This window comes from Glycine soja, chromosome 14 (assembly GCF_004193775.1).
Source record: "Glycine soja cultivar W05 chromosome 14, ASM419377v2, whole genome shotgun sequence".
NCBI classification, from domain to species: Eukaryota; Viridiplantae; Streptophyta; class Magnoliopsida; order Fabales; family Fabaceae; genus Glycine; species Glycine soja.
This window is the reverse complement of record NC_041015.1, coordinates 10,128,268-10,272,446: the sequence shown is the minus strand read 5'-3', so window position 1 is coordinate 10,272,446 and position 144,179 is coordinate 10,128,268. Positions and strand designations below refer to the sequence as shown.

At 35.4% G+C, this 144,179-nt stretch overlaps 7 protein-coding genes, 2 long non-coding RNA genes and 2 pseudogenes across 12 annotated transcripts; 5 read left to right on the top strand and 6 right to left on the bottom strand.

Moving 5' to 3' along the window:
• Positions 1–12,433: 12,433 nt before the first annotated feature.
• On the bottom strand, positions 12,434–14,680 carry LOC114383539 (L-type lectin-domain containing receptor kinase IX.1-like). Its single transcript, XM_028343224.1, has one exon. It carries the CDS (start codon positions 14,474–14,476, stop codon positions 12,626–12,628), a length of 1,851 nt encoding a protein of 616 aa, XP_028199025.1. The 5' UTR covers positions 14,477–14,680; the 3' UTR covers positions 12,434–12,625.
• A 678-nt stretch (positions 14,681–15,358) lies between these two features.
• Positions 15,359–18,154, top strand: LOC114383538 (L-type lectin-domain containing receptor kinase IX.1-like). The gene is made up of 2 exons (XM_028343223.1): positions 15,359–16,867; positions 17,234–18,154. Exons 1-2 carry the CDS (start codon positions 15,555–15,557, stop codon positions 17,886–17,888), a joined length of 1,968 nt encoding a protein of 655 aa, XP_028199024.1. The 5' UTR covers positions 15,359–15,554; the 3' UTR covers positions 17,889–18,154.
• Positions 18,155–27,687: 9,533 nt separating this feature from the next.
• On the bottom strand, positions 27,688–28,906 carry LOC114383140. Its single transcript, XR_003660410.1, has 2 exons — positions 28,561–28,906; positions 27,688–28,053 (listed from the first exon to the last, which is right to left on the bottom strand). It is a non-coding gene; the product is annotated as an uncharacterized LOC114383140 (long non-coding RNA).
• Positions 28,907–40,840: 11,934 nt separating this feature from the next.
• LOC114384343 lies at positions 40,841–42,058 on the bottom strand. The gene is made up of 3 exons (XR_003660651.1): positions 42,008–42,058; positions 41,337–41,746; positions 40,841–40,959 (listed from the first exon to the last, which is right to left on the bottom strand). It is a non-coding gene; the product is annotated as an uncharacterized LOC114384343 (long non-coding RNA).
• Positions 42,059–49,904: 7,846 nt separating this feature from the next.
• On the top strand, positions 49,905–54,616 carry LOC114383791 (60S acidic ribosomal protein P0-like). The gene is made up of 4 exons (XM_028343530.1): positions 49,905–49,982; positions 51,579–51,641; positions 51,724–51,864; positions 54,461–54,616. Exons 1-4 carry the CDS (start codon positions 49,905–49,907, stop codon positions 54,614–54,616), a joined length of 438 nt encoding a protein of 145 aa, XP_028199331.1.
• A 5,750-nt stretch (positions 54,617–60,366) lies between these two features.
• On the bottom strand, positions 60,367–77,614 carry LOC114383790 (annotated as a pseudogene).
• Positions 77,615–82,135: 4,521 nt separating this feature from the next.
• On the bottom strand, positions 82,136–88,836 carry LOC114383789 (L-type lectin-domain containing receptor kinase IX.1-like). The gene is made up of 2 exons (XM_028343529.1): positions 88,366–88,836; positions 82,136–83,527 (listed from the first exon to the last, which is right to left on the bottom strand). The coding sequence occupies exons 1-2, from the start codon at positions 88,834–88,836 to the stop codon at positions 82,136–82,138; spliced, it is 1,863 nt and encodes a 620-aa protein (XP_028199330.1).
• Positions 88,837–99,322: 10,486 nt separating this feature from the next.
• Positions 99,323–103,455, top strand: LOC114385031 (protein PLASTID MOVEMENT IMPAIRED 1-RELATED 2-like). Of its 4 annotated transcripts, none has more exons than XM_028344963.1 (3): positions 99,323–99,457; positions 99,759–102,024; positions 102,123–103,455. In XM_028344963.1, the coding sequence occupies exons 2-3, from the start codon at positions 99,818–99,820 to the stop codon at positions 103,192–103,194; spliced, it is 3,279 nt and encodes a 1,092-aa protein (XP_028200764.1). In that variant the 5' UTR covers positions 99,323–99,457; positions 99,759–99,817; the 3' UTR covers positions 103,195–103,455. The 4 variants fall into 4 exon arrangements, with proteins under 4 accessions (XP_028200764.1, XP_028200763.1, XP_028200766.1 ...); XM_028344962.1 differs by having other exon boundaries at positions 99,330–99,539; XM_028344965.1 differs by having other exon boundaries at positions 99,332–99,457; positions 100,389–102,024.
• An 11,750-nt stretch (positions 103,456–115,205) lies between these two features.
• LOC114383788 lies at positions 115,206–116,669 on the top strand. Its single transcript, XM_028343527.1, has one exon. It carries the CDS (start codon positions 115,206–115,208, stop codon positions 116,667–116,669), a length of 1,464 nt encoding a protein of 487 aa, XP_028199328.1.
• A 14,435-nt stretch (positions 116,670–131,104) lies between these two features.
• Positions 131,105–132,694, bottom strand: LOC114383685 (annotated as a pseudogene).
• A 4,881-nt stretch (positions 132,695–137,575) lies between these two features.
• On the top strand, positions 137,576–138,682 carry LOC114383787. The gene is made up of 3 exons (XM_028343526.1): positions 137,576–137,610; positions 137,779–138,285; positions 138,373–138,682. The coding sequence occupies exons 1-3, from the start codon at positions 137,576–137,578 to the stop codon at positions 138,680–138,682; spliced, it is 852 nt and encodes a 283-aa protein (XP_028199327.1).
• The last annotated feature ends 5,497 nt before the right edge of the window (positions 138,683–144,179 follow it).

Sequence of the window (144,179 nt, the reverse complement as noted above, 5' to 3'; positions counted from 1 at the left end):
CAAGGGCCGGGGAATGATACGAGCAAGCTCATAATTCCAGAAATAGAGGAAGCACCAGCAACAAAAGTGCAAAGAGAATAAGGGACTAAGAGAAGAGTGGTGAAGCCAGTGTACCTTGATGATTACGTTTAAGGGTAGAATTGGAAGAACGAATTAGTAGAATCAGCATAAATCCTGCTTGTGGTGTTTGCTCCCTCATAGGAAGACATGGATAACAAAATCCGTTATTAGTAGAATATTCCTTTTGGATAGAATTTGCACAAATATGTTATTGGAATTCCATCTATATATATCTATGTAAATAAACAAGCAGGATATGAGAAATAAGAATTTCCCTCTTACCTTGAATTATCTTCTTCTTCCTTATTCAGGAGGTGCTGACCCTTGAAGTCAGTAAACAAGCCCAGCACCTATCATTAGCACACATCCCTAAACACCCCTCCGTTTATTAGACTTGTTCTAGAAAATGACTTGCAATGTAATTTAAGATTTTCTCCCTAATCACACCACCCAATTTGATCAAATATCTTCTCTTTCTTGGTTACCTTTCTCCTAATAACATGTGTCATGCAATACTAACGTATTGGTTTTAAGAGGATTTAACCACATTATCATATTGAACCAATATCAAAACATCTAAAGATAAGGACAAGATAAACAAACCTTGATAGCAGAGAATAAATGTGCAACACCTCTCTGACCAGTCAATACCAACCAAAGGCATGAATTGACCAAAAACATCTCACCTATACGACATGAAACAAGAGAAAGAAATTACAATTTCATACTTGTGATGGATTTTTTTGAAAATAACAACAACAAAAAAGTAGAAGACATGTACTCTATAGGCAAAAGAAAAATCAGATCCAAGCATCTAAGATCTAGTGGCTATTTAATAGCCTTAATGCTCTTGAACTTTATAACACTAACTAGATTGAAATCGAACTAATTTAAGTTAGTCTTCTCATCCAATGTCAAAATAAGTAAAATAGTAAATAAAGGAAAGCATAATAAGCTACTTTACATGGATTATAGCTAGAGTGATGTTCCAATTTTTCATAGTCACTACTACATATTTTTATTCAGATTTAGGAAATAAAAAGGTGAGAGTCAAGAGCAAACCTGAACAACTGCTTTAACCATAGGTTGCTTCAATCTAAAGGGTAACTCAATTGAGAAATCAATGGAGATGATATCCACCTACAATTAGTTTCAACATTGGAGTTCAAAACCACTTTTAGAAATAAAGAGTGTAGTATACTTGAGATTTAATTAATGAACCTCCATTCTATGCCATACAAGATCAAAAGTACATTCACCTAATAGCTTAAGCTCTCAACTTTGGCTTCTTTGCACTATTCAATCAAATCAATAGTTATCAAGTGTTCCAATGTTTCCTGATGCAAAATGTCACAAGCCATTTCTTTTCTATTATTTTCTCAATACAGTATTGTTTGAAATCCAATTATCAATTAGTTGGCACACCATCTAGAACTTTGAAAGATATCACTATTTATGAGCCTTGGTTAAATTTTTCTACATTTCTTTGACCACCATATCATAATGGTTGTTATAAGTATAAACTCAAACATGGACAAAGTAACTATCGAATCATACTAATGAAAAATTGATATTTGATCAATGTCATAATGTAGGAGGACAATATTCATATGACCTCTAACAAAGAAGAAAAAATAACCAGAAAATGTTGCTTAGTACCTTCTCGTACTGCTCCTTAGCTTGAGCAGTCAATAATATTGGATCTTCATAAGAGTGCCTTATTTCCTAGAACATCACATTATGGATATTCTTGGACTAGGGAAAATCAAGTTTGAAGATGACACAACTACCTTTTATGGCGGTTGTTTGTATAGTAATGTTGTTTGTTGTGTATAGGACTCTAAAGTATCAAAGTTATCAAGAATAGGTAAGAGATTGCATGTCATAACTGTTTGGGAAAATGTTGATTAAATTTATGTTTTGCATTTGGTTAAGGATCATTTACTGCTGTAATGCTGCTTTATCCAGAGTAGTATAACAATGTCCCTATTATGGTTAGGAAATTTGTGAAGTGGTTTTGAAAAACAATAAATGATCAAACTCTTTGTTGTCATTAAGTGATATTGAAAATGTATATCAGCATAAAACCCTATAGCCTTGTTTGAAACTTTTTTCCAGCTCTTAGTATAAATTATGGTGTCCATTCAAAAGCCATTTTTTTTGGCAGATGACAGCTACATGGCTCAAGTTTTACCTTATAATGCAGCAGTTCATGACATTGTATTCTTGTACTTCTTGTTCTAATTTGAAATTTACTGTTTTCATTTTTTATTATTAGATAGACAAACAGTAGAATATCAGGGAAGAAGAAAAGGTATACTTTGATGCTAATCAGTTTTCTTACTCCTTCTAAATTTAAGCTTTGATGCATTTAGAACAAAAGCTTTGCGGGTTATAATGAATGATGGCTATGGCTGCTTGAAAATTTTGATGCACCTGCCTACTTTACAATATTAATTTTATAATGTAATTTGGATACATATTCTTTTTTCATGTGGGTGGTTTTGATGCCACTGTGCAGGCATATACTGAAACTTCCGGAAACCTGAAGGGCTTACCACAAGGTATAATACAAGCTACTTCAGATCTTGAGTTAAGGCATTTATGGTCGCCAAGTAATTTGAGGTCAAAGGTCAGCATCTTTGCAATTTTATTTATTTTACATTATATAGTTCTATTTAAATCGATAGATGATGACCGAATTTGTAAACTACAAGCGGCACGTCATCAATTATCAAAGTTGCTTCACCTGAGCTAGCTAATTTATTGCTTGCTTGCTTGGTGGTGATTATTTGATTGCAGGGTAGAGTTTACTCCAATAACAACTTATTGGCAGTTGAAGTTTGTTATGAGCAGAGGATAGAGTTTCTTGGATTCGAGGTCCAAGTGCCTCCTATGAGCTACTGAAGTTGAGTAAATTTGTCTCCCCATTTTATTCCTCTATCATTGTTTTTATACACTTAATTTAGTGAATACTGAGCATAATAGAATCACAATATGCTTTAACAGTTTTGCTAACAAATTTCTAACAAAGTGATAATGGTCATAACAATACTAGTAGTTATTACTAACTTCTAGATTATTCTTTTGGCAGTGCAGATATAACATTCACACTCCAAGCTTTACTCATAATCCTTCAAATGAGCAGGAGGTGTTGTGCTTCTCTTGGGCCTACTGCTGCATCTTCTTCCCATCATTCCCTAGCCCATCAAAAAAACCTTATCCTCAAGGTGTTAGGTGCAGAAAACAGAACCTGGATCCCAAATGAAAGTAGGTGTAGGAATGAGTTCCTAAAGATTGTTGCGGAGATAGAGCCATTTGGCAATGACAAGAATGATGAAGACGATGAGGAGGAAGGGGTGGTGGAGATTTGTGTCCCTGACTGTGGCAGCACATACAATGGAAAGGGCGAAGCGGATGTCGGAGGGAAGGATGTAGCGGCTGGGGGGCTCCATGCGGGACTGGTGACTGGCGGCCTGGAGGGGGTCGGAGAAGGGTGCGAGGTGTCTGACATTAACAGGGAGGTGGGAAGTTGCCATGGGAAGGGGAGGCAACATGGTTTCTGCTATTGGTGGTGGTTTTGCAGAGGAAGAAGATGGGAAAAGTTGGCTGGTTACCTTGGGAAGCAGAGGCAGCATGGTTCTGGCTGGGGGTGGTGACTTCGCAGAGGAAGAAGATGGAGAGGGTTGTTTGGGTACCATGGTATTCAATTTCAGGAGAATGACATCAAGTTTGGAATCCATGGAAGCTTGGGCTGCGACGAGTTTGACCATGGCGGCCTCGAGGCGGTCCATGCAAGCGGTGAAAAGTTCGGCGTCCACCATTGAAGAGCGGTAGGTCAGACCAATTATTATGAGTAGAGGATAGAGTTTCTTGGATTTGAGGTCCAAGTGTCTCCTGCGAGCTACTGAAGTTGAGTAAATTTGTCTCCCCATTTTATTCCTCTATCATTGCTTTTAAACACTTTATTTCATGAATACTGAGCATAACAGAATCACAATATGCTTTAACAGTTTTGCTAACAATTGCTAACAAAGTGATAATGGTCCTAACAATACTAGTAGTTATAACTAACTTCTAGATTATTCTTTTGGAAGTGTAGAGATAACATTCACACTCCAAGCTTTACTCATAATCCTTCAAATGAGCAGGATGTGTTGTGCTTCTCTTGGGCCTACTGCTGCATCTTCTTCCTATCATTCCCTAGCCCATCAAAAACACCTTGTCCTCAAGGTGTTGGGGCTTCAACGCATGGCTTCCAAAAGTGATACCAGGATCCCAAGGTTTGTCCTGGAGAATTGCACCAGTTTTAGCACCTATCCATAGTGCAAAGACAGCTGGTATGCACTTGCGTGAGACCATGATAGTCCCAAAGAATCCAGGTCCCAAATCAAACAACACGATGTCTCTATTTTCTCCATGCTTGGCATGAGGAGCTGTTGGATGGCCATAACAAAGAACAGTGCTGAAGAGGTTGTCAGAAATGGGAATAGCGACATGAACGTGACCGAGAGCGGGAAGATGTGGAATCGACATGGGAAGTGAAACCAGTAAACAAAAGCATAATGTAGATGTGATGATGCAAAAGGTATTTTTGATGATTCATTGGGTTATCAAAATTGTTTGAATCAAACTCCTAATCTAATTTCATTGATTTCAGTTTCTTCCAGATAATTTCACAATTATTTTATTCCATTATGATGCCAATGTGGATGGGTGGTGGAATCTCAGTTGGAGTAGCAAGGCCATACATATAACTGCTCAAAACCAAACAAAGTGGTACATACCTAGACTAACCATATAGACTTTTTTCTTCTTGAAAAGCTTATATTGTTTATTGTATGTTAATTGAAGGGAGTTTGCTTTAAATCTTCTCTTAAAACTAGGAATATACGGAGCATTCCATGTCTATATCACTGAAAGGATTTATTGAAAATCTAAATATCTTATGGACTTTATTGAGTCAATTAAGACATGCAAACATCTTTAGAAGTTGGGAGAAAATTTTAGTTTCTCACTGTCAATGTATTGAAATCAAGCTCTTTACTTAGTTTCCTTTTTTATTTTTGGGAACAACCACTCAAATTGAATAAACATTACAGAAAAACATAACACCTCATGGTATGATTGATGGTTTTGTTGCACTTCTCTGCTGGTGGTATACTTTGATATTTGATGGCCTGGTAGGTCGGTCCAGGCTTGTAAAATAGTGGCCTAAAATGAATCGGACCAATTTGGCCTGATTTAGCAGGCCAAATGGGCCAGGCTGGTGCTGAAAAATGTTTGCCCCAAAAGCACTGGGCCTATTTGGTCTATTTTTTTTTTAAAAATTCATATAAATATAAATTGAAAAAATAGTCAGATCAGTTTTGGCTCGTAGGAGATTTGGGTCAAGTTAGGCCAGCCTATTTGACAGCTCTCATGCATAATAAGCTCTATATCATCCTTATTAAGGTCACGTTAGGTTACTAAGTAATCTTTGTTTGTCTAGAAAGGTAAAAAAATGGTAATTGGTTTGATTTATATTCATTATATTGTTATTCTCTTAAAGACAAGTCAATCACCTAATGATAGACTTGTGCTCTCATCAAAGAGAATGAGTTAACATGGGCACTTGTTTTTTTCCAGATACATTGAATTGAAATTGTGAAGGAAGAAGGATTGGAGATATCTCAACCAACCCTTGACCCAAATTCGACAGAGATACATCATAGAACTATATTTTGAGCTAGGACTAAGAAAGTTCATAGGTGACTTATCATTAGAGGATATTGATATGTACTTTGTAATCAAGTTCATACTTAAGCTTTGAGTTTTTGTACATGGAAGAGAGAGTCTATGAACTCAGAGGAAATACTAAGTGCTCAGGCACAAGTAAAGGGCCTCCATGCACTGGGTAACTGTTACTTTCCTTGGATTTGGTTGTGTTGTGTATTTTTTCAAGATGTTGTTTATTCAGGATCTTATTCACGTGGTGTTGTCATTCTTCTTTCTGCCATCTAGAAGGGCGATGCTTAAATTTAACCAGTCAATGTATTGAAAATGGAACTTGACAAAATCAATTGATAGTTGTTGTTTTGGAGTTTTATTATATGTTTTTTTTTTGCTTGTATCTATTTTCATGTTATAAATGACACTGAAATTTCAATACAACTTGGCAGGTTTATGGAAGGTATGGCTCCTGTTTTCTCTCGATCTTCCTGGTATTGTACTTGGCTTCTTATACAGGTAATTTTCATGGTCCATATGAATTGTAAAAATTCTAAAAGACTTTGCCTGAAATTCGTTCAAAATTATTTAAAGTTTTGTCTCCTTTAAAAAAAAACAATTGACTACAACAAATCTGTTAAATAATGGAGGTTTTTTTTTTATTTTAGTGGAGATTTTTACCCTTCGCAAAATAAATTACGGAGGTTTTCAGAAACCTCCGCAGTTATATTCGCCACAAGCAATTAGCGGCGGTTTTTGAAAATCTCTGGTATCGAGAATATTTTGCAGAGATTTTTTTGTAGAGGTTTTAAACCTACGCTAACTGTGGAGGTTTTTTAAAGGAGGTTTTAAACCTACGCTAACTGTGGAGGTTTATTGGAAGAGGTTTTTATACCTACACTAAATAAGGAGGTTTTAAACCTATGCTAAATGCGGAGGTTTATTAAAAGAGGTTTTAAAACTATACTATGGAGGGGTTTTTTTTTTAAATCATGCTAACAATAGATGTTTTACAATTGATTTTCTAATTCTCCTTATTTTCTTGTATATAATGATTTTGTATACTCATTTTAGTTTGATAATCTACATGTATTACAATTTTTCATTTTCTTATGATATCGATAAAAAAATGTAATAAAAAAACTCATAATGAGGACGTAGAAATTATATTTCAATAACCAAAATAATAGCATATAGTTCAAAGATTTATAATTCAAATTTCTATTGTAAATCAAAGTATGACATAAAATCCATAACAAAGTAATATTAGTCTTGTACTAAACTTTAAATCCAAAATACATTATAAGCAAACTAAGGGTTGCTAGCACCAGAAGATCCTCTTGCATCCAAAGGTGTATTAGGAACACTTGAAGCATCATTTGGCTAAAATAAGAAAAGAAAAAACACTTAGTCACATATACTATATACAAGGGTGTATCACGCATACTAAATCATAATGACCATCAATAAAAATAATCAATTCTAAACAATTGTTTTAATATTCTAAACTTATGCATGCTTATTACCTTGGTCATGTATGTTTACTTAAAGACCTAACTTGAGATAAAGAGTATTAAGAGTTAGCCAAAATGAATAAAATTCTACCTTAATATTGTTGATTAACTATAAAATCTACGTACAAAACTATAAATTAATTAACTTAATAAACACAAGTACCAATTACAAAATATATTTCCTTACTAATATGTGTGAATAAATTAATAAACTATAAACATATGTAAAACAATTTTGAGAGTACATTGTGTATTATACTAACAAGTTTTAGGATACCTCACATATACATAATGATGTATGCATATTAATTACTTACATGTGTTTGATCAGGAGTGAAATAACAAGCTAATTCTTTAGGGATCCTTCCTTCCTTCATTATCATGTAGGCCTTAAAAGCTGATTCTAAATTGTTGTATTTCTCTTGCCATTGGTTTGAAGATGGAAAGGCAACACCAGATGAAGAAGAGCTCAGACTGAAAGCTCGAAGTCTTGTGTTCCTGAATGTATTAAAAGGAACAACTCCTAATCCCATGCATCGCACTCTCCTAGAGTGCTCTAACCCTAACACTCTACCAACAACATCAAGAGGAGAAACTTCAAATTCATCAACTATTCTCTGAGTCAATCCTACTTCAATTTGTTCCTACAAACATGTAATAAAATGAAATATAAAAGTTTTAAGATTAAGCACAATCCTTGAAAACAATGTTACTAAAGAAAAACATACCGCTATAGTCTTTGCTGCTTCATTTACAAATGATCCATCTTTCCTTTTATGAGTTTCAATATATAATTGTCCACGACTTGGTAGCTTCCCAGTTTCTAAAAACTAAGATAAATAAAGAGTAAGTAAACATTGAAATTCTTTAATTAGTAAAAGTTAACATTTAGTGTCATTACCAACTCATTTCTTCTTCTAGGATTAGCTTTGGATCCACCAATGTGTGGAATAACTTGCTTGCTTCGAATTTCTTTATTTCTCCTACAAAGTTCCTATATGCAAAGCAATTTCAAGTTTACAACTTGTAATAGTAATCATATAATTAGCTATAAAGACAATTCAATAATTAAAACAATCTAATTAGAACAAGATAATAATTTGTATAAAATAAGTCATTGAATAATATTATTTAAAATATAATTTACGTTAATAAAAAGAGCTTAATTTTTCTAAGGGGTTCACACTCAACACAAGAACACATCAATTTCACAACAATTTCTCATTAGGACATCGACTGATTCATCAAACATATATAATTTCACAGTAATTATGAGGATAAAATGAAAATTACAAAAGCACCCCAAAACTCATTCTAATTGATATCTCTAAGGATCCCTACACATGTTCTCACTAATCCCTAATTGTGAATAACTCATCCCTTACCTGGACTCACGTGTCTTTAGCCAGCGATAGCAGCATCTCTAGCAGTTCCCTGAGATTCCTCCAATTTTTTCCTCTAATTGCTCCGATAGAGTTCCCGAACATCAGAGAGACAGAGAAGGGATTGAAGCCTCCCCTTGTACTATCTTGGTGTGATTCCTTTTTCTCTCGCCTTGACTAATATCTCGCAAATCCCAACGGTGAAGGTGTGCAGAACTGAACCACGAACCACGTATCAACATTTCATGAAAATCCAACGGTAAATGAAACTGGGATCATAGTTTTATTGAGACCGTTTTGGGTTTCTGCGGGAAAGAAAAAAGGCTATGATGCGAAAGGTATTTCTCTTATCTCAGACATTATATCAAAATTCCCAACGGTGAGAATGATAGGAATTGGGTTGTGAGCATGCTTTTTAAATTGCACGACGATCCAACGGTGAATAAATTGGAGATCGTCATTTTTCTGAGACAGGTTTGGTGGCCTTCGGGAAAAAGAGAGGATTTTGAGAGGAGAAGGGGAAAAACGAAAATGAGAAAAAAAGGAGGCACCTGACTTAACATAGTTATTTATACCTAAGGTACTCAACCTATTATTTGCTCTATATTTATTTATTTATTTTTACTAAAAAACTTTATAAATTTATTTACGAAAAAATTGGGATGTTATAGTTTGGAGAGGGAAGTCGTAGAGTTGGAGAGGGAAATTGAGATTTTGTGATTTTTTTTAGAGGAATTTTTTTTTCTGGGAAAAAATATGATTTATTTTATTTTAAAGAGAAAAGAGTGGAAAAATAATATTTAATTAGCAGAGGTTATAAACCTCCGCAAATTAAGCACAAAAAATTGTAGTTTTTAATAAATTAAGGAGGTTTCTAAAACCTCGCAAAATAACCCCCATTATTTAACATTTTTTTTGTAGTGATATTGTTATATATCTATTGTGGTGTAATGTTATATACTGAGAGATTTATTAATAGTTAGGTAGGAGACTAGATAAAAATATGAAAATATATTTTGTATAACTATCACCAGATCTGGAAAATTCTTGGAATTCAAGAACTGAGAAGGAGAATCACATAAGAAGAAATAACTAAATTACAAAATTGAGCTCTCAGCCTTAAGAGAGGCATGTTTCTTCCTTTTTGTTTAAGTTCATTTACTACATGATAGGTATCATTAACAGTGAAATCAATGTCATTTTTTCAGGGAGAACACACTCAAAATGTGGGAGTTATGGATAGTGAATTTGTTGTTCACAAGGGAATACAAACTTTGGGTGGTAGCGACGATCCAACTAAAGTATTTTGCTTCTTTCTCTCCTGTTTGAATTAACTTTGTATCCATTTGCTTCCTTGCATACAAACTATCTTTGCTCCCCAGAAAGAGCATTAGTATGCAAACTTCATTAAAACTTGTGCGTGTTCAATGATTACAAGAAATCCTGTATTTTTGGCCAAATCCCCATGATTATACATAGGAACATCCCTTAGGAGCAAGCATGGTAAAGGACACATTTTTTTAACTTCCAGTTGTTTTTCAAAAGATGTTTCTATTGCTCTACATTCATTTTGTCTGGTGAAATTTATTGGTCTGATCTCAAGCTCCACTACAACTTGTGTCAATACTCAATAGCATGAATGCACATTGAGTTGATCATTAGAATATATTCAACGGCTGCAAACACTCATATAATAACATTTGTATACTAAGAGAATAGATTATAGCATTTGTTTAATATGCAAATTGTGATTTGCTTACTTCTTTTCAGGTCCTTACCTCAATTGGTAACTTCTGCATTTGCTTTATAGCTATAGGAATGATTTTTGAAATAATTATATTTAGTATATATTTATAACTTTTTAATTATATTTAAATAAAGATAAAATAAATTTAGGTTTATATTTTAGTTTTAATATATTGTGAACAATAGTTTTGTTTCCAAATAAAAATATTGTATTTTTAAATATTTAATTTATAAATAATAAACTCCACTTTCTAAGATAGTTCTTTAAAAAATTGTCTTAGAAAGTGGACTTTTTGAGATGATACCTCAAAAAATCATCTTAGAATTCTCTAATTTTTTAATTTTCTTTCTTTTTTTTAGAAAAAGACATTTTAAAATGGGTTTTTCGAGAACCGTCTTAGAAAGTCTTTCTAAGATGATTTTTGTAAAACTGTCTTAGAAAGTCATTTTCTAAGACGATTTTTAGGAAACATCTTTTTTTCACAAAACGATTTCTAAGACAGTTTTAATTAACCTTCTAAGATGGTTTGAGAACTATCGTCAAAAGTCTTAACTTTCCACGATGCTGACTTCAAAGACGGTTGAAAATCATCGTAAAAGGCACCTCAAAATCGTCATAGAAAGTGTTTTTTTAGTAGTGATTGGTGCTGATTTAAATCTTACATTATTACTTCCAATCATCATTTCAGCTGAAGAAAAGTGAAATGAATCATGTGGAGAAATAATATAAGGTGTTATATACCTTTTCTCCAAGGTAGAACTAAATTAGGCATTTCATCAAACACATTGCTAGCAACCTAAATTTGCAAACCCAACTACTACATATCTCAAAGTATTTTCATGAAATTTAATTAAAGAGATGAAATTAAATCAAACAATTTATGATTGTTGAAGATTTCAATTACAATATTAATTACTCTATTTGAACACTATCAATTGAGAATCTGTTTCAGGAATCGGTGTCGCTATTCCTCATCTTCCTTTCATGTCAAAAAAGAAATTTCAAAGTTATAATTTGTAGTAACCAAAGAGGCTTCAAAACAACTCAGAATACAAGCACAAAATGAAAAAACCTAGCAGAGACATTGTGCGATTCAAAATATCGGAGAATTGCAAAATGAAAAGAAAATCAACACAACCAACGATGAAAATAAAAAAATAGGGGAAGTAAAACCCTAATCGAACATGAATGTTGAAATCACCATTGAGAGACACATTGTGTGATTCAAAATCAACGGAGAGAGTGTAGGGAGGATAACTTAGCTCCTTTGCAATTGAGATCGGAGGCAAAAGCAGTCAAATTGAACTTCGAGAAAACTCAATGTTCGCGTAATGCATTGCACACAACTTCAACTACTCTTGCGCTACGTCCCTCCATTGGTCGAATCCAAGAGCCCCTGATTCATGCGAGAGAGCTTTCGCGGCAAAGGGGGAACCACCACTTGTTACAGACGAGTTAAATGATGAACCCTAGGTTTTTGACTTGAGAAATAACAAATAACAAATAATGTAATTTTTTTAAGTTGGTGTCTAAATTAAGTGACACGTAGTCATGACGTGATATGGAGCATCATTAGAAAGCGTAAAAGAACGGAAATAAATAGTAAAATTATTTACATTTGTGGCAGTTTCTAATAACCACCGAAATTCTTTTTCAGTAAAACACAACATTTTTGTAGTGTGTTCCCTTTGCACCACACATAATTAAATGAACCCCAACATAAAGTATCCACCGACCCATACAAAACCTAAGCCACGTGTGCCACCCACCATCCCTATTCAAAAGGCATGAAAAAGATACTACCTATTCCAAAATCTTCAAATTTAAAATTTACGCAGCAAGATGCAAAAAAAATAAAATAAAAATAGTAATAATAAAAGCCATGATAGATACACGTAGCTAGTAATAGAATAATTTGATACACCACAAGAGTAAGTTCCTCAAAGCAAAAGGATGTGATACTTGCACTATATTGTGATTGTGATGTGATGATACGCAAAATTACAAATAAATATGACTCGTGGGATGTGAAAATATATTCTTATTCAATCATACAAAAATAATTTTATTTGATATTATAGCACACGAGAATGATAACTTACATTGAAAGTATAGTTATATTCAATCCAGTAACTATATTTAAATGAAAACCTGATCTATATTTACATGGAATATTGCCCATTTTTGTAGGATGAGAAGGACAATCAGGCATGTCATGTAGAAAGCTTTGGCAGCGGAACTTCTTGCTTAAGAACATTAATAACCTGTTCTGCCTTTGGCCTTTTCTTGTAGTCTTGGAGGGTACACCATAGTCCCACAGTGAGCAAGCATGTCATTTCATCCACATCAAAACCCATGTTCAATCCCTTATCAGCAACATTCAAAATATTCTCTTCCACATAATGTTTCCACACCCAATTCACCAAAGGCACATGATTATGCTCCCCATCCTGGTAAGTCTTCCTTCCACATGCTATCTCCAACACAACAACCCCAAAACCGTACATGTCAGATTCCTTGCTAACCCTTCCTTCCTTTACATATTCCGGAGCCAGGTACCCATATGTCCCCTCCAGCTTTGTCTTCTGAGTCCTTAATCTTGGATCCACCAATTTGGCCATCCCAAAGTCACTAACCTTAATATTGAAATCAGTATCCAACAAAACATTACCTGACTTAATATCTCTATGAAGAACACACTGCACCGCGTCTTCATGAAGATATCGAAGAGCTCTGGCCATACCTAACGCTATGTTGTATCTCACACCCCATGTCAATGTTCTTCTGCTGCCAAATAGATGAGTGTCAAGGCTTCCATTAACCATGTATTCAAAAACCAGTAATAACTTCCCTTGCTCGTGGCACCATCCCATTAACTGCACAAGGTTTCTATGTATAAGACGACTTATAATCTTCACCTCGTTTGTAAATATTTCCTCGGAATCTTCAACATCAGAAAAAATCCTTTTCACTGCAACCTCGCGCCCTAAATCACTCAGAAACCCTTTGTAAACTTCTCCAGTGCCTCCTTCTCCGAGCCTTCTATCATCTGCAAACCCGTTGGTGGCTGCAACTAATTCGTTATAAGCAAACCTTCTAGGCTCTTTATCCAAATGAAAATCATCCTTGGTTCTTCTCTTCTTGATGATCAACCAACTAATACTCACAACCACCAGCACAACAATAATAGAACAAATCACTGCAACAACTACTACTTTGACCTGAACCTTGTATTTGGTAATTATGATGACATTTTCGTTGTTTGCCTCTGGATTTGTGGAATTAAGATCTAGATTTGGACTGAATTCCCAGGAATGGATAACATTTTCCTCTTTGGACGACCCGGTTGCACCCGAAAACCCAACCGTGACCCACTTTGGTAGAATTTCCCCAAGGTCAATCTGGTGTGAGAGAGAATTGTTAGGCGTAAAACCAGAACTAGTTCCATCAAAGAGCCATGAGACAGCAAGGAGTTTGGCAGAAGCGTTGTAAGTTATCAACGTATGCCCCATCTTCCCTATGTTGCTATCAATATCAAACTTCTTATAATCAAGGGATGCAACAGAGTTATTGTTGATCCCTACGTGCTTCATTGGTGGGTCAAACTCGTTTACATAAGTGTCAAATTCGACAGCAACAAGGTTATTTTGGGTGTCACCGTATAGGCCGAGAAGGAAACCAGATGAATTGGGGGGAATTTGGTAGTCAAAAGCAAGGGGTGCGATGTAGAAGGCGAAGCCATCACCGTAGTTGGTTTTATTGAGCACTTTGATAGTGAATGAAAAACGAGTTGAAAAGTCTGTGACATTGCCGTTAGAATCATTTTTCAGACTTAGAGGTTCGCTATAGATGGCTCGTCCAACTCCACTATTGATAAGTGAATTGAGCACAATGGTTCCATTCTCAATTTTCGCTATGCCTTCATTTTTGATGAGGCTTGCGCTCTCAGGGTCGCTAAAGTTAGTTATGTTGAAGGAGAGTGGTTGAACTATTGGAAGGATCATAAAGATTAGCAAAAGAAGAGATGTTTTGAAGCAGTGGAAGTATTCCAAGGTTGCCAACATGGTTTTTTACGACTGAGTCTAGGCTTCAGAAAACCGATCCGGAGTTGTTTCTATATGTTTGTAAGGAAAACAAGGAGCCAGTTTTTCTTTTTTTTAAAAAAAGAACATGCCACAGGTGTTATATACGACACAAGAGTCACTTTTGTCATAAGGGAGCTAGCACTTCCCCACAAAAGATGCTCAATACGACAATACGCAAGTGAACAAGAGTGTGTAGACGGCAAAAAAAAAAAAAATGGTAATATTTCCAAATATCAACGCCTAACAAATAGAGGTATCAAAGCACCTTGTGCAAAACGCAAACCAGTAGACAAAGACATCAATGGTATTATATGGGTAAAATATGGCCAGGTGGTGACATCTTAAATCAAATTTTGATTATTGTTATTATATGGGTAAAATATGTCTGTAATTCTTAGTAAATATTTAAATTTTATGTTTGTTTTTTAATAAATTTTTCTTTAAGTTTATTTCATGATAAAAACAAATTTTTTTTTTGATTCTGATACTTTTTTTTTCCTAAATTTTGAATTTGCTTCCTAATAAAAAAATATTTATTATTATCCCTTTGAAAAATTATTATATTTTTGTTATATCATTAATGTGAGTCTTTTAATCTTTCAATAATATTAAATTTGATTATATATATATATATATATATATATATATATCCTGACAATAGCTAAACGACGTCAAGTAATTATCGGTACTTAACAAATATTTGTTCTAGTTCTAGCTAGCTGGGGCCAAACTTACCAGTTTTTGTCAATGAAGTTTGTTTTATATGCTTGAATAATTATAATGAAATAAATAACGTGTGAATCCATTATTGACAAATTAATTTACTTATCTTAAAGCTGCTTCTAAATTACGCTGGACTAACATATTTAAAGCCTTAATCAGTAAACCTTAACTCAGTACACACTACGAGGACCACTGAAAAACAAAAAAGCATCATTGAAACATCACTCGGTTCTTATTTAAACAACAAGCTCAATCCAGCAATTCAGAACAAGCTTAATTTTGCTATTCCACTTTGTCTCATCCCTTTAGAAGAAAACAGACACTGAGACCAGAGATGGTGCTCACAATTTTTCTTCTCGTGTTGGCCATTCCTTCTCTTAAAACAGCCGAATCACTAAGTTTCAACATAACAAACTTCCACGACCCCGACAGTGCAAAAAACATGGCATACCAGGGTGATGGCAAAGTAAACAAGAACGGGTCCATAGAGCTCAACATAGTGACCTATATTTCCCGCGTTGGGAGAGCCTTTTACGGACAACCTTTGCACCTGTGGGACTCATCTTCTGATGTTCTAACCAACTTCTCTACGCGCTTCACTTTCACTATTGAAAGAGCCACCAACGACACCATCGGTGACGGTTTTGCCTTCTACTTAGCCCCTCTTGGTTACCAAATTCCTGCAAACGCAGTCGGTGGCACTTTAGGCCTTTTCAACGCCACCACCAATACCTACATTCCCCATAACCACGTTGTCGCTGTTGAGTTTGACACATTTAACGGCACAATTGACCCTCCCTTTCAGCACGTTGGCATAGATGATAACTCTCTCAAATCCGTGGCCGTTGCTGAGTTTGACATTTACAAAAACCTTGGAAAGGAATGTAACGCTTTGATAACCTACACTGCTTCCACTAAGACCCTCTTTGTGTCTTGGTCTTTTAACGAAACCGCAACACCCCGTTCCAATTCTTCACTTTCTTACAAGATTGATCTCATGGACATTCTACCCGAGTGGGTGGTTGTTGGATTCTCCGCTGCAACTGGCCAATATACTGAACGAAACATTATTCACTCGTGGGAGTTCAGTTCAACGTTGAATTCTTTCACTGCTTCGAGGCATGGGAACGAAAAACACAATGTTTTGCTGATTGTTGTGGTAACCTGCTCAACGGTCTTGGTGGTTGTGGCCGCGAGTTTTGCAGCTTGGGTAACGATCACAAAAAGGAGAAAGGGTAAGGTTGATAATGATAATGATGAACTTGGAGCCACCCCGGTTATGTTTGATTTGGATAGGGCAACTATACCTAGAAGAATTGATTACAAAGAACTAGTTGCAGCTACCAAAGGGTTCGCGGCTGATGCAAGGCTTGGACGAGGTAGCTCGGGACAGGTGTACAAAGGGGTTCTGAGTAATTTAGGAAGGGTTGTTGCAGTCAAAAGGATTTTCACTAACTCTGAAAATTCAGAGAGAGTTTTCATCAATGAGGTTAGGATCATAAGTCGTCTAATACATAGAAACTTGGTCCAGTTCATAGGGTGGTGTCACGAGCAAGGAGAGTTTCTGTTGGTTTTTGAGTTCATGCCTAATGGAAGCCTTGACACCCATCTCTTTGGGGAGAAAAGATCTTTGGCATGGGATATTAGGTATGTTAGATAATTTTGCTTTAATGTTCTTGTATGTATTTAATTATTTATTATCCCTAAGGGTTGTTTACTGTGTGTTTGGTAACACGTTAGTTACTAGTTGATGCATATCCAAAAACGATTTTAATTTATGCATAACCTAATTTGATCATATGGGAGAAGCTTAATTTATTTTTTCTCTTATTTTTTTATTCATTTAAGTGCTTATACGAAAGCTTATCCAAATGGGTAGCCATTATTTTCTTCTTAGTCTTTTTACTTTGTATGAGCATTTCTATTTTGTCTCTTGTAATGGAGTAAGCTAGCTTATGCTATTGAAATTAATCATTTGTCACCATTATTCTTAATTCTCTCTTCTCTTCACAGGTACAAGGTAGCATTAGGGGTGGCTTTGGCCCTTCGTTATCTTCATGAGGATGCGGAGCAGAGTGTTCTTCATAGGGATATTAAGTCAGCTAATGTGTTGTTGGACACGGATTTTAGCACCAAGCTTGGCGATTTTGGGATGGCTAAGTTGGTGGATCCAAGGTTGAGGACTCAAAGGACAGGGCTGGTGGGGACTTATGGGTACCTTGCCCCAGAATATATCAACCATGGTAGGGCTAGTAAGGAATCAGACATTTACAGTTTTGGGGTTGTAGCTCTTGAAATTGCATGTGGGAGGAGGACTTATCAAAACGGGGAGTTTCATGTACCTCTCGTGAACTGGGTGTGGCAAAAATATGTGGAAGGGAATGTTCTGGATGTTGTAGATGAGAGATTAAACAAGGAGTATGATGTGGATGAAATAACAAGCTTGATTGTTGTGGGGTTGTGGTGTACTAACCCAAACGACAGGGAAAGACCCAGGGCTGCACAGGTAATAAAAGTTCTTCAGCTTGAAGCGTCGTCATTGCCTGTGCTTCCATTTGATATGCATGACGGTCCTCCTCCTCCTTCTCCAGTTACCCATGCACAATCCTCTTACAATTCCGCACGTTCAGTACCCTTCACTAATAGCTTTGTCAATGTCGGACGCTAATTTTCTGAGCAAGGCTTCAGACCAATCTGTTTCGGGCACCAAGGCTAGCTTATGAAGTTGTGTGCTTCTTACGTAGATATTTCATTTAGCTTTTATGTTTTTTCATTACTTTCTCATAAAATATTTACTGGCTTGTTATATATAAGTAAATGTCTAGAAATAATCTTTCTGCAAATGTAAGGATAAGGCTAGTACAATGACTCTTCCTAATTAATTTCTTTGCAAAGCTATATATATAGCTAAGATATGTATGTTGTTGCGCTTTTAATGTAGAATTAGTTTCATTTTATGATTTTGATTATTAAGTATTGGTTTTTAACATTTTCAATTTAAAGTTTTTTCTATTTTATCCTTACAAAAAAAATGATTCGCTTAGACAATATTTTTTTCACAATTTTTAGCCTAATTTAATTTTTTTAAGGATGAAAAATAAAATAAATATCATTTATAATGATCAAAACAAAAAAAATAACAAGAATAAAAAAAAGAATATTAAATTAGAAAGAATAAAAAATATATTAAAGTCTTAATTATTTTTGCAACAAAATGTTCAATGACTTGTACATTCTTGAGTTTCTACGCTAACCTTAAATACACTTCACCTTGATAAACTCAATTAACATTGGTCATTCTTGTTTTTATACCAAGATAGGTAAATTGTCAATGAGTTTAAATCATGAATAATTGTTTGCATTATCAATAATATTGAATGTTCAACAAGGAACATATATATAACGGAAATATATAAGAATCATTGTAAATTGCAATTACTATTTTTTTAATATAAGCAATAAAACAAATTTAATTTATTCTGGTGAGTATGCACCAGAACTAACCCACGTGATATACGGACAATATAGCATAAAGCATCATATATGAACACTCAGCATAAACATTTAATTAATAATAATTTTTTTCTTTATATTTCTTCTTTTGCATCATATTATATATCTATTATATTTTCTCTCTTTATCTATTTTTTCTCTAAAGATGTAGATTAAGTGTGGGTCGATCGATGTGAATATTTTTGAATGGCAAATTGTCATAATCCGCTCTGACTAGTCTACCTAGAATCAACATATGCACGTATATATAGACATGACCATTCTACAAAGATTAGAAAGTTTAGTTACTAACCAATTACGTACGTTCACAAAACCAACTATTCAATTCTGCATAATGGCATTATTACAACATCTTTTCTCCTATAATTACGCAGAACATTTGTACGTATTACCTTCCTTGCTACTAAGAAATATTACTTTGCCTTAAAAAAACTATGAAATATTATTTTTTTTAAAATTATTTTTAAACTTTACTGTATAACATACTTCCCTAATTATCTTGGTTCTTTGCCTCCAACACATGATATGAAAGAAATATTATTCTGTCAATCATTAGTCAAAGATCGGGAGAAAGTTAAAGAGGGTGAAAGAAAGAAAAAAAAAATTAAACCTCTGATATTATATTGATGAAACTATCACATAATAAAAAATTTCTCTTAATATAAACATTATTTTATTATATTGCACCTACATGGGAGAAAAGATATATGCTCGTTTATCATATGAAAATTTAAATTGATGAAATTGTTAAAAAAAAAGTTATACCAAATAATTAGGTACTAATCTTATAGACTACTCATTTGCCAAAATTCACCACAAGAAAAGTTGCTTCTAGATACCAGAATTTGGTCTCCAATATCTCTTAATTGGTCACTAAATTAGTTAGAGACTGAATTGAAGACTAATTTTAAAGTAGCTAAATCCTTGGTAGCTGATTTTCAGGGACCATTTTAGAAACTGATTTAGTGACTCAGTGTATAGTAATTGATTTAGTGACTAACTATAAGTTGACTAATTTAGTGATTGATTTTACAATTACCGATTCACTAACCCATTTACGACCCATTTTTGATAAATTCTATAGCACCTAATTTAATGAGCCATTTTATACTGGTGGATTTAGTGACTTTAATAACCCATATGATTGTGACTGATTTAATGACCAACTTTGATAATGACTGATTTTTTTATCAATATTTATACAGTAACAATTTAGCAACAAAATAGTGGTTACCAAATCAGTCTCTAATAAATACACTAAAAGGATCATATATAGTTTCGAATATTTAATCCTTTCTTTTTGAATATTTGAATCAAATATATAATTTAAGAAATAAAAATTACTTTCCAACTTGAGACTGATATTTTATATATGTAAATCCGCATAAAAGTCAATAGATATACTAGATAGATGGAAATATGAAAGTCGTTGAAAAAGAAAAAAAATGAATATATAAGATTTAATATTGAATTTTACAAAGAATATCTATGATATTGTTTATATTTATAATTTATAAATATAAACAATTGAAAGACTTTACAAGATATTTTATGATACCACAAAATATATAGACGAAGCAAAATTGATCTAGGATTCATAATATGATTCAAAAGTTGAGTTTGTATTCATTTCACTCAAGTCTATAAACACATAATAAAGTAGGAACAAAAATTGAAAAATACGTATAAGAAAAGGAAACCAATGTTCTCTATTTTTCAGCCATATTAAATTTAAAATTACAAGTGTGAACTAATATTAGACTAAAAATGGGCAGGGTTAGAGGTTTTCCGAATAAGCATCAATCTCACAATCGCAGTTTTAGATAAGCTTCATGAAAATTCATTTTTAGTTTGGTTATTACTTAAATTCGAGGAACTTTAGTGTTGAAGAGATGAGCTAGGTAATTTTTCTCAAGGTGACATACTGCATTCACTTGGGGAAAAAAAGTTACAATAATGTGCATCATGGAAAGAGAAAGGTCAATGAAAAGTAAGAAATTACCATGAAAAGAGAAGTGATGTAATAATCACCCTGAAGGTATCTATGATCAAATCCTGCAATGGTTAAAAATAAAATAAAATTTAGAATTATAATAATTGGTCACAATTAAAATAAAAGGAACTTTTGAATCAGTATAAGAAGCCAAAAAATCAGAAGACAACACTACATTGTATAGGATCAATTCATGACTCATGAACATGTTGAGTCACCATGTTAGCATCTAGTTAAGATCAACTGTTTATAGAAAGCAATTTATGAATTTTTAAACTAACAAGTGTCTCAATTCAACATTAACCAATGTATATATTTTCTCTATGATCTCAACACTCAAAATCTTAAACAAACCATATTACCAACAAAAAGAAAAAGAAGCTTAAACAAACATTCCCTATCGCCTCCCGGATTCTTCATATTAAGCAATTCATTATGATAAAAGCTAAATCCCACATGAATAGTGACTTGCCAGTCAACTTCTTTACCATCTCCTGAAGAGCTGGGATATGTGTTGATCTACCCTCAAGGATGACTTCGTCAAAATCTAGGTTACTGCTGATGTACACTAGCTAATAAACTTAACAGTTAACAATGTTGTTGTAATGAACAAGAAAAAAGAAATCAATAATTTCTTAACAGTCAATTACCACATGACAATAATTTTTATCATTTGTTTTTTCATTTATTACTTTATTATTTAAGGAACATGGCTTTCCAGTTGGCCAACCCATTTATTGTCAAAATTTCAGCGATCTTTTCACTAGTATTTATCAATTTATGCAAAAAAAAAAAAAATGGAAGTGCTTTAAAGATGGAATAGTTATTCCACCAAATACTCTAACTCAATCAAAGTGAGAGTACGTATTAGTTTGGAAGACGAGCAATAATAATATGCCAAACAATGACAATAATAGGCCAAGATATATAGATACTTTTAATTCTTTAGGAAGGAATACAAATGCGGACACTGTTAAAAATGGCATGTATAACATGCAACCTCCTTAAGTATCATATATTCAATGACCAATTTTGGTAATGACTGATTTACTGATCAATATGCAATAATGATTAGTTTAACAACAAAAAGTGGTTACTAAATCAGTCTCTAAATCTCTAAAGGATCCATCATGTACCCCCTTATAGTCATCAACTATGGAAAAACAATTTTATTCAATTTTATACTCAATCATGTGAATGAATGTTATTCATGTGAAAAATGAACTTTGAATTTTTCACAGTAATCTCATTCGCTCATACAAAACCAATTGGATGTTTGATAGATATAACCTCTCTACCAACGGATAGATTAAAGTGCCCAGATCCAGAGGCTCATGAAATTTCTTTCCTTTGCATAACTCACTGGAAAATCAGTCAAGAATAAGCAGTTAAATCTAGACTCTAATTAAGAGTAATACTAAATCATCATTTGTAAACACACACTGCCAACATGCTTTCCATTTGGCATCTCTTAATCACTTTCAAAGACTAAGTGCCAACACAAGAACAAATTTTCCTATCTTTTTCCATTCACCAATACATTTTATGTTGACTCATTTAACAAGACATATTATTTCCAATCAAAAGCATTCTTACATCTTCATCACCATCTAAAATCATGTTCCGGAAATAGCAATATCATTTATTAGGAATAACATCACTAATATTTTAAAGCAATATTCAAAAAATATAAATATTTATATTTAGTCTAAAATATGTTTTCAATCACTAATAAATACCCAAAATAAAAAAACAATTTTGTTTTTGTCTTTAGCACCTTTTTTTCAAGTTCCTTATAAATTAACAAATTTTAAATTTGCTAAAAATATGAAAACAAACACAAAATTTATTAATTTATAAGAAATTAAAAAAAATTCTAAGGATCAAAAATAAAATTTTTATTTTATTAAAGAGTAAAAACGAAGAAATTATTTTATTAAAAAACAAATTAAAAATTCAGATATTTATTAAAAATTACACACATATTTTAGTCATATTGGTCAAATCTAAACAGTGATAATGTACGAAAACTCTTATTTATAATTTCTTATATATGGACAAGCAAGAGAGATAAAGACAGCGATGAAAAGGTCATATACCACAAGCATTAATTAATTAAGCATTTGATACCAAGAACACTGGACAACTCTAATCCCAATCCACCTATTCAAAAGGTCTCTATAGTTTCATATACCACAAGCATGTGCGGTTGAATTATGTTATGATGATCTTTGGTCCCGACGTACATTTTGTAGTAAGATGCTTCAATATTATATTCCTCAAACATCTATCTTAATTCTCTACTAATATGCTGACTAATCTAGTAAGTTTCTTATATGGAATGTTAGAAACTTTAAAACGAGATAAGTCAATTTGGTTTCGATTATTAGATGTATATAGTATCATTCGCGTGTTATTTATTTATTATAATTGAACCAAGTTTTCACACATAGACGCGGTAGAATAAGCGAAGAATTGAAGTTATTCCACTACAATTCAGGTGCAAGCTCCACTGACCAAAACTGGTAATTGGGCCCCCATGGCGGCAAGGTTAATTTTTTGATAAGGGCATTGTATTCTAAAGTTTATGAAGCATTCAACGATAGAGAAATGTAAGCAAGATAATCCTATCTTGACTATATGTATATTTTTTTGTAGTGATATCGTAGAGGATCATGACAAAATTAACGAATTATTTGTCGTCCTTATTAGTCAACCTAGCTAGAATCAACTTGCACTATAGTACATAGACTTGACTATTCTAGAGGGTTAGAACTTAGAATAGTATTTCAATTAACCAATTACATATTCATCGAACCTAAACAATTTTGCACTGTTGTTTTATGGTGCTGATTTATTTGTACTGTTTGGTGCTGATTCTACAGTCATTATGGTGCTGTCAGTGTCTTATGATGCTCATATATATGATTATATATATCTCTTGATCCTTTTACTGGCTTTCATACTGTCCAAGTTTTAGGGTTGAATTGGTTTGATAGTTTCATGGATAATTTTTGCTGACATTCCTCTACTGTGGAATACTTCCTAAACTTTTAAAATAAAAAAAATGGCTAATCCCACGTAACTTAATGCTAGCCCACCAGTTTTGGTCAAGGGACCTTATTGTTTTATAAATCTGAATTGTAGTGGAATGACTTCTATTGTTCTTGGGCTATATTGTGCTCTTTGTTGTGAAGACTTGGATCAATTGTAATAATTAAATAAGGTATGGCGGCTATTAAAAATGACATTATTAAGGTATGGCGGCTATTAAAAATGACATTATTTTAACAATGCTATAAATTAACATGAGTTTGCCTTTACTAAATTTAAATCTCAGTCATGCTTAATTATCAAAGTAAAAGGTTTGTCTTTTTCTTTCGGTGTGTAGTCTATGAACTTTTTGGAATGCTAGCTTGAAGAGTTTGTTGTTCTGGAAGGCAATATGTTTCTTTTTTAGTGTTATTAGGCTAGCAGGTTTCGTGTTATATATATGTAAATATATTGCCAGATAATGTTTAATTTTGTAGAATTGCTGACAGGTTTGGCGTATCTCATTTTTTTTTGGCTGATAAAAATAAGGTATGGCGGCTTTTTCATAATTAAGTAATAAATAATTAAATTGCGTGTGAATGATCCTCTTTATATCCTATCATCCAAACCAAATTGACTTGTCTTTCTGTATAGTAACTAGTATGGCACGCAAGCAATATCACTAGTCACATTAGTTTTCAGTCATATTCCAAAATAAATTGTGTATACGCTAATAAGTTTAAATATACTAAATTGTTTCATAAATACAATACACACTCATAAAAACCACATTTTGATTTTTTATTTATAGTTTTCATTGTTCGATCTTATTTATTCTATTTATTTTTTAACTATCAATAGAACTTTTGGATCCCAAATAAAATTATGTGATATTTCCACAAACATTCATTTTTTGTGAACATAAGATTAATCTTTCATTTGAAGCTCAATCACAAGTAAAGTTTCTCACCTCTAGCCTCCCCAATTTGTGGAGGTTACTATTTGTTCAATAATTACTGTAATTACATTGACAGTTATTCAAAATGTGAAAAATATTGTGTTTAATTATAATTATAATCAACTTTAATACTATCATAATGATTTTGTTTAATTGGTAATTATTAATTCATAGTCATTTTTATTTGATCCATCTTGTGTTGCAGAATTTTTATTTTTGAAATTATTTTTAGTTAAAATAAATTTATTTAAGTAATTATTATTAATTTTTATATAATATAAACAATGACATAATTTGATAAAATACCATGCATGTAAATATATTGAATATTATAAAGGACATAATATGTTTTTGGTCTTTCAACTTTTAACGATTTTTGTTTTTTTCCCTAAATAAAATTTTATCGGATCTTTGTCCCTATACTTTTCTACATTTATTTTTTTAGTCCATGTCATTAAATATCATTATTAAGTGATAATGTGACAATCAGGTGTTCCATTGTGTCAAATTTTTGGATAAATTATATTTGTAGTTCTTTATCTTTTTTTATGAAATTCACTTTTAATCTTTCTACAATTTTTTTTACCAGCTTTAGTCCCTCAACAATTTTTTGATGGTCCTAGTCCCACCACAATTTATGTGACCGAGTCCTACAACTTTTTCTATCATTGTTTTTAGTTCATCTAGCGGTTCTATGGAATTTTCTAACATAGTAAACTACTAGAAAATTTTTAGTGGTTTTCCACATTTTTGTAACGTGTTAGAATCGCAAAAAAAAATGTCTTGAACTAGCAATATTTTATTACGTGGATATTATTACATCATACTAGTAATTCATGTGGTTGCCACATAATGGCTTAACAAATGATAATAGATGATGACTAAAAACAATTATGGACAAAAGTTGATGGACAAAAAATTTTGGAGAGACTAACACCAGTCAAAATATTGTTAAAGGACTAAGAATATATTTCGTAAAAAGATGAAGGACTAAAATCATAATTTACCTAGAAATTTAACACATTAGATTAATACTAATAAATCATATGACATGTTATGTTATCACTTAATAATAATATTTAATGATAAATACTAAAATCATAAACATAGAAAAGTTTATTGAGACTAAGATCAGTCAAAAAATTTGTTTCATGTTCTAAAAATAAAAATCACCAAAAAGTGTAAGGACCAAGAATATATATTTTTCCTATTTTAAACATCAAGTAATCTTTTATTACATAATCTTCTTAAGAGCTCATAAAAATATAATATTTTTAAGAGCATGTTTTAATTATCATACAAATTCGGCTACATTCTTTTATATTTACCGGCGAGCATATTAAATTTAAGGTTTATTATCTTTCTAGTTCCTAAACTGATTTAAGTTTCTGAATTAGGAGGAATTAGAACATTGTCCATAGAAGACATGCTTGTATCATTTTGTTTCCAAATTTTCCTATCCTCTAATCTTTGGGTAGTGTAATTCACCTTGAGAAAAATGTTTATTTCTTTCATATCATTTGTTGGAGGCAGAGAATCACAAACATAAGTTATTTTGGGGATTTTACATCAGTTGTAGAAGCGATGTAGACCCCAACAATGTAAAAGTGAGACTTTTTTACACCAGACTTTAAACCAATGTAAAAAAAAAAACACTTTCTGCATCAGAATTAACAATAACCATCACATCCTAACTCACTAATCTATGGAAGACATAGCCTTGTAAGTTGAGGAATGAATGGCAGGGGCACAATGACGGATGTCTTAGGCGTAAGTTGTCGAGTGATGAAATACATTAAGGACTAGGCCGGATTACCTTGTGTTGGAAACATCATCTCACCGAATTACTTAGCATTCCATTGACTGGTGGGATAGTATGCCCCAAGGTACAGACTAGGAATGTTCTAATTTTTTCTGATATTGAGTTCATTTGAGGAAGATGAAGATTATTACCACGATTTGAGGCATATATATGTACTCCTAGTCTCTATCCAAACAAGAAGTATGGATCCATATCAAGTTTAATGGGTAGAACTAGCATAAATAGATAAACACTAAGTTCCCCCTGCTAAATTCTATGCCAATTGATTGACGATATTTTTATACCATCAATATATATAAATAAGTTTATAGTCAAACATCACTCCTCTATCTGTCTTTTCCGTGAATGTACTCGCTCGATCGATACATGAAGCTGGCAATCGTGCCCATTGACTAATTTTCCCCTTGCTGACATGGTTATTTCAAAGATTGTGAAGATTTTGATGAGTAGATACAGGACTCGAAGTCCAATTTTATTTATACTTGTATTTGGGAGAGGGTAGAATACATGCGCGCGCTGCTTTAAATAGGTTATTTGATTTATGGGTTAAGAAAAGTTATCACATATTTTTCTTGAATCTATTTAATTTTTATTTTGAATAGATGTATATATTTTGAAAAAAGAGCAAGTTTCTTTATATAATATTTGCTAGCATCAGCTTCCAAAGGTGGACGCAAGTAGAGTCGGCTTAGCTGACATTTATATCGTCACAAGTAGGATCGGGCATTCCCCAAGACATTTTTTACTTTAGTTTTAATATATTTAATTATTTTCTCTCAACGTCGGTTTAGCTGACTCTATTATTAAATATATTACAGAAAGAATAGAACCCGAGAGGAGACAGAAAAACTGAGGAAATAATCTAGAAGAATTGCTCTTGCTTAAAAGTTACAATACATAAGGTGCAAAAAATAAAAGCTAAAAATATTTTTTTAAAATGAGAGGGAAAAATATGAGGGAAGTAATATAAATCTGCATTTAATAAATTTGTCAGATAACATCTGGGTCATATTTATCACTTAAAGACAATCAGATCTAATCATGTAAGCCACATAGACAATGGCACATGTATATCATATTCTTTCAGAACTAGTTTTAATCTATAAATCAGCAGTGCCTTAATAAATGCAAAGAAGAAAAACTTAAAGTTGGCTCGACTCAGGATTTTTCCGCAGCATTTACACAAATCATGTCACTGAATGAGGTTCGTAACTTAAAGAATGAAAAATTATAACTGCAAAGACACAAAGTGCAGTTAATTTAAATTTGCAAGGCACAAAGTGCAGCCTTCATGCAGTATATAGGGGACTAGGAAGCAGAAGGAAATGGTCAAACTCACATTCTAGTTAGCAATCTGGAGAACTTGTTTCAATTAAGAGTACGTACTGTGATAATAAACAATAATTTGCAATGATTATACGTGCAGTTGTAGCCTGGAGAATATCTTCATTGCATACTCACTTAGGTACTTCTCGTTATCAATTGGATCAGTTTCACTATCACATTGTTCAGCACTGCAGTATCAAAGAAACATAAAAGTTTCTAGTGTTCAGTAAGTTTTCTAGTTCCATAATTTAACTGGTGTTCAAGAAATGTATTTTAAACTTGCAAGTAATGAAATTGAAACAAAGAGTAGTGTGATGTCAGACCAAAACAAGTATGATAATCTACACAAAAGGATAAAGGGGTGTTGAACTCATATCAAAGCCAATTAGTTAACAAGTATTTAAGTCACTGCTTAAACTATCAATGCCTTTTACAATCCCAGTTAGCCTTATTTAACTTCATAGTTCATACATAAAATAAAAATCTTCAAATGGATCAGTTTATTGAACTCATCCTATGGCTGAAATGATTTCATTATTTCAATGAGCACAAAAGAATAAAGGGGCAGAGAGTGACACAGTATAGGAATTAACTTTTAACAGAGAAAACGTTTATTAGCAGAAAAAAACCCAAGAAAATCAATCAACAATATGAAGGTCCTGACTGTGTCTAGTAGTATGATATTAGAAACATACCTTTCAATTTCCTTCCATGTTCAATAGCAAGGGCATTGAGGACAACGAACGAAAGGAGTGTGGAGACCACAGTATGAAGGTCCTGACTGTGTCTGGTAGTATGATATTAACTTGAAGAAGCCGGTTCCTCGCTCAAGAGCTTCACCAAATAGCTTAGGTACAAAAACAAGGGTTATTGGTGAAATGGAAAGAGAAACAAAAATCCATGAGAATGTGAGAAGGGTTAATAACTGCGTTGAATGGAAAGGGACCCTCCTTCACTCCATCGTGGTTGAGACTTAATTGAGAGGTCAGTGTATGAAATTGAAACTTAATTTTGGATTAGGTTTTTCCGGCACAGAGGGGCAATGCGATCGAATGTTGAAATTTTCTTAGAATATTGGTATTTAATATTAAAAATAACATATACTACCAACGCATAAAATAAAAATAAAATAAAAATTATAAAAATATTATCAAGCCTCGGCTTACCCGACGCATATAATAAGAAAATATTGTAAAACATAATAAAATAGTATAAAGCGTCAGCTAGTTCAACGCAAATGTTCGTAAAATAAATAATAAAGAAATCAAAATCGGTTTAGTGTCCACTAGGAGTCGATTTAGTGTAAATATAATAAGTGATATAATTTGATTGGAAATGAGAGAAAAAGACAAATGAAAAGTGTCAGAAGAATGTTTAAAATAATAAGATTTTCAAATATCACCGCACTATCTATTAAAAGCAAACTATGGCAAAACATGAAGCACCTGGTCCACGCCTGCAGCCCATTTTACATTGAATGCAATTCAACCTAAGAGCAACTGCGTCGCATTGATTAAGAAGCACCCGTGCTTGATAGGAATGGCACTTTTCTAGCTATTATTACCATTGGAGTGCAGTGCTTGTTAAGCATGAAATGTTATAGAAGCGGTGCTGCTACTGCACATTAATATTGATGGCTGATCATGAATGACTTTGTCTTTTTGCTTTTCTATCATATTTTTAACACTTAAAAAACAAATCAAATTGGTTTGTAAGCAGAATTGGTTCTGCGACAAGCCAGAGACCACGTGAATATGACTATCAATATTATTAGTTAATATCCATGAAATGACAAGGCGAGCACTTTATCACAATTTAAGGAGGCAATAAAATTCATAAGGTAAAGATCGCGTGACAGTGGGTGCAATTGTGACGATTAACCATAGACCTAATAAAAAGATGATTACACAAATGTAAGGCATCGTGAGGTCCCAGAACACATGTTCATTGAAGTTACAAAAAAGTTGGGGGAAAATTAGAGATCATGTACATCCAGGCCTAGACACACCATGGTTGTAAATTGTGATCCGCAATTACAATTGCGACCCCAATATTGTTGTGGAGTGCCCGCAATCGCATTGCAATTGCGATGTGAATTTCGACCACATGAAATGCCAAAATGCATCCGCATATTAGCCGCAATGGGACCATAACATCATTTTATTTCACTTTTTATAATAATAATAATAATAATAATAATAATAATAATAATAATAATAATAATAATAATAATAATAATAATAATAATTCATGCTTCAATCATATATTCTAAGTTTTAAGTGTCAATGGTCAAATGGGTGTGATCCTATTGGATGTTGGAGGATACCATATCTTTAATGAATGAAATGTTATACTATTTTATGAATAAAAGATATACTAATAATTAGAAGACTTAAATGCGTTTTTAATTCTTAATAAATATCTGATTTTATATTTATTCTCTAATATATTTTTGTTTTACGATGAATTTCTAATAAAATAATATTTTTTTTTGTCTTTGACACTTATTTTTAGTCTCTATTAATACAGACTAATACAAAATTTGCTAATTTGTGAAGAAGTAAACACAAAAATTTCTAATTTATTAGAGACTAAAATAAAATATCAAGGATAAAAAATAAATGTGTTATTTTATTAGGGATTCAACCCAAAATAAAAATTTATTAGGGAGCAAACACAAAAATTAGATATTTATTAGGAATAAAAAACATAACTAAGCCTAATTAGAATATATGTAAAATCTTTTTTACATTCAGCACAAATGTATAATAGTTTCACACTACAATAAGCGCAATTCACATTGCAGTAGTTGCAATAGCAGCACCTGTGACCACAATGATAATTTAAAACCATGAGACACTCACTACTAGAAAAAAGATTTTCTACGACGATGAAATAATGATGATTCCTCAAGAACCGTCTTAGTATATAAGGCAGTGACAATTTTCTAAATACGAAATTTTTCAATGAAGACGATTTTACGAAAATCGTTTTGGGAACTACCATTTTACGATGGTTTCGCGAAAATCGTTTTAGAATGGTTGTCATTCCAAGACAATTTGTCTAAAACCGTCTTAGAAGTGAATGTATTTTTAATTTTTATATCTCTCCCTCCCTCTACTCTCTTGCGCTTCACTCTTCCTCTCACTCTCCAACTCCTCCTCTACCTCCTTCAATTCTTCCTTCTCCGACCCACCTCCTCCACAACAAACCCCCTCTCCCTCCACCTCCTTCATTCAATCTCCCAAACCCTCAACAACGTTGTTTCGTTCTCCACTAGATTTCCCAATTTCTCTCCCCCCTTCCCACCAAAAACATGGCCATCGAAACCCTAGAAGACACCAAGCCTCCCCTCCAGGACGACGACCATGAAAAATTGGAGATTCCTAAGAGTGGCGCTTCCTCAGACGATGCCGCTGCAAAATCCAAGGACGTGAATGCCATCGACCAAAGAGGAAGATGTCGTTGAGGAGAAGAAAGAAGAGATCAACGAAAACAAAGAGGAGAAAGACGATGTCAAAGACAAAGAATTGAAGAAGAAGAGGAAGACAAAGCAGAAGAGAAAGAGAAAGAGAAGGGTAAGGGTAAGAAGAGTAAGAAAGATCCAGTTACGTCGACGCTGAGTGAAAGGCCCACGAGGGAGAGGAATACGATGAAGTGCTTCTCTGTGCCCTCGCCGACCAAGTCTGCAAGGTCCTCCACTAGTAAAGGTTTGATAATTGAAAAGGTAAAGTTTAATTTTTTTTTTATTTTATTTAACTGCTTATTTTTTTGAGTTTGTGAGGATCGAAATAGTGAAGTGCTTCAACGTCACTACTACAAAAATGGTCTTCTACGATGCTGGTTTTACAACAACTCTAACAAAACCGATGTCGTGAGTAAAGCGGTGGCATTTTTGTAAATATTTACAAAGTTTTAAAGACGGTTTTATGAAAATCGTATTTGAAAGCATATTACGACATCGGTTCTTAAAGAACCGATGTAGAATGGGAGAATACAGTCTTCGAGGGAATGCAAGAAGTCTCTCACGACATCCGTATTTGAAAGCGTATTACGACATCGGTTCTTAAAGAATCGATGTAGAATGCGAGAATACAATCTTCGAGGGAATGCAAGAAGTCTCTCACACTCATCCTTATTTTCATCTTTCATCTTACATCTTATTTTTAATCTCTCTCTCCCTCCTCCTCCAATCCTACCCTATTGCATCCACGACCTCATTCCCATTCGTCTCTAAACCCCCACACCGACCCCTTCTCCCTAGACACCCGCTCCCTCACCATCCACTTTGTCCTCCACCCCAAAACCCAAACCCCTTATCCTCTTTGCTCTCTCTGACCCTGATCCCATCAAAGGCACCCACCTCTCCCTCACTCTCTCCAACCACTCCTTCTTCCTCATCTCTTACTCCTACTTTCAATTAAATTATTGGAAGTATTTAGTTTAGTTTTGGCAATGCCACGCCAATGCCAACACCATTTTTTCTGTTCCTTTCTCTCTCTCTCATTTCATTCAAAAGTCTCTTTTGACCACCACCCCCATCCACCTTCTTCCCTTCTTCGTCGTCCCTGCTGCCTTTGTTTCTCTGCCACCAAGGTCAGCAACTCCAGTTGCAACAACAACGCTGCCTCATCCAATCGTAACCACAAATGTTCGGCCACGTCGGCGGCTGCAGCGTCGCCAGAGCTGGTGACGGCACAGAAGAAACAACCATCGTAGGGTCAACGGTGGCAAGTGCTAGAGGAGTTGCGGAAGAACCCACGCGCCAAAGACAAAGCGGGTGCACGTCGGCAAGGAACCCATGTTCCATGTGGAAAGCGAACGGATTTCGGGTACGAGAAAGACTTCGAGAATGGGTTTTGGTGCTGGAGATTGGTAAATTTGTTTGGAGTATGGGATAAGGATGAATTTTATTTATTTATTTTGCTTCGTTGATTGGAAAGGGTTTTCTTGAAATGTCTGTTGATTCCCCTACTGCATCTATTAATATTATTTTGTTCGATGTTTACCTCAATTAGCTTAAATTTCTGGTTTCAAGGTTGAAGTTTTTGTATGCCCAGTTTTAATCTGACATACAAGGTTGATTAATTATGGCTTTCTTTGCAATCTGTATATAAAACCACTTGGTTATGTTTTCTTTCCCCCCTCTTCCTTGTAGAAAATAGTACTAGTTGTTGACAATTCCATTTTGCATTTCACTTTAGCTCTCACCATTATGTTGTGGTATCCTCCTAGGAAGGTCATGATAGAGATAATTGATGCTATATGGAATTGTGTGAACTCGAGTGTGTATTTGGTAACATGTTCTACAACCAACAAATCGTGTCCCTGATGTGAGAAACCTAAAAGCTAGTTCATTGTGATGTGACCAACCTCATCCCTGATCTGTTTCCAAACACCCACTTCAAATAAAGAGTGGTAAGGTAATAATGAATCTGGCTAGCGATGTTGATGCCTGCAACTGGTTTTGTGTACAGGAGTTTTACACAAACTCTTTTTCATTGTTTTCTTATTATTTATGTTCCAATTTGTTTTCTTATCCAGTTTCATGCATTCCTGAATCAATCCTTGAATTTTGGTGGCAGATGGTTCTCCCCATTACGGTTGAGGATGTTAAGCGAGAAGTCAAGATATTGAAAGAACTTATTGGCCATGAAAATGTGGTTAAGTTTTTTAATGCTTTTGAGCATGATTCATATGTGTACATAGTTATGGAGTAAGTTACTTTTATTTTTTAGTCTCTTTTCTATACTGCTTCAATGTGTTCATATGGTTTTGAGCATCACTTAACTGCAATGTACTCTGGATATATCTTTCGGGAGCTGATTCATCAAATCATTTGTGTTGTGTTTATACTTTCTAATGTTCCTTTATATATACATCAATGTTATTATTAACATGAACTTTGTGACAATTACCTTCTTAGGTTATGTGAGGGTGGAGAACTGCTAGATCAGATATTGGCCAAGTAAGTTCTAATTTATCTTGAATGTGATTTTTTTTTCCTTGGCTAAGTGGCTCTCCAAATATTTTTCTCTTAGCAATATGTTTTTACTTGTACTAGAACTTACTCTGCCTTCACACTTATCAGGAAGGATAGTTGTTATACTGAAAAAAGATGTAGTTGTGGTTGTAAGGCAGATGCTACAGGTTGCGACTGAGTGTCATTTACATGGGTTGGTACACCAGGACATGATCGAAACCAGAGGTATGGTCAAGTTGGCTAGCATATCTGTGCAATATGGAGGTATGGTCAATTTCAGCAAAAATGTGTTGATCATTATTTTTGTTTCCTTTTTATCCTTCATAGCATTCAAAATTTTTATGGAACCGTAAAATATATGCTTTCGATTTCATATAAAAACAATGGTTTGTTTTTAAGTTTGGTGTATTTATAAAATAAGAGAGATTTGTGTGAGTTAAAAAAAAAGGTTCTTTTGTCTAAATTAAAAGTATAAGATAGAAAAGAGTTCAAGAAACACCTATAAACTTTTCTATTTAAGGGTCAATTTTTTCACTTTTTTTTCATAATCATTCATACTCTTTTCTTTCTTTTTTCGCACCACATGTGCCCTCACTATCACTTCAAAGTCTTTATTTGTAAGTAATGTATCAGAAGAGAAAATGTGTGTGTGAGAGAGAGAGGAATGAGGGGTTACTTGATGACCCCTCCCTCTTCTCTGACAAAGCTCACCAAATGGCGTTGCTGGGTTGGTTCGTTCTTCCTCCTCGAGATCCATGCCTCTCTGTGCATTAATCTTCCCCTCCTTTTTTGGCTTTTATCTTGTGCTTCTTTGTGACCTAATGGGTTCTCTTTGAGAGCCCAATAGGCCACAAAATATATTATTATTATTATTATTTGTTTTTCTTTTACGTTTGTGTTTTTACTCTTTTTTTTGTTTTTTTTCTTCTTCTCTTTTCATTTCATTTTTTTACGTTGCTTTTATTTTTTATTTTTTTTCTTTATCTTTTTTTTTATTACATTCTCTTTTAATTAATTTTTTATGTTGTTTTTTACTCTTATTTTATTCTTTTTTTTTCTTTTTTCATTTTTTATTCATTTTCTTTTCTCTTTTTTTATCCTTCATTTTTCTATTATTTTCTTTTCTTTTATTTGTTTTCTATTTTTCTTTTTGTTTGTTTGTTTTTTTGGGCCCCAGACATAATTAGGGTCTAACAGCTGTCCCTCTTTACTTATCTTTTAATCAAAGTAAAAGATAAGTAAAAACAAAGACACTAATTATGTTCGGATGATTATTCGATAGATCACAATATGAGAATAGAGAATTTTTTTGAAAAAAGAATTTGGTGTACCGACAAAATAAAGAACATTGAGTTCAACGACAAAGTAGGGAAACGAGTCTCATGAAACAAAAAGCATAGGACTTTGAGTTCTATGAAACATAAAGACAGAGGATGTTGAGTCCTATGAAAACATAAAAATAGAGGATGTTAAGTCTTACAAAACATAAAGACAAAGGACATTGTGATGCAATCCTACCCCCCAAGGGCATTGGATAGAAGACTCTAAGAAGATTGGGCCAAAGATGCAAAAGAAGGCCCTAAGATTCTCATAAGCCTTAGGGTAGATTTTGGGCCCATGGGCTAAGTATGAGCCCACATATCTTTGTACATATTAGATTAAGGTTTCTTTAATCTTGGGCCTTGTATTTAGGGCTCCATAATGTAGGTAGGGTACCCTAGAAATGTAGGATTTTCCAGCCCTTGTATTTTAGGGCACCTAGACTAGTTTTTGTATTAGGGGTAGTTTTGTAATTTCATATGAATTAAGTGAATATTTGATGTGTGTGTTGAGAAATAAATTTAATTGAATTGGGAGAAGCCCAATCCAATTAAATTTTAGAGGGGGAGGTGAACATTTGCTTGCTACACCCCATTGCCACATCATATAGTCACACTTTGTGCATGTTCTTCATGCTTTACATGCCTCATGACACCTAAGCACACTTAGTGGAGAATCTTGGACTTGATCTTGGATTAGTGGGCTGAACCATAGCTAAAATTCACTAATCATAATTAGTGAAATTTTGGCTCCACAAATTCAATTTCAAATTCAAGTGAAATTTGAATATAAATTCAAATCTCCCTCCAATTTTGTGTGACACTTAGACTATAAATAGAGGTCATGTGTGTGCATTTTTTCAACTTTGATCATTTGAATATTAAACTTCAGATTTCAGAGCTCTTTTAGAGCATAAAATTTCGTGCTCTTCTCTTCCTCTCCCTTCATTCATCTCCTTCTTCCTCCAAGCTCTTATCCATGGCCTCCTATGGTGGTGAGCTTCTTCTAGACTCATCTTCTCCTTGAAGTGGCGTCTCCTCTCTCTCTTCCTTCTCCATTCCGCTGCCATTCATCTTCTAAGAAGCAAATGAATCCATTGATGAAGAAGATCCTAGGCCTACAAGCTCCAATGGAGCTTACATCACGTTGAGTCTTATGAAACATAAAGATAAAGGACATTGAGTCCTATGAAAACATAAAGACAGAGGACATTGAGTCCTATGAAAACATAAAGATAGAGGACGTTGAGTCCTATGGAAACTTAAAGGTGAGGACGTTGAGTCCTATGAAACTTAAAGGCGAGGACGTTGAGTACTATAAAACAAATACAAAGGACGTTGAGTCCTATGAAAACATAAAGACAGAAGACGTTGAATCCTATGAAACATAAAGACAGAGGATGTTGAGTCCTATGGAAACATAAAGAAAGAGGATGCTGACTCCTAGGAAAACATAAAGACAAAGGATGTTGAGTCCTATCACTACAAGAAAAATGACCTATGCTTATGGACAAAAACCATCACTAGATGTTAAAAATGTGTAGGTAAATGTAATAAAAACTTTGTCCTACGAACATTGTGGTCATCAACTTTGAGGGGGCGTACAGTGACGGATTATCGTCTGTCAGTATAGGTTTTACCTATTGATATACTTTCTCCTAAAATTCACAATGTGCGTAGGTAAAAGTCATTAATTTATATCTACAACCTCTAACTGTAGGTAAAAATATTAACTTGTACCTACACCCTCCAACTGTAGGTAAAAGTCATTAACTTATGCCTACCATGCACAACACCAAAAGTATAATTCAATTGAAGGCAAAAATATAGGAGATAACCATTCTTAGCACTGCTCTCACCCAAACATGCACAACACCAGAAGTATAATTCAATTGAAGGTAGAAATATAGGAGAAAAAAATGCCCATCAACCAAGAATATGTGTTTGCAACCATCTATATTTTTGTTCTTGTTTTGTTTCTGTTTCTGAGAGATTACATACAACTAGCCTGTTGTAGGGAGTAACTCTTCATATTTTAAGAAAGAAATCCAAGTTTCTATCGGCATTTGTAGTGAATGAATTTTTCATATCAAGAATCAGATGCAACTTAACAGTGCTATTAGCAACTCATACTGTCATATCATAGCTGAAACATTTCCAGCTATTGATCCTAAAATTCAGTCTATAACCCATATAAATGAATCAAAAGAATGAATTTTTCCCACTTGTAAACTAGATAAGCTAAAAATAACTTTAAAAAAATCAGTTGAATGCAAAATATGCTTCAAACAAATCCAGATCCAAGTATAAATAAACAAATGAATGTCTTCAAGCATCAAGAAAGCAACATGCAATGAAATTTCATCCACATGTAGGTGCAGCTTTGCATTCACACCATCAGGCACAATCCTGCTCTCTGACTTGTACTTGAGATAATCAGCATGGCTAAACTTGGTGAAATCCCTGAGCAAGCATTTAAAACAACTACAGCCAAACCAAACATGCAAAAGAGCCTCTTAGGACAAAGGACCAAAATAAAGAAACTAAAATCAAATACTTGACAAAATAGATAGTAATCACAACCCAATAAAAAATTCAAGTTTTTTTTCTAGGAAATATAAAATATATTGGCCATAATTCAAATCAATGTATAATGGCAAAAACCCAACTCAACTCTAAAATTGCTTTAACTGATCTATAAGTATTCTATAAAGTCCTTCCTTTGAAATTGTTATCATCACTAAGTTTGTTATTATAATTTCAGCTGATTCATTTGACTTCTGAAATACAAAAACAAATTATTAATGGCCAAAACCCAACATCCCATAGGTTAGGGTTTAAAAAAAGAAAGAAAAAAGGTACTTCAAAAACCTGTATTTCATTTTTATAGATAAAATAGCTTGGCATCAAGCCCTGCAAGCGTTATGAGACTAACAGTAATGGGGGAAACGTTTGTACAAAGGGTTTATCACATGAAATAGCTTAATGCTTTCTTAAATCTTGAACCACCTTCACCATATAGTTCGTTCCATTATTGAAGCTCGGTCATATTTATGGATTCAGAAGAAACACTTGCACAGACCTGCTTCAATATCACAAAGTTATTTATTTATTTTTATTTTTTAGGAAGGATTTTGCATGAAAGAAATTTCCTTTTTATATACCTATTGATGAGCATATTTGAAATCTTCCATGTTTAAAGATCGGATATATGCACTTCCACTTAATGCTGGAGTAGGTCTACCTTTTGATACAGCGGTGGCATGTTCCTGTCATGCATCAACAAATCATACATTAAGTACAGATGATTCATGCAAGCTCAGGCCATTCTAACTATGTTTACAATCGAGAAAAATGAAAAACTTAAAAAAAAAAAAAAAAAACTAGCATACTACGATTTGTTCAATTCCCCTTTCTACGAAAAGGAGAGGATTAATCTCAAAGGCTTCCCCTTTCTACGATTTGTTCAATTCCCAAATGCGGATAATTCAGAATGCTCCCTCTTTCCTAACATCCTCCTATTTATTTAACTAACCTCCTCTAACTAACTACTGTAAGGGTACTTTTCCCTTCCCCTTTGCCCTAACAAGTAACAATAACACCAAAAAATGTACAATTTTATTGAACAATAGAGAGTAGCAGAAACAATTCTCCTCCAAGGCTTTCTTTAGAAATTTTCTAATTCTCTGAATGCCCCTTCCATCCTTATCCTCGCCTATTTATTTAACTATCATCCTTCAACTAACAAACTAATCCCTTCCAACTATCTGTCCCTATCTAATTCTCCCTTCCCTTACATCAAAATTTAGAGAGGAAGATTTAAGATGGAGTTACTAAATGAAATATTCTTTCTTATATTAAACAAGGCATCCATTGACATTACCAACAAAGAGGGTACTATAATTTGGGTGCTATGTCCTAAATAAAAATTGTCTATCAAAAACTAATGCATCAATGATACATGAACTGCATGCTATTCTAACAAACTCCCAACCATATTTTTCAACAACGGGTAGTAATTCACCGATGTAGTAGTTTCTACAACGGTGGTAGCTAAGGCACCGATGTTGTAACCTGTATTTTCTACATCATTGGCTAGGTAGGCACCGATGTAGTAACCTGGATTTTCTACAACGGTGGTAGCTGAGGTACCGATGTTGTAACATGGATTTTCTACATCGTTGGCTAGGTAGGCACCGATGTAGTAACCTTGATTTTCTACATCGGTGGTGGCTGCGGATGTTGTAACCTAGATTTCCTACATCATTGGTGAGGTAGGCAGCGATGTAGTAACATGCACTTTCTAAGTCATTTTTTAATTAATAGAAATTATTTATAATGACAAAATTATGTATATTACAAAATTATAAAATTATCTATATGACTAACAATCAATAAATATAATAAAATAATATTAAATTAACTACAACAGAAGAATGAGTAAAAAATATAATACTCCTTATTAGAATAGAATAAATTAATGAAGTTTGGTGTATATATAAACATAATATTAGAATAAATTATGTATGCAACAAACACATACGAAATTATGTATGTAACAAACACATAGTTACCAGAAATAATTAAGAATGAAAATTCATACTTACAGATATGTTGCCACGCTTGACTAGAGTCTGAGGTACTTTATTCACATCCACGAAATAAAATTTGACTCTGAAACAGTGCCAAAATAAGAAAAACAAATGAATTAGTAACATTAATTTGCTTAGGATTAACAGAGACATTGTATTTCATACTTGAATACGCAGTACTGGTTAATCTTATAGTTGAAGGCTTGGAGAACATCATTTTTAAAGATGCAGCAAGGCAGAATTGACTTTAGTTTAAATTAGTTTTGAAAGAATATCTGTTTAAATAAATTAAAATCTTAAGAGCCATCTAATTGAAGAAGACGCAATGAGTATTAGTAGTTTACTTGTCTTGATATTCAGGGGCAAATTTTTCCTACTTGGGCTTCAAATAGATGCATTTCCGGCACCAAGTAGCCATCCTACATTTACAAAAAATAAAACAAGTAATCAAATGACCAAGTCTACCCGCAAAATTCCATAGCACTCTAATTATAATTTAAAAAATAAACTCGTTTTAGTCTTGTAAAGGTAAAAAAGAAGAAGTTATAATTCTAGTTCTTGAAAGCATTTTGATATCACTTTTTATGATTGAATTACAGAATTGGCGTTAATTTTATTTAGAGGATCGATATCTTGGAGAATATTCTGCAATGGAACAAGATTACTGCAACTTTAATTTATAAGTAAATAAAAAAGATACACAATTGATGTTTAATTTAGTCTTTTAGAAAGTTTTCTCTTTGTTTGAATGAATTTCTTCTTTTATTATATAAAAAACAAGCTCATACATTTCTAATTATTCAATGCAAGGAAAGAGAATTAATCTTTTAAGAACACTACAAATCACCAAACTGTTTTATATATATATATATATATATATATATATATATACACTCATTTTGGGTTTTATTAAATGGGTGGTTTGGTTTCGATGATTTCAATTGCTCAAATCATTTCTTGTACTTTTAAAATTAATGAAATTAAGTTCAACACTTAATTTATTGTTAAATTCTTAGTGGCATGGGTTTTCACTAAAAAAATCGCTAAATAAAAAAAAAAAGAAGTTTATTAAATGGGCTTGCCTGTAGGAGAGATCAGTCAAAGAACGATGTGCCATGGTCTCCTTCCTTTTTTCGGTATCTGTGCCAAGCTGCTTGTAAGAAACGTGCAGCCCATGTCCTCCATTGCAGGGAATAGAACCTGAACAAACATGTATGAATCATTTTTTCTTTTCTTTTTTTTTATTTTCTTGCTGAACATGGAATTGACTCTATGATCTTTTACCAAAGTCTTAGCAGCACTTGTGATATGCACAAGAGTGACACTATTAAGGATGATTTCTTATCCAATTAATCTGATTTTGTTAAATGAAAACTTTGATGGGGTGATCTAAACAAACTACAATCAGAATCTAAAGTGTAAACAAAAGTCATGGTTTCAGATTATACGTGTGGTGTGTGCCCCTTTTTTTTTTGCCAGTGTAACACTTTTTACATTTACATTAATATATATACAAAGATACACAATTACTCAAAAACATAATTAATGATGTGACTAGTATATAGTTTGTACAGCACCTGAAAGTGTGCTGAAGTTGTTTGCTGTTTAAAAGCCATCGAAATTGGGAAGCAACAAACATCAAGTCATCAGACATGATAGCAAAGGCTTCAACTGTTGATATAGTTTCCACAGTTCATCAACTGGATCCCCTTCACGAACTATATATGTAACTTTTCTCCGTGTAAAGAACTGGCTTCAGTCTGTCACACAGTGCATCCAACAACTGATTATCCATGTCCCCAAACACCTAGACCGGTACCAATAAATAAGAAGTAGAAAATGCTCATCACACATACAAGTATTGCTCATACCTTCTAATTCTTTCCTTCAGCAAATCTGGTAGCATATGGTGGGACATCCACTGTTCTGCATCCCTCCTTTTGACTCTCATCTCTTCAACTCTCACACTGGTAGATTGTAGATATTTCTGTAACAATAATCAACACCATGAATTCAAAAAATATATCAATGACCAAGGTTTGTCCTCTTAACTTGCTTGCTTGTTCTTTACTCCATCACAAAATTCTTTTCTTTCTTTTTTTATTTGCAAATCTAGAAAAGAAAAAGAAATACTCATGAGTTACACTATATCTATGACTAGGGAAGTGTAATTAATGACACCAATATGCAAGATCACTCTTATCTTGTCTATAATCTCATCGCATAGTCCTTGTTGCCAAAGAATTACCTGCATGTTTGCAATAAGTGATGCAAATAGAACCAATCCAAAGACAGAAATGAAGATAGCAAAGATTATCTCCCCAACAGAACTGCCAAAAAGGAAAAAAAAAAATACTTTAGGTAGCACTATATTATATTATGCTTTCCTTGATAAGAAGTTATAACAATTAAGTCAACAAAAACATTGGAAACAAAATTAAGAACAAAAGACACAAGTTCCAAAGTTTATAAAATGTGAATGTTGCATATATTGAGGCAAGAGCAGAGAAGATTTATTTACCAACCCTACACTATGCAAACCCCACCAAAAGCAATACAAGAACTTGTGAGTAAAATCTGTAGTTGATTCCACCACTCAAATTCTTAAAACAACAGAAAAAGACTTATAACAGAAACATATTCTTTAGTTCATGTAGAATGTATCCAAGATGCTATTTTACAACAGTTAAACCAGAAGACTTACAACAGATTCATTAGCTAGAAAACTTTGGTACATAGTGTGTTGCAGAGGAATAAAAAAATCTATAAACAAGAAAAATTTGTAACCTAATAAAAATAATTTTCTCACAAAACAAATTTAGGAATTCCTATACAGAGAAGTAGATGAAAACATCAAAATGCAGCATACTAAGAGAAATCCAAACGAGTAGCAAATGAAAACATCAAAACGCAGTGCACAAAAACTATCGCAAACGAAAATGTAAAAAATTTGGTACATGAAGCGAAATCAGAGAAGCACAAATGAAAATACGAAAATGTAAAGGTAAGGTTTGACCTGTTTATCCTCGTTGTCGTCTTCAGCGGCTTCATTCTGCGAATTATCATCGTCGGAGCTAGCGGAGCAAGCCACCGCTTCGAGCTCCTCCTCGTCATCTACGATCTAGTGGCTCGTGGTCCCTGAGAGAGAAAGACAGATATGAAGGTCACATTGTGCCTTTCCATATTCTAGGAGCGAGAAAGAATAAAAACCAAAAAAAATATTATTGCACGCAGAACCCAAGACCACGACAGGTTTGTTTAAAAAACGTTGTTGAATAGAATAATTTTTTTACCAACACCAGTGGAGTGTAGGTACAAGTTTTATAGAATTTTACCAACACCAAGTCACCGTAGGTATATATTTTTTTTGAAATTTTACCAACACTAAGCATTTGTAAGTAGATGTTATTTTGAGTTTTACCTACACCAAATAATAGTAACTATAAATTTTTGAATTTTACCTATGACAAACAATTGTAGGTATAAGTATTTTTTTACTTTTACCTACAGTAATTTATGTAAGTAGGCAAAAACTTCCGTAGGCATATGTCATTTTTCTTATAGTGATGAAACATAAAGACAGAGGACATTGAGTCCTACGAAAAATAAAGACAGAGGATGTTGAAACATAAAGATAGATGACGTTGAGTCTTATGAAACATAAAGACAGAGGACGTTGAGTCCTATGAAAATATAAAGATAGAGGGCGTTGAGTCCTAAGAAACATAAAGACAAAGGACGTTGAGTCCTACAAAACATAAAGACAGAGGATGTTGAGTTCTACAAAACATAAAGACAAAGGACGTTGAGTCCTATGGAACATAAAGACAGAGGGTGTTGAGTCCTATGAAACATGAAGACAGAGGACTTTGAGTACTATGAACATAGAAAGACAGAAAACATTGAGTCCTATTGTCATACCCTAATTTCGTCCGGGGACTATTGCTTGATGGCATGAAACCTTTGATTGACCGCTTCAAAGTACTTGGCACCCTTTGTTGCACAATATGTGAAGTCCCGAGACGTGCTGGAAATCAAAAGGAAGTGTTGTTACGCAATCCGTGAAATTCCGTAATGTGACGGAAATCAAAAGGAAGTATTGTTACGCAATCTGTGAATTTTCGTAACTCTTCGAAAGCTAAAAAAGGGAGTAATTATATGATCTGTAAGGTTCCGTAACCTTACGAAAAGAAAACAAGTATCGTTACAAAATTTGTAAAGTTTCGTAACGTTACGGAAAAAGAATCACCAAAAAAAGCAAAGGGGGTGTATTTAGTAAAAAAGGGGGTGCAAACTTGGGCCTTCCAGATTCTTCCTCCAGAAGGCGGTTGCTTCTGGAGGAAGCAACCTGGCTCGCCTGGGCGAGCTGGGTGGCAAGCTCCTACCCTATTTTGCTATAAATAGGGGGAGGAGTGAAGAAGAAAAAGGTTCAGCCTTCTTGGCACTTCGTATTCACTTGAAATTGCTGAGGAAAATTGTTTCCGTGAAGAAAATCCAAGCCGAAGCGCTTCCGTAACGTTTCCGTGGGTAATTATGCGAAGATTTTCAACCGTTCTTCATCATTCATCGTTCGTTCTTCATTGTTCTTCGGTCTTCAACCGGTAAGTACCCGAAATCGAGCTTTTCAATTCATTCTATGTACCCATGGTAATCCCCATTTGTTTTGTGTACTTTTATTCTCGTTTCATTTACTTTCCGTACCCCCTTTTGACGTGCTTCAATCATTTATTTAAGTCATTTCTCGCCTAATCAAAAAATAAAATAAATTTCCACCGATCATTTGATTTGTAATATCCGTTAATTTCTGTTAAAATGAAATCCGACCGTTCGGTCGTGCCGTAACCACGTTGGAAATAAAAAAAGAGGTAAAATAATAATAATATAATAAAAAAATACCTTTTAGTAAAATAAAGCGAAAAAATCAATCGGACGTTTCTCTTTGGGATTTCTCTTTCTTAATTGAATTGACTAATAACTAAAGTGAAACTAAGGCTAAAATCAACCCGCAAAGTCAAGCTCGTCCACAAAAAATCACTAAAAAAAGGATTTGAAAAGTTCAATATCTCAGTTTTTCTTACCAACTAAATGGATCATTTTTAAGGTCCAACGCCTTAAAATGATCACCTTCCAAGTAAAAAAGAATCGCTTGATTCACCCTTAAAAAGAACTACGTAGGTTTGATTTCCTCTTCGATGGAGGGTACGTAGGAGCAAGAGCCCCGCTTTTGTCGACCTCAAAAATAAAAAAGGAAATAAAAGTTAGGGTAACACAATTTCACACAATTCTAAAAATAAGGCTGTTGTCCTTTGAGACAAACGTGAGAAGTGCTAATACCTTCCTCAAACGTAAATACAACTCCCGAACTTGGAATATTCTTTTTGACCGGTTTCCTTCGGTTTTTCTGACGTTTTCCACAAATAAACGTTGGTGGCGACTCCGCGCATTTTCCTCCTTTGGAAAACGCACCCGTGAGCCTCGCCTCGCTCGCCCACAAAAGGGCATGTTGCGACACCTATGAAACATAAAGGCAAAGGACGTTGAGTCCTATGAAACATAAAGGCAAAGCACGTTGAGTCCTATGAAACATAAAGAAGGAGGATGTTGAGTCCAATGAAACGTAAAGGCGAGGACGTTGAGTCCTATGAAACATAAAGGCAAAGCACGTTGAGCCCTATGAAATTAAGCAAAGGACATTGAGTCCTGTGAAACTTAAAAGCATGAGCGACTAACGTCAGATCCACCCTTCTATGACAATTGTCTTTGGGCATCTTCCACGAGCTCCTAGTTGAATGAGTTTTCTTCTCAAACGTGCAAATGCAAACATCGGGGATTCTTTTCTTTTTAACAATCACAAGCATGCACGGGTTCCATTCCAGAATCCAAACTCAAAAGCAAAATTATTCATTCCTTGACCTACATAGGCTTTATTGGGCTTGTAACATGGTTATGGGGGTAAAAGGGCTATGAAAGGAAGGATCAGAGAGACTTAAAGAGTGTTTATGGGTTATATTGAGTAAGAACCTTGCTTTTACTTTTATTCATTTCAACTTTTTGGGTTGGGCTCTACTCCATTTGTCTTATACATTAATCTTTATTGCACTTTATGCCTTCCTTGTAAAATTCGGAGATCTTTTGCCTCTTTTTGCTGTGCTCGCCTTTAGTGGATTTGCTTTCTACTTTTTTTTATATTTCATCATTTTTTATATTTCACTATTGCCCAGCCTAGAGCTTAGTAAACCTCATGCATGTGTTGTTTGCATTGCTCTTCCTGCTAATTTAGCGGTAGTTTTTACTCAGTGTTTTTGTTTTTTTAAGAAAACAAATATGATTTGGCTCGGAGAGGGTACCAAGGGATAAATTAGTGTTTGGAATGAAGAAACACAGCCATGTGCCATTTCAAATCTTGACTAGAGACTCTTATAGTTTGGATTTTGGGACAAAACCTTTAATAACACGCTCATGATTGTTTTTTTTCTTTTTTTTATTATTACCCTAACTTTTGCCTAGGCCGCCCTTTCAGGTTTTCAACCTACCGGGTGAGGAATTCTTATTTTCCCCTAGGTTCGCTTGAAGCTCATGCATGTTGCTTGTCATTGCCCTAGTGTAGGGCTCAGAGGTATCCGTTGCTGTCATTTGTCACATATTGGCAGCAAGAAGACATGAAAGAAAATAAGAAATGAAAGAAATTGTTTAGGTTCTCGAAATAATTTTTCAAGGACAAGAAATATTAAAGGATTTTCAATTGAGTGATTAAGGCAAATGACTCTTACTTTTCACAAAACTTTTAAGAAAGATAAGATGAGGTTGTATGAATGCCTATACTTATTATTTATTGATTTGAAACGCAATCAATCAAATTTTTATTCAATTTTACTTGTCACTTATGGCACCCCCACCAAACGTGTAGAACACGCCATTTAAGATTGGGCATACTTGGAGATCAACTCCGGAGCATAGGTCACATGAGCAAACAAGTAAATGACGTACATGCATATTCTAGTGAAAGTTAAATCATGAGAGAATGAGAGATGATGGCATCAAATTCATTATTAGTGTTGCGATAGCATCAACATGAAAATCCTAATGCGTCTCTGGAATGTCCAATAGTGAACCTTTAAACTACCGCAAGCATCATGCATAGTATGACTTGATGTCATCAGAATTCACAGGCGAAGGAAGCTTTTCACCATCCATGTTTGTGAGCATCAATGCTCCATTTGAGAAAGCCATTTTCACCACAAAAGGTCATTCATAGTTCAGGGCCCTTTTCCTTCGGATATATTTCTGAACATGTGGCACCTTCTTCAAAACAAGGTCTCCCTCATTGAATTTACACGAGCGCACCCTTTGGTTGAAAATGTTCTTCGCTCTTGTTTACTGCCCATGACTCATAGCATCCAGTATTTTTCCCTCAATAAGATTCAACCAATCAAAAAACACCTGGGCCCATTCCACCTCCTCCACCTTCGCTTCCGATAGAACCTTCAAATAAGGAATCTCTACTTCGAAAAAGAGGACAACTTCCATCCTGCACACCAACAAAAATAGGGTTGCCCCAGTAAAAGTGCGCCTAGAATTTTGATAATCGTGCCATGCGAATGACAACATTTCATGCCAATCTTTGTATGTCATTATCATCTTTTGAATGATCTTCTTGATATTCTTATTGGCATCCTTAACTGCACCTTTCATCTTGGACCTATAAGGTGTCGAATCATGGTGTTGGATCTTGAAATCCTCACACAACTCCTTCATCATCTTGTTTATGCTCATCATTGCTTCCATCATCATTGTCGTATGCCTCTTCATGACCTCCTTATCGGCCTTCATTTACTCTTGTCACTCATTATCTTAGTCTTGGCATGCGTCTGGCACGGGTGCCATAAAGCACAGTCTTTCCTTCTTAGCACAATGATTACTTTTTTTATGATTTCGAGGAAAGAATGTAATGAGAAATGCATACCAATGTGAAAAAACAAATAAGCATGAATGCATGTAAATAATAAGTTGCTGAAGTATTGCGAATTTTACGCAGAACACTGAATAAAATATAAGGTCGAATTAACTCTAATTTTCATTAAAACAATATTGTTCATTACATCCCGTCAGAGTCAAAGTGCAACTGGAAATAAAACACGGGCACATCAATGGTTTCTAATTTTGTAAGTTATTAGCTCAATCATGAGTTATAGCACATGTTGTCTACCTTAAGATTCAATGCCACAATTTATTTCTAACTACGAAGGTAATAGATACAAGGATACACACCAAGAAGTAACAACTTAGCAAAAGATATATACAAGCATGAGCGAAACAAAGAATAAAGGAAATGAGATCAAAGAAAAACCGCAAAAAGAACGATAGCAGAATGAAACTTTAACGAACGGGACCACAATGTAAGGATAAAAGAGAAAGGGAAAATAAATAAATAAAAGTCACGATAAAATTACACACTCGATCAAATGGATTAACTATATAACGAGTCCCTAGTGGAGTCGCCATCCATCGCAACGTGGGCCACGACGAGACGGCGAAATAAAAAAATTAAATGAATAAATTGTTTTCCAAGAAATGGAATACTTGGGGAGTCGCCACAAACATTTATTTAAGGAAAACGTCGGGAAAACAAAAAAGGATAAGGAATGGTATACGGTTTGAGAAAAATGATTTGGGAGTCGTTTACACACGGGGAAGGTGTTAGCACCCCACGCGTCTGTCATGAAGACGACAACTTTTAATCGAGTGTGCTAAAAATAAAGTGACTTTTAATTATTTATCTTCCCTTGAAAACATGAATTATATTTTGTTATATTATTATTTTAATTTAGAAAAGGAAATCAAATTTTTATTTTATTATTTAAAAAAAAAGATTTTATTTTTTTAGTTTTTTATCAACAAGGGATTTGCTCTCGCTCCTACGTATCCCCAGGTGCAATCAGGAAATCAAACTTACGTAGTTCTTTATAGAAAAAGAGTTTGTGTGTTGGGTTGATTTTATTATTTTTTTTGAAATATTTTGGTTTTATAGTAAACTTTGTAAAGTCAAGCAAGTCGGAGACCTAGCATGGCACTCAAAATATTAACTCACACTTTACTGAAAAACCGTCAAGAAAGTCGGGGACCCAACATGGAGTGCGTGTAACATGAAAAAGGAGAATTGTGTGATCATTTATTTGAAAATGTTACCATTTTTAGAATAGACTTTAGTTTTGTGGTAAACTTTGTGAACTCAAGCAAGTCGGAGATCTATCATGTCATTCACAAAATTTATTCATATGTTATTCAAACACCACCAAGCAAGTCAGAGACCCAGCATGGAGTGCACAGAATGTAAGCGTGTACTAAAGAATCCTAAAGTGGATTTGCAAACATAAATAAATATTTGACCTAGTGATAGGAAATCAAATAAATAGAATGAGGATAGAAAGGGATAGAAATAGAAGTGGGAAGTACACTTAGTAATTAAGGATGCAGGACTGAAACGTGAAGAAAGTAAGATGAATAATGAGATATTTACAATACAATATTAATCAAACTAACTAACAATGCAATGATAAAAAGAAAATCACATTGAAGAATAAACGATAGAGACAATAAAGAAATACGATAAAATAAAGAGCTATTCACTAATATGCATAATTATTTTTATTTTTTTTATTATTTTTGTCATAGTCAAAGGGTTGACTTAGACTTAGTCACCATCCTAAGTGGCAAGGGTGCACATATAAAGAAAGGGGTGTAACCATCAGTTTTATTTTGTTTTAGACTTCACACAAAAAAAACGTGTTGGGTCCAAAATGAAAATGGTGCATGTGTTAAGAAAATGGGTGTAAATAGTTATGTTCATTTTATTTCAGAGTTCGCAAAAATGGGCTAGGCCCAAAACGAAAAGTTGCATTTATGAAAGATGGGGTGTGAATAATGTTTTTATTTTATTTCAGATAGTCCCAAAATGGATAAGGGTGCATGTATTAACAAATGGGGTGTAAGCATCAATTATTGGTTTTTTATTGTTGGGTTGGAACCGAGTCAGGGTGACCCAACCCAACCCACGATTATGCAATAGGGTTGAAAAACCTTAGTTGCCTCGCATAGAAAACGGCACGACCAACACATAAACAACCATAGAGGGTGGAGCGTTGCCCATGGCACCACTGGTGCAAGGTCTAGTTGCACGAGGTGGCCACGGGGCCGGCGACGACACGACAATGTCGATGGAGGAGGTTTCATAGTGGTGCAAACAAAAGGAGAGAGAAAAAAAACCAAAAAAAATGAAATTGGTAGGGCCCTTGACTCCACCAGCGAAGGGCCCACAAGTGCGAAGCTACCATAGGATAGCGGCAAATGGTGGTGGCGACATGGATAGAGACACCGCGGTCTCGCCGGAGTTGGCAAAAGAAAAAAAAAACAAAAACGCATCAAAGGAGAAGCACTTGAACAACCAAACAAAATAAAGGAATAAGAAAAAAAATACAAAATCAGACTGTGTAGGCTTCGCCGGCGGCCATGGTGGAGTCACCTTGGAGGGTGGGGTGGTGATATAAAAAAGAAGAAGAAGAAGAAGAGACAGAAAAAAGAAAGAAAATAAACAAAGAGAAGAGGATCAGAAGAGAAAACGTGAGAGAGTAAGGAATGAGGGGTTACCAGATAACCCCTCCTTCTTCTCTGACAAAGCTCGCCAAATGGCATTGCTGGGTTGGTTCGCTCTTCCTCCCCGAGATTCATGCCTCTCTGTGCATTAACTCCCCGACCTTCCCCTCCTTTTTTTTTTGGCTTTTGTCTTGTGTTCTTTTTTGACCTAATGGGTTCTCTTTGAGAGCCCAATCGACCATAAAATGTATTATTATTATTATTATTATTATTATTATTATTATTATTATTATTATTATTTTTCTTATTATTATTTTTTTTCTTTTACGCTTGTGTTTTTAATTCTTTTTTTTCTTTTTTCATTTTTTGTGTTTTCTTTTCTCTTTTTTTATCCTTTATTTTTCTTTTCTTTTCTTTTCTTTTGTTTGTTTTTTCTTGGGGGCCCTGAATAGAATTAGGGTCTGGCACTAGCCAAAAGGTGTTTGGTTAGAAATATCTAGATAGAAAAAGAAATATGAAATATTGATAGTACAACAAGTTTGCCAGTCATGAGGGTAGAACATGAGTAGCCATGTCTAGACATAGCAACACTCTTCATAACAACAATGAACAGAACACCAAAGAGCCATGTGTATCCCCTATCAGCTTTTCGTACCATCTAGTATATTTGAGATATGAGCATCATTTTGAATGTTTGATAATTATTTATATGTGATAGTGTTAGTTGATAAACATGTATTACTTGTTACTTGATGATTTGACACTATTAATTAGTATTATAATGTATATTATCACAATTTTTACCTAGTCGAATAGAATATTAAGGAGTTACATTAGATCACTATAAGGCTTACATCTATTAGTCAAAATATTAAAGGAACTATTATTCATGGCTAAGCACAACACCTGATTTCTTGTAACGCCTATATTTTTGGAAGAACCTGTTATTAGAAGCTAGAGATAGACAAAGTAACTTATCATGTCTTCATGCTTCTTATTATAATGTTGATGCATGTCTTTGGGCTATTAGCCAATTGTGTCACTACATACTTACCTATAAGGGCATGCTAGATATGCAAGGTAGTAGAATTTTACTTCCATTTTTTTGTCCTTTGTTCTCCAATCTCAACTATTAAAACTTGTTATTAGATACTCCTAAATCTGTTTTATTAATGAGTTTTGATGTTTGAATTACTAGATTTGAGAGAATGTGTTTTTCCTTGAATTAGGCCAAGTTGATTTTCACCAAAGGTGAACTGAAGGAGGTTAGTGAGGAGGTTGCTAAGTACAAGGTAAAGTGATATTTGCATACTTTTCAATTTATTTATATTCTTACTATTTAACTGATTGTATTGTTGGTGTCTCGATTGTTAGTTCACTTTCATTGGCTTTCTCATACCTAACACTTGCTGCTGCACCACACTATTTGTCAATGCCTACAAGAATGTTCTTGCTGTTGTAGTTAAGATAGATTTTTCTTTCCTTGAGGTAGACAAGATCAAGCAGTATCTAAAGGTATTGGCTTTGACATTTTGATCAACTATCACCCAAATATTCCTGTTGTTTTTTTCCTTTTAATTTGGGGGGGGGGGGGTATTTGCTGTTTATACTTACTGTGACTATGCTAAATGAAGATTTTCAAGCTTTTAGATTGCACTTGAGGTTGTGGTTTTGTTGTGATTTTTTACATTGTGGGAAATATGGGCAAATGTGATTGATGTGGTTGTAGTGAGCCGAAAACCTCGATGATATAGCTGAAATTGCAATTGCAGACCATTTTGTAAAACCTTGATTTTATAATTGTAGTTATAGTTGTTCTCTGCAAAAGGAATTTGTGAATGATGCTTTTGCCTGATTGGTTTCTCTATTCTAGGAAAAATAGATAAAATAAAAATCTGAAAAAATGGATGCAATGAAAATCTAAAGACATAGTGAATCTGTGGTTGTGCATTTTGTACCAAATAATTATATATTGCATTGGTGAGAGAAGTGAAATTGGAATGCTAGATACATAAAATTAAAAGAATAATGTATCTTATTCTGAACATGCTGAGATGAAACTTGGTGCTATTGTACCGGATATACCATATGGGATGATTGCATTGTTTCTATCTAATTCTATCTGGTTGACCAGCTCTTAAACTGCGGGAGAAAATGTGGTTGTAGTTTTCTTTATTTTTAATTTATTTGTAGATTGTTTCAAGTTGGAAGGGATAAGTTTTTAATCTCGCGCCTTCTTGTGGTGAATCAGAAAAGTACAAAGGTTTCAATGATCGAAGTAGATCAAGTAATGTTGTGCTCATGATAGGTCATGTACATGATGTTTAGTTTATTCTATTAATGTATTAGATTATATGAGTTCAGAATTTGTTGCTAATCCATGAATTGATTGGAATTTTAATGTCATACAGAGGTATTCAGGAAATGATTTGCATGGTGTCACGACTAAAGTTATGGATATGCCTCACCATTGTAGTTGTTCTTCTCTAATCATATTTTAAAAAACATTAAGTTCTATACATAGAGGCGGGTAACTAGGTTGTGACCTTTTGAAAATGAAAGTATTATTCTTACATTATGCATGTGACCTTTTGTCAAGACTCTTCTAAAATGTGTTAGAAATGTGAGGGAGTGTGCTTGTAAACTGTTTGTCGATCCAAAAACTGTATGCATTTGACCCTTTAAATCTTCATTTCCTTCTAATTTTATGTTTATCAAACTTTTTTTCTCTTTTTATGAGGTGACCATTCTACTTAGAAATTTTACCTGGCATGTACAATTTCAACTGTCATTTGGCATATTCATGTACAAATGTACCTGTCTTCATCTGTAGATTCTCTTATTCTACTTGGTAGTATTCAAGTTTTATTAGTGAAGGTTTTTTCTTTTGCTTACTGATGTTTGAAGGCATTCCATTCTTTGTAATTAATTAATGTTCAGAAATAAGCATTTAGTGACTTAGTGTTGATGAATATACTTTACAGTAAACTAATTATGTGGAACCTGTATATTTTGTAGACATTTATTTTCATATTGAATTATAAATACATTAATACCTTACATGTTGATGAATTCCCATATGCCATTTGTCTGGTATAAGAGAAACAATGGGCAATATGATTACTTAAGTGATGCCTTTGTAACTTATTTCTGAGGGCCTTGAGCCTTTGATTGTGCTTACAGATTTTGTTTATGCTTTTACAGATGTTGAAGTTCATCCTGATATTAGTAAACAATTATGAGATTCTCAGCATTGGCCAAAGCATATACTTGTTCAACATACATGGTTTGTCATTCGTGTTATTTTAGTTGTAGCTATATGTATTCATATTATATAGTTAATCAATATTAATTTTGAAATTTGAACTAAATTATTGCTATTGAAGTCGTTGATCCAATTTTTTGGCATTTGAAGGGATGGGTTATATTGTTGGGATTCATTTGGTTCAGTTGCTTAGTATGCTTTCTGAAATATTTCAAGAAAGAACATTCAGAGATAGATGCAACTTCAGGATTTTTTGTTTTGTTTGGTTCAGGTAAATAATATATTTCCCTTGATTCTTTACATATGTGGGCATATTAAGTGAGAATTCTTGATGATTGTGAGAAATGAGAACATTCTCTAATCACCCTTAGATAAAAATTAAGGGATGGGATGCTTCCCTAAAATTTTTGTTCTCATGTTGGTTCCCCCCTTAAATCTTTTAATAAATTATGGGATGCTCTGTTTCATCAATAAATTTTATATTCTTTTGGCCCACATGCTACTCAATCATTTGTTATAAGAGGAGGTATATAAATATATAAGCTAACAAAATGTGACCCATTGCCTCAATGAATTTTTCATGACTACACTTTTTGCTAAGCCATTTCTTGTTTAGAATGTAATTTGTCACTTGTTTGTAGATCATTGACATGACAACGTTCCATAAGCTTATTACTTGCTTTTGAACAAACTTTTTTCTTCTACTTCCCCATTAATATTGTTACAGTCACATCCCTTGGTGGGTCTGTATGTACAAGAGTTGACATCTTTTTGAAACACGGGGCAACTAGGATGAGGGAAATATGGGAGGGGAGTGCCATTTATAAATTGTTAACTTGAATGCAGGATCCAAGTAAATTTGTTGTTGTTGTTGTTGTTGTTGTTGTTGCTGCTGCTCTTGCTACTGAGTTTGGTGCTCCCACTACAACCAAGGAAAAGGAAAAGAAGGAAGAACTAGGTGAAGAATCAAATGATGACATAACTCATCCCCTTGGGAACTAGTTCTGATTTCACAATAACATTTGGGTGGTTAGTTTTTGTTTGTATCTTCATTCTCCTTATGCATCTTATTTAAATGGAGCTTATTATCTCTATATAATTGAAGTGAATGGAGCTTATTATCTCCTTGACCATTAAGGTTGGTTATGGTAATGCAAAGTGCATAGTGCCTGTTATTTGTTTGATATTATTTATGTTTATTTATATTAATCGTAGAGTTGGCTTAGGAGTTAAATTAAAGATTGCATTACATGATGCAATTGCTACCAAATCATAATTCAAATATAATTAAAAATTTCTAAACTCCTAGGATTAATCCTATTTGGAATAAGACTATTAGAATTTGGGTTGTGTACTCGTGTGTAAGAAAGTTTACTTTCTAAGACGGTTTTTCACAAAATCATCTTAGAATCCTCAATATTTTTTTATTATTTTTAAAAAAGACATTGTAAGACGGTTTTTAGGATATTCTAAGATAATTTTTGGAAAAACCATCACAGAATCCTCAATTTTTTCAAAAAAATACATTCTAAGATGATTTTCACATAAAATTCATCTTAGAATCCATAATTTTTTATATAAAAAAAATTTCAAGACGGTTTTCATCTGAAAACCATCTTAGAAAGTTACACTTCGAAGACGGTTATTCCCAGGAATCGTTTCAGAAGCATCCATTTTTTTCAAAAAAAAAATCTAAGACAGTTTTGGGACAAAATTGTCTTAGAAATTGTACCCTTTTAAGACGGTTTTGAAACCATCATGGAAAGTATTGACTTTCCACGACGCCGGCTACAACGACAGTTGTAAACCATCGTTAAAAAAGCCTTAAAAACTTTCATTAAATTTCATTTTTTTAATAGTGATTGTTGATAGTTGAAATTTTTCTACTATCATCATGAAAATATCTTTGTAGATTTTGTAGTTGCTTGTAAAGTTGCTTAAACGATACTTGTGCTCAGGAAAAAAAAACTTGTAGTTGTAAGCGAATAATGCCTAGTTTTAAGTAGCCATTATTTGTTGTTTATATCACCCCATCAGAGACTTGCTAGTTTCTCTATTTAAAGCCTTATTGTAATGATAATTGATTTTTGCACCTTATTTTGTGAGCAATTTTCCTAGTTTTTCTTTAGGATTTTTGTTAATAGTAGTTTTTTTTGTCAATAAATTATATAAAATGGTTTTAGAAATTAAAACAATTTTTTAATGTTTTTGTGTAAATTTTGATGTTACTAGAGAATATTTTATGCTTCAAGAAATTAGGAGTTGCAAACTTGACCTTGCCCCAACGAGATGTGCTCTCACCATTGTGAAATAGGATTGATCAAGTATAGATGGTGAAGATTTTCCACAACAAAAAGCTTCACCTCACCATAGCGAATTTGCAAGCTAAAGACCTTGAGTTAAGTAAAGTCTTGCCACAGCGAGTCAACCTCTCACCCCGGTGAGAAAGACTCAAAAGCATGAAGATCAAGTCCAGATGTCCTTAGTTTATATTGTAATTTCGTTGTACCGAACTATACACTTGCTACAACAAAAATCGTTTGGGGTAGAAAAAAATAATGTAATCTCAACTCTATATAAAGAGTATGTAACATCCTTGTAACAAACTTTTAGTTCTTTTGTGAAATTCGGAAATAGAATCTCAAAGTCTCTCGCTCTCGCTCTCTCCCTTTTTTTCTCCAATTGTGATTTTTCTCAAGGTTATATTTGGATCCTTTGTGATCCAAAATGAGCTAAATTTTGAGTTGCTAAGTGAAAAAGGTAGAATTCGAGTATGTAATTATCTATTTTTTTTATTATCAATTATCTTAGTTAATGTGATCCTATTTCAATTCTATGCTTAGATGCATGTTAGGAGTGATCAACTTAACCTTTAGGGATTTTGATTGTTTGGAAACAAGTTCAAATCCTAGATCTGAATTGAGATTGTTCAATGATTTGATTTTAGGAATGAAATCAAGTGCTTTCATTGTAAAGATTCATTGATCTAGCTTTGAGTTTTTAGGTCAGATCACCTAAGGAATTAGGGATTTGGTTTAAAACTCAAGGATTAATCTCTAAGGAATAAGGATTAGTCATTGTAGTTTGATTCTTGGTTGAATTGAACTGAGAGATTGATTAGAAATGAATTTCATATGCAGAACTCTATGGATTTCATCTCAACAACGCTTTTCTTTGTTGAATTTTGTTTTGCTCCAATTTTTCTTTCAAAAAGCCAAAAATAGTTTACTTTCACCATAATGAATTCTCAATTCACTAAAGTGAAAGCCTTCTTGTCAAAAATTAAAACTTCATACATTCGCCACAGTGAATTGACACCTCATTACAACTAATGCTTCTATAAAATAATTGACACCTCATTACAACTAATTCTTCTATAAAATAGTTGTTGATTTTTTATTTATTGCACATACTCTTTGTGGATACTTACTATTTCTTCCTACATATAGACTAGGTTCACTTGACTATCTCAAGAGTACGAACATCTAACAAGTTCAAAGTATGAAAAACCAAGTTACAAACTTGAAATATATTATATTAGTTTTGCTTCTCTCCTCTCTCTTCTTGTCCATACGTTTATATCTTGTCATCCAATGTTCAACTTATGCTTTTTTTAACATGGTATCAAGAGCCTTATTGATCTTTATGGATCCGTGAGGGGGTGAAAACCAAAGTTAGTGAGGAAGAGAAACCACCCCCCCCCCCCCCCAAAAAAAAAAAATAAAGTGAGGGAAAACTAATACCAAAAACCTTCAAACACATCTCATTCAAAAAACCTTCAAACACAAAAATGGCTTCTGACAGTAGCTCTTTTCCTCCACCTCTTTATATTTGTAGGTGAAAACTTTCACTTGTGGGCTGTGAAAATGAGAACTTATCTCAGCTCAAAGTTTGTGGGATATAGTGAAAAATGGAAGTAACCCAACTCCATTACTTGAAGACCCAACAATAGCTCAAATAAGATGTCACAATGACGAAGTGGTGAAGGATGACAAAGCACTTGTCATTATATAGGCAGCACTACATTATGATATTTTTATGAAGATCCTAACTCTTGAGACTACAAAAGAGGCATGGATCAGTTAAAGGAGGAGTTCCAAGGGAGTGAAAGAGCGAAAAAAATGCAAGGGTTGAACTTGAGAAGGGAGTTTGAAGCTGTGAAGATGAAGAAGAATGAGTTTGTAAAATGATTTTACAAATAGACTTTTAAAGGTGGTTACACAAATCAGATTACTTAGTGAAAGCCTTAGTGATCAACGAGTTGTGGATAAAATCTTGGTGTGCTTTCCAGGGAGGTTTGAGTAAAAAATCTTCTCTCTTTAAGAAAATATAGATTTTTTCAAAATATCAATTGTAGAGCTTGTGAATGCTTTGCGAGGGATAATTTCCCTTGTGAACTATAATTCATGATACATTTTAGGGCAGTTATTCTTTTGTCTCATTACTTTTTAAGCCTGCATTTTCCTTTTTGAGTACTTGTTGTAAATAAAGTAGAATAGGTTTTATATAGTTCACATTTAAGCATTTTATCTTCTTTTGATCTATTTTGAATGTAAGGAGGTCAGTTTGGGAAGAAAATGAGTATTGGTGGCCAGTCCCAAGAAGAAGTTTTGAAGATACTTGAAGATTATGAAGAAGTAGTGGTGCTTAAACGTGCCAACAGATATGCTTAAGCACCAACTCTTGGGAATGCAAGTTTTGAATATTCAATTAGCCTTAAGCATGGCTCTATATACGCTTAAGCCTAAATTTCAAGAAGCTCCATTATCTCATATCAAGCCACGCTTAAGTGTGGCCCTTCCCACGCTTAAGCTCCAACTACTGGAAGTGCACTAATCTCAGCCTCTATCACGCTTAAGTGTAACTCTTCTTGCACATAAGCTTTAATTCCAGGAAGCATCCAAGTCCCATCCGTTATCATGCTTAAGCGTTTGACTTCCTAATAGCAATAGTTAGATCTGCAAGACACGCTTAAGCGTGTCTCTTCTCTTGCTTAAGCGTGGCGAACATGTAGCAACATTTTAAAAGTCAACTAAAAAGCCTATTTAAGGCATAAGTGAAACGTTGGACCTAGTTTTTTTGTGTAAGAAGCAATTTGAGGCAACGTGCACACCTTGAAGGCTTTCCATGGAAATGGCTCAAATCTTCATCTCTTCTCCATTCTTCTCCCTTGTACTTGCTACGAGTAGTTAAACTCCTCGTTGTCTTGGGATTAGAATGTAATGACACTAAACCTCTTGTATCATCTTTGACTTTTAATAAAAGTTCATGTTTCTCAATCTCTTATCTTATTTTCATGCTTCCGTGTTATGTATGAATTGATCAACCATATTTGTGGGTTTTTATACATTGGAAAGTGATGTTAAACCTAGACATAAGATAAGAGAACTAAGGGTTTATACACTACTCTAATTTTAGAGACATGAGTACATGACGTCAGAAAGCTTAAGAACAATTCAAATACACTTGGAAAAGGTTATAACACAAGGATTTCATTGCAGAGTTAATCTAAGAACAATCAATCCCAATTCAATAGCAAAATTGGCGTAGTTCTCACACCAACACAAGTCCAAACTCATTATATTAACTTGTCTAATTTCATATTAATTACTTTTCTAATTTCATTATCTCATTTAATACATGAATATAAACTTTATGTTTAGATTCCAATAGTATGAATTCAATTCAGCCAATGAACAAGGAACCACTAATCTTGTAATTTTTATCAATCTATACATATACAACATGTAACAACATTAATGTAACAACATGTATTGATTTTTTCTTTATGATTCTTGTTTTTCTTTTGATCTCCCTTTCACACTTTATTACAGAACTTGGACAATTATTGTATTTGAATATACACAACTTGTAGGCCTCAAGTCATCCATTTAAAAACATGTATTGAGATTGCTTGCAATTTATGTAGGTTTTGGTCTAAACCGATGTAGAAAGTAGATATTCAACATCAGTTTAGCAAAAATTGATGTTGAAATCGAGTATTCAACATTGGTTTTTGACAAAACTAATGTTGAACAACTACTTTCTACATCACTTTAGAACAAAACCAATGTGGAAATCTGATAAAAAAAAACCAATGTGAGCATGGAATCTAGTAGCCTTGAAGGGCTATGTGTAGACAATGAGACTGTCACCATAGGTGGCATTTTCCTTTGTGAATAAGGAAATAGATCACAGGAAAGGAGCCATCATCCTAAATGAGAAAGGTCATGTGAAGATATGATTTTATCATGTTTGTCTAGAAAAATTGAAATCTTATTTGAGATAATGGAGACATTTATTAAGATTCGTAGATATGGATAAGAGTTGTCGGATCATGTTAATTAAGTGTGATCCGATTCTACTATTCTATTTATTGTGGTGTTGTTTGTGTACTCTATCCTTTGATCTTCATTATTGTGTGTAGGAGTTTCATTATCCAACAAGAGTCTGAAACATAACCCCCATATAGAAACATATTCAGAATGAAGACATTCATTAATCTTATGCAAGCAAATTACTACTCTAACACTTTACCCTCCACGGTTTGGAAAAAAAAACAGAGAGAGAATATATCAATTTTAATTGAGTTTATCAAGGTGAAGTGTAAGCGTAGTGTAAAAACTGAACAATGTAAAATAAACACTATTCAAAAGGAAATTATCTTCAAACCATTTATATATCTATTAAGACACAGAAGTAATCAAAAACATAAAACGGAATGAGTTCTACATAAAAAGCACAAGTTCTTAGTGCCAAAATAGATGAATTCAAAGGTTGACTTGGCAAATTAACGTCCAACACTTCCAAGGCTGTTAGTGAAGGGTAGTGATTGCGAAGAATAATAAGTGGGCCGTGCATGCGTATTCGTAATTAAAGAAGGAGGAGAACGATCATGCATATCAAGTGGAAGCACCGGCAATGATTCTTCAAGCTGAAGAACTTTTATTACATGTGCAGCCTTAGGCCTTTCCTTGTCATCTGGATTAGTACACCACAACCCCACAATGATCAAGCTTGTCATTTGATCCACATCAAACTCCTTGTTCAATCTCTCATCAACAACATCCAGAACCTTCCCTTCCATATACAGTTGCCACACCCAGTTCATGAGAGGCACGTGAAACTCCCCATCCTGATAAGTCCTTCTTCCAGAAGCAATTTCAAGAGCCACAACCCCAAAACTATAAATGTCTGATTCCTTGCTAGCCCGACCTTCGTTGATGTATTCTGGGGCAAGGTACCCATATGTCCCCACCACCCCTATTCTCTGAGTCCTCAACCTTGGATCCACCAACTTTGCCATCCCAAAATCACCAAGCTTGGTGCTAAAATCTGTGTCCAATAGCACATTAGCCGATTTAATATCCCTATGAAGAACACTTTGCTCTGCATCCTCATGAAGATAACGAAGTGCCAAAGCCACGCCTAACGCTACCTTGTACCTGTTAGAAAAATTGAGAAGAGAAGAGATCATTGATAACAATAGTGGAAAAGGTTTTAATTAAACTACCTTTAAATGACAATAAATAATCGAAAGACAAAATGTTGATTCAATTTAATAGCTATTTTAAGTGTTGCTCTCTCATCATAATTGAAATTTCATAGGTGTAATCAACCTAATAAAAGTTTGTATTATTAAACAGAAACGTAGATTAGTAAGGTAAAATTATAATTCTGATTGAAGAATTGTAACAAAAACACCTATGAATTGCTCATGATAAAAATACATAAAAGAAGATAAAGAGTATATTAACCATGCCTAACATCCCAGGCCAAAGGTTTTTTCTCCCCAAAGAGTTGAGTGTCGAGGCTTCCATTAGGCATGAAGTAAAACACTAACAGAAACTCTCCTTGCTCGTGTCACCACCCTACGAACTGCACCAAGTTTCTATGTATAAGACGACTTATGATCCTAACCTCGTTGATGAAAACTCTCTCTGAACTTTCAAAGTTAGTGAAAATCCTTTTAACTGCAACAACCCTTCCTAAATGACTCAGAACCCCTTTGTAAACTTGTCCCGAGCCTCCTCGTCTAAGCCTTGTATCATCCGCGAACCCTTTGGTGGCTGCAACTAGTTCTTTGTAATCAAATCTTCTAGGTATAGTTGCCCTATCCAAATCAAACTTAGCCGATGTGGGTCCACTTTCATCATTATCATAATCACCCTTACGCCTTTTCTTCTTCATGATTATCACCCACGTTGCAACATTCACAGTCGTGGCCACCAAAACAATTGCACACACCACCACAACAACCACCGCAACCGAGCTCAACCTGTTCCCATGCTTCGCTCCACTACTATCCGAGGAATTGTTATTCGAAGCAGTAGAAGAATTCAACGTTGAACTGAACTCCCACGAGTGAATCAAGTTCCGTTCAGTGAGTTTGCCAGTTGAAGCAGAGAACCCAACATCCACCCACTCGGGTAGAATTTCCATGAGGTCGATCCTGCGAGAAAGTGAAGAATTGGAATGGGGCGTTGCGGTTCCATTGAAGGACCAAGACACAAAGAGGGTCTTGTTAGAAGCAGTGTAGGTTATCAAAGCATTACATTTCTTTCCGAGGTTTTTGTCAATGTCAAACTTGGCAGAAGCCACGGATTCAAGAGAGTTATCGTCTATGCCAACGTGCTGCATGGGAGAGTCAATTGTGCCATTAAATGTGTCAAACTCAACTGCAAGGACTCAATTTTGGGGAAGGTAGCTATTGGAGGTACCGTTGAAAAGGGCAAAAGTGCCACCAGCTCCGTTTGGCGGAATCTGGTAGCCGCGAGGGGCTATGTAGAAGGCGAAACCATCACCGTAGGTGGCGCTTTCGTCGTTTCCTTTGTCAATAGTGAAGGTGAAGCGCATGGAGAAGTCAGTTTAGAACACCAGAAGATGAGTCCCAAAGGCGCAGAGGTTGTCCGTACAAGGCCCTCCCAATGCGGAAAAGATAGCCCCCTATGTTGAGTTCTATGGACCCGTTGTTTGCTTTGCCATCACCCTGGTATGCCATGTTTTTTGCACTCTCGGGGTCGTTGAAGTTTGTTATGTTGAAATTTAGTGATTCAGCTGTTTTAAGAGAAGAAGGAAAGGCCAACACGAGGAGAATAACTGTGATCACCATCTCTAGTAATCTCAGTGGCGGTTTTTCTCTCCCATTGTTTGGTAGAGCTAAGAAATTCATATCAAAGATGAAATGGGTGGGAGAAGTGGAATAGCTAGCGAAGGTAGATTTGCTTTCAGGAGTGATTAAGGTTGTTGAATTGGTCGATAGAGCTTGTTGTTTAAATAAATAAATAAATAAACTAAGTGAGGTTTTACTGATAACTGAAATTTTGTTGTTGTTTTGAATTGGTCTTCGTGAACTGTGCTGCTTGCGTCCCTATGAACTTTCCTCGTTTTTGCGTGCTGGCTAACATGCATGCAGGAAATTAAATTTTCTTCGCATTTGGTGCATAAATGGTTTGGCTTTTTTTCAACTTTTGGCTTGAAACCTATAACGCCAACTAAATGATGCCAGACCCCTAGAATAAGCCAAAGAATGGTTGCAGATATTAATTCCACTACAATTCATTCTCATGCGTAATCCCTCCGAATGTAAGAAAAAAAATTGGCTTGAGTGCTGCTGATCTTAAATATAATTAAGTATATCTCAATTAATTTTATTTTATTTAATAAGTCTATCTTTAAAATATTTTATTTAATTTAAATTATTTTTAATAATTCCTCTTTATTCTTGATATTAAATTTTAAAGAAGGACAATATATTAAAAAAATACAATTAATGCTAACTATTGTGTGAATTAATTGCTTTTCCTTTTATTCAAGACCAAAACAATATATAGGGTAAATAATCACTTTTGTCTATGAATATGTAATTCATTAACAAATGCGTCCCTGAAAGATGAAAATAAAAAATTTAGTTCCCAAAAGTGTGACAAATATATCCGGCCATCAACTTTTGTCCGTCACCATTAATAAAATAGCCTACGTGACACGGGACGAGTTTGTTATTAAAATGATTGTCAACGTGACTATCTTTAATTACCAACATAAGAACATATTTGTCATATAATATTTTTTGGACTTTTCGTCTTTCCACTCTCTAGTAATATGAATGAGTAAATAACCATTTTTCTCTCTGAATGTGTAATTCACTGAAAAATGCGTCCCTAAAAGATGAAAATACAAAATTTAGTCCCCAAAAGTGTAAAAAATACGACAAATATATCCGACCATTAATTTTCGTCCATCACCGTTAATAAAATAGTCAAAATTCGAAAAAGTGAAATATGAGATATATTTGTCTTCTAGCTAGGGTAATTTGAAAAAAAATTGTACTGGTTGATATACTGTTATAATGTTTTGTTTTGGTAAACTAGTACAATATTTATTTTGGATAATTTATATTATGACAAACAAATTATGATTGATAATCAATGTTATCATTATTATTATATTTGTTTTAAATTATGTTTGTCAATATATTTTTTAAGTGATTATTATAATATTATGCTTGTAGCGATAAAAAATGGTGAAAATTTATCCTAAAATTATATTTTATCCTTAAATGAAACGAAATTTCAGGTCTAACAAATTAGTCCAATAGAAACATACTGATATTTAGGTCCAATAAAAAATTAATGACATTTTCGTCCAATAATGATAACTTATTAACATTTTTGATCCAATGAAACGTACTGATATTTAGATTCAATTTTTTTTTGATATTTTCCTCCAATAAACAAATATTGACATTTTCGTATAACAAAAAAGTACTGACATTTAAGTTCAAAAATGATATCTTACTGACATTTTTGTCCAATCTAGTCAGCATGGTCACACTATCCAATTCGTCATTCTATGTCACGTAGGCTATTTTAATAATAGTGACGAACGGAAGTTAACGGCCGAATATATTTATCGCACTAATACACTTTTAAGAATTAAATTTTGTATTTTCATTTTTCATAGATACATTTATCGGCAAATTATACATTTAAAGATAAGAATGACTATATATTTATCCCACGGTATGGTTTGTATAAGTCATTTGTTTTAAAAAGTTAATGAACCATTCAACGACAAAGGAATTAATGTAAGCAAGATACTTTCCCGTTAGAGCATTCTTTTAGCACAGATAATTACATTGATCACTTCCTTTAGTTGTTATTTTGTTATATTTAGTAAGCACAACTGACAAATTAATTAAAAGTTTAAAAAGTTAGATTTAGTTAAAAGTTGTTATTAATTAAAAACTAAAAATATGTTAAAGTGGCAAGTCCATCCCCAGTCCGCCTTAAACCCGTACGTCAAAAATAGATTGGGTTAGACCATTTTTTATATTGGGTTAAAAATCTTAACCAAACTCAATCTTGATAGATTGTAGGTTGTGGAGTTGTGTTGATCTGCCAACTCTTTTAAAAATTAATAAAAATATTGATAATTTATAAGTTGACCCATGAAATAAATAATTTCAATATAAAATCAGTTACAAATTTTTATTTTACTAAATTATCTTAGTATTAGTATTCTTTAAAGGCTATATATCACGATGAGTTAAAATAACGAAAAGGAAAGTAAAAAAAACATAAAATTCTTTATAATTAAAAATATATTATGTCTAATAAATTAAATAATACATCCATTGTATAATGATGATATGTGTTGTTAAAGGAGCATGCAACTCTGAAGATATCAAACTGTGAAGATATCAGAAGTATTGCTGGGGTTCAATATCAAAGTTTTAAAGATGCATGTTTTCTTATGGGATTTCTTAAAGATGATAAAGAATATATTGTGGCTATCAGAGAAGTTGGAGACTTGGGATCAGGTCACTAATTGAGAAGGTTATTTGTCATAATGCTTATCTCTAATAGCATTAATAGATCAGGACATGTGTAGTGGGAAGAAATGTGACAATGGTCAGCGAATGATATTCTTCATGAACAAAGAAAATTATCCAACATTCAAGGTACAAGTTTGTAATTCTTATTTTAATTTACACATATATACTACTTTAAACAAAAACATTTAAACTAATGTTGACATAATACTTATCAAGCCACATTTCTTTTCTTTTAAGACTTGCATCTCAGTGATTTAGAGTTGCAAAATTTGGCTCTCTTGCAAGTTGAACAACTACCAATTTCACCATAGCGACTTACTCGAAATCATAATAACAAATTTTTGGTCGATTGTCGAGATTCAAAGAATTAATTAAAATACAATATTTGTTTACTAAACATTAAATAAAAGAATTTTATAGTGTGTTTGGATGGAGCAATTCCGCTGTGAAATTCATATTTTCATGGAATTTAAAAGGATTCATGATAAAAATAGCTTGTTTTGATAGAATATTTGAAAAGAGATTTAATTTTTAGTATTTTTTATGAATCATTTTGATTGACTAAAACAATGGAATTTCAAATTCTCTCAAAAAATAAAGAATTTGAAATTAATTTTCAGAGATACTCACTCTAACTCACGTTCTTGCTCGCGACTCTTTCTTACTCACCACTTGCAACTACAGGTGACCAAAGTTTTTACGGTTGACATCGACATAAGTTGTTTTTCACTAACGTCGGTCGAGGTCCTTTAGGTCAAAATTTTTTTGTATGTCAACCAAAGCTATTTTTTGCCGATATCGGCTAAGATTTTTTTTTAGATAATGTTGGTTAGGGTTATTTTCTCACTGACGTCAGTCATGGGAATTTTTTGCTAATGTCAGCCAAGGATTTTTTGGTTGTTGTCGTTTAGGTTTTTTCAGTTCATGTTGACCAATGATTTTTTTGGCCGACATCGGCTAGATTTTTTCTACTGACATCGGTTATGGCTAACTTTTGAGTAGACACCTACTAGGCTTTTTCAGTCGATGTCAGCTAGGTTTTTCCAGCCAACATCAGCCAAAGTTATTTTTTAGCCAACATCAGCTAGAGTAATTTTTCAGTTAATGTTAGCTAGGGTGTTTTGGCTGATGTCAACAAGATTTTCTTAGCCGACGTCGGTTAGAATTTTTTTTGCTGACATCGACTAGGGTTTTCTATTGACATCAGCCAAAGTTATTTCTTAACCACATTAGCTAGGGTTTTTTGGTTGATATTGGCTAGGGTTTTTTCTACTAACACCGGCTTAGGTATTTTTGATCAACATCAGGTATGACTATTTTTAGTTGACATCGACTTGGTTCTTTCAGTCGACATCCACTGGAGGTTTTTTGATCGACATCGGTTAGAGCTATTTTTTAGTCAACATCATCCAAGACTATTTTATAGTCGATGTTGGCTAGGGTTTTTTGTTCGACATTGATCAGGGCTATTTTTTAGCCAACTTAGACTAGGGATTTTTCGGTCAACGTTGACCAATGATGTTTTTCAGTCGAGGTCAGGTAGGTTCTATTGGTCGACGTCGACCAAGTTATTTTTTAGTCGATGTTGGGTAGAGTTTTTTGTCAATGTCTGCTAGGGTTTTTAAGGCCGATGTTGGTTAGTAAGGGCTATTTGTTGACTGAAAAATCCCCAGAAGACATCGACCAAAAAATCCCAAGTTGATGTTGGCTAAAAATAGCCTTGATCAATGTCGTTTGAAAAGGCCTTAGACGGTGTCAACCAAACAAACCCTAGGCGACATTGGTAAAAAAAACCTAGCCAACATCGGCAGAAAAATGACTCAACTAGCATTAGCCGAAAAATAGTCTCGATTGACGTCAGCTAACAAATATACCTGACATACTTTGACAAAATAAACCCTATTTGATGTCAACTGGAAAATAGCCTTGGTTGATGTCGGTTGAAAAATATCACTGGATGTGGTCAGACAAAACAACCCTAGTTAAAATTATCAATATCACTCCTGACTATACAAGTATTTTCTATATCACTCTAGCACACCATTAGACTCTCACTGAATGCCACTCCTGGCACACTCTTGGCTATACATGTATTTTCCTTTTATAGACTTCAGTAAAGGATCCATTACGGGATCAACGCTAATCCTTGATATGACCATTGTCTCGTAGCTGAGGATATGAATAATATTATAGTTAATTGCATGTGCTCGTCTTCCACGAAGAAAGTGACCCATGAGGAATATTCTACAAATTCCTTCTATTCCCTTCTATTTTGTCTTTTTCTTAAATTCAAAGGTTAGAAATTTCAAATAAAGAGAGGCAAAACTAAAATTAAAAAAGTAAGATCGTGCACTTCCCTTTGTAGCTAACATAGTCCTTTCATACATAGTTGGAGATCACTCAAAAGGATATAAATTGAAGTGTATAAGTGATTTACGTCCAATGGATGCGTATAGAAACAACTCAGTGTGTAAACATTGGTTTTCACAATAAATGGATGTGGTTAAGTTGGTAGGTGTATTTCGGCAAGCCCATAGTGCTTCTTGCAATGTTTCATGCTAGCTTTTTGGATTATCTTTTAAACTCTTCTTGATTATATCAATCAAGATCTTGCTTATAGCTTCTACTTGTCCATTTGCTTATGCATGATATGGTGTTGAATGTATAAGCTTGATGCCGAATTGTTGTATGAATGAGCCCACTTAGTCTTTAGTGAACATAGTTCCTGGGTCAATAGTGATTAACTCAGGTATGTCGAATCAATAGATAATATTGTGTTTAGAGAATTTAATCACAACTTCTTGAGTCACTATAACCATTGGTTCATTCTCCATCCACTTTGTAAAATAGTCCATGGCTACCAAAATAAAATTGCATCTTTTGGATGAAGTTGGATAAATCTAGCCAATAACATCCATGGCCCACCCCCTAAATGGTCGAGGCTTAACCATTGCATGCATCTCTTCAGCTGGAATCTTTTGTAAGGGTCAAAATCTTTATCATTCTTGACATCTTTTAGCATAATGATAACAATCAGTTGTAATCGTTGGCCAATAGTATCCATGCCTAATTATTAACCTCTTCATCATGGGTCCAAACTTGTGAACACCACACAGTCCTTCATGTATTTCTCCCATGAGTTGCATTGATTTAAATTGGTTTACATATTTTAAAAACCCCCCATTAAAGGTCTTTCCATACAACTCATCTCCTATCTTGGTATACTTCAGAGCTTTATGTTTTGTCTTGAATTCAACTTTATTGGATGGACCTCGCAAATAATCCATTATTTCTTGCTGCCCTGGGTCTATTGATTCGATCTCTGTTATGCAGAATTATTCTATAGACTATTCCAAGGTCTCATCTTTTAGTATCCAGAAGCATATTGAGCTAATTGGTTAGCTTCATCATTCTCTCCTTTGTATACATGTTCTATTGTTACATCAACAAAGTAGTTAAGAAATTGTCTAGCCGAATTGTACAACTCTACTAGGGTTATGGTATTGCATTTGTATTCACCCTTCATATGTCGAATCACCAATTAGGAATCTCTATAAATTTGTACACATTTTACTTCTTTTTGCAATAATATTTGTAAACCCCATATCAATGGTTTGTGTTTTGCTTGATTATTATATTATTCCATATCAATCGGCCTATGTTGGCTAAGTCAATTCCTACACCCCCTTGTGTTCGGCCAGATGTTGGTTTATGTTGGCTGACTTAACTATTGCATCATCAATGTATACTTCCATGTTTTTCCTAATGGCATAATGGAAAATGAGATTCAAGGTCCTCTAATAAGTAGCACCAGCATTTTTAACCCTTTAGCATTACTAACCATTTATATATCCCAAGAGCTCAAAGACACCAAAATTTTGTCTTGTGCACATCCTCGATAGCCATAAAAATCTAATTATAATTAGAATGGTCATCCATGAAGGTAAGGACACCATGTTTAAATAGTTGTTGCATCGACCAACATATCAGCTATGGGCATAACATACTCATCTTTAGGAGTTGCCAGGTTTAAATCCCTAAAATCAGTGCACACCCATACTTACCCATTCCTCTTTATAACTAGCACAATATTTGACAACCACTCAGTATATCTAGTTGTCCTAATAAAACTAGCCCCTAACATTCTTTCAATTTCTCATTAGGTTTAAGGTTGAAGTTGTGGATTACATTGTTTTAGAGGCTTCTAATGTGGCTTAAATCCTTCTCTAATTGGTTATGTATGCTCCACCAAATCTCTCGGAGATCCTGGCATTTCATGATAATCCCAGGCAAAAAATCCTTATACTTTGTGATTACCTCAATGATCTGACTTTTATATTTCTCGGCTATAGCTGATTCGGATATCCTATCTTTAGTAATAAATCAATTTAACCAATCAAGCAAATCCTTTAAGACTATATTTTGTGTATCCATCTACAAATTCAATTGATGGCCGTGTTTTGGCCTACCAGTTTATGATGAACCCTTTCTTTGTTAGATTGCAAGATTCCCTTGTCCATTCCTTATAATTACTAGGAACATGTATAGGGACTAAATAAGCAAAATAAAATAATGCTTCTACCATTTTCACATTATCCGAAAAAAGACATTCATTAGCCTAAATGATACTTACTTGGTCCCCTTTCCAAAACATCAATTGTTGATGCAATGTAGAAGGTACACATTGGTTGGAATGAATTCAATTCCTTCTTAGAAAAACTGAATAAGCTGGTTTGGCATCCATAATGAAAAATACTGAATACATAGTTTTTGGTCCAACTGTGATTTCAGCTACCAAAACTCCTAATGCTATAATGACTCCTCTAGTGAAATTAGCCATCTTCATATTTGTGGGAATAAGATCTCCCTACCTTTTACCAAGTTTCTTTAAAGTGGTTAGAGGCATGATGTTAAGAATAACACCCTCATCCACAAAAATTCTAGCCAATGTTTTGCCATTTATTTGAGCTTTGACATACAAAGGCTTAAGATGTTTGGTCATTTCTACTATAGGTAGGTTGAATGTAATTCTTTTGCTGACCTCTTTATCCCCAATAGTAGCCGATTCAGTTTCCTCAGAGCAAACATCTTCGTCTGGACTCTAATTCTAATCTGAGCTAGCCCGGAATTCACTAGGGATTAAACTTATAGCATTGACTTTGGCACCCAACAGATCATCATTATTCAACCAAGCTTCCAATAATGATTCTTCTATTTGCTTTAACTTTTGTTTTGTTGGCTCATTTTAAGTTTAGGCAATAATTTCTTCTACCTTGTCTTCAATTTTCTTAGATATCATTTCATCCTTATTTGTTTCAATCAATTTAGTTTGCATACATTTAGATAAATTGACTGAGATTTTTATTGTGATTGATGGTTGGTTGCCAAAAGCATGATCCAATACAAGAGCCACTTGACCTATTGAAGTTTGTGCCTAGCCTCTAGCTTTCAATTTTACAACCAGGGCTAATGTTTGCTTCATATTATTCACACTTTGGTCCTTTGCAACCACCTCTTCCAAGTTTGTGTTAACCTTTCTGGTTACATATTTGGTTTGTTTCAAATCACCTTTTGATTCACACACCACTCTCCTACCTTTGTTTTAACAAATGGCTTCATCATTCTGGATGCCCTATTTTCTTCATTGTTAATAGTAATCCATAATGTTTTCATTCCATTCTCGACATTGAAGTACTACTCTCCTTTTGTTTTGAGGAACATAACTTTCATTGATTTCTGGCAACTGGACCACCTTCACATTATCATGCATTTGCTGTCTTAATCTATCAAACTTTTTGATTTCTTCTTTGCTCTTCATAGCTTTTCGTATATTGTCTAGCTTGGGACCTATAATTCCATAAGTGGATCCATTAGAAGTTCCTCCTAATTGGGGTTCTAACTTGTCAAATACGCTTTGTTGAATCTGTTGAGGCACCCACACACCCTTTTTTGGTTGTAGAGACTGCAACCTTTCAAAAACTAAAGTCCTCTTGATGGATCCTTTGGTTTCTTATCTTCCTTCTATTTTTGGCTGCTAGACCTGCTTCATCTTTCTTCCTTTGTTAACAGGTTGCCCATAAGAGACCATATTAATGTCTGACTTAGGGAAAGGATCTGTATCTAGTGCCATTTCGATTGCACCTTTATCTGCTAGCTTAAATCGACTTTCTTTCAAAGCCCTCTATAAAACTGCGGATTAATTATGGAGGTTTATAAATTGCGGGTATTGACTGTGGCATTAACAAAAGTTTAAAAATGTTGGTAAATTACGAAGGTTCTAAACTGCAGGTAAGCTATGCGCTTTCAAGGGTTGGCCAAAACCACTGGTAACACACTTACCACATATGCTTTACCAACAGAACAAACAACCACATGAAATGCATTTGCCTGGGGTTGAAAACACGGGTAATGCCAAAATTAACCCCCACTAAAACCATATTTTCTTGTAGTGACAGCTTGCCGAAATACAATGCAATTAATGGTGAAATGGCTATAAGAATTGTCCCAATTACAATATTTCTTCCCTTTCAACTTGTTTGGGGATGGTATCTTATGTCCATCCTTTAATCGAATCTGCTGGTCTTTTATCAAATGATTGAAAATTTGACATGCTTTTGATATGCCAAAATCATATTCAAATTTTCCATCTCTGGCAACGCCTTTTTTCTTTCTTGGATTCAACGCGGAGCATGAATAAGATTTCCCCCGTAATATGTCAGCGACCATGATCTCAGCTTCTTCTTTAAAGGCTTCCAAATTCTCCTCATCAACATTAACTAATGAAATCAAATGGAATCCTCTTCCTTTATTAGCCCTCTTAAGTTTTCTCATGTATAAACTGCTCTATGTGGTTAGCTTGGGAAGCTAGCTGATTGAGGCCGCCATATTCTTGAGCCACTAGTTTGTCTTTCAACTGAGGATGCATATTGTCACTTGTCATAACCAAACACTACACTTTTGGTAATTGCACTAAACAACAACTTATATCCTTTCTGAACCTTTCTATGAAGTTTATTGTCGGTTCCTCAACCATTTGTCTCATGTTCATCAAATTGGTTATAGTTACTTTAGGTTGAGGCCTATAGAATCTGTCATGAAAACACTTCTCCATGTCTGCCCAGTTTTATACCTAATTACACTGCTAAAAAAAGGCCTTCTACATCGGTTCTAATGGTCTTTCTACATCGGTTATGACGCGTGATGGTAGACGTACCCCTGTCGTTGAATAACAACATCGGTTGAAGAACCGCCTTTGAAGGACATTGGTACGAAGACGGGCATGGTGTCAGACCTGTCTTAGAATGTGGATTATTCTACATCGGTTGTGATGGTACAACCGATGTAGAATGTGAGTGTTCTACATCGGTTCTGAGGGTGAAACCGATGTAGAATGGGGAGTGTTTCTACATCGGTTATCAGTCAACCGATGTAGAATTAAGAGGGTTTCTACATCGGCTATCAGTCAACCGATGTAGAATGTGGCTTTTTTTATTATTATTTTTGTGAAATTTATAAACCCAGGTCAAATTTCAGCTATCAAATTATTTAATGAGTAAATGCAAGAAGCTACATTGCTATACTAATTACAATCTATACATTTTTCTATATTCCTACCATGTTATACTAATTACAATCTATACAATACAAATATAATGAATAAATACAAGAAGCTACGTGTGCAAAGTATAATGAACAAGAATATTTCTAACTGAATTTAATGACTTATTATTGGATGGTGCAAGCATATAGTCAAATCAACTTGCTTGCAACATAAAAGTAGAAAAAAGCTAAATTTACCCACTGTCAATGATATACATAAGAGAATGCAGCCTTCATAGAAAACAAACCTCAATTTTCTATAGGCCAGAACAAACAAGGTGAATAATTTCTCCAGTTCTAGTCCCTAAGATAGCTGATATTGGAAGTGGTTCAAATCTGATATAGTAACCATAACAAAAATTTGTTGATTACAACATATGACACTTAGAAAACATCAATATACAATATGATGCATTAACTATGCAAAAAATGCCACTCTGCATGCTTAGCCACTAAAAAATTCATATTTCCTAGGTTATCAGAGAAAGTTTTGTCTATCTCTTATAATTTTAATTCTATATTAAAGATGTATCATGGTGTGATCCTGAACACCAATATATGGTACACATGGAATCAGCCTTGCCCACAAGAGCCCACCATAAGTTGTTTGACTTCAATGGGCACCATGATGCCTTCAGAAGTTGCATAGGCCATCTAATTGAACAAAACCCAAAACTTTTTCAACCATACATTTCAGAAGTGAGTCTCCAAATCCTAGTGAAGCCTGGAAACCATTTTCCAAGGGGATAAGCTATTTTCTCTGCTCAAACCAAGACAAGGTACAAGTGATAAGAGTTGAGGCTTGAAAACAAATCAAGCCCACAATTAGTATTGTTTCCTTTTGAATTTTCTACTATAAATGGTTAAAGTACAGCTTTGCCAAAAATGGGCATTCTTGTTCTTTTTATCAAAACTAGTAAATTATATATATCCTAAACACCTTGATTACTATGCTATTCTCCTAAGTGTAACCAAAGTGAACCTCACATGACCTAAATTACACTACCACACTGTACATCAAGCTATAAATTATACCTAACTTATGTTGTCTTGCAACATAATTGAGGAAATTCCAAACAATCGGAAATTGTAAAAAAAAAAAACTCAAAGTCTACCACTAGGTATTCAGATATGAATAGAACAACAAATTTTAAGCTGGGACAAAAGAAACACTTTTAATTTCCACTCCTAAATAATTGATCCTCCAAAATTCCTTAATTTGCATTATCCTATACTCTTGATCAATTAAACAAAATTATATTAAGGATGACTAATTCTTGACACAAAATTTATATCAATACAATAAAACGATACAATTTCATTTAAATTAAAACTATACATATATAGAATTTAAAACTATACATATACAAAAATTCATACATACCTCATGACCCACTGATTGCCATGCAGGATGAGCAACATCACCAAAACAACACAATTGTAATTTATCAACAGGGTACAAGCCGCAACTCATTATCTTCCTACAATACGGGACAAGGTTGTTAATAGAAAAATAAAAATAAAAATAAAAGATTGAATACAAACTAAGAAGAACATAAGACAACATTGTTTATCTTGCATCCACAGGGTCCAAAGTTCGTTTGTGAGCTATAAAGTTGAAACCATTAAAAGTTAGATAAAAATTAAAAAAATTAAAAAGAAATCAGAGAATAAAAAAGAATTATGGCTATTCTTTAATTCCTGTGATAATTATATTACTCAAAAATTGAAAGAGGATGAATAAATTAAAATTAAATAGATTTAAATTAAGAAATTATAGAATTAAATGGTACCAGAATTTGTATACTATTATTTCCTGCATTAAATGCTCTCCCATTAAATTACATGCCACCAACTCTAATTATTACTTATGATAAAAAAGATACATGCAGGAAAAAAACTTATGACATGTCAACGCATAAAGTAATTTGTAATTAGATACTAAACGATCTAATTTAATTAATTAAATAGTAAATTGTTCTAAACTTTTAGTATGCGATTAAAAATAATGGTGAAGGCGGGGTATCATAACCCATATACAAAGCAGGAAAAAAAAGACCCCTGCTAATTATTAATAGTTGCCATATACACCCAATGCAAATATATATATAAAATTCAGTCTATATAAAATTCAGTCCCACAATTAATGTTTAAACATAATACTAGAGCTACACATCCCGTCTTCATCTTCACCACAAAGTTAAGAGTTAAAATAGAGCACACTTCTTACCAAAGATATAACATATAAGCATCTTAAAGAAACAATCATTAGAACATTTTAGAGGGGGAAAAATACACTTATGAAAACAGCTTTTACATAATGTCTTCTTATTTACCTTCCTACATTTTTATCTATCACTTTCAATAGTGAGTACAACAACATTATTGTGTTTGATAATAAGTGGAAAATTAAACAATTAATAGTGGGCCTATCAATAGAATTTAGCTACTGAAAATCAAATACTACTATACTATATACTATATAATAAATGGACTTACCCAATCATAACACGAAAGCAAAAAATGGTTTGCACCTTTGCTTCTATTCCAGTAAGGATATTTATCTTGAATAACACCAATATAGTCTTCACCAAATAAAAAGAGAACTAATTTACTTAGCTAAGCTTTTTGAGTGCTTTCCTCAAACGTGACATATGATGTGGATCATCATAAAATACTTTTGATTTCATCTTTTATTATAATTATAAAAAAAAGAGCAAAGATGCAGATGTAGGTAGGATGTTTACACTTCACATGATATTTTGGCATTAAGATCATTGTTTCTCAATTGTCTTCTTATCAAGCCTAAAATTAAAAAAATAAAAATTGCATCATGTGCATATTTAAAAGCAAGAAATATTCATCTTAATATTCAACAAGGGAAAAACTTACCATATGCATTTCCAATCTGGTTTTAATTTTCGAACCCAACAGTAACAACAATGCAAAGAATCATAAGGATCCAATTAATATCTAGAACATTTCTTTGATGTATATACAACTTTAACTCTGCGTAAACATCCGAGACCAAGGGCTTGCTTAATAATCGAAAAAGTTGCAGTTATTGTAGCCTATCTTGCAGCTATGGCTGCCAATGTCGCAATAATAAATACTGGCCAATATATTCTATCTACATAAACCATGGATGATCAACATCTAATGATAAACTAATACGTGAAGAAACAAATCAGCATCATTCAAATAAATAAAAATAGACAATTCTTGTAATAAGTTTAGCTCCAAAGATAAAATGTAAAATTAACCATTTAGGCAAACAAGTCAAAATGATAGTATTCAAACAAACTGGATGCAGGGTTTAATATAAAGAAACGGATGTCATGCTCGTTCAGGCAAATACATAACTTGATAACAAACAAGGAGAAAAGGCACAAGAAAAGTTTGGCAGTGAAAACCCAACAATTTACTATAAGCATTACATAAAATGATAAACCAGATGAGCAGATAATTCCGCACTGGATAATTCTGCAGGGAAAAAAGAACAGAGAGAAACATTCAAGTTTTTTACTCTTAATGTGGTAATATACCTGCTGACTATCAGAATATATTCCTGAAACAGGTTTTTTTGGATAATTTTCCATCATCAACAATCAACTTATAAACTTTGGACAATAAACAGAGCACTACCTAAAATACAAATATTCTACAAATAGTAACCACAATTTCAGCATCAATTTAATCCTGTGATTCTGGGATTTTAAACAATTCCAAATACTACAGGTACATCACAAACGAAAATTTCAATATAGAGTTAAATATGCCTATACCTCCAATTAGGAGAAACCAAAGCAGGACAATTGGAGCAAAGAGCCAAATAACTCTATGTTTGCCATAATGTTGCACGCTGAGGAACCCAACTAATATTACCACAGCAACCAGCACTACTACACCTGTATCCCAGACAAAAAGAAGCTACTCAAGACCCATGAAACCAAAATTAATTAAAAACAATAAATACTTCTACACATAACAATAGAAATTGAAGAAAAATGTCTTATTACAAGTGTAGGAACATACCACTACTCATTCGAGGCTGAGTTACCATGCAGGTGCCAACAAGGACAAGAATAAGAATGGCTTTCTTCGCAAATTCTTGTTCCTCTAACCATCTTTTGGTTTTTGCAGCAAATGACCTTTCATGAAAGGTAGACTGACTATACCTCGTTAGCTCTTCATCAGTTCGATGCTGGTTAGGAATGGTTTTTATCTGTGCATGTCGGCAAAGCAAGGAATTCTTGTTAGAGCAATTTTCTGACACTGATGCTACTAAAGAATTCTTTGCATGTCTGGACCAGCAACAAAACAAGGTCAACAAGTTCTATAGAACAAAGGAGAAAGAGTTCATGGATAGACTTCATTTATTAGTTTACACGAACCTCTTCCTCCACTGAGTCCCAATCACTCCTCTCCAAGGACTGCATCATCGTCGCCATCTCCGATTTGCACACTCGCAGCGACAATTGGTTCAACTCGCTCTCGAAAAGCAAGCGTTTCACATAAGATTTCGAGGAGAACCACCATTTTTTCTTCAGAACGGAATGCTTCATGCCGGTGCTGGTTGGCTTCCTCGACAATGTCAATGGCGGCGCCAAATTTGGTTATCAACAAAATGAAAGATCGTTAGGGGCTAAAAAACTTGATACTGAAGAGGCAGGGCGAGGGAGAAAAATAGAGTGTGGACGACATTGGGTTTGGTTTTGGAGGTGGACGCATCTTCTCGAGAGACTAGGGAAGATGAAAGAGACATGGGAAAAAGGAAAGCGAGCGGGACGAGGAGAGAGGAATTGAAGAGTCATGCTTTTTTTTTTAAATTACACTGACAACGACGGTTTTTATGAGAAACCATTTTTGAATGACATAAAACAAAGGCGGTTTTCGTAAAATCGCCTTCGTAACATTTATATCAAAGGCAGTTAATGAAAACCTACGTTAACGCTTTATAAAAGTTTGGTTTAATTTCAAAAATGCCACCGCAAGCTTTACTACATCGGTTTTTTCATAACCGACTTAGATTTAACGATGTTGAATCATACTTTTGTAGTAGTGTTAAGTGGTAAATTTGAGTACCAGGTAAATGCTACTCCTGTCAAAGACAAAGGAAAGAGCTATAACTTATGAAACTCATCTTGAGTTGCTTTGCCACTCTAAGAACTAAACCATCCTATATTTCCATAGTCGATTTGACATCTTCAATAGAAAAGGTAGAAAAATCTTATGTTTTATACCCTTTCAACAAGGGCATCATACGATCCACCTATTCTTGATATGACTTCTTATCCATGGGCCTTTCCATTGGTTTCAATTAAATACCGAAACACTTCCTCATGGTTTCAGCTAACAACTTTGGATCAATCAAAGGCATTATGATAGTTCTTAACAACTAATAACCAATCTAACTCACAATATTTTGCCCTAGACTTGCGTCATTATTAACATACGAGGACTTTCCATTGGTAACACATCCATTTATAACTTGGTTGATACCCCTTGAAGGAGGCACAAAAGGAGTTATAGAAGGTAAGCCAATTTGGCCAACAACATTTGGAGGTCTTTTGGCCAACCCTATATGTGCAGGAAACAACACGATTAATATAATCATTTGTACCTGTTTGCCCCCCAAGGGTACGTAGCAGCAAATGAATTACTAACATTAGCAGGCATAAAAATTGTATTGGCTACCAAAGGTCTGGGAATAAATCCCATTTGGCTACCTATTAGTTGGACTGTATTAAACATTCCAGCCAAAGCCATATTCAGTTGAGTTGCTTGCCACTATGGCATGAAATCCATATTTGGAAGGATCAATGGTATTCTTCCTGTTAGAATTGGCCTAGTCAGATGTGGAGAATCAAGATTAATTACCTAATTTGACACTTCCTAATTTCTCAACACTAGCAAAGCAGAATTTTCGCCAACATGCATTCTCCTTGCCTCCAATTCCTTAGTCTATTGCATTTCATTTTGCACCATAGGTTTGACTATTTCGAATAATTGCCCAGACAACTGATGCATTATATCATGTATTTCCAGATTTATCTGTTGTCGAATGAATGATGTAGTCATCACAGTAGGCATTTCATCAAGCAAGCTGGCAATAGTAGCCACCACAGTTGATGTAGTACCCATTGAAGGATTAGGCAAAGTAGTAATTACTTTGTCATTAAGGAAGCAGGCGTCCCAAATGAGCTTTCTCCTTGTTTCGAACCATTCTTCTTTTTGGCTTGTTGATCCATCTCACACATTGTTTTACCAGAATGCAAATGCATACGCTAGTAAACCTCCATTCGTGATTCAAATTGTTTGATCAATTCACCTACATTAGTCCCACCGGGTGTGCTAATTTTGTTGTCTCATGAATAATTGACAATTAACTTAATAGAATTCATCTACAATTGCTCCAACACGATTCCAATATTTGAGTATGTGAATCAAATGATATAATCACCAAGGGGGAAAATCAACCTCTTGACCTGATATAGGCTCTCAAGTTACTAAAGAAAGCACTTGATTGAAGGTAAATCTTAACAAAAATATGAATAAACAACTAAACTAAACATTGAATTTGAAGAAAGCAATAAATTTTGCATGAATAATAACTGGAAAATAATTGCAGTGATTGTTTATTTGGTTGAAGGTCCTCTAAATATTTCTGAAACATATATTTATAATATAAAACCTAAGCTTAACTAACCTACATCATGTTTCTACTACATTAGACCGCTACATACTCATTTATAATTGTTTAAGCTTTTTTCTATTTATTTCGGCTAGACCATCCATTCAACATATCTATCACATTCCTATTTTTAGGAACTGCTCCAAGATCAATGGACTACACGTGTAAAACTTGCTCTTATCCCCTATCTTGCATCCTTAACTTCCATTCAATTTCCATTTGCATTACCTTTCAAAATATTTAATCAAATATTTTGAATATTAAAATTAATTGGTCGAATTATCTAGATCTTAATCTTTTGCCCGAAATATCTTATATCCTTATTCGGCTAAGATTTGATTTGGCTAACTAACTTTTGATCAACATATTTTTAATGGAAACAATATGTTCTTGGTTTAAAATTTAATATGCTTTTGAGAAATTAGTTTCTTTTTTCTTTTTGGATTAGCCAAAGGAATATATTAATAACATGTAACCAAGCTAAGCACAAAGTATGCCAAGATTAAAAATAAGAGATAAAAATACAAAAAACATGAGTTTGGTTCACATCCACCAACAATAAAATTGAACATCCAACCCTATTACAAGCTACTTGAGAAGCCAATTTCTTATGATTTAGTTTGGTCCATAAACTAATTTGATCAGTATGTGTTAGGAATACAAGGGGATAAACATATTAGGGAAACCCCATCAATATGTCACAAATCAACCGTATAAGTGAACTTGATACCACATTCAACTCAATCTTTAGACATTAGGTTTGTGGGTCTTTTCCAGTTATCAGTGGCTCAATGTGTCCATCTATATCCAATATGGGATTTCATACTCATACTTGCATTCTAACATTCTACAATTCTACCGTGAGTCTTTTTCACATGCTATACTATCCTCAAGCGGAAGCCTTTTCATCCAAAAATATTCAATGGTGGCTCTAGTGATCAGCAATGGCCACAAATGCACTTTATATACTTAATCCTCAATAAATTACATCAGCAATACATACCACTTGACCTCCACATAATCCAGATGATTTTCAATACAAGGGATCCCCATATATGGATCCACAACCAATTATGCATAATTCAATACTCGCTTGAGTCGGTCATTGAGTTACATCATGACCTCCGCTTTGTTGGGAATTGTGGTGAAAACACTATGGACATCTCCATTAATGAGCCAAGAGTGAATCACACAATTGAACCTGACACTACATCCAACCCAAAACCATAAGGAATTAGATTTATAGGTCCTTTCCCCTTATATTTTGCAAAACTTTCAATTTCATCCAATGTGAGACCTCGTATATACACTTGCACTTTAACAATCTACCTCTTAAGTGTGAGGTTATTCCACATGATATGACCCCTTAAGCGAAAACCTTTTCGATTTTTCATCCAGAAGTATAAAATGGTGACCTTAGAGCTAACTGTTACCACTAATTTGTATGTTTTACACTTGCATCATCCTTAGCTCACATGAAAGTTAATTACATGCCACCTAACTTTCACAATGCTAGGAAGACTATTGACACATATGATCCTTATAAATGGATACACCACCAATTCTGTCATTACTTACTCATCCGAGAGTCAGTCATTGAGTTGCATCATGACCTCCATTTGAGGAAGAATTAGGGGTAAAATATTGCAGAGTAGATCTCCAATAATGTTACAAGTCAATTTTGCAAAAAAAAATAAGAAATTTAATTTTAATCAACAGTTTGAAAAGGGTGTTTGTGAATCATTTTTGCAGGAAACAATATTCAAGAAATAGACAGTAACTATTGAAACTATTTTCAAATAAGGAATACTGAGTTGTGATTTCAACATTGTAAAAAATCCACCAAAATTTTAATTTAAAATTCAAGAGTTAAGATTAATAGCTAATCAGCCTTTTTAAAATAATTAACAGAAGTTGGTCATGTACTAATTAATACTCTTTTCCGCAATTTATTTTCTAGTTGATCATGTAGGAATCAAATAAATGAAAAGGATAAATTGCAACGACTGTGATTGCTTGTAAAGTATATTGACATTTGCTTCTTGCCTTCTTGCATAAAAATTGAATTTATCGTTGTGTTAAAAGAAGACAAGTACAACAGTATACATCATACGAGAATATTGATAGCTGCTGATATAAAAGAACCCAGAAAGATAACTACATTGAAAATATACTATATAATAATATTCATTCACACGTACGTTAGCATATATTTACATGAAAACATGACATATAAATCACACACACATAGAACACGATATTCCAAAATTACATCTGCATAAAATAGATAGCTGAACTGATAATGATATATATTGTAAAGCCATGCTGCCAGTGATGGATGGCGAGAGAAAGAAATCAGATTGGTCATTGTGGGTGGATGAGAAGGACAGTCTCAAGCACGCATGTCTGTAAAAAGATTTGGCAATGAAGCTTCTTGCTTAAGAACATTAATAACCTGTTCTGCCTTTGGCCTTTTCTTGTGGTCTTGCAGGGTACACCATAGTCCTACAGTGAGCAAGCATTTCATTTCATTCACATCATAATCTCTTTTTAGTCCCTCATCAACAGCATTCAAAACATTACCATCCACATATTGTTTCCACACCCAATTTGTCAAAGGCACGTGGTTATACTCCCCATCCTTGTAAGTCCTCCTTCCACATGCTATCTCCAAAGCCACAACCCCGAAACCGTACATGTCTGATTCTTTGCTAGCCCTTCCTTCCTTTACATATTCTGGGGCAAGGTACCCATATGTCCCCACCACCCTTGTCTTCTGAGTCCTCAATCTTGGATCCACCAACTTCGCCATCCCAAAGTCACTAACCTTAGTATTGAAAGCAGTGTCTAACAAAACATTACCTGACTTAATATCCCTATGAAGAACACACTGCTCTGCGTCTTCATGAAGATACTGAAGTGCTCTGGCCACACCTAACGCTATCTTGTATCTAACATCCCATGTCAAAGTTCTTCTACTTCCAAATAGATGAGTGTCAAGGCTTCCATTAGTCATGTACTCGAAAACCAGTAATAACTCCCCTTGTTCCTGGCACCATCCTATGAATTGCACAAGGTTTCTATGTATTAGGCAACTTATAATCTTCACCTCATTCGTAAATATTTCCTCAGAATCTTCAACATCAGAAAAGATCCTTTTCACCGCAACCACGCGCCCTAAATCTGTCAGAAACCCTTTGTAGACTTGTCCATAGCCTCCTTCTCCCAGCCTTCTATCATCTGCAAACCCATTGGTGGCTGCAATTAATTCGTTATAACAATATCTTCTCGGCATAGATGCTTTGTCCAAATCAAAACCATCCCCACTTCTTCTTTTCTTGATGACGATCAACCAAGAAACACCAATGACCACGAGAACAAAAAGAATAGAACAAGTAACTTCAACAACTACTACTTTGACTTGAAACTTGTATTTGGTTATGATGTAACTTTCTTTGTTTACATCTGAACGCGTGGAATTCATAGTTGAAGTGAATTCCCAGGAATGAATAACATTTTCCTCATTGGACAACCCGGTTGCACCTGAAAACCCAACAGTGACCCACTCTGGTAGAATTTCCCCTAGGTCAATCTGGTATGAAACAGAAGTTTTGGGCATAAAACCAGAAGTAGTTCCCTCGAAGAACCATGAGGCAACAAGGAGTTTGGAAGAAGCATTGTAAGTTATCAACGCATGCCCCATCTTCCCTATGTTGCTCTCAATATTGAACCTGCTATAATTGAGAGATACCAAAGAGTTATTGTTGATCCCCACATGCTGCATGTTGGAAATAAGGCTTTTTATGTTTAGGAAAAGTGTTTAGGAATATTGGAGACTTTGAATAGAAACTTGAAAGAAAGGAGAATTCTTTATGGAGGAGAGAACTTTGTATTTTTGCTTGATACAAATGTGTAGGATTACATCTCTATTTATACTACTCTAAGGAGAACTCTAGACACACTAATTCTAGAGAGTTCTCAACTCTAGAGATCCAAAGAGTATTCTAGAGAATATTACAACCATAAGAAATATCTAGACACTCCAAACACTACAAGAATTCTCTAGAAACATGACCCATAATTACTTAAGCCCAAAATAACTAAGTCCAAGGAACCAAATAATTAATTTAGGCCCAAATCAAGTTTATATTTCAACATCCCCCCTTAAACTTGATTTGTGACTCCAAGCATACTCCTTAGCTTCACGAAAGTTTCCAACTTGAGGGGCTTTGTGAAAATGTCGGCAGCTTGATCTTGAGACATCACATACTTCAACTTTACCTCCTTCTTCTCAATGCATTCTCTTATGAAGTGGTAACGGGTGTCGATGTGCTTACTTCTTTCATGAAAGACTGGATTCTTTGCCAAAGCGAGTGCTGATTTATTGTCAACACATATTTCCATAGGTTCTTCTTGTGGCATTTTTAACTCTTTCAACAAGTTCCTTAGCCAAATTGCATGACAAACGCATGATGTGGCAGCGACATACTCGGCTTCACAAGTTGATAGTGTGACTATTGGTTGCTTCTTTGACATCCAAGTGAAAGCAGTATCTCCCATAAAGAACACAAAACCAGTAGTGCTCTTTCTATCATCCAAGTCTCCACTCCAATCGCTATCACTATAGCCAACAATGTTATAATTGTCAGAAGAGTAATAGTGCAAGCCAAAGTTTGTTGTACCTTTGATGTATCGAAGGATTCTCTTTGCCGCCTTGAAGTGAGTTGTGGTTGGAGCTTCCATGTAGCAACTTACTACTCCTACAGCATAGAGAATATCCGGCCTTGTACATGTCAAGTAACGTAAACTTCCAACCAAACTTTTGTAAAGAGTTGGATCCATATTCTCTCCTTTTTCATGCTTGCTCAACTTGCTGCCACATTCCATCGGGGTGCCAACTAGATTGGCGTCATCCATCTTGAACTTCTTAAGGACTTCTTTGGCATAGCCTTCTTGGGTGATGAAAATTCCTTTGTCTTCTTGTTTTACTTCGATGCCGAGATAATATGCCATGAGCCCCATATCCGTCATCTCAAATTCATTTGACATATCTTTCTTGAACTTTTCGAACATGCTTGGATTGTTCCCTGTAAAGATCAAGTCATCTACATACAAACACACAATCAAAATATCTCCACTTTGCGCTTTGATATAGAGTGCATGCTCATATGGACACTTGATGAAGTTCTTGTCTTGAAAGTACTTGTCGATTCGAACATTCCAAGCTCTCGGTGCTTGCTTGAGACCGTACAATGCCTTCTTCAACTTCAAGACTTTTTCTTCTTGCCCTTTTACTTCATAGCCCAGTGGTTGCTCAATATAGACTTCTTCTTCGAGAAAACCATTCAAGAAAGCTGACTTCACATCCATTTGATAGATCTTCCATTTATTTTGGGCTGCCAAAGAAATGATCAGTCTAATAGTTTCAAGACGAGCAACAGGAGCAAATACCTCATCATAGTCAATTCCTTGTCTTTGACTATAGCCTTTAGCCACCAATCTTGCTTTGTATCTCTCCACATCTCCTTTAGCATTCTTCTTTGCCTTGTACACCCATCTTACTCCGATTGCTTTGTGTCCTCGTGGAAGTGTAGTAAGTTCCCACGTATCATTCTTCGTGATTGACTTGATTTCTTCGTCCATGGCGTCTTTCCACTTTATGTTTTCCGCCGCTTCTTGATAGTTTAGAGGCTCACAATCACCAAAAAGACAAAAGAGGTTAATGTCGTTTAGATTTTTGGTTACCTCATATATCTCTTCAATGCTCCTTAGTCGCGGTGTCCTCTCACTTGAACTTGTTTCATCCAGCCTTGGTGTCAGTGAGGCAGGTGGTGTAATATGTTCCTCTATGATTGGTTGTTCAATTTCATCATCTTCTTCAAAATAAGGAAGAAAATCATACTTATCTTCTTGAACACTCCAATCCCAACAATCTTCTTCGTCGAACTCCACGTCGCGACTTATGACGATCTTTCTACTATTTGGATTATAGAGCTTGTACCCCTTGGATCTTGAGTCGTAACCCACAAACACGTACTTCTCACTTTTATCATCGAGCTTTGTCCTTTTTTCGTCTGGAACATGGGTATAGGCAATGCTTCCAAACACTTTGAGGTGAGAGATCCCGGGCTTCCTTCCACTCCATGCTTCTTGTGGTGTCTTCTCATGCACGCTTCTTGTTGGGGAACGGTTTGTTAGGTAAACTGCACATGCCACTGCTTCAGCCCAAAACTCCTTTGGCATCTTCTTGCTCTTGAGCATGCTTCGCACCATGTTAAGTATGGTCTGGTTCTTTCTCTCTGCTACTCCATTTTGTTGTGGCGATCTTGGCACTGTCAGTGGGCGACAGATTCCATGGTCTTCACAATATTTGTTGAACTTATTTGAAGTGAACTCTCCTCCTCGATCAGATCTCATGGCCTTGATGGAAAGACCACTTTCTTTCTCCACGAGGGCTTTGAACTTCTTAAAGTTTTCAAACACTTCTGATTTCTCCTTCAAGAAATAAACCCAGGTTTTTCTGGAATAATCATCAATAAAGAGGAGAAAGTACTTATTCTTACCAAATGAATTGGGTTTAATTGGTCCACAGACATCGGTGTGTATGAGCTCTAGCGGCTTTATTGCTCTTGATGTTGATTCCTTTGGAAAACTTTTACGAAATTGCTTCCCAATTAGACATCCTTCGCAAAGTTGGTCTGGGTGGTTGATGCTAGGCAAGCCTCTCACCATCTCCTTCTTCGCTAAACATTCTAGACCGTCGAAGTTGAGGTGCCCGAACCGTAGATGCCATAGCCACGAAGAGTTGGTATAGCAAGCCTTGAGACACTTTGCCACATCATTTTGAATGTTCAAGAGGAACATTCTATTCTTTGACATAGGCACCTTAGCAATCAAGTTATGTCTACAATCTCTTAAGAAAAGACTATGTTCTTTCAAATGGATGTCATAGCCTTTCTCTAATAATTGTCCCAAGCTCAAAATATTATTCTTCATGTTAGGCACATAGTAGACATTCGATATGAATTGATGACTCCCATTCTTCAAACGTATGAGAATTTTACCTTTGCCTTTGACTGGTATCTTTGAGTCATCTCTAAATGAGACATCGCCAGTTGTCGCTTCATTGATCTCCACGAACATGCTTTGATCGCCGCACATGTGGTTGCTTGCGCCGGTGTCGAGGTACCACTTGTTTCTTTTCTCTTCAAATTTGTTTTGGCACGCGAGTAGCAAAGTTTCTTCTTCTCCGCCTTTTTCTTCTACAAAGTTAGCTTTCTCTTCAACCTTCTTCGAGAATCTACACTCGGATGCGTAGTGACCAATCTTGTTGCAATTGAAGCACTTGATTTGTGATTTGTCATACCTCGACCATGAATTTCCTCTTCCACGACCTCTTGTTACTTGTGGATTCCAACTTCTTTCTCCATTGTTGAATTTGTTGGAGTGGTTGTTGTAACCACCTCTTCCTTCTCCTCCATGTCCTCGTCCACGTCCACGATCTTGGCTGCGACCTCGTCCTCTTTGGCTCTTGTAATTTGCATAGTTTGCTTCCTTTACATTGAGTTGTAGTAGTTGCTCCGTAGCCTCCTTTTGTTTAATTTTTCTCTTTTGTTTTTCTTTGTATGCTTGTAAGGAACCCATGAGTTGCTCAATAGTCATGGTCTTTAAATCCTTGTTTTCTTCAATGTTGGTAACAATGAAGTCAAAACTTGGATTTAAAGTTCGAAGTATTTTTTCCATGACCTTCACCTCATCAACATCTTCACCATTTCTTTTAAGTTGATTGACTACGACTAATACTCGAGAAAAATAATCAGAAATTGACTCGGACTCCTCCATAAACAAACGCTCAAAGTCACCTCTAAGAGTTTGAAGATGAATCTTTTTTACCTGCTCAACTCCTTTGTTGCAAGTTTGAATCTTATCCCATGCTTCTTTGGCCATCGTTGCGTTGGATATCTTCTCAAATGTATCTTCATCCACCGATTGATAAATGAGAAAGAGAGCTTTCTTGTCTCTCTTTCTTGACTCCTTCAACGTCTCCTCTACACCTTGGCTTAGCGAGGCTTCATCTTGCTCCTCGAAGCCATTCTCTACGATATCCCACACATCTTGAGCTCCTAGTAGCGCCTTCATCTTGATACTCCAATTATCATAGTTGTTCTTTGTGAGTATCGGCATTTGGAAAGGAAAACCTCCATTCGCCATCTTTTGAGGATCTTGAAGCTCTGATACCACTTTGTTGGAAATAAGGCTTTTTATGTTTAGGAAAAGTGTTTAGGAATATTGGAGACTTTGAATAGAAACTTGAAAGAAAGGAGAATTCTTTATGGAGGAGAGAACTTTGTATTTTTGCTTGATACAAATGTGTAGGATTACATCTCTATTTATACTACTCTAAGGAGAACTCTAGACACACTAATTCTAGAGAGTTCTCAACTCTAGAAATCCAAAGAGTATTCTAGAGAATATTACAACCATAAGAAATATCTAAACACTCCAAACACTACAAGAATTCTCTAAAACATGACCCATAATTACTTAAGCCCAAAATAACTAAGTCCAAGGAACCAAATAATTAATTTAGGCCCAAATCAAGTTTATATTTCAACACTGCATTGTTGGATCAAAATTATTAACAAAAGTATCAAATTCAACAGCAATGATGTTATTTTGGGGTTTGCTGTCATCGCATTGGCCAAGACTGCCACCACCTGAATTGGGCGGAATTTGGTAGGCAAGGGGTGCCACAAAGAAGGCAAAGCCGTCACCATAGTTGGTTCTAGTGGACACATCGATAGTGAATGAAAACCAAGTGGAAAAGTCAGTGACATGTCCATTAGAAGAGTTTTTGAGGCGCAGAGGTTTGCCATAGATGGCTCGTCCAACTCCATTGTTGATGAGTGGGTTGAGCACTAAGGTTCCGTTCTCAGTCTTGGCAATGCCTGCATATCCAATGAGGCTTGCGCTTTCAGTGTCGTTAAAGCTTGTTATGTTGAAGTAAAGTGGTTGAACTATTGGAAGGATCATAAGGAAGCACAAAAGAAGAGAATTTCTGAAGTAGTGAAAACATGCAGGGGTAGGCAACATGGTGTTTACGACTGAGGCTACTAGGCCTGAGGATGTTAATTTGGCATATTGTCTTATATATTTATAGGGAAGACATGGAACTTGCTGATTTACATGACACTAGCGTAAATTTTAATTAGAATTTAATTTGTAGACCCCTAACCAAACGTTTGAAAATGGTCATGAATTGGAATGGGTCGTAAGAATTTAATTTCAAAACTGGGTCCTTCCTCGAAAAAATTTAGAGATATAATTTTTAAGGAAATTAATTAGGAAAATACTTTTATAGAAGCCTAGTTGACTAGAGAGATCAGACACTACGTCAAAAGTAACTTTTGGTGGCGTTTATTTTCCCTTTTACCGACAATAAATAATAACACTAAAACATTTACTGGCAAATGAAGTATGGTTGGTGCAGCCAGAGTCGGTAAAGACATCACTGGCAATTACAGGGAATCCTGGTAAGGACCACATTTATGGCCGGGAAAAACTGAATGCTTCTGGCAGCAATTTAGATGGGCATTAAAAAGTAGCCTTCCAATTCACACTTCAGCATTTTCCGACATTTATTATTGCCAGTAAAAACCCATTTTCCCTCACAATTTTCAGTCAATTCCAAGTTCTCGGCACAACAGAAACAAATGTATTATGCTTTCTGCATGTTAGTTATTCTCGCATCCCAAAATATAAATTTGAGAAAAAATTAACTCAACAAAGACTAATTGCAAAATGAACAATAATTCTCTTACAAATCACAATTAGAGAACCTTGTATCTGTCTCCTCAGATCTTTTATGATACATATTCTATATAATCTTAAACATACAAACTCTAAGAGTGTGTTTGGATGAAGAAATTTAAAATTCTAAAAAATTTTAAATTCTAAGAATTTCAAATACTTCAATTGAAATTCTTTTATTTTCAAAATTTTGTGTTATAAAAAAAATTAAAATTATGAGGATGAAAAAAAAAGAGAAAATATGATTGGTGTGCTAGTTATACGTGTTCCTTTATACTCACACCCGATCGATATTTTAGCAGCTGTGTTTTTTGAAGAAGACTGTAAGAAGAAAATTTCAATTTCTCACCTTTTAGAAGGAAATTGAAATTTCAGATTTTTAGTTGTTTAAAATTCTGTTTTAAAATTCCAAAATTTTAAATTCTTCATAAAAAGCATCCAAACAATGAATTCTAAATTACAGAAATTCAAATTCTCTGATAAATTACTTTCCTCAGTTAAAATTCTCTATCCAAACACACTCAAATATACATGACAATCCACCAGGCAAATGCCGATTAGTGTCAATAGAGCTCCCCTTATATATAAAAGAAGATAAAGGAATTTGACCCCCACTATACAGCTTGTTAAAATATGAAACAAATTTCTAGAATAGAAAAGAAGGTCCTAGAAGCTCATGATTTATCTAGAAATTAAATGTACTAGAAGAATATAAGAGTATTGCTAAGAGCAATCTAGAAAGATATAGGGCCTAAGTAGACATTAGTATTCTAGACTATTGAATGAAGTCTAGAAAAATCTATCTCTAGAAGTATGACGTCACCAACCTGCTTATCAATAAATAGACTTACAATACCTCAATGTAATGAGTTTGAGAAATTAATATAAACTCCTCCTTCCATTGCCTAAGAGCTACACAGTCACTAAGTTATCTACTACTTCTAATTAATATTTCTAACTACACCTCCATCCTAAATCCAACTATCAATCACCGTCCAACAACTAACTATCTTTCTATTCCCCTAAAATACTAAGAGTGGTACCAGAGCTACGTTCGGTCATCTACTGGGTGTAGAAATATCATCTAACTACTTTAAGAAAAAAATCCCACCATATTCTAAAATACTCAAAAGAAAATTTACCTTAAACCATGACCAATACTACCCAAACTTCATCTATTCTTGTCCCTATTTTCATAGGCGAAAATTATGACTATTGGAGTATTAAAATGAAGACATTTTTTGCTCTCATGATTTATGAGACATTGTAGAAGAAGGATTCATTGCTCCTACAGACACTTCAACTCTTACTGCAGCACAAAAGAAGGAGTTGAAGGAGAATAAGCAAAAAAGATTGAAGGGTGCTATATATTTTACAACAAGCAGTAGATGACATAATTTTTCCAAGAATAATGGATGCCACAAATGCTAAAGATGTGTGGAGTACACTGTTAGAGGAGTTTAAGGGTAGTGACAAGGTACGTGCCATTAAACTTCAAATTCTAAGAATTAGTTCAATGGTTAAAATGGATAGTGATGCTGATTTTGTTATATTTGATCTGAAATTGTAAAATTAGCATTTTGCTAATTGTATAACATTTCATAACTTTGTCATGCTTTAGAGAAAATTGGTTTGGAGACTTGAGGAAGAGAATGAAATTAAGAAAGCTTTTAACTCGAAAGCCTCTAATAGATTTTGAGATGTTTAGGGATGCCCGAAATAAAAATAAAAGGCCATATTGAATTAGAGATCGTGTCTGGAATGATCTGTTATCACATTGGAATACACCTGGCTATCGTTCCAAGTGTGCACAAGCAAAACAAAAAAAAATCGGGCATTTGAAAAGGTGTGTGTATGCACATAAGTGGTTCTATTAGCTTGCAGAATCACATCATTTGCTTGGTATGTACAGTAAAATTATACTACATACTTCTTTGTACTTGTTTAATTCACCACTTAATGTTTATTTTATAATGTTTGTTAATAGTAAGAGGAGCTTAGTTCATCTGCATATGTAGATGAGGTCTTTCAATAAACTCATTTACAAAAGGATAATGGTTAATTTGCCAACAATAGATCTAAGCAGACACATGTGAGACCATTATCTTGCATGTTTTTTTATTCTTTAAAATGTTTATTACATTTATGAAATAATAACTATTTATGAATGACAGGAAGAATTTGAGGTTGGACTATCTCAATCTAGGTTTGATGTTGCACCAAGTGTTGGTGAATCACAACTCACTCCTTTAGACCCTGCTAAAGAACAAAGACTTAGGACTCAATGTTGGGTTACAGCTGCGGGACCAAAGCGTAAGGGACGTCTTTATGGTACTGGAGATCTTGTTCATACTTATAAATATACACAAGGATCTTCCAGTCATGCTCAAGATTCAGCGGAGATTAACCAACTAAGGGAGGAGCTTCGTCGATCAAAGGAGGATATTCGTGTATTTTAGTCAGTTGTCCTTCAATAGCAGCAACAAGACAATGACCAACCAAATGACTATTGAACGATTAGCAAGTGTACCAAATTGTCCCAAGTAGTAAAGTAAATGGAAGTCCGAGTGTCTAATCCATGCACTTAAGTGGGTGAATATATAATTTTTCAAGAAATAAATAAATTGGTTTAAAAAGGTTGTGAAGAAAATATTAAAATAAATTGGCATAAATTAAATGAAAATAAACAAGAAAGAAAAAAAAAACATAAAAAGGAATTAATTAATTAATTAAAACAAAAAAGCTAACGGAAGCCAATAATATTGTAGAAGTTAATTTAGAAAATGAGAATGTTGGGGGCTTAGCCTACCAAAGCTACTCTTGATGTAATGTTAATAATTTTTCTTTATTTATGTTTATTCCAATTTTCATCTACATCTACTTGTATATTCTAACCATGATCCCTCAAGTGAAAGAGTCTAATTTATCTATTTTCTCTCCAAAATCCCTTTAAGAGGTAAAACAGTTATATTGCATTAAGAATAGAGATGTATAACAGACTAAACAAAATCAACATATTCCTAGTGATGAATTATTTACATACTCTTTCCCAGTTCTATTAGAGAATAATGCTTTCCAATGTTATCTCTAAAACTTACCATGCAAATGGGTGATCAAGCCACAAACAATAAAATAAAGCACGAGAAAAGATAATGAAAAAGTAATATTCATAAATAAATAGGAAGAGAAATTACATTAAGAGCAGTTGGCTTTTAAGCTCCAAACAAAAAAGGTTTAACCTTTCATTGTCATAGGAGGTTTTACAATTGCAAGAGTATAATATTTAGAAAAGGGGAATTGAGAAAGGGAATGGAGGGAAGGAATGACTCCTAATGATTGCTTCTCCTGCTTCTGGTCTTTGCCTTTTGTACGGAATTATATTCTCTTGAGTTTTTTGTGTGTTTTTTCCTTCTTCTCTCTTCTTCTTTTATAGGTACAGATCAACATAATTTTCATGCAACATTCACGTTAAGCGCAATTGTCGCGTTTAGCGAGTATGATGGTAATCTCGTGCTTAGCACGTGACTCGCGCTAAGCGCACCTTCGCATTTCAGACTTCTCTGTACTTTCTGACGCTAAGTGTGCTTTGCCTGCTAAGGGACCGCATCACGCTAAGCGCCTGAGACTCACTGAGTGAGCAACTTCAGATCTTCAATTTAGCTTTATTGGGTTTTACTTTGTTTTTCTGCGCCAATTAGTCACCAAGCACTATAAATCCACAAACTTTTAACACTTTCTGCACAAAAACTTAAATGATGTTAAAATTTCAATTATTCACACAAAAAAGGAAGAAATAAGAGAGAAAAATTAATAATTCATACATAATTTAATCCCAAAATATACCTATACATAGAAGTTATCAATGACCATGCCAGCAGCGACCAGCAACAAGACGATGACCAGCAGAGGCACTCTCCAAATGAATATTTTGATTATTGACTTGGCAACACAAAATTACTATTGACATATTGCACATTGTGCTTTTCATTTAGATTTATTTTCAATTTAACTTAATGATTTATTTTACTATTTGTTTTGGATTTATGAATTTGACTATTTCATTAATTACATGTATGTGTTAATTAAAATTTTGAGGTTAAATAATATAAATACAAAAAATAATTCTTAAATTATTGATGTTAAATAATAAAAATGAAAAAAAGGAAATAAGCAATTCTTCATAAAATAGAAATTCTAAAGGATTTTTCGATGGATATTTTCGTCGAAAATTTTTCACAGAAAAAATCTGTCAAAAATTTCTCATGGATATTATCCGTCGAATCTTTCTGACAGATATTTCTGTTTGAAATTTCCAACGGATAGCAAAAATTCTAATGAAAATTTTTTACTGACAACAAAAATTTATCGGTTAAAATTTCCTACGGTCATTTTTCTGATGGATTTTGGTCCGTCAAAAATTTTGAATTACCAACGGATTTTCAAGGTTACAGATGGATTTCGGCCATTGGGAATAGGTTTTTTTTTTGTTGTGAGACAACTCAGCACATCCGCACTCCCCTATGAAGGGAGGTTACTCGACAGTTTCCCATTCGGTAACTGCTAGTCTATTTAGGGCAAAAGTTGGGGAAGCATCATGCAATTAAGTAATTCAAACCATTTCTACACTCAAAACACCTCTGACTATACTTACTTGAACTTCAGAATATCTTTTGTAGGTACTCCCATCTCGCCTTAACCTGGAGAGTGACATTGGGAGAAAGATCAGAGCTCTAATGAAGTCAGGCTACACTCAAGGATTCCAATAAGAACAATTGACGTCCACGGTGGGGCTGAGGTGAAACTTTCATTTGGCCACTTGGTCTTGATGGTTGGGGATTTCATTCGCCCAATGGTGTTGGATATGAATTTGCAGTGCAGTTAAGCAGGACATGTGTTGATACCTGTTAGAGGAATTATGTGTATTGGAGGTTCAGCTTGTGTGGGGGCCGTAGCAAAGTCATGCCAGCACAATCGTGTTCAATCCGTTGTGTTTTATGCTCGTGTGCTTTGTTACATCTGAGGAATTAGTCAGAGCTGTGTTATTCAAGGTTGAATTGAACTCCCACGATTGAATAACATTTTGTTCAGTGAGACCGCCAGTTGAAGCAGAGAACCCAACAAAATCCACTCACTGGGTTAGAAATTCCATTAGGTCAATCTGGTAATAAAATGAAGAGTTGGAATAGGGCATTTCAGTTCCGTTGAAGGTTATCAAAGTGTTACGTTTCTTTTCAAGGTTTTTGTCAATGTCAAACTCAGCAACAACCACGGATTTGAGAGTTATTGTCTATGCCAACGAGGGTCAATTGTGTTGTTAAATTTGTCAAACTCAACTACAAGCACGTGGTTATGGGGAAGGTAGCAGCTATTGGAGGTGGCATTGAAAAGGGTGAAAGTATCACCTGTTACATTTGGCGGAATCAGGTAGGCACGAAGGGCTAAGTAGAAGCCGAAACCATCAGTGTAAGTGAAAAGGACGTGAAGAAGTTGGTTAGAACACCAGAAAATGAGTCCCACAGGCGCAGAGGTTGTGTGTACAAGGTTCTCCCAACGCGGAAAAGATACGCCACTTTATTTAGGTCTATGTACCCATTGTTTACTTCGCTGCCACCCGTGTTGTTATGTTGAAGTTTAGTGATTCAACTATTTTAAGGGGAGAAGGAAAGGCCAACACGAGAAGAAAAATTGTGATCACCATCTCTAGTAATCTCAGTGTCTGTTTTTTCCTCCCAATGTTGGATAGAGCTAAGAAAATCAGACCAAAACGAAAGGTTTGGGAGAAGGGGAAATAGCAAATGTAGATTTGTTTTGACTAGTAACTAAGGTTGTTCTGAATTGGTCAATGAACTTGTTTAATTTAAAGCAGCCAATATTGAATTACAAAGGGATTACTAGAGATGGTGATCTTGTTCTAAATGTCATTTTTATACAATTCTTTTTTTTTTTTTATACAGTCCTTTTGTTTTACTAGATGGTGATTTGGCTGGTTAAAAAGACATACAATCCTTTTTTTGAAAAAAAGGTTGTTCTGAATTGGTCGATGAACTTGTTTAAGTTAAATAAAAACTGAGTGAAGTTTTACTGATTAACACTTTTTATTTATTTATCCTTCGTTGTGTATTGCTTGCGTCACGAATGGCAAATACTGTGAATGTTATGCATGGAATTTTTCTTTCATTTTGTTTCATCTTATCTTTCAAACAGGACAAATCACAATTCTTAATTTCACATCTGTTATGAATCTAAATTCATTTTCTTTTTGCATTTTAGATGTTGAATGCTAAAATTTTTACTTTCAGCCTCTTGGCGTTAGAGGTGAACTACAATATGTTTGTCCAGCGTAAGGAGAAGTTTCATCATTTTTCGTAAAATAAATTAAAAAAAAATATCAAAAAATAAATAAAATTTTAAAAAAATAATGAGATTTTTATAATTAAATAAATAAAGATAAATAATTTTATTAATTAAAATAATAATTTTAAGGTAAATAAAATAAATATATGTTCTTAGAAAATAAAAAGGATAAAATAAAATTCATTTATAAAATAAAAAAATAGGATAAATAATAGGCTGAAAGTATCTTTATTATAAATAGAGACATATTAGATTATTTTTTTACATTTACGATATGTTTCTATGCTTTCTCTTCTCTCACATTCGTTCTTTCTTCTCCATCTTCCAAAACTTTTTTTTTCCACATACACTCAAACTTATGATACCAAATTCATTAACCGTTAGATCATTATGAAATTTAGATATCGGGTTTGGAACACATTTCCAAAAATCCTCACCATTGGGATTTGTGAAATACTTTTGGTGAGAGAAATATCTCTTGGATGGAGCTCTCTTTCTTTCCCCGCATACACCAAAATCTGTTCTAGTAAAACTAAAATTTCAACCATTGGATCATCATGAAATTTGAATATCAAGTTAGAAACACATTCTCACACAACTCCACCGTTGGGATTTAGGAAATAATGCCCGTGGAGGGAGAAATTCACCTCGCACAAAGACAGTGGAATGAAGGCTCCAATCTCCTCTCCTTCTCTCTAACACTTGGAAACCCTAACACAGAGCAGCAACCAGAGGAAAAGTTTGAGGAATCTTAAGGAACCACTAGAGATGTTGTTATCACTTCCGGATTACATACGTGAGTCCGCTAAGATAAGGAATGAGTTTAACGCAATTGAAGTTATAATGAACATGTGTAGGGGATCTTTAGATGATTATAATTATGATATTGTTTTGTTTGATGGAGCAATTGATGTTCTGATGCGAATTGGTTGATAAAATTGAGTGTTCTTAGTGTTTTCGTATTTTTTGCCTATGATTTTGATATGATTATGTGAAATTATTTGAGAGATTTTACTCCCCATGTTGTAAGAAACATTTTTTGTATGAATTGTTTGTATTTTGGAAAAGATTTACTAGATTAGCATGATAAATTATTATATTGAGATCATGAAATTGTGAGTGAGTGACCAATTGAATATGTGACAAATTGTGAGATACATTTGTATTGAGATATTGTGTGCATTGGGTTGTTAGCTATGAACCATACAATCACACGATTGTAAGACCCTTTAAGGACAATGAGTTAATGCGCAACGAGTATTGTGATAGGAACCACTGTGAGAACCCAACGAGTTTAATCACTTTGAGGCACGACGAGATAAAATTATTTTGAGAACAAATGAGAAATCATATGTTTTGTACAGTTCATAGATAAAGTGTGCGTGCTAAAATATTTTCAAGGTTGGACAGGAGGGAGAAGTCCTGATGGACTCTTCGGAGTGTAGGCCTTAGAGATAAATACACTCGGGTTGAATGTTCCTTGGAGCCTATATTGATCCTATATGATTGGTGCGTTCTCGCAAAACATAGTGACCTGACTAATCTCCCTATGATTTTACCTAATGAGGGTAACCTGACTTACCAATATGTGGTCTGTCTTGTCATGTACTCCTAGGCACTCAATGAGGTTTTTTACTGACATGGTACCACATTGCATATACGATTGAGTCTTAGTGTATATGTTGCACAACACATGTGTAATGATCATTGTGACTGCTAAAGGACGTGCAACACAATGCTCTGATAGGATGTGAGATTGAGACATAAGTTTTTGTTTTAATTGCATGATATTCCTAACATGTATTTTACTTTATTTTATTATGTTGCTTAACTTGAATTCTTTTATAAACTTGAACGGCCTTGTTTTGAGGTGAAATATTTCCGATAAGTTTTATTTGGTAACAATAAATATGAACATTTTACCCACATAAATTTGTTTAAGCGACTTGAAAAATAAATTGATTTAATAAAATTCTAAATTTTGATATTTTTTCTTAATTATATGTATGTTGAGATAGAGGGTTTCACAAGATAATTCAATTAATTTGGTTTTGATGGTGAGATATAGCATCATTCATATGTTATTTATTTTTTATAATTGAACCAAGTCTTCACAGCATATCTAGAGCCAGTAGAATAAGCCAAGAATGATTGAAGGTGTTCCACTACAATTCAGGTGTATAAAGCAAGCTCCCTTGACTTGACCAAAACTGGTAATTGGGTACCCACGTTTGTTTGGTAAATCATTTGTAAAATTTACGACGCATTCAAATGTACGCAAGATACTTCCAGCTTGAACATATTTCGTTTAGTACAAATCTTAACATTGACTTATTTTAGTTATTATTAGGCTATATTTAGTATATAAAAAACCTGATAACAATTATGTAAAAGTTTAAAAAGTAAGTTTTTAGTGTGAAGTTCTTGTTAAAAATTATTGAATTACTAAAGTTTAGGGCCCATTTGGGAGAGGTTGAAGCTTTTGGCTTTTTTATTTTTTAATGTAATATTTAAAACAAAATGTGTTTGATAAAAATCAAGCTAAAATGATTTAATTTTACTATTTTTGATTTGTTAGAGATTAGAGATATGGGGAAGTATTCAGAATTACATGATTTTACTGTATGTAGTATCCTCTTATTTAAATTCTTATCATTTTAATTTTATTTTATGTAAATATTTATTTATTAACTAATAAGTCTTTATAAATTTAATTTTAAAAAAAATATTCCTTCAATACTAATAAATAAAAATATATCAAAAATAAAGTTTTCAAATAATTAAAATTATAGTTTTTAAAATATTATTTTAAAAAATTAAAATAATAATTTGTATTAAATTTTTTTATTTTTTCATGTGATAAACTCGTTGTTATATATATATATATATATATATATATATATATATAATCAATTTATTAAATCAAATTATTTTTTTTATAATGGTGTAATTTAATTCGTAACACACGTTAAATTTGTAAATAAAGATTTAAAATCATAACATTGATTATTACATTATGCATCTTAAGAATAAGTTTTAAGCGTGACTATGTTTCATATTTCACTATAGAATTTAGTTTTTTAACCATTATATAAATAATTTATTATTCTTTGTTAGACTCTCATATCAAATTAATAGTATTAAATTGTTTAAAAATAGATATTAAAAAAATACATTTTCTAAAAATAATAAAAATGATATCAACAACAACATATATACTATGATGAAGTGGTGATTAAAAAAAAACTAATGTAATAAGAGATATAGAAGAAAAATATATCCTGAAAAAGGATCGAAGAATAATTTAGAGAAAAGATTACGGGACAATGTAAAACTTAACAATTTAACCCCTTTTTTTATAAAAATAAAATAAAATTATAAGAATGTTCACCAACCCCACCGTCGGAGCCGGTAAGAAAGAAGCGCAACTAAACTAACGACAAGTCAAATCGTACTTCTCCTTTCATTAACTATATTTTCTTCACGATTTCCTGCAATTACAGACATTAGACATAGCCCCGCATTCGAGGGCAACTCCTCTGTTTAACTTGTGAGTCATTTCATTTCCAAACGCATCTTTTCTTCGCTTTGTTTCTTGCATAGAGGTCCCATCTTCCAATCATGTGAATTTTGTAAGTAGTTTTACATTATAACGCATTCTTGCTTGCTGTAGTTTGATCTAGTAATTTAGGAACTGAAGTTATTATACTTGCTAGATGATGAAGATGATGATGATGATGATGAATACAATGATGTTTCTTGTTCCCCATTTTTTTCCTCTGATGTTGTTTCCTTTACCTTTTGGACTAATGAGTTTTTATGATTTTACTATTTTTGATTTGTTCGATTAGAGATATGCGGAAATGTTCAGAATTGCTTGATTTTACTGTTGTTCAATTTTAATGCCTACATGATGATGAAATCTAAGTTTGAGTGTGGAAACCAAGATGCTAATGTTGATGATGGAGAAATTAATATGAATAATGGTCAACTGCTACTGCAAGACATTCAAGAAATAAGCAAAGCTCTTTATGCCCCTTCTAGACCTTCCTTTTCCTCGGTCCATAATCGATCCAAGTCTGCGGGAAAAACCCGTTTGTCGAAACCTCAAGTTGCCCTAACCCCGGGATTTCTAAAGGAAGATCTGTTGCCTAAGGACAAGAAGTTGTCTTCAGCGTGGAATTGGAAGAAGCCCTTGAAAGCTTTGACCCATTTTGGTGGTCAAAAGTTCAAATGTTGCTTTAACCTTCATGTCCACTCTATTGAGGGCCTTCCTTTGAGTTTTGATGGCATTAGGTTGTGTGTGCATTGGAAAAGGAAAACCAACATTTTGCAGACGTGCCCGGCAAGGGTTTTCCAGGGTGTTGTGGAGTTCAATGAAACTTTGAGTCATGGATGCTCTGTTTATGTTAGTCGCACTGTGTCTGGTCACTCTGTCAAGTATGAGTCTAAGCGTTTCTTGATATATGCCTCTATTGTAGGAGCTCCTGAACATGACATAGGAATCCATCAGGTTGATCTCACAAGGCTTTTACCTCTGACTTTAGCAGAGTTAGGGGGTGATAGAAGTTCAGGGAAATGGAGCACAAGTTTTAGGTTGGCAGGAAAAGCTGTAGGAGCGAGCCTAAATGTTAGTTTCAGCTATCAAGTAATGAAGGATGAGTTAATGGAATTTGGTGGTGATAATTTGAATGTTTTCAACCTTGTTAATCTGAAGCCAGGCAGGCCAAGCAGCACTAGCAGTGTTATGGATTTTAGTCCTATCCCTTTTCATTCTGATGATATGATTTTATCCTGTGAAACATTGATGAATTCCAGCTCAAGTCTTTCCAAATCAATCAGTTTCCTATATCAAAAGCTTGATGAAGGGAACATTCATAATTCAGCACGAGCAGACTCAGAACATTTTGAACCACTTAAATCCCATGGTTTTACAGAATCAGAGTCACCTCTAGAATCAAATCAAGATGAACCTGATGACTCTGAATTTTCCATTATTGAACAACAAGTAGAAACATTGGAAGGGGATTCCTTGGAACTTGATCAGACAGGAAATCAAACAGTTGATTTGTCAACAGTTGATATTATTAATGTGGATGATATTGTTAAGGAAGATGGCATATTTGTTGACAAGAACACAAGATTTGATTTGATGGATAGCATATGCACTAGTTGTGTAAATGGGACTATGGCAGATGATGGCAAACATAAACGCAGTAGTTCATGTGTCAGTATAACTTGCATCAAGGATGCAGATATGCTTCCTGAGACATCAGATTTTATTGACCAAGGATGCTACCTTAATGTTAAATCAAATTATAAATCACATAGAATGGCAAAAAAATCAAGTAGCTTGGATTTTATCACTGAATCTATTGCAAATGATTTCTTAAACATGCTGGCCATGGAGAGCGGTTCATTTGGCTCAAGTTGCAATGGTGATCCCCTGTCTCCCAGAGAGAAGCTTTTAAGACAGTTTGAAGAAGAGGCTCTAGTTTCTGGTAACTTCACTTTTGATTTCAATGCAAATGAAGAGGAATTGGGGACAGATGCAGTTGGAGATAGCTATCAGGATTGTACTGTGGATTCAGATTTGTCTTTATTTATTCAAGCTGCTGAAGAGGAGCATGCAAGGGAGAATCACTTATTAATGCAGAGAAGGAAGGCCAAAATTCTTGAAGACCTGGAGACTGACTCATTAATGCAACTGTGGGGCTTAAATGAGAAGGATTTTGAAAATTCTCGGGGAACTTGTTCGGGTGGTTTTGGAAGTCCAATTGAACTACCCAATGAAGAATCCTCCATATTACCTTCAATTGGACATGGACTTGGTTCATTTGTTCAAACTATGGGTGGAGGCTTTTTGAGGTCCATGAGTCCTTCCCTATTCAGAAATGCTAAAAATCGTGGGAACCTCATCACTCAGGTTTCTAATCCAGTTGTTTTACCTGCAAAAATGGGTAATGATATACTGGAGATACTGCAGCATGTGACTTATGATGGAGTGGAAGAACTGTGTCATCATATCTATAAATTAATGCCTTTGCAAGATATCACCGGGAAATCCATTGAGCATATTGTGCAGAAAGCCACAGCCAATGAAAGGGCTTCTGTAAGGTTAGCAATTGTTTTTGTGGCATTTCTCATGAAAGACTCTTTCATCTAAAGTATTTTATATTTTTGTATTCTGATTTCCTTTCTTAATTCTGTTTCAGGCAGGGGTCATGGCAGCATGATTTGTTTGAAGAATTTCCATGTGGTTATTTAACAGAGGAAGGCATGAGCTTGGACAGTGTGTCTCTTGAAGCTATAGGTCCCATGACTGTTAATAAGATTGAAGCCCTTTTGATCGAAGGGTTGAGAATACAGTCTGGTATGTTGTATGAGGAGGCACCATCATATATCCATCCCCAACATGCAAAGATGCCTGCTGTTGGAAGCAGAAGAACCAACTGGAGGGGATTTCCCACATCAGAGAGAATTGCTAAATTGCAACTAGAAGATTGTGGAGAAACTGGCAATGATAATGATGGACTAATGGGGCTGTCAATAACATTTGATCAGTGGTTGAGATTGGATTCTGGCATTATTGAAGGAGATCAGAATTCAGAGCAAATTTTGAAGATCCTTGAAGTACACCATTCTAAAATCACAGAGTTAGATGAATTGAAACATGCCATTGACTGGTTAAAATCATATGGAAGAAAGCTCGGACATTATGGACTCTTAGGGAACCACCTAACAGTGGCTTTTATGATCCAGCTCAGAGATCCTCTACGAAATTATGAGCCAGTTGGTGTTCCAATGCTGGTTCTGACTCAGGTGGAAAGAGTTTGCATATGTGCTACACCGGAAGATGACTTCAATTTTCTTGATGAAAAGGAAAAAGGAATGGACAATGGGGCCCTGCCAAATGAGACAAGTAGCAAGAGTATGGAAGATACAAATACTGATGACGAAGCCACTAAATTTAGATTTAAAATCAAAGAGATTCATCTTTCAGGAGTCCTTAGCAAAGCCGGAAGCAAGCAATGTTGGGGTACTGCAACTCAGCAACAGTCTGGTATCCGGTGGTTGCTTGCCAGCGGCATAACCAGTACTGCCAAACATTCCTCTTCAACATCAAAGGCAATTGTATTATCATCCCCACTGTTTGCCAAGACGTTGCTGAATGAGGATATCCTGTGGAGCATTTCTTGTGTTAATAGTATCATGGGGACTAATAGTAGAGAGCTGCCAGCTGAAAATGTACACATTCGGAACCCAGATATCATCTTCCCAAGTTGAACTGTTAGATAATTTCTTACGTGCAGTTTTAGCCATTTTTTTTAAATTTCTCCATGTAGATAGTTACTATAGTATGTTGTCAAGAAGTTATACGAGTCAGCTTGCCCAAATTTTTAAAATGTATGTTAAAATTTCTGGCCTTCTCGGAAGCGACCCTTTCTTCTTTCAATCACCTATACACAGTTTGGCTGTTTTGTTTTCTTTGATGTGCAACTGCTAATGCTGCTTGCAATTAATAAAATGTAATTGATTATGTCTAAATTATTGTGCATTTACTTTTCAATTGTCATGGCCAACTTATTTGTATATAAAAAATTTCTTAAGCAAAATTGCCATTTGAGACATATGCATGTAAAAAAGACTATGAGCAGGTATTAAGGTCACTACAAAATCACTTATAGATTCTATGTAGGAAACATGGTATTCCAGAAGCTGATTGGATGGAAGTCTTTTTTGGATAAGTTTCTCAATAAATACTTTTGAGAAAAAGAAAAAATAACAGTAAATTGAATTAAACTTCTTTTATAAGTTAAAATTGGCTGATTCATAAGTTAATTTATAAATGTTCTCTCATTTAATTTCTTTAAAAACTGGTTTTTACTCTTGCATAAGTTAATTTGAATTTATAGCAGAAACTTTTATAAGTGCATTTTAAGAAACATATTCAAGCTTAATTCAATTTAACATTTGTTCATACTGCTTACCAGTCTTCTCTGAACTTTGAATTGAAAAATCTACTTTCTTGACCCTTCGTGACTGCAAACATTTTTTACTCTCCAACCCGACTATAGGTTTCCCATCCCATAACATTTACCTGATTGGACACTAATCCCTTTAGTCAGTTATATTACTTCTACATATATTTTCTGAACAGATTTTTATAATTCAATTTTTCTCTGTCTCTATCATACTATTCATTTATCTCACTTTTTTCTTTCCTCATGTTTTTCTTAGTTGTAAAAAAGTTGAACTCATTTTTTTCCCTATTATATGAGCCGACCAAGAAGGCATTAATTTTGTCACTTCAGTTTGTATAGTTCGGTTCGAACAAACAGAATTTCTTTACTTGGGCCTACTTAGAATTTTGAGCACAATTCCAACTGTTGGGGGGGGGGGGGGGGGGGGGGGAGGCGGGGGATAATTCTTAAAAATCGTACATAATTAGTAAAAATAATTGGTTTTCACCTTAAAAATGATCTTATTAGGAGAATGGGGGGGGGGGGGGGGGGGTGATATATATATCTTTTCTTGTGATGCTATATACTAAGTGGGAGGATAAACAATTAATAAGCCTTTAATTTCTTTAATGGCTCGATAGTTTCTTAATTTCTGATGCATCTTTCAGTCTCCAGTTTTAATAAGAGTTAGTTTGGATGAAGGGTGATATGGAAGAGAAAATGATTAAAAGTGATAAGTAGTTTCTCTTATTAGGGAGTTCGATAATTATGAAGCATCAATGAAATGTTGGAGAACATATTACGCTTTCAAATTTCCAAATGTTGTTCCTTTGATCTAATGGTTGGTATCACAGAAACTAGCTTTTCATCTCATCTCTTTTATAAAACTTCCAATCATTCTCTAAGATCCCATTGGGGTAGTTTCTCGTTCTTAGTTGTTAAAAATTTTAAAATTAAAATCAGTTTTAGTTTTGAATTTTGGTTTATTCTTTGTTTTAAATTTTAGAAAGATATTACAAAATGAAGATAAATAAAATGAGTAAATCATTTTATCTTATCTCGCTCTATTATAAAATAATGACAGTGACAAAAGTAGCAAGGTGAGAGTGGTGGTGGTGACAATAGTGATGATATCAATGACAATGACAATGATGATGGGAGTGAAATAATGGTGGCGATGATGGTGGTGGAATGGTGATGGTAATAGTTGTAGAATGGTGATAAATATGTTTTAAAACCCGAACCAACCTAACCAGTTGGACTGCAACCCATAGATCTAGTCGGGTCAAGTTGCCTATCATATGGACCATGCATTGTGTTAAGAAGAGAGTGAGAGAGAAACAAATCTATTTTGAAAATGTCTTTCTGGGTTAATCTTCCACCCAACAGATTGATTTATTTATAATCAGAATGATTACATGGATAATAAACTAATTCTATTTTCAAGAGAACAATTAAAATATCACAACTTCCTAAGATACATTGAACCCAACTAACTATTAACTAAGCCACTTGAAAGGAAATTATCATTATATGCTCCTCTTTCAAACACTCCCCCTCAAGCTGAAGAATAAATGTTATACATTCCCAACTTGCATATTATTCTATCAAAATTTGGAGTGTGCAATCCTTTAGTGAGAATACTTGCAAGTTGACCTTGTGAAGGCACATATGGAGTACAAATCAAACAACTATCCAACTTTTCCTTTATAAAATGTCTATCAACTTCAATGTGTTTTGTTCGATCATGCTCTATAGGATTATGGGCTATGCTGATTGCTGACTTATTATCACATTAGAGCTTCATAGGTCCCTCCCATTTAATCTTGAAGTCTTTCCTATTGGCAAAAAAGCCAACTCCCATGTTTTGTTCTTCTGCAATGCCTCCATTTCTGTATCCATGGCCTGCTTCCAATTTTTATTAGATAATGTCTTAAAAACATTAGTGAGAATTGAGATAGAGTTTAGGTTTTCAAGAAAGGTTTTATGGGTTAGAGAGGATTTATGAAATGAGATGTAATTTGAGAAAAGGATGGAGAGGCTTTTTGGTACATGTTTTGGTTCATTTTCTAAAGGCAATGGGAAGATAAAGGTCATCGTTATGTTCTGAAATTTTTGTTTCATTTGGAGAAGCTAAAAGATTATCATTCAAAATTGGAAAACCAGAGTTAGTTACTTGATCTACAGGAGTTAGATTGGCCTCTTGGGCGTGTATTGATTCAGAAATGGCCTTTGATCTTCTTATGTAAATTAGATTCTTCCCAAACCTTGTATCATTTTCAAGTTTAGTGGGTGCATCCTTGTTGGATTCATTTTGGGCTAATGTTTCTTGCTCAGGCTTTTGTGTAAGATCACAAGAATTTAACTCAAGAGTGGGAAAGACACGTGCATCAAAATTATTCTCCTTGTCTTCCCAAAGACTCTCCCCCTAAAGATAAGGATGAATGATATAATTCTGATCCTCATGAAAGGTGACATCCCAAGACATAAAGAATTTCTTGGAAGGAGGATGGAATCACTTGTACCCTTTTTTAGTATAGGAGTAGCCAACAAAGGCACAATTAAGAGCTATAGGATCAAGTTTACCTCTATCTTGACCATGAATGTGGACAAATGAGACACACCCAAAACCTTTTGGGGGAAGTTTACTAAAAATGGATAAGTTAGGGTAGAAGGAAGAAAGTACATCCATAGGACTCTTATATCCCAAGATTTTTTAGGGTAATCTATCAAAAAGATAAGTAGCTGTGAGAACAACCTCCCCCCAAAAACTTTTTGAAACATTTTTTTGAAGCAACAATGCCCTAGTTTGATCTAACAGGTGCCTATTTTTTCTTTCTGCAATGCCATTTTGTTATGTTGTTTGGACACAAGAAGACTCGTGAATGATTCCTTCTTTTTGTCAAAAAAGAGTATTGACTTGATTGAAATACTTCTTCCCATTGTCTGTCCTTAGTTTCTTTATGGATACACCAAATTGATTCTTAATCAATGAGAAGAAATTTTGAAAGACATTGCTTACTTCAGATTTGTGTTTAAGAAGGAAAACCCAATTCACTCGAGTACAATCATCAATAAAATTCACAAACCAGCGCGCCCCTAACACACTTGGAATAGGAGATGGGCCCCAAACATCAATATGAACAAGGTAAAAAGGAAAGGTACTATTTTTATTACTTGATGGAAATGGTACACGCTTGTGTTTTTGCAATTTCACATACATCACATTGAAGGCATTCATTTTTTATGCCAGAAAACAGAGATGGAAAAATAACTTTAATGATTTCAAAAGAAAAATGTCCGAGTCGATAATGAAAAAGTAGAATTTTCTTTCTCTTTTTTTTTTTACTATTGAGACTCTAACATGAATCAATGAGATCAATTTTCTTCTAAAACTGGTACACAAGACTCTTCAAGAAGATAAAAGCCATTTGTTTCACTAGCATGTCCAATCATCCTCCCCAATTCCTTGTCCTAGAATATACAACAATGGTCATAAAAAATAATAATACAAGATATGCTATTTGTAAATTTCTGAACAGACACAAGATTTGTGAACAACTTTGGGACATGCAAATTTTTATTAGGTTATGAAGGGATTTATTTGGATGTTTCCTAAACTGGCTACAGTTACAAGTGTTCCATCAGTAATTGCTAGGACATGGAGAATAGGTGGAGAAGTATTTAAATGAAGGAGTCATATGGTCAGTGGCTCCAAAATCCAAAGGGATGGAAGTGTTTTTGAGACATTAAATCCAAATGAAAGAGGAAGCATACCCGAATATGGCAATGTACAAGTACTTCATGGTTTTTCAAGGTGGTTATTCTGAGGTGGATGCACAACCTCCCTCTTCATACTTGAAAGTAGTAGGAAAAAATTGTTGGAAAATTGAGTCACCGAAAAGTCACTGAAATTCTAACAATCGCTAGAAAGTTGCTAGAATTCTAATAGTCACCGGAAAGTCGTCAGAATTTTGGCACTTGCCGAAAAAGTCATCGAAATTCTAACAGTTGTCGGAAAAGTCTGACAACTTCAAGAGTCCAATCAAACTTGCTAAATTACCCTTTTGTGCAGAAGTAGAGCCCCCTAGATCGGGAGCTCTAACACCTTGTTATGAAGAGAGTGAGAGAAGAAAAACTATTTTGAATACGCCTTTCTGGGTTAATCTTCCACCCAACAAATTGATTTATTTATAATCGTTAGAATGATTACATGGATAATAAATAACTAATTCTGTTTTCAAGAGAACAATTAAAATATCACAACTTCCTAAGATACATTGAACCCAACTAACTATTAACTAAGCTACTTGAAAGGAAATTATCATTAAATGCTCCTCTTTCCATCACTAACCAAGTTTGTAGTTAAACTAGTGACCACTAACCCAAGATGGGTCCCAAGGGAGGAAACACGTTGGGTCATGCAAGTCAAATAAAGTTGGGTTTAAAGTTCTAATTTTTTTTAATAAAGACCGAGTCATGTGGGTTAATTAGTTACACACCAGTTTGACCATTAACTCAGTTACCTAATGCCTTGGTAAGGTCAATCACTAGTTTAGTTTTTAAAATTATGGGTGGTGGTGGGGTGGGATAGTGGCAATGACTTCGACAACAACAATGGAGGCGACATAATGGTAGTAGTGGTGGCCATAGTAGCGATGGATTGATGGTTGTGGCGGCAACTGTGTGGTGGTGGTGGCAATAGTAGTGATGGAATGGTGGTGGTGACAGTGACAACAGTGGTAGGATGGAATAATGATTGTAGTGACGTTAATGACAATGAAGGCGACAAAATAGTGGTGAAGACAATGATGGCGATGATAACGACAATGTGGTTGTTGAAGCGACAACAACAAGGTGCGATGGTGGTGGAATGGTGGAGGCGATAGTGGTGGTGGCAACAGTGGTGGAATGATGTCGGTGGTGGTGGAAGCGACAACAACAAGGTGTGGTGGTGGTGGTTGTGGAATGGTGGCGATGGAGGTGGTAGCAGCAAGGGTGATGGTGGTGGTGGTATGGTAATGATGGTTATAATGTGTTTTTTAAAACTAAAAATCAAATTCATAAAAATTTTCTTCTTCCTTTTTGATAATTAATGTAAAACTATTTTAAAATTGAGTTAAAAACCCATTCAATTTCATTTTTGCCGAACACATTTTGTTTTGAAAATTGTATTTGTAAACCAAAAATCATAAACTCACAACCATCCCAAATAGGTCCTAAGAATCCAATAATAGATCAAGAATCTTGAATGGATAATTTTTTTGAAAAGCACTTAAAAGAGAAAATAATAAATAAAAAGAAACTATACATTAAATTTTTCTATAAGTTAAAATCAACTAATTATGCACCTTAGCAGTTGGAGAAATTAAATGAAAAGATACGAAGCTTCTACACAAAAGTCAATTGACCTTGTGTCGTACCCTAATTCCATCCGAGGATTATCATTTGCAAACATTGGGATTCTTGCCAGCCGAATTGAGCTGCTTAATACCAATTGTCGTGCAATCCATAAGGTTTTTCGATGTTTCAGAAGGAAATGTGAAAAATACTCAAAAGGAGGGCAAAAGGGTCACTTTGGGGCATTTTTCAATCCCTGGGCCCACTAGGAAGCTTAGGGCTGAAGTAACCAGCTCGCCTGGGCAAGCACGGTTACTTCTGAAGGAAGCAAGCAGCTTGCTTGGGCGAGCTGCTGTGCAACCTCCACCCCTCATTTCCTATAGATAGGCGTGAGGGGGCATAGCTTAGGGGTTCAACACTTGATATTGAGAGGTTCAGAGAGAAATTGGTGAGAAGAAGGAGAAAGAAGAAGAAAAAACCTCTCCCGTAACGTTTCTGTGATCGATTCTGTGTTCGTTCTTCATTGTTCTTCATCCGTTCTTCATTGTTCTTCGTTCATCGACCGGTTAGTTTTTATTTTTTGAAGTTTTGAATTCATTCTATGCACCCTTAGGGGTCCACTCTTGCTTTTCGCATCTTCATCTCCATTCTTCTACCATCAGTGATCTCATATCCTTGTGTAAAGCAAGTTTCGACCGATTAATTGTGTCGTAATCTCATTTTTATCATTGAAAAATGAGTTTCCACCGATTAATTGTGTTGTAACCTCGGTTAATCATTGAAAAATAAAGTTTCAACCGATCATTTACTTTGCAAGTCCTCTTTTAATGAGTTTGAAAGTAACCAAGTGAAACCAAAGCTAAAATCAACACATAATCAAGCTTTTATCCACAAAAATCGCTCGAATCCGTTCAAGGTCCAATGCCTTAATGGTTTCTTTTACTTATATCGGTTAAAATGAACCTTTCAAAAGTCTAAAATCAACCATACGCATAACTTTCTTGCTTTCAAAGAACTACGTAGGTCTGAGTTCCTCATTGTAATTGAGAATACGTAGGAGCAAGAGCCATGCTCTTGTCGACCCCAAAAAGTAAAAAACATAGAAAGGGGAAATAAACAAAAAATGAAGTCATAATTTTGCACATTTGATTAAAGGTTGTCGTCCCTTGAGGCAGACGCGTGGGGTGCTAATACCTTCCCCGCACGTAAACAACTCCCGAACCTTTTATCCTTCAAATTCGTAGACCCCTTTTTGGTTTTTCTAACGTTTTTCCTCAAATAAATGTTGGTGGTGACTCCGTGCATTTTCCTTCCTAGGAAGACGCACCTGTGGGTCTCTCGTCGCCCTCCTACCGAAGGGTAGGTTGCGATAGTTGGCGACTCCAGTAGGGACCTTTTTATAGAGATAAGCCATTTAATCTGTGTGCATTTTTATCGTGACTTTCTCTTTTGTTTGTTTCCCTTTCTTTCTTTTATGTTCTTGTATTCATGTAACCCTTTTGATGCTTTTATATTTTGTTTAGTTGTTTATTTAATTCATGCATTGATAAATATTTGTTCATTTGATGCACACACGACACCTACACTTTTTGCACACACTGTGAGTTATTAAGGGCCCTACACCCGAGTCCATGGGAACATAGGAAGTGGAGGTGAATCTGAGGTCATGCTAAGTCGTCGACTTGCTTGATGACAGTGAAACCTCATCTAGAGTTTTTCTCTTTGATGATACGTTGTCACTGGTAGTCCCTACCGCCACAATGATTGATATCAAAGGGGATGATATCTCTAGAAACCTTTGAAAGTTATGTGCAACCACCTTAGGAATTATCACTAAATAGCAAGCTTTTAGTTCCTCCTATTAGGTTCCTGAAATAGGGGCACGGAGCGAACACGCTACGTGCCATTTCCTTGATATTGCCATGCATATCTTTATGATATCATGTTTGTGTGCGTCTTTCCTATGCTTTCTATGTTGTTATGTCATTTCGCCATCATTTGATTGTGTTACCATGCTTGTTCGTCTGGTATGTTTCTTTTCATCAACCATGTACTCTCACGCATGTATGCCCATACTGTGTCATCACTCATGCATTGCATTTGTCTCGTCATTTTGTCACGGGAAGTCGGAAGGTCCGCATCACCTTCTTAAATGCATGCATGGGGCACCATGGTAATGACTATGAATGAACCATGAGGCCCAATGCTTGTGAGTAAGAGGAGACGATCTTCCGAGTACTTGTGTCTATAAAATGCATTTGTGTCATGCATAGCATAAACATTCCCTCATGCATTCATTATATTTCCTCCATGATAGGGTGTCGGAGTATTGATCAACAGATTTTTTCATTCTAGCAAAAACATGGGATCGAATCAAGCACCTTCTTTTTAGAAAAAGTTCTATCATGTCAAAATCAAAAGCCTAGAAGTTTCCAATTTGCAAGAGTTAGGGCAACGGATGGATCAACTCCAACGTCAAGCTTTCCACAAGACATATGGAAAGATCTGGGATTTGGCTATGATAGAAGTGTCTGTTGAAGCCATTGCATCCCTCGTTCAATATTACGACCAGCTGCTCAGGTGCTTCACGTTTGGGGACTTTCAGTTAGTACCAACCGTAGAAGAATATGAAGGGATCTTGGGATGCCTGCTAGGAGGAAGGAGGTCATATCTATTTTCTGGATTATACCCCTCCATGGCAAGGATAGCCAAAGTGGTCAAAGTCTTGACGCAAGAATTGGACCAAGTAAAACAAAACAACAATGGTGTGATTGGGATACCAAGGAAGCATTTGGAAGAGAAAGCAAAAGCCTTGGCAGATCAAGGAAAATGGGCCTCAATCATTGATGTTTTAGCGCTATTGGTGTTCGGAGCCATCCTCTTTCCAAACATGGATGGGCTAGTAGATCTAGCACCAATCGATGTTTTTCTTGCTTATCACCACAGCAAGGAAAGTCTGGTCGTTGCTATGTTGGTCGATGCCTATGACACATTTGACCGAAGATGCGAGAAGAGTGAAGCAAGGATTGTCTGTTGCACACCCGCTCTTTATGTATGGCTGGTTTCTCACATTTTCCGCCATGAAAGTAGACTCGCATGTCCCTTACAAGGTCACTGCATGTGTGCCGAGAAAAAGGAAAGCAAATTGGGAGCAACTCTTGGCTGGTATGGTAGGGGCATCCATTAATTGGTTCCCCCGATGGAAGGAAGGAGGGGTTAGAGTTTTGTCCTCATGTGAAGGGTTCCCGAACGTCCCCTTAATGGGAACAAGGGGTTGCATCAATTATAATCCTGTACTTGCCATAAGACAACTTGGCTACCCTCTGAGAGGAGCACTATTGGGAGAGAGTATTGTGCCTTTCATCACATGAGGCTTCGGTGACCCCAAAAGGACAAGGAGCTTAGAGGAAGCAGCAATGGGATCATTGGCGGCTATCACAAGTGGCTGAAGGCTAGGACGCAAGAGATAACTTGGCTCCCAAAGCTAGGGGTTTCAAATGAGGAAGAGGCTAAGGTCCCTGAGGAGAGCAAAGAGGTGCAAGCCTTAAAAGTGGAATTGGAAAGAACACAAATAGTCAAGGAAAAGTTCAAGACGACAACCATCAGAGTCAGAAAGGAATGTGATGAGCTGAGGGATGTCAACACGGCTACAGCCGCAACATTGGAACCAGAAACAAGTTTCGAGGGGCTTTATGGGGCAGCAACATCGAACTCAAGCTCCAAAGGTCTGAAAGGGACCAGTAGAGAGTCGAATGTATGATATTAGAAGACAAGTTAAAGGCCTATCAAAGGTCAAAGAGAAGCTTGTCCAAACAGTTGAGTAGGATAGAAGAGAACATGTGGGCTATCATCGAGCAGTATAAAGAGAAGTTAAATCTAGTTGCAACCCATGAGCAAAGGCTAGAGGACGAGTATGCAAAAGTATCTGTCCTGTAAGCGGAAAGGGAAGCAAGGGAGAGGGTGATAGATTCATTACACAGAGAAGCTATGATATGGATGGATAGGTTTGCTTTAACTTTGAATGGGAGTTAAGAGCTTCCAAGGTTGTTAGCCAAAGACAAGGCTATGGCGGACATGTACTCAGCTCCCAAGGAAGTTCATGGGCTCCTCGATTATTGTCAGCATATGATCGATTTGATGGCCCACATAATTAGGAACTGCTAAGACGTTTGCATTTTCGCTTTAATTTTGACAAGATGAAAAATTTTGTTCCTTAATGAAAATGAGTTTGGTTCAACCCTATATACTTGCTAAAAATTATGTGCAAGTCCAATACTTCAACAACTTATCTTTAGCATGCATTCATGTTTAGTTTTTTTGTCACATTACTCACTGCATTTTGTTCGACCACAGTAAACACCATAACTAAACACGCTTTAAGGCACCCCTATCAAACTCGTTCCAAAACTAGAATCATGGCTGAGATAGAAGAGGTGCAAGAGCAAATGAAGGCCGATATGGATGCCTTGAAGGATCAAATGGCCTCCATGATGGAGGCCATGTTAAGCATGAAGCGAATGATGGAAAGCAATGCGACCGCAGTTGCTGCCACCAGTGCCGCTGTCGAGGCGGATCCTACCCATCCATCCACCATAAACCAAGCAAACCAGTCGATCCCGGACATGGTGGATCAAGGAGAAGTGCTAGGCAGCACAGACGGTCCACACGTGGGGCATAATAGGAATACTTACCTCTATGACTTACCCCCCAACTACACACCACCCAATGCGGTGCCTATGCCCAACAAGAACGCTAACCGCGTTGTTCCCGTTCTCTTTGAGGGCCAGCAACCTCAGCCTATGGGGGAAAATCGTGAAGACCCTCGAGATCATGCTCAGGTTGACTTTGAACCATACACTATGTTCGCCACTAAGGGACCGGCGTGTAGTGGTATGTCTCAGCCCAACACCGTGGGGGCTCCTCAACACCGCCCATTGTAACCTCTACACTTCTCTGTGGGGAGATTGCCTCTGCTAGTGGAAGGAAGGGAGAAATGGGACCTCATCGAGGAGAGGCTAAGGGCCATCGAAGGGTTTGGTGATTACCCGTTCACTAACATGGTAGAGTTGTGTTTGGTGCCTGACGTTGTCATTTCCCCGAAGTTCAAGGTACCTGATTTCAATTAGTACAAGGAGACTACTTGCCCCAAGAATCACCTAAAATGTATTGTCGAAAGATGAGGGTGTACTCCAGAGATGAGAAGTTGTTAATGCATTTCTTCCAAGAGAGTTTGGCCAAAGCGGCGGTCACCTGGTAAGCCAATTTGGAGGCTTCTCGGATCCACTCATGGAAGGACTTGATTACTGCCTTCATTAGGCAGTACCAGTACAATACCAACACGGCTCCTAAAAGAACCCAATTGCAGAATATGAGCAAGAGGGAGCATGAGTCCTTTAAGGAGTATGCCCAAAGGTGGAGGGACCTGGCAGCACAAGTGATGCCCCCCATGATGGAAAAAGAAATGATCACTATGATAGTAGACACACTGCCAGTGTTCTACTACAAAAAATGGTGGGGTACATGCCCTATAGTTTCACGGATTTGGTATTTGCGGGCGAGAGGATTGAGGTAGGCTTGAGGAGGGGGAAGTTCGACTATGCCACCTCCACAAGCACAAATAATAGGAGATTTGGGGCAAGTGGGGCCAAGAAGAAGGAGGGAGCCACACATATGGTAACTTCAGCTCTGACGTGGCCTAAAACCCAACAAACTCCTCACAACACCTACTAGTACGCCCCACACCAACCAAGCTTTTCGGCCAATGTCGGAAACCCTCTCAAATCGACATTCGTCCAACAAAAGTCGCCCGCTCAACCACAAAGGAATCCCCCTCAAAACTCCTTTGTCGCACCATCTTGTTATGTCGACAACTCCAATCCTAGCACAAGCACCAATTCAAGAAGGAATTTTTCGACAAAGAAGCCTATAGAATTCACCCCAATCCCGATGTCTTATGCTCACTTGCTGCTATCCTTGATCACACACCAAATGGCAATGGTGAGCCCTAGGAAGATCTACCAATCTTCTTTCCCTCGATGGTACAACCCCTATGCAACTTACGCTTATCATGGGGGTGTCTCGGGGCATTCAATAGAACAATGTGTGGCCCTCAAACATAAGGTCAAGAGTTTGATCGATGCGGGGTGGCTGACATTCCAAGATGACAGCCCAAACGTAAGGACGAATCCTCTTCCCAGTCATGGGGAATCGGCAGTTAATGTGGTGGAGGAGTGTGGACCTCAGAGGCCGAAGCAGATGGAAGATGTGGTAACCTCTAGGAGGTTTATATTAGAAGCACTGCACGAGGCGGGCATTATTTGCCTTGACGGGGGCAAGGGAAATGCTTGCTTAATACACCTGGGGGCAGCACACGATGTAGAGGCATGCCCTGTGGTAGAGGATTTGCTACAAGGGATGATGGACCAAGGCCTGTTTGAAGTTTGTGGCACAAGGAAGGGGGAGCAAGATGTGTGCATGCAATCGGCTGATAAAAGCCCGAGTAAGCCCAGGCCATTGGTGATCCACTTTACCAAAGATGCTGCCACGCAAATGCCCCGAGGCTTCCAGCCTATCCCGGTTAAGAAGTCAGTCCTTTTCCCCTACAAGAGTGACAAGGCAGTCACTTGGAGGTACGGCCCTCAGAGGCCCAACGGAAGGAAGGATGAGTCCGTCTTAGATGATCTATCCTCTGCCAAGGTCACAAACATCTCTAGCACAAGCGGCATAACTCTTAGTGGGCGGATCTTCGTGGCACCCGAGCCGCCGATGCGGTCCAAGGACCCGAAGGGAAAAGCGAAGGCAGGCGTGGAAGAGAGCGGCAAGGCGAGCCTGATTCTGGATGAAGAGGTCCTAGCCAGAAGGTTTGCTAAGGAAGAAGAGGACTTCAGCATAAAAGGAATATCCGCTGAAGAAGCAACCGAGTTCCTGCGCATCATCCAGCAGAGCGAGTTCAAGGTAATTGAACAACTCAATAAAACCCCTGCTGGGATCTCCCTGTTAGGACTACTCATGAGCTTTAAGCCTCGTCAGGCGCTTTTGGTTAAGATCTTGAATGAAGCCCACATGGCCCAAGACATATCTGTGAAGGGTTTTGGGGGCATCATCAACAATATTACCGCCAACAATTACCTCACATTCGCCGACGAGGAGATACCCGTTGAGGGCCAGGGACACAATAGGACCTTACATGTATCCGTCAAGTGTTTGGACCACATCGTGGCCAAGGTGCTTATTAACAATGGCTCGTCACTCAATGTCATGCCCAAGGCTACTTTGGACAAATTTCCTTTTGATACGTCACACCTAAGGCCAAGCTCCATGGTGGTGCGGGCTTTTGAAGGCAGCTGCCGGGATGTAAGGGTGGAGATTGATCTCTTAATTCAGATTGGACCCCACGTCTGCCAAATCACTTTCCAAGTGACGGATATCAACCCAGCCTATAGCTGCCTATTAGGCTGAACTTGGATTCACTCAGTTGGGGTAGTCCCTTCAACGCTCCACCAAAAGTTGAAATTTATGGTGGAGGGCCAATTGATCATAGTCTCGGGGGAAGAAGACATTCTTGTGAGTTGTCCTTCTTCTACACCCTATGTGGAGGCCGCAAAGGAGTCTTTGGAAACGTCCTTTCAAGCATTGAAGGTAGTGAGCAATGTTTATGTGGAATCTCCCCCGATACAACCACGCCCATCTGGGGCCACATTAATGGTAGTCAGGGTAATGTTGGGACATGGATACGAGCTCGGAATGGGTTTGGGGTGGAACGACGATGGTGTGGCAAGCTTGGTAGAGTTCACAGGGAACCGCGGAAGGTTCAGACTGGGATATGAGCCTACACGCATCGACGTGAGGAGGAGTGCCCTAGAAAGGAGGGGAAGAAGCATGGGCCGACCCCAAGGGCTGCAAGTGAAGAGGGTTCCCTTGTGTCACATCAACAAAAGCTTTGTCAATGCAGGTTGGATGTGCAAAGGGCGGGTCGCCATGATACATGAAGAGACCCCTCAAGAGCAACCAAATTGGGTGCGACCGTGCCCTCCTGAGTTCGAATTAGGGAATTGTCAAATAACCCGGAATTTCCGTGGCAAGCACAATGTAATTCGTTGGTCCTAACCCTATTGTTGGGCCCAGGCTTTAGGGTTCTCTCCCTTCTTCATTTGTTCTTACACTTTCATCCATTCTCATTCTTCTGTGTGTTTATTTTTGTTGCGATTAAATGGTATAGATCTGACAATGAGTCCTGTGAAGGTAATGATACCGAGGACCCAAACGTCAATTTTGAGCAACTGGTAAACCAAGCTGAAGATGGGGAAGATGAGGATTGGGGGCTCCCCCTAGAGCTAAAAAGAATGGTCGAACAAGAAGACAGGGAGGTGAAGCCACACCAAGAAGAAATAGAGGTTGTGAACTTGGGTGATGGCGAGGAAAGAAAGGAGGTGAAGGTTGGCACAGGCATGTTGATCGAGGCCGTACCCTAATCAAATAAACATTAAAATGTAGTAACTAGGAAGTGATCCTAGGTCGTTTCCCAACGAGCAATAATCAACCAAATGTTCATAAAAAATAGTAGGAAATAGTAACAAATTGAGGAGGGGGGTTGTTTGCTTTTGTAGATTAAATAGCGAGTAAAATTGAATTAGAAAAATATCAGAATTAAAATACGTTGCTTCCCCTTGATTCACAAGCAAGTCTTTTATCCTAGGTTGCGAGAATTTATCCTTTATCAATTTAACCACTTAATCCAACCCTAAATTAAATTACTAAGCGAAATTCAACATAAGGCATTCATTATGTGATTAAGCATTACATACACCAATTACTCAATAACAATCATTAAGCATAAACGTAAATTAAGCGCAGAGACAATTAATCAAGCACTAAGCATGCATGAATTAATAGCAACGAATTCAGAGTAATTAGTGAAGAGGAAAAAAACTGAACAGAATTTAACAATAATAATAGAACCTCAAAGAGAATTGTGCTTGATTCTCAAGAGAAAACAACGCTGGGGACTTAGCCTTCCATTAATCAATAGATAACGAACTTATAAATTGAAGAACAAAATTTTATTGCTATTGGAATTGCAAAACGAAAAAATGTCTCAAAGAAAAACCTAAAACTTAAAAAAATGAAAATAGGGGAGAGAGAGGAGAGCCTAAACTAGAACCTTGGTGCTGTTATATAGTTTTTCAGTCCCAAAGCTTACAAATCTGTTTTATATCCAAGCCCATAAATAAAATAAAATCAAATCTAGATAAGATAAGATCTAGATGAAATAATATCTAGATGAGATCAAATCTAAATAATATCTAGATAAGATAAGATAAGATCTAATTTTGTAGAATAAAATAGTCTGCCCTCTTCAAATCCAAGCCCAAGCCCAATTCTGGACTCAAGCCCAATGCTTCATTAATTCCTGAAATTAGATTAAAAACATCAAATTAGCTGAATGGGCCCAAATAATGAAACTGCCTAATTAATTTGACAATTAAGACTAATCAGTACTTAAAATGGTGCAAAAAGGGTTAAGAAATAGGAGAAAATAATGGCAAATCACATGTCCACCAACATCCGAGATGAATTGGTAGCTCTGCTACGAGACTACCAAGACATTTTCGCTTGGTCATACCAAGACATGCTAGGCTTAAGTCCGACATCGTATAGCATCAATTACCTCTGAATCCCGAGTATTCCCCAGTCAAGCAAAAGCTGTGAAGGATGAAGCCTGAAATGTCTTTAAAGATTTAAAAAAAAAAAGGTGAAAAAGCAATTTGACATCAGCTTCTTGGTTGTGGCTCGATACTCGGAGTGGGTTGCCAACATTGTGCCAATCCCTAAGAAAGATGGGAATGTGCGAATATGCATGGACTATCGGGATCTAAACCGTGCTAGTCCAAAGGACAACTTTCCTTTATCACACATCGATGTCCTTGTAGATAACACAACCAATTTTGCTTTTTTTTCTTTCATGGACAGGTTCTCAAGCTACAACCAAATAAAGATGGCATTGGAGGACATGGAAAATATGACATTCGTCACCCTGTGGGGAATGTTCTACTACAAAGTGATGTCCTTTGGGCTTAAGAATGTCGGGGCAACCTACCCACGGGCTATGGTAGCATTATTCCACGACATGATGCACAAAGAAATTGAGGTCTACGTGCATGATATGATTGCCAAATCGAGGACTGAGAAGGAACACCTTGTCAACTTACGAAAGTTGGTCGAGAGGTTGCGTAAGTACTGATTGAGGTTGAATCCTTCCAAATGCATTTTCGGGGTCAAGTCGAGAAAATTGCTCAGTTTTATCGTAAGCCAGAAAGGGATAAAGGTGGACCCGGACAAAGTAAAGGTCATCCTTGAAATGATCGAGCCACGCACTGAGAAGCAAGTCCAAGGTTTCTTGGGACGCCTGAATTACATAGTGAGGTTCATATCGCAGCTCACCACCACTTGTGAGCCTCTTTTCAAGCTGTTGCGTAAAAACCAGTCTGTCCGATGGGACGACAACTGCCAAGTGGCGTTTCGAAGGATTAAGTGATGCCTCGTGAACCCTCCTGTACTTGTACCACCAGTGCCTCGAAAACCCCTTATTCTATATATGAATGTGTTGGATAAGTCGATGGGGTGTACACTGGGGCAGCATGACGAGTCCAGAAAGAGGGAACGAGTCGTCTATTACTTAAGCAAGAAGTTCACAGCATGTGAAATGAACTACTCTTTGCTTGAAAGGACATGTTATGCCTTGGTGTGGGCAGCCCACCGTCTAAGGAAGTACATGCTGAGCTACACCACTTGGTTGGTGTTCAAAATGGACCCAGTCAAGTACATTTTTGACAAACCCGCTCTCACAGGACGAATCACTCGGTGGCAGGTTCTGCTGTTAGAATTCAACATTGTTTATGTCACTCAAAAGGTGATAGAGGGAAGCACATTGGCAGATTACCTGGCTCAGCAACCCATCAACGACTACCAGCCCATGCATCCAGAGTTCCCGGATGAGGACATCATGGCCTTGTTCGAGGAGGAGGTGGAGGATGAAGATAGGGACAAATGGATTGTGTAGTTCGATAGCGCGTCCAACACACTAGGCCATGGAGTTGGGGCGGTTTTGGTTACCCCAATGATCAATGCATACCCTTCATGGCTAGGTTGGGCTTTGACTGCACGAATAACATGGCTGAGTACGAGGTGTGCGCCCTTGGGATCCAAGCAGCAATTGATTTCAAGGTCAAAATGCTTAAAGTATATGGAGACTCAGCCTTGGTAATCCACTATTTGAAAGGAGAATGGGAGACTAGGGATCATAAGTTGATACCCTACCAGGCCTACATCAAGAAACTGACCGAGTTCTTCGATGAAATATCCTTCCACCACATTCCTAGAGAGGAGAATCAAATGGTCGATGCGCTTGCCACTCTAGCATCCATGTTTCAGCTAATCCCGCATGGGGACTTGCCATACATCGAATTCAGATGTCGCAGCAAGCCTGCACATTCCTGCTTAATAGAAGAAGAGCAAGATGGCAAACCTTGGTACTTCGACATCAAGCGATATATCAAAGACAAAGAATACCCATGAGAGGCCTCCGACAACGACAAGAGAACGTTACAGAGATTGGCAGCCGGCTTTTTCCTAAGTGGAAATATCCTGTACAAGAGGAACCATGATATGGTTTTGCTCCGATGTGTGGATGCCAGGGAGGTTAAGCAAATGCTAGTGGAAGTGCATGAGGGATCCTTTGGAACACATGCCAACGGGCATGCCATGGTCCAGAAGATCCTGAGGGCAGGGTATTATTGGCTCACTATGGAAAACGATTGTTGTATCCATGTGAGGAAGTGCCACAAGTGCCAAGCATTCGCCAACAATGTCAGTGCTCTGCCCACACCTTTGAACGTCTTCGCGGCACCCTAGTCGTTCTCTATGTGGGGTATAGACGTGATTGGAGCTATTGAGCCCAAAGCTTCGAATGGACATCGCTCCATTTTGGTCGCCATTGACTACTTCACCAAATGGGTTGAAGCGGCGTCATACGCCAGTGTGACTAGGAGTGTGGTGGTTAGGTTCATAAAGAGAGAGATAATCTACCGGTATGGTGTGCCTAGAAAGATTATCACCAACAATGCCACCAATCTGAACAATAAAATGATGAAGGAAATGTGTTAGGATTTCAAGATCCAACACCACAATTTTACGCCTTACCGGCCCAAGATGAATGGGGCAGTTGAGGCTGCTAATAAGAATATCAAGAAGATAGTTCAAAAAATGATCGTGTCATACAAGGATTGGCACGAAATGCTCCTTTTTGCGTTGCATGGTTATCGAACCTCGGTGCACACATCGACTGGGACAACCCCGTTTTCTTTGGTATACGGGATAGAGGTTGTGCTTCCATTTGAAGTAGAGGTACCTTCATTGAGGATTCAAGTCGAGTCAAGGTTAGAGGATTCGGAATGGGTACAAACTCGCTTTGATCAGTTGAATCTTATAGAAGGTAAGAGATTGGCCGCCATGAGCCATGGATGATTGTATCAAAGCCGAGTGAAGAATGCTTTTGACAAGTCCGTGCAAGTTCAGTGAGGGGGATCTCGTCTTGAAGAAAGTATCCCAAGCTCAAAGGGACCATAGAGGGAAGTGGGTGTGGAAGCAATGTCTTCCAAGGTTATTTTGATGATGCCAAAGAATCAAGAGTTAAGCAAATTCCAAAGATTCAAGAATCAAGATTCAAGAATCAAGATTCAAGATTCAAGATTCAAGAATCAAGTTTCGAGAATCAAGATTCAAGAATAATCAAGATCAAGATTCAAGAATCAAGAGAAGACTCAATCAAGATAAGTACTAAAAAGTTTTTCAAAAACATTGAGTAGCACAAGAAGTTTTCGCAAAATCATTACCAAAGAGTTTTACTCTCTGGTAATCGATTACCAGAAGGTAGTAATCGATTACCAGTGTTTTAAAACATTAAGATTTCAAATTTCAAGAGTTACAACTTGTGTTTAAACATTTTCAAATCATTTTAAACTTGTATAATCAATTACACAATACTTGTAATTGATTACCAAAGCTTCTAAATGTTTTAATTTTCAAAATTTAAAATGAAGAGTCACATCTATTGATGTGTAATCGATTACACCTTAATGGTAATCGATTACCAGTGACTGATTTCGAAAAATAATTTTCCAAAAGTCACAATTCTTCAAGTGACTTTTTTCTGAAGATTTTTTCAAAAGTCACAACTTTTTAAGTGACTAATTTTAAAGAAATTGCCAAGAGTCACAAGCTTTGACTCGAGTCATCAAGAGATTATAAATATATGACCATGGCATGAATTTCATGAATCATCTATCTTTCAATTCTTCTTTCAACATCCTTAAATCAATCCTTCAACATCTTTCAACTCTTTCTATAGAATTTTCTGATTCATTTCTCCTCATCTTTCTAAAAGTTTTTGTTCAATACTTTTTCTTTCAAGAAAAGTTCTTTGATAAAAAACTTGTGTTATTCATCTTTTTCATTCTCTTCTCCCTTTGCCAAAAGAACAGAAGGACTAACCGCTTTAATTCTTTTGTGTCTCTCTTCTCCCTTACAAAATATTCAAAGGACTAACCGCTTGAGAATTCTTTGTCCCAACACATTAGAGGGTAGATCCTTTGTGGTACAAGTAGAGGGTACATCTACTTGGGGATTGTTATACTGAGAACAAGATAGGATACATCTCTTGTGGATCAGTTCATGTGGAGGGTACATCCACTTGGTTTTTTCAAAGAGAACAAGGGAGGGTACATCCCTTGTGGATCTTTGGCTTGTAAAGGATTTTACAAGGTTAAAAGAAATCTCAAGAACCGCAGGTTGTTTGGGGACTGGATGTAGGCACGATTTGTGGCCGAACCAGTATAATTCTTGTGTTTGTCTTCTTCTTTCCTACACTTTTTTAATTTCTGTTGTGTACTTTTAATTATCGCTTTTACTCTTGGTTAAGTTTCTATTTCTGTTCTTTACTTTCTTAACTTTGTGGTAAAAGCCTAATTGAATCTAGTTACATTAAGAAGGATAAGTTTTTAATTAGTCAAGGCTCATTAATAATTAATTCAACCCCCCCCCCCCTTCTTAATTATTCTGAGGCCACTTGATCCAACAATCGACTCCAAATTACGAGGGACCCTTCGTTGTGAAAAAGACATTTTCGAGAGGAGCTTTGTTGCTTGCCAGCATGGACGATGAAGAGTTGCCTTCGCCAGTGAATTTCGATATCGTCAAATGATATTATGCGTAGTACCTGGGGCAGCTGGAAGGCTCAATACATGTTTGTTCTCCAAGGACTCATTGGAATTTTCAAAGTCTTAAAATCCTTTGTAAACCATGATCGCAGCATTAATAAATATTGGATTAATTATTTGCATCTTAACTTCCTGAGTTGTGTCTTTTACTTCTTAAGAACATACTCTTCTAATCTTACCCACTGAATTCGAAGCCATTTGGCTCAATTAACGGGGTGCCGTAAGCGTTTAAGTAAAATTGAACACGATAACACTTGTTTAATTGTTGCGTTTAAACATCTAAATCATAAGCATGCATGCATTTGCATCCTGTCGACCTGCGAATTGGAGGATGAATAGAGAGTCATTTTGAGTGATGGTCAATACCACACCAAAATTGAGGCAAGGGTGAGTGAAAGGTAATATAGGTATTTTGTGATGATGTTTTACGTTTTGCTGCAAGGTGCCATTTCATTTGTTCAAAGCTTAGGGGAAGGTATAAGTAGGTGCTAGGCCCATGATCAATCAAGCTTCATCCCGCGTTCGGCTCAAGACGTTAAAGAAGCACTTCTAGTAGGCAACCTAGTATCTCTAATTCTGTTCTTTAAGATTCATGCTTTTATTTATCTGATTTCTTGAATTTTATTTGAATATGCCTAGTTTATTTGCGACCATAGGAGTTAATGAAATAATAAACATGGCAAGGAATTATTTAAATTGTTGCAAAGGAGTTTTTTTTTAAAAAAAGGACGGTTAGCTCGCCTGGGGGAGCATGTCTGATCCAGAAACATAAAAAGGGGAGGGTGAAGCCATTCTTCACCCCAATTTCTTCCCCAAAGCTTCCAAGAACGTAAGTGCTCACGGACTCATGAACCCAACAACCCTAAGTCACCCTTTTCGCGTTCTTGCTTCCATTTTTTTGCACTCTTGTTCGCCCCCTACAAGTAAGTGCCACTTTTCTTTGATTTTTTGGCTTTCCATTGTAGTATTTTAGTGTTTTGGTTGCTTTTTTTTGCAAATTCTGGGAGGCAATGTATGTGTGAATCCATGCGTTGTTTGCTTGAATTGGGGGGCTTTAGGGGATGGCTATAGGCTTATCTTGGGTTCTGGTATGAATGGGCATGTCACATTACCCTCGTTCCTCATTTTTTTTCATGTTTGAACATGCGCCCAGCAAGTGTTCGGTGAAATGCCTCAATGGCCTTTGCGTGTGGTGTTGTGAAATTTGGCTTGTGGAATGAGTTTTTGTATATATGGCTGCCATTTTGAGTGTGTGAATAGTTTAAAGAAGCTAGAATAAAGCGCCAAAAACATGACCTAGGCCTAGGAGTCTAAGTTTTGTGCTGAATGCAAAAAAATGCATGAATTACATGAATATGAAGGCATGTTTGTGTTGATTTTTTTACCAGCATTTGAACTTGCTGCACCATGGAGGACACCTTGCATTTAGGTAGCATGAAAATGCCTTTAAAAAATGTGTATATATGTGGATAGATAGCATAAAAATGCCTTTCAAAAATATGTATATATATGGATAGGTAGCATAAAAATGCCTTTCAAAAAATATGTATATATGTGCATAGGTAGCATGGAAATGCTTTTCAAAAGAATGTGTGTATATACATGTAGATATATATCATAAAATAGCACATGCCCCAATGTGATTGTTTTCTAATTGCATGTCGACACTTGCGTTTGGTGGAAATAAATATGCACCCTTTAAGTTTGTTTGGCCTTTGTTGTGATGATTGGTATTTCTTGTAAACTAACTTTACAAATGTGTCCTCGTAGGAAATGGCTCTGAAGAAGCTTCCAGCCAAAAGGTCGAGAAAAGATGCCGCTGGAAAGGGTTCCAGTACGGCCCCACAGGTAGATGTGGAGTTTGATTGACACCGGTTCCGGAGTGAGGAACACCAGCGACGATTTGAGGCCATTAAAGGTTGGTCGTTCCTTAAGGAGAGGCAAGTCCAGCTGAAGGACAGAGAGTATACTGAGTTCCAGGAGGAAATTGCTAGGAGGCAATGGACTCAGCTTGTATCACCCATGGATAAGTACGATCCAGAGATAATCATGGAGTTCTATGCAAACGAATGGCCTACAGAGGAGGGAGTCAGAGACCAACGCTCCTGGGTGAGGGGCCAATGGATCCCCTTCGATGAGGATGCCATTAATCAGTTTTTGGGGCATCCGTTGGTCTTAGAGGAGGGTCAGCATTGTGAGTTTAGCTAGAGGAGGAGTCAGGCCTCGGGGTTTGACGAGGAGGCCATCAGCCAATTGTTGTGCGTTCCAGGGCAGGACTTTGCTTGGAGCATGGCGGGGAGACGGGTACGGATCATGTGCACCAGCATGACCACCCTTACGCAGATATGGATGACGTTGCTGCTCAAAAACATTTTCCCCAGTAGCCATAATTCAGACCTCCCCCTGCAGAAGTGTCAGTTAGTCTACACCATCCTGACTCAGGTGAGTATCTATGTAGCCCAGCTGATCTCAGACGCTATATATTAGTTTGCAGGGATCACACCGCCTAGACACCCAGTGGACCCAGGGAAGTCCAACAGGACACTGGAGTTCCCTACTTTGATCACAGGCCTTTGCCAATTCTATGGAGTGTCGGTCACTCCCACCAAGCTTATCCGGCCCCCCATCAGTAGGGCTTTCATAGAGAAATATTGCATGCCCAGGCAGGTGCAAGGTTAGGCGCCGCAGCAGCCAGAGGAGGACCAGCAGCAGCCAGCCACAGGTGCACTATTGCCCCCTCTAGAGGAGACACCGTCCCTGGGGTCCATCTCCGCTCACCTGCAGAGGCTATAGCTCCAGATGTACAGGTACATGCATCATGTGACTAGCCAGTAGGCGGCTAACCACAGGGGTCAAGTGCAGCTAAATGAGACATTCTACCGGTACACTATGCACCAGCAGAGCCAGGACACCAGTCCTTTCCCGTGGCCTACCGCTGAGCAGTTCAAGGCCACAGTTGCCTGGCCTGGAGATGCGCTCGATTTTGAGACAAGGGTAGGACCCGCAGAGGTCCCTGGGGATGACGATGGAGCTCAGGAGGATGACGATATGGCTGATGTGCTAGATTTCTTCACTTGATGAAGAAGCGTTGCATGGCTGAGATCGCCCAGAAAAAATTGTGATTTTTTCTTTATTTTGTTACTGCTTTTAGTCTTTATTTGTTATCTCATTTCGATAGAGCTGGACTGTTTGTTATTGCTTTCAGTTTTTATCTGTTATCTCATTTCGATAGGATTGGACTGTTTGTTGCTGCTTTTAGTTTTTATTTGTTGTCTCATTTCGATAGAATTGGACTCTATGTTACCACTTTCAGCTTTTGTTATCTCATTGTGATGAACATTACCGCTTCTAGTGTATTGTCTTACTAGTGCATTACGATGATTTGTTTGAATCGAGAAAACTAAAAAATATATAGGGTCTAGTGTATGGGTTTCTTTTCGCTCACACGCTTTTTGTTCCATTGATAAAATTTAATCTCGACTAACAATTTTGCCTAAGTTACAAACTTCTTCTATAAAGACTAAAAAAAATAATTAAAGAAGAAAACTAAAAAGCCAGCACGCTTTTGAAAAAGAATGAGCACCAGTTTTCTTTGGAAAATTCACGAATCAAAACACAAAAAGGTTTTTGAAAAAAATGTGTGTGCACCTAAAGGGTGAACGCAATGAAAGATTTTCCCGAAAAGCCTAAATGAACTCAGATGTGTGCGTGACTTGATAGAAGAGCAATTTTCAGAACTCTGGTTTTACTGAATGGGGGAAGCAAACCCTAAGCCCTAGTGTTTACATGGCCACAAAAGCATTACGTGTGAGCGTCCACATGGATGTGTGCAATGATTGGTTTTTCATGAATTTCCAATTGTCATAATATGTGCTTCATGGAAATGATTGGGGCATTCCCTGGTTCCTGAGCCATTTGCCAAACAGATATCTGACATGAGTCATGTCCCACCATTTGTAGGCCTTTTGAGCCAAGTGTCGATTTTTGGCCATAGCCTTGACTTAGGACGGAAATTTCCATCCTTACCCTAGGAAGAGAGGACTAGAAAATTTTCCAAGAGAAACTTCTCTTACCTTGGGTTAGAGATGTGCAAAACAAAAAAAAAGAAAGAAAGAAAAGAAGAAAAGAAAAAGAAAAAAAAATCAATCAATCAAGATTGAAGAAAGGAAAATAGAAAAGAAGAAGAGAGGTTCTTTGAACCAGACAATATCTGAACAATGTGCAGAATTATCGAAAGAGAAGAATATAAAAGGAAAGCAATGATAACTTGGTTGGACCCTGGGGGTGTAAAGCAATCACCTGTTTCAGTTACAAACCGAAACTTTGTGTCCTCTCCTGTTCTGCACCAAACCAAAGGAAAAAGGAAATCGAAAAGGGAAAGGCCAGAATATCCAAAGCCAAATTCCCTACCAAAATCCCACTTCATAAAGCCCTATTGATCCATGATGATTGTGCATATTATGATTTGATGGGAAATGACTTGCAAAGTCAATCTATGACATGTCTGTGGTCTGGAATTAGGATGAAACACTTGCTTGTGTGAGATATATACACCTTGAGTAGTTTTCCCCTATTTGGTTGGTCCCAATGTTTCTTCTAATGCTCTTTTAGAAACGAAATGCTAATATCTTAAATCTCATTTTGGTTATGAGAAATTCTATCTGCATGTTTTCATTCCCCAATAGTCACATTGTTTTTCTTCAAAAATATATGTTGTTCTGACCGGTTTGGAGGTTTGTTTCTTTACTAAGCATGTTCGCGTTTTAGTGAAAGGTTTTCAAAGACTACCATAGTCTATTGTTTCGCAGAGACAATCATAGTTATCTGCTCCTTTACTTTTCAAAGACTATCAGAGTTTATTGTCCTGCAGAGACAATCAAGGTCATCTTCCTTTTTTCGAAGACTTCAATGTCTTTCGACCAAGACTATCACAGTCTTCTTTGCCTCAGAGACTATCAAGTCCGTTGGCTTGCGGAGACAATCATGGTCATCTGCTTTCTTTACATTTTCAAGACTATCAAAGTCTGTCGTCATGCGGAGACAATCATGGTCATCTGTTTTCTTTACTTTTCCAAGACTATCAAAGTATGTTGTCTTGCAGAGACTATCAATGTCTTCCGCCCTTTGCTCTTTCAAAGACCATCAGAGTTTTTTGTTTCAAAGACTATCAGAGTCTTCTGTTGAGATTTCAATGTCTCCCTTACTTTGCAAGACTTCAAGGTCTTTTGTTGATATACCTGATGTCTCTTATAATCCTTCTTTTGACAAGTTACACTGCTTGGGCTCTCGCTAGTGGCCGGTCGGATGGTGAGATCACTCGAATGAAATTAGTGTCTTTCTCTTCCCTTTTACTTCCAATAAAAGATAAGTAAAGAGGGGCAACAGTCATACCCTAATTTCGTCCGGGGACGATCATTTTCAAACATTGGGACTCTTGTCAGCCGAATTGAGCTGCTTAACACCAATTGTCGCGCAATCCATAAGGTTTTTCGACGTTTCGGAAGGAAATGTGCAAAATACTCAAAAGGAGGACAAAAGGGTCACTTTTGGGGCATTTTTCAGCCCCTAGGCCCACTAGGAAGCTTAGGGCTAAAGTAACCAGCTCGCCTGGGCGAGATGAGCTCGCCTGGGCAAGCAAGGTTACTTCTGGAGGAAGCAAGCAGCTCGCCTGGGCGAGCTGCTGTGCAACCTCCACGCCTCATTTCCTATAAACAGGGTGAGGGGGCAGAGCTTAGGGGTTTAGCACTTGATATTGAGAGGTTTAGAGCGAAATTGGTGAGAAGAAGGAGAAAGAAGAAGAAGAAAAAATGCTTCCATAATGCTTCCCTGATCGATTTCGTATTCGTTCTTCATCATTCTTTGTCCGTTCTTCATTGTTCTTCGTTCATCGACTGGTTAGTTTTTATTTTTTGAAGTTTTGAATTCATTCTATGCACCCTTAGGGGTCCACTCTTGCTTTTCGCATCTTTATCTCCATTCTTCTACCATCAGTGATCTCATTTCCTTGTGTAAAGCGAGTTTTAACCGATTAATTATGTCGTAATCTCATTTATATCATTGAAAAGCGAGTTTCCCCCGATTAATTGTGTTGTAACCTCGGTTAATCATTGAAAAATAAAGTTTCAACCGGTCATTTACTTTGCAAGTCCTTTTTAATGAGTTTGAAAATAACCAAGTGAAACCAAAGCTAAAATCAACACAATCAAGCTTTTATCCACAAAAATCACTCGAATCCGTTCAAGGTCCAATGCCTTAACGGTCTCTTTTACTTTTATCGTTTAAAACGAACCATTCAAAAGTCTAAAATCAACCCTACGCGTAACTTTCTTGCTTTCAAAGAACTACGTAGGTCTGAATCCCTCATCGCAATTGAGGATACGTAGGAGCAAGAGTCACGCTCTTTGTCGACCCCAAAAAGTAAAAAACATAAAAAGGGGAAAATAAACAAAAAATGAAGTCATGATTTTGCACATTTGATTAAAGGTTACTGTCCCTTGAGGCGAACGGGTGCGGTGTTAATACCTTCCCTGCACGTAAACTACTGCCGAACCTTTTATACTTCAAATTCGTAGATCCCTGTTCGATTTTTCTAATGTTTTTTCTCAAATAAACGTTGGTGACGACTCCGAGCGTTTTCTTTCCTAGGAAGTCACACCCGTGGGTCTCGCGTCGTCTTCCCGCTGAAGGGTAGATTGCGACACCTTGCAAGTATATAAGTTAATTTTAGTTTATATAACTAGCTAAATTTATTTATTTTTTTATTTTCTTCTTCAATGTTTGTAGAGAAATTTATCCAAAACAAAATCTTAGTAGTAGGCTTCAAGCTTCGATAAGGCAGTCGATTGAGGGAATGACTACGACAGAAAAATTTCAGACCTTTTTCTTTTCCATTAGAAGGACAATATCATTCTTTGGATGAAGCATGCGTTTGATATATTTACTTTTTTACTCGTGTTTACTTATTTTTGTTTACTTATTAATTATGATGCATAGAAAACTCTATTTTTGTCCCTCCTTCTGGTTTTGTCGGAAGTGTGCCGTGAATTTCTGCTGCTGATAGAATAAAAATATTTTTAGATGGACTTGGATAAACGACAACAGTTGTTGAGTCTTCTACCGCTACAAACTCGTTACCCTCGTATTGTTTAACGTTCATTGCTACTGTTTAGTTCATAATAGTCGTGCTTTTTTACACTCTCTTGTTATCTAGTTGTCAAAGGACCTTGTTCATTGGAGATCATGTTGTCTGTTTTTCTTCTTTACCATCATCATATATATATGTGTGATATATAGTAGTATGAAGCAGGTAGAGAATTCAATGTAATGCATCTTTATTCCCTTAGATATGAAGTTTCATGCTTATTATGTCAAATTGACGGGTAAATTAAAAGAGATGGGTATATCTTATTTATTTTCCATTTTTTATAATATCCTCCTTTAATTATAGTTGTGTCTACCTTAATTAATCTTGATGAGATAGCATGGTACGTACCTGTCAGAAAATCTTTGTCGTAGAGATAGCATAATTCAAAGCTTTGATTTCCTATATTTCCTCAAAAGTTTACTACCTTTGTCCCTTTTATAAAAAAAAAAATTTTAAGTATTTTAAGCTAAAATTTGTTTCTTATGAAAAGGATGAGGAAATATTCTACAATAGCAGTTATTACCATTATTGATGACTTAAAAAAAAAAAAACTGCTCAAGAGCACTTGCAGTATTAATAAGGAAGTACTGGTAGATGTGGCTAACAAAACTTATATACACTGCCAAAACTTCTCTGCATATTCGACCTAGGAAGAAGTTGGATGAGTGTGGTTGCCTTCGTAGGTTGTTATTACATACCTTGGGTCATCCTTGTCTCTCTCCACTCTCTTTTTCACAGTGCATCCATCCACTGAACACCTGTAGTTATTCCTGTAATCAAATAACATGCTGTTATTTTATTCATAAAAAGAAAAATAAAGAGAACTATTTTTACATATAACATGTATCTTTCTCATCGTTGTTTTAAATTTATATAGTAATATTGCACTATATATATATTATTGGCTAAGTAGTTCTAACGATATGCAAGTATGTTTTTTATGCTTCCTAGCTTACCCTTTAATTTCTCATCGTGTAATTTGGTTTTGGTTTTCTATTTCATCAGTTGTTTACGCTTAATTAGTTGCTTGGTAATTAATCATTTATCCGAACTCTTGTCGAAAAATCTTTAAGCCTATTTTATTTTATTACATAAATATGTATCATAGTCACACATACCTTGGATTTGGGCATTTTTTCACCATTTTCTTTCCGTACTTCCTCCATCTGTAGCCATCGTCAAGTACTTCAATCTCTGACATTGTTTTGAATGCAACTCTCTCTTTACAACTTCGCTATTCTCACGTCCACTGCTAGTATCTCCTAATATTACACAACCAATAACTACAAGCTAAAGAGAATATACAAATAGTTGAAAATGTTCATATAAGTTATTTTAGTAATCAATTGAATTAGAGCATGTTTAGAGTGCTCCAGATTCAATTTAGGAATTAACTCAATTTTGTGACATGCATGTTTGATCTAAAAGTACGTTCGCACACTTATATTTTACTTGAAATCAAGTTTGTACAAAAGCAAGATCAATAATTCTTTTGCAAACTCAATTTGCAAATAAAAAATTATTTCAAAACTAAGTTTGCTAACTTTAACCTAAACATACATTTAGTCATTTGAAAATGACTATATAGACATCTCAAACTACAAATAAAACACACTTCCATCATCTCATGAGGAACAACTAATTTGATATAATTGGATGAACGTCTAAAATTGTTTTACACTTTGGGTTAGTATATGGTCATTAATCTCGTTCATTCATAGTTGAAAACGTAATTAAACTAGTAATTGAAAATGTATATATGAACATATCTCAAGCTACAAAACAACACGCTTTCATCATATCATGATTCATGAGGAACTACTAATGTATATGCTTACTGCTAGAAGACCCTTCAAAGTGACTGCTTCCTCCTCCAAACTCACCTAAATTACTGGCCTGATGAACTTGGTTTAAGACATTCTCAGAAGCAACCGACTCAAGATCATCATGCATCCATTGATTGTCATCGAATTTAAGTACTCAGAGAGCTCAAAGGGCCACTGGTTGGTGAAATCATCACTGTCAGGTCTGTCTGGTGGTGGTGGTTTTGGATTTTTGTCTGTCATTTTGGTACAACGATGAATGATTTGAAAAGAAAGTATCACGGCGCAAACAATATATAAACGCACACCACAATCGTAGTTTTTAGTAAGGCCGCTTCATGGTAACTTCCTACGAGTAACATTTATAGGAAGTTTCGAAGGTAATGACCAAAGTAGTAGAAATTAATGCCAGTGTTTATGTCAGTGAAAAAGAATATTTAAAACAAATAAACATTGATTAAGTCAGTAACAAACAAATTTATATCTTATAGGAATTTAGGTTTGATTTTTATTACAGATGTAAAGATGTTTTTAATGAATAATTTATAGATATTTTTTTGTAAGTATTGATTAAGCCTTGAAATCTTCTAATACCCAATTCATCTAATTTTTTTTAATGAAAAAAACATTTAAGAGTAGTGAAGAGAGTTTAAGAGATAGATGCTAATGTTGATTATTGAGATACAGGACTTGTTTGTAGGTTGGACCAATTAACCCCTTCACAACGGAAGTGCAAGTCAAAGTGATGGAGTTTTTTTGTGGTCTCTAATATTGCAAGTTTCTTCGAACCATAATTAAGTCACTGCTTTCATATAAGCTACTAGAAAAGTGACTTCATCTATCTTACGTACGTTCTTTAATTCACCTCCCGCAAGTGGAGGCTGCTCTAGCTTCTAGACTATGATCTTAGTGTGCCATTCAAACGTTAATGGGTAAAGGATTAATTAAGTGCCTGAATTGCTCCAAAAAGGTGAAAAATAAAGATTTATTTTTCTCTCCGTAATATATGGTACCAAAATTTATAACTAAGTTTATTTCAATGAACTTATAGAATAAAGGATTTTTTACATTCCCAACTAATTAAAAATCAGATTAAGAAATAATTTTTAAAATAGTTATTGTAAGAGTAAACAAAAAATTCTAATTTGTTTAAATTGTTAATGCATGTACTAAGTACTATATTCTCATTAAATAAACTCAAGGGGTAAATAGTCATATTTATTTCTGAATATGTAATTCACTAATTCGTTAACAAATATGTCTCTGAAAGATAAAAATACAAAATTTAGTTTTCGAAAGTGTAAAAAATACGAGAAATATATTCGGTCGTTAACTTCCATTCATCACCGTTAATAAAATAGTCTACGTGACATAAAGGGACAAATTTTTCATTGAAATGATTATCAACGTGATCATCTCTAATTTTCAACATAGGGGCATATTTGTCATATAATATTTTTTGACTTTTCATCTTTCTATTCCGCTGACAAATGCGTTCCTGAAAAATGAAAATACAAAATTTAGTCCCTGAAAATATAAAAAAGTGTGACAAATATATTCACACGTTAATAATAGATTGTGACTAATTATTATAATTTGGAAAAATTTATAATGATTGCGACAAAATTTTGGAAGAGTTATATCACACTAATAAGTATTTGTGTTCTGTTATATAATTTTTAAGCTATCAAAACGATAAAAAAATCATTGTTTCATTTAATCAAACATTATTTATTTAATTATTTTTTTATAATTTTTCCATAATAAAATATGAATGTCTATTAGTATATACAAGGACACCAAATTACAAATTATAATAAAAGTTTGTCGATTTTTAAATTAATTTTTTTAAAATCATATACAATTATTTTTTATTGACTAGTCATTTAAAAAATCATAATCTTAATTAAAAAAATCATTCCAAAGGAGGTGAGTGTTTTTTACAAATTAAAAGTTTCATTACAACTGTAATTTTCCCTAAAAATTATTCATAGATCTAATTTAACTATAATGTTTTACAATAAGCATTTTTTTTACTCGAACCTTTCATCAAACATGGGAGTACAAAAAAATTATTTACAAGTTTATGAAACAAGTATTCTTTTTTCTTTTAGACTCAATTTAATTTACAAATTTTTATCATTAATTTAAATTTAATAAAACAAATACAAAAATAATTATTTATTATATTTTTTCTTATTTTTTTTTCTTTCACCTTAATTACATTATCTGAATTTTAGTTAACAATCAAATTGAAATGTTAAATGTACACTGACTTTTGTTTGTTATTTGAGATGAGTTAGTTAAAAAAATATTAAATTACTAATTTGATTCTTTTGTCGCACTCATTATAAATTTTTCAAATTATAATAATTAGTTACAATATATTATTAATGTCCGAATATATTTATCGCACTTTTTATATTTTTGAGGACTAAATTTTGTATTTTTATCTTTCAATGACGCAATTGTTAGCGGAGAGAGAAGATGAAAAGTAATATATATATATATATATATATATATATATATATATATATATATATATATATATATATGTGTGTGTGTGTGTGTGTGTGTGTGTGTGACAAATATGTCTCTATGCTGACAATTAGAGAATGTCATATTGATAATCAATTCAATGATAAATTTATCCTTCTATACCACGTATACTATTTTATTAACGGTGACGGATGAAGTTAACAGTCGGATATATTTGTCGCACTTTTTACACTTTCAGAGACTAAATTTTATATTTTCATCTTTCAAGGACACATTTGTCAACGAATTATATATTTAGAGACAAAAGTAACTATTTATCCTAAACTCAAGCCATACTTCATATCAAATTGTTTCACCATCTCTCATTCTATGCCTTGTAGCATGGGTTCATCAATATTGATTTGGATGCCCATCAAACTTCAACAACTACACTTTTCATGGTTTCGTTTTAGTTATTTCGAGTATTTGTTGCCCGACGCTATGTCTGAATATATACTAATGAGTAAAATACATTGAAATGAGACAAAATGAAAAAGAAGTGTAATAGGATGGAACTAATAGAGCACAAGAGAATATTTTTCATTGTTATATATTGTTATGATGGAACTAAAAAAAAATACTTCTATCTCATACCTAAAATCTGAGCGGAAGGAAAAGTATTGCATGAAATGCATTTCGTCATATTCTACTCATCTTAATTGTCACAGATCAATATAATTTCATTTTATTCCACTTTCATTTTATCACTTTTTATTAGTCCAAAAATGGCCTCGGTTAAGATATCAAAAGTGTATACCAATTACAAAAACTTCTTTTTTATGGGTACGCTTTTTCTTTGGGGTATTCCATCTTTTGCCTATTTTTGGTATGCTGATTTTGTTTACTACATTCAATAAAAACAACTCTTGATGCAGAATATGAATAAATTACTAAAAATAATATAATTTGATACATTAGATTTCATTTAGCTTCAATGGATTTAGAGGGAAAATGATTTTACTTATATAGAAAGATATCATTTGTTGTCAAAGCATATGCAATAGGACCTTTGTCTTTTAGTAAGTGCTTTCAAATTCGTGTGTCCCAAGTTCGTACAATCAGTTTTCGCGCGTTGACTCCAATTGGCTTTGGTGCGACCAGAAATTTGCAATATTTGTGATCAGGAGAGAAGGTGAACTTATACCAAATTCTGGTCTGGTAATAGGAATCTTAAAAGCACACACTTGCTCGGAAGTTCGTAGGTATCTTCCACGTACAGCTGTGTAGACAACATATTATCATTAAATTATGCGTAATCAATTGCGTCAAGAAAACATGTCAATTCTTATGATTAAAATAGAATAAAAAGAAATATATATTTATTTAATTAACGAAAATATAAGAGAAAATTACTTATTAAAAAAATTAAAATTTTTACTTCAATTTAAATTTAAATTTTTTTTCATTTTTCCCGGCATGAACGGAACCAATGGAGTAACTGCGGGGAACTGCTTGAGGCACCAGCATTTTTGCTGGTACACCCAGCATTTTTCTAAAATATCGAAAATGTCCTTATGGGTATTTTTTGTTATAAATAGCATATTAACTTTTTCATTTCTGTAGTGTCTTTTTTCGTAAAATTGCACTCCCTTAGTGTAACTTGCTTCTGTTAGCGTCTTTTTGTGAACGTTTGTTGTCGTCGGTGGTGTATGTGCGTTGTTTACGGATATAGGTAAAGTTTGGTGATTTTTCATCACCGGAGAAGGAGAGATGCGTATTTTTTTTTCAAAACATACATATTAACAATATGTATGGTTCATACAGATTATCAATCCGTATGTTTTGAATTTTTTTAAAAAAATTATAATTTATTTTAAAAAAATTATACATTTAATTTATTTACAAGATTTGATAATTAAACACATTTGTTATTTAACTGAATGTTGTATTTAGATGTTTATTACAATAATTAATTGTTAAACAAATTTGATATTTAATTGAATGATGTATTTGGATGTTTATTACAGCAATTGATAATTAAATAAATTTAGTATTTAATTGAATGATGTATTTGGATGCTTATTACAGTGATAAAAAATTAAACAAATATGGTATTTAATTGAATTATGTATTTAGATGTTTATTACAACAATTGATAATTAAACAAATATGGTATTTAATTGAATGATGGATTTACATGTTTATTACAGTGATTGAAAATTAAACAAATAGCATATTTAATTGAATGATGTATTTAGATATTTATTACAGCAAATGATAATTAAACAAATTTGATATTTAATTGAATGATGTATTTATTAGAATTTATATGATATTTATTAGTCATTTGTTTAATTATAATATTATTTTTTATTTTTTATAATTGAATATATTAATGAAATATGTAGTGAAAATGTATTCAATGGTTATATGATGTACAATACATTTTTTTTTGTATAGAGCTATATTTGTGTCGATAACAAATAAGGTGATTGTATAGTTTTTTTAGTCGTTTTTTGTATATCATTAAATTTGTTAAATGTTTTATTAAGATGAACGAAAAATAGTGGAGGTATGATACTATCATGTCTTAAGAAGTTGATATAAATGTTAAAAATAAGGAAGATGTTGGTGTGAAAGTAGAACATGTTGATTGCTCTGATGCCTTTAATACTTCTCAGGTATTTGTCTAATTTGTTGTTGGTACAGTAATTATATTATATAAATGTTCAGTGATCTCAGACCTTCTTTGAATTGTGTTATAGTTGTTTGATACCCGTGATAAAGTTTTATATTGGGCTCGACGGTGACTCATGAAATTGGATTTGTTGTTGTGATAATGAGGTCAGACACAAATTGGCAAATACTGGTGTTAGAGGAAGAGCCTCATTTCTGTTAATAGTTTACGAAAGGAGTGGTGAGTATAGGCTTAAGAATAAGGATTTAGTTAGAACATGCACTGGCAGTAGAAAATGTGGATGCCCGTTTAAGTTGCGTGTGAAGCCAGTTTTGGGAGGAGAAGGATGGATGATGAAGTTAATTTATGGGACTCACAATCATGAAACGGCAAAGTCATTTGTTGGTCATCCATATGCGGGTCGACTAATTAAAGATGAGAAGATTGGTGTTGCTAATAAGACGAAGTCCATGGTGAAGCAAAGAAATATTCTTTTGACGTTGAAGAAGCACAATGTCAACAGTTATACAACAATCAAACAAATTTACAATGCCAAAAATGCTTACTGTTCTTCCATAAGAGGGAGTAACTCCGAAAAGCAACAGCTCGTGATGTTGCTTGACCAAGATCAATATATTCACTGGCATAGGTTGAAGGATGAAAATGTTGTACGTGACTTGTTCTGGAGTCATCCTAATGCAGTCAAAGTAACCAATTCTTGTAATTTAGTTTTTTTTTTTATTGACAATACCTACAAAACAAATAGGTACAAACTGTCATTGCTTGATATTATTGGAGTTACACCAACAAGAATGACATTCTCTGCTATTTTTGCTTACATGGAGGGAGAACGTCTTAATAATGTTGTTTGGGCTCTACAGCGGTTTCGGGGTCTTTTCATGAAAGTTGATGCACTCCTTGGGGTTATTGTTACCGACGGAGATTTGGCTTTGATAAATGCAGTGAAAACTGTATTCCTAGATGCTACGAACTTGTTGTGTCGGTTTCACATTGACAAGAAAGTGCAGGCAAAGTGCAAAACCCTGGTGGGTCAAAAAATGCATGGGATTATGTGATGGAGGCTTGGGGAAGTTTGATTGACTGTCTATGTGAGAGTTATTTTGATGAGTACCTTAAGAACTTTGAAATGGCTTGCTCTATATGGCCTATGTTTGTCGACAATGTGTGCCAAACATGGGTGATTTTGCACAAAGAAAAATTTGTTAAAGCATGGACTAACAAAGTGATGCATCTAGAAAACACAACTACTAACTGTTGAACTATTGGCAACTATACCAATTTGCACAAGTAGTATTTAAAACGGTAAGTCCGAGTATCGTGTCCACAGGGAATTTGTTGTACTTAGATGTTGTATATTCAGTATGTAAACATTTTTAGCGTTGGTAATAAAGATAAAGAACTCATTAATGGGTTGATTTTCTTTAATTAATTATGCTACTTAAACAAATGACAAAATGAACACAAAACTATAAAAATGGAATAAATATCAAAGTAAAAACTTCAGGGAGTCTTCTATTAAACTTCCTCTTGCTGTACTAATAGGTTTTTTCTCTATTTAACATTACTCTAGTGTTCTTGCACCATCAATTTACTCAGACCATGATTCCTCACATGAACGAGCCTAACTCTCTTAGTTTTTATTCTTGATTCCTCAACAAACTCCTTCTAAGGGAGTTGTAGTACGCACACGGTACAAAATATACTAGATTACTGCATTCTATTCCTAGATAAACAGACCTCTAGCTGCTCTACCAAGTTTTAAGCATTCTAAGCATTTTCCAACACTCAAAACCAAACTAAAATACAAATGGATGATCAAGCCATAAGTACGTAAAATAAACACAGTTAGAAGCAGAGAACACTAGAAATAACATTAAATAGATAGTTAGAAGTTTACATTAAGAGTGCTCAATAGAATAACTCCCCAACAATGAAGTTTCTAGCCCTCCATTAACAAGGAGGACTTAATTCAAAAAGGAAATGGTGTTTGAATGAAAGAAAATGGTAAATGGATGAAAAAAATGTCTTATCCCAGCCTATGTGCCTTCTTCCTTTTGTTTCACGTCATGTCCTTTCATTTCCCTCTAACTCAGTGTTTTAAAGACTCTTAGGCTTCTCAGCATACGAAGGCGCACTCAACAAGATGTCTTGCTGAGTGAGAGTAAGTGGCTATGCGCTAAGCGCTATGCCAGAAAAGACAATGTCCTCGTTGGGTGGGCTGGCTGCATGCTAAGCGCGCTGCTCTCTGGCTCAAAATTCTCTAGGGTTTTGAATTCGCTCAATGAGCTGGCTGCCTCGCTAAGCGAATGAGTCTCGCTTAGCCAATCTGGCTCGCTGAGTGAGTCCTTCAGCAGCATTTCAACACTTTCTCTTCTTTAGCCTAAAAACCAAGTTAAATTCAACATTAGTTAACACAAATGGAGTTTCTACTTTATAAATTCATACAAGAACAAATTATTTACAATTCTCACAAAAGAAACCGTAAATTAGAGGCACATTGCTACTTTTTCACTTATTTTTAATGCAGTTAAAGCTCATGAATAGCAATTAACAAACTCTCCCAAATTTACAGTTTTACTTGTCCTCAAGCAAAGAAAATGGCAATTTCCTTGTCGTCAAGCAAAAGAAAGTAACAGTGGTTAATCAAAATGGTGTTTGTCTCATTAGTATCAATCACATAAACAAAGATGACAAAACATGCATCAACCAATAACCTTCGGAAGTAAAGTGCATTTTGTTTAGAGACATGAGCATATGCATTAAGTACCAAAAATGAAATAGGCTAGCAGGCATGACAAGTATCAAGGAAGGTTAACCAAGCTTAATCCTCACGGCCACTATCTCTCTCAAACGCACAAGTTTTTTAGGTAATTCTTCATATAGACAACTAACACAATTCCCAACTTTTGCATTTCATCTCATTCCATACACTTATGAGCACACAAAATGAATCTGAAGGACTTTATTTGGCTTATAATGAGGTTGGGCTAAAAATATTTCATGGTTTTTCTAGGATGCTAGCAAGTGTCTTTTTAAATAGTGATCAAGGGGTTCCCATGAACCCTAAGAGAATAAAGGTCATTCCTGAGTGGCCCACTCCACCAAGTATAAGAAAAATTTGGGACTTCCATAACTTAACAAACTTTTACAAAAGGTTTGTCCCATATTTTTCTATACTTGTAGCACCACTCATTGAGTTGGTGAGGAAGCATGTTCCTTCATGGGACGATGCCCAGGAAATGGGTTAGCAAACCTTACCTTACTTCAACATACCAAACACCACTAATATATATGTTTTTGTTCTTTTTACAGGTGTTGAGGAAAAAAGCCCGGAGTTTCAAGAACCTCGAGATTTGAGGTCAAATCCTTTTCAAGGGGGAGGGAATGATGCAATCTTACCCCACAAGGGCATTGGATAGAAGACTCCAAGTAGATTGGGCCAGAGATGCAAGAGAAGGCCTTAAGGTTCTCATGAGCCTTATAGCAGATTTCGGACCCATGGGCTAAGTATGAGTCCACTTATCTTTGTACATATTAAATTAAGGTTTCATTATTTTTAGGCCTTGTATTTAGGGCTCCATAATGTAGGTAAGGTACCCTAGAAATGTAGGATTTTTCGGCCCTTGTATTTTAGGGCACCTAGACTAGTTTTTGTATTAGGGGTAGTTTTGTAATTTCACATGCATTAAGTGAATATTTGATGTATGTGTTGGAAAATAAAATTAATTGAATTGGGAGAAGCCCAATCCAATTAAATTTTAGAGGGGGAGGTAAGCATTTGCTTGTTACACCCCATTGCCACATCATATAGTCACACTTTGTGCATGTGCTTCATGTTTTACATGTCTCATGCCACCTAAGCATACTTAGTGGAGAATCTTGGACTTGATCTTGAATTAGTGGGCTGAACCATAGCTAAAATTCACTAATCATAATTAGTGAAATTTTGGCTCCAAAGTTTGGCTCCACAAATTCAATTTCAAATTCAAGTGAAATTTGAATGGAAATTCCTCCAATTTTGTGACACTTAGGCTATAAATAGAGGCCTTGTGTGTGAATTTTTTTCAATTTTGATCATTTGAAAATTAAACTTCAGATTTCAGAGCTCTTTTAGAGCACCAAATTTCGTGCTCTTCTCTTCTTTTCCCTTCATTCATCTTTTTCTTCCTCCAAGCTCTTATACATGGCCTCCTATGGTGGTGAGCTTCTTCTAGACTCATTTTCTCCTTGCAGTGGCATCTCCTCTCTCTCTTCCTTCTCCATTCCGCTGCCATTCATCTTCCAAAAAGCAAAGGAATCCATTGATGAAGAAGATCCTAGGCCTACAAGCTCCAATAGAGCTTACATCATTCTGTGTAGTTGTTACTTATATTCCTGACATATAAATCACCCAAAACACTCCCCCAAATTTAGGACAAATTTGTCTTCAACCATACAATGCTCTCCTAAAGCCTAAGATAAGGTATACAGAGACAACATTTACATTTAGGCTCAGGGTGCAATGACTCATTCATTCACATTCAAGCTCAAAAGGGGTGCAAGGGTTTCAATCATTCATTAACATGGGAAAGTTGTTTGGCTAAGTGGTTGAAATCAATTCGACATGGCCTTCATCATTTCCAAATCATGCATTCATTCAGTATTCAAAGATTCATGCAAAAATCAGTACTTGATGCTAGTCGTCCTCTCACAGTTTAAGACTCACACAACTCACCGGGTTACAACAGTTGGTTACACCTTCACTATTTCCCAGTCATGCAAGCTAACATTTTCATTCACGCCCCTAATTTTCATGCCATTCCTCTTCTACATAAAGCAAACTTATTCGAGGTATATGATTTCACAGTGTAAGTCACTCATGTCATGCAATCAACTCAGTTCAAACAAGATATCAGAACAAACACCATTTATTGAATAAAATCATGAAAATGCTAGATTAAACCACTGTTCAACTTCAAAAGCAGTAAAATACTAAGTAAATAACTAACTAAATAAAAAATGTTTGAAAAACAATATAATTAAATGGAATCATGTCTAAAGCTTCAATCCTGTGCTGGTGTGAGCCATGGATCCCAAGTCCCTTGCGCTGTAGTGACGTCTGCTACATAGTCATCATCAATGCCCGCCTCTACTGTGCCTGAAGCCTCCTCAGCAGCCTCCCCAGCCTCTGCCTTAGCCTCTGGGGTGTCTTTAGCGGCCTATGTCTGTGGATCCTGGGCCATAGGAGCCTCACCTCCTCCCAAAAAGGAAGGCTGGACTCCAGGCCAAGCTACCTGTGCTAAAAAGTCTTCCATACTCATGATCGGCTACTGCTGAGATAGATTTTGCATGCTCTGCATCACTAGGCAAAGGCCATGGTGGATACTCTGTAGCAAAGGCACGATCGCATCACTGTTGGGCACAGAAGGGCCGGCTGAATCTGGTACGGGTGCTGGAGGTGTAGGAGCTGGAACCGGTGTTGGAACTAGAGCATCTGAAGGAGCACGGGCCTTGCCCTTGCAGAACCCTGGGAATGTGATGGAAGGATCCTTAGGTTTCCAACAGTTCTTCCTGATGTATTCCAAATTAATGGCCAGGCTGAGGGACTCAAAAGTTAGAGAATTGGACACTACTCCCCTAGCCAAACATAAAGCAGTGATGAGGGCTGGGAAGCCCAACCTAGAGGAGTTGGACTGGGCCTTCTAAGATATCTAGCCTGAAATGATAGAGCCCAGGTCCATGTCCATCTTCATGACTAAGCCGTATACCAACCTTGCTCTGTTCATGTTAAGGTCAGAGGTATGAGAAGTAGGAGTGAGGTTGGAGTATGAAAGGACACTCAATGTCTGAGCGAGAGTGGTCAAGTCCTTCCTCAGCAGCTTCCAAGGCGCCCCCTTAGCATTTAGAACAAACCCCGTCCCTGCTATACATAATTTGGCTGCAATAGCCTAAGGGTTAGGGTGAGTGTGGCAGAAGTGGGAGTATGCTAAGTACCTTTTCCTAGGCTCGAGTACCACCAGTGTCTCCAGAAAGGTGTTCAGTGTGGTGGCATCAAATTTAATAGTCTTCCCCTGCACTTTGCACTGCCTGGGGGAGCGATCCTCTGGGTCATATAGGTTGGAGTAGAACTCCTTGACTAAGGCTAGGTCTATGTTATTCTCCATCTACCTTGTCAGGTTCTTGTGCCACTGGCGTCTCTCTAATTCTCGAAGGAATTCATCATGGTTTGAGTATGCCAACTCCACGTTTTGCTCTGGAAGGATGTTCCTGTGACGGACATTCGTCTCATATCTCTCCCTTGCAATCTCAGAGACAAATCTGGATGTGTCATATGGCTTCTGAGGCCTGGAAGAGGAGGTACGCCTCTTTTTAGAAGCCATCTGCACCAAAACACAGAAAAGGATTGAAGTTAGTCAGGAGTTTTATTGAAAACTGACCTAAGAAAACAAGTGCAAACATAGGGTGGGCACTAAGCGAGATGGGCTCGCTTAGCGCGCCTTACAGAAATAACAACAAGTGGCTTGGGGCGTAGGGCGCGCTTAGCACAACAGTAGAAAAATAGAAACAATGGCT

What these genes read in the sequence shown, in the direction of transcription:
- LOC114383539 (XM_028343224.1), bottom strand. Translation starts at nt 14,476, where the DNA reads ATGTTGGCAACCTTGGAATACTTCCACTGCTTCAAAACATCTCTTCTT.
- LOC114383538 (XM_028343223.1), top strand. Translation starts at nt 15,555, where the DNA reads ATGGTGCTCACAATTTTTCTTCTCGTGTTGGCCATTCCTTCTCTTAAA. An exon ending in TCTTTGGCATGGGATATTAG is followed by an intron (nt 16,868 to 17,233) that starts GTATGTTAGATA and finishes TTCTCTTCACAG; the next exon opens with GTACAAGGTAGCATTAGGGG.
- LOC114383791 (XM_028343530.1), top strand. Translation starts at nt 49,905, where the DNA reads ATGGCACCACTGGTGCAAGGTCTAGTTGCACGAGGTGGCCACGGGGCC. An exon ending in AGGAGGTTGCTAAGTACAAG is followed by an intron (nt 51,642 to 51,723) that starts GTAAAGTGATAT and finishes CTCGATTGTTAG; the next exon opens with TTCACTTTCATTGGCTTTCT. An exon ending in AGATCAAGCAGTATCTAAAG is followed by an intron (nt 51,865 to 54,460) that starts GTATTGGCTTTG and finishes ACTTGAATGCAG; the next exon opens with GATCCAAGTAAATTTGTTGT.
- LOC114383789 (XM_028343529.1), bottom strand. Translation starts at nt 88,836, where the DNA reads ATGTTGCCTACCCCTGCATGTTTTCACTACTTCAGAAATTCTCTTCTT. An exon ending in TTAATAATTTTGATCCAACA is followed by an intron (nt 83,528 to 88,365) that starts ATGCAGTGTTGA and finishes CTTATTTCCAAC; the next exon opens with ATGCAGCATGTGGGGATCAA.
- LOC114385031 (XM_028344963.1), top strand. Translation starts at nt 99,818, where the DNA reads ATGATGATGAAATCTAAGTTTGAGTGTGGAAACCAAGATGCTAATGTT. An exon ending in AATGAAAGGGCTTCTGTAAG is followed by an intron (nt 102,025 to 102,122) that starts GTTAGCAATTGT and finishes ATTCTGTTTCAG; the next exon opens with GCAGGGGTCATGGCAGCATG.
- LOC114383788 (XM_028343527.1), top strand. Translation starts at nt 115,206, where the DNA reads ATGGTGAGCCCTAGGAAGATCTACCAATCTTCTTTCCCTCGATGGTAC.
- LOC114383787 (XM_028343526.1), top strand. Translation starts at nt 137,576, where the DNA reads ATGTTGATTGCTCTGATGCCTTTAATACTTCTCAG. An exon ending in ATGCCTTTAATACTTCTCAG is followed by an intron (nt 137,611 to 137,778) that starts GTATTTGTCTAA and finishes TAATGAGGTCAG; the next exon opens with ACACAAATTGGCAAATACTG. An exon ending in GAAAATGTTGTACGTGACTT is followed by an intron (nt 138,286 to 138,372) that starts GTTCTGGAGTCA and finishes CAAAACAAATAG; the next exon opens with GTACAAACTGTCATTGCTTG.